This window comes from Rattus norvegicus, chromosome 11, assembly GCF_036323735.1.
Source record: "Rattus norvegicus strain BN/NHsdMcwi chromosome 11, GRCr8, whole genome shotgun sequence".
Lineage (NCBI taxonomy): Eukaryota > Metazoa > Chordata > Mammalia > Rodentia > Muridae > Rattus > Rattus norvegicus.
In genome coordinates, this window is record NC_086029.1 from 82,726,584 (window position 1) to 82,848,479 (window position 121,896).

The following is a 121,896-nucleotide window of genomic DNA, read 5'->3' on the forward strand; positions in this document are numbered from 1 at the left end:
TTTTTTTTTTGTTTTGTTTTTTGTTTTTGTTTTTTTTTTTTTTTGGTTCTTTTTTTCGGAGCTGGGGACTGAACCCAGGGCCTTGTGCTCGCTAGGCAAGCGCTCTACCGCTGAGCTAAATCCCCAACCCCCACAGACAGCGTTTTTAAAAGACAAAGCAAGAGTCATACTGGTTTACGGAACCTGTCCCGGTTTGTGGTGTTTTTGACTTAGAATTATTCAACTTTATGATGGTCCAAAAGCAAAAAAGCTTGCCCATTCAACTAGTCTCTTCCTCTCAAGGAATATTCAGTTAATTACTGGTATCGGGTATTTGGATTGTCCCCGAAGGACCATGTGTTCACGGCTTAGCCTTAATCCATTATGTTATCAGAAGGTCATAGATCCACTAAGAGTTGGGATCTAATGGGGCAAGGGGTGTCTTAAAGTCCTTAGAGGGATACCTTCAATGGGGGGCAGTGAGACCCCAGCCCCTTCCTCTTTCTCTCTTTTGTTCTTTGTCTGCAGGATGAGTGAGGTGGTCTATCCTACCACCCAAGGCACGAAAGCAATAGGCCAATTGATCCTGGGCTAGAACCTCCCAAGCTGTGATCCCCAGATAACCACTTTTCTTGCTAAATTGGTTGTCTCAGGCATTTGTCAGAGACAGGAAGCTGAATATCAGAGTATCTGATATTCCATGACAAGATGGGCGCAGAATTCGGTGGGTTTTCTCCACTGTCAGCCATTGGAAGTGTTCGGAGCCTATTTAAGACAGGCTGTTTTAAGCAAAAGTATTTGATAGGTACCCGATGAACTTTTTTTTTTTTATAACAATGGCTTCATCACCATGTGATTCCATTCCAAGTGCAGGAGCATTCCCTCCTGTCAGTAAGGGTCTCCACAGGAGAGAAATCCCCTTTAATTAGGATGATTTTGGAGTGTTCTCCCTCTTGTGTGTGTGTGTGTGTGTGTGTGTGTGTGTGTGTGTGTCTTTGTGTGTGTGGTCTGTGTGTGTGGTCTCTGTGTGTGTGTGTGTGTAGTCTGTGTGTGTGTGTCTGTGTGTGTGTCTGTGTGTGTGTTAGGGCTCAGTCCCATGGTCTTGCACATCCCTGAGATTCATCCCTGGTCACGGCTGATGTGTAAGAAAGAGGACAGATTAGAATATAGAGTATAGGATAGCCCAGAGCAGAGCTTGGGACCCCAGGGCTAGTGACAGTGGGGAGCAGGGGAGGGGTCATTTGCCAGAACCAGGAAGGAGAGAGCTATGCAGGGCCAGGATGCTCTGGGAGGAAGGAAACACTCTGACTGAGGTGACATCACAGGGATGGCGCTGGAGAAGTAAACCCCACCATCTCCCCTCCTTCTTCCTAACTTAAGAGGCTCTCCCCAGACCCCAGGGGTCCTGCTGCTGAAGTTCTTGTCAAAGCAGAAGAAGACAGGGTGGGACCAGGGAGCATCCACTGAGGCAAAGGCGCCTGCACTTTATCCACATACTGCTGCTGTCAGTCACCAACAGTCCTCCTTTCTGTCTTGGAGGGATTGTGTGGGCACAGTTTATAGGATACCAGCCCCAATTCCTCAGCCCTGTTTCTGGCCTGAGGGAGATCCAGAGGCTCTGTCTGCTGGTGTGTGCTGTATATGCGTGCATGGGTGGAGCTCTCAAGGCTTCCTTACCCATCCCTGAGCCTCCACCCCGGGGCCTCTATGCCTCTGCTCTTGCAAGGCTGGTCCACATGTGACCAGACTGCTTCCTCTGAATCTTGCAACCCCTGTGTGTTCTCTACCTCACCCTGTAGCTCTGCCTGTCCTCTCTCAGCACCTGTCTCCTGGCTAGCCAGTCCCAAGTGCCTGGTGTCCTTTTGGGGGATGTTGGATCCCTAAGGGCATTTGGGGTGATCCCTGGGTTGTGGGGTCCAGTCTGAGGAAATCCCTCTGGGATGAACTCTCTCCCCTAAATGAATTTCCAATAGTCTGGTTTCCGTCTTGCTAGAACATTCGGGAAGTATCCAAGCTACACACACCAGTCAGAGCTGAGGGCCTGAGCAACAGCAGGGAGAAGGGTGTACAGAAAGGAAGAGGTTATTCTCTCCCCTCCATACCAACATAACAAGGCCAAGGGGCGCTGGGGTCCCTCAGAGACTGGGCTTTACAGGCCAGCTGGAGGACCTGTGCTCAGACACATCCAAGCTACGTGACGAGGAAAAAGGAGTGTAAGAGAGAGAGCTGTGGAAGCATCAAGGAAAGGAAGCATCATGAGGAGGATGCAGTGAGCACAGACAGATGCACTAAAGGACGGGACACAGCCTGCTTCATATGTTTTATTTTTATTTTATTATACTGCCCAGAGAAAGGGCAGCTGAGCTTGGGAAGAAGGCGATTTGAAGATAGGTAGCCAAAGAGGTTGTCTGAGGAGCATGCATTGTGTCTTTGCTGAGGCTCAGAAAATGCAGAGGGACTGTGTCTTTCCAGAGCCAAGGGTAAGCAGGCCTTGAGAGGGCGACAGGAACCCTTCTGGTAATGTGCCTGACACCAAATGGGCAGTGGCCCTATGAGGTCATCAGGCATAATATGGCTAACTGTCTATTAGTGTCTGCCCTGTCACCTGACCGTACCATGCACCAGAAACACCTCTGTGGCTCCTTTATTCATCCGTTTGTGGAGCAAACTGGTATAGAGCCCCTGGCTCTATGTCAGCACAGTGTTGGGCACCAAGAGAGCTGGGCACGGTGATATCGAGGTTTGAACCACCTTGGATTTAGCAGTCAAGTGCATGGGCACATCAGTAAGTCTCCAACATGCAAAGGCCATGAAGGGGAGGAGCCAAGGAGAGCGAGTAAGGGTGGAGAGGAAGGGAGGGAGACTGGTGTAAGTGGAGGGCTGAAAGGCCCAAGGAGGAGAACCGGAATCCGTTAGTTGCCTTTCTCATCGCCACGCAAAAATACCCAGAAGACACACATTAGAGGGAGGAGGGCTCTGTTCACTCTTGGTTTCAGAGTTCAGTCATGATTTTCTGACTCTGTATCCTTGGGAAGAACATGGCACATGTGAGGAGATTCGTCTCTTCATAGAGAACAGGAAGCAGAGAGAGAGGAGAACACAGGGATGATATAGAACTTTCAAGGGCCCACTTCAGTGATACACACACACCCCCAACCAGGGGCCCACTTCCTAAAAATTTCTAGAACTTCCCAAAATAGTGCCAACAGCTGGGGACCATCCATTCAACATGAGCCCTCGGGGTTATTTATATCCTGGCCGTAACATTCCACAGGCCCAGTAACACAACTCAACAGATCTATTTTCTCCCCTCCCATGCCCTCCCACTTCTGCCTCCCTGGCCCCTTCTCTTTTTCCTTTTTTCACCATTGAGCCCTGTTGTTGTAAAATTATAAAAAAGGCTGTGTTTTACCTCCACTAGATCCGGCACCACAGTGCCCCAAGATATCTACTAGATATCTTGCCTGAAACACACATCCCACCTCCTTGGCAGCCCTCCCAAACTCAATTCTCCGCAAGAAAGAACAAACAACACAATAACCTCTGATCCAATTGACAAGATATAATTGCCCACCTAAACATACAAAGCCCTGTACACATCCATCCCTTAAGAATATTCATAACAAACTGTAAATGTGCAGAGAGGAATCTTAACGTCAGCCTCCATGTTCTCTTCATGGCTACTCTTCCCTTTCCTCCCGCCTCCTTCCGATCCAGTCTCCTTTTCTTTCTTCAGACTTTTCTCCTGCCCATCCTTCCTTCTCATCCAATGACAGGCCTCGTTCTATCCTGCACCCGCCCTCACCTGTATGACATCCTACAGAGCCCAGATTGGCCTTATGATTCTTCTGCTTCAGTCTCCCAAGTGCTAGAACTTTAGGTCTGTATGTATCATACCAGCTTGGCAAATATATCCTGAATAGCATCCCTTCCGTAAGAACAGAATATGTAAATTAGTATAAAGATTTACTAGTCTAAGCTGTGTTAGGGTCACACACACAAAGAGTAATAACCCAGACTCAAATAAAATGCAAAAGCAAAGAGTGTTTATTCTTGCATGCAAGGGCCCGATTCCATTGCAATGAAAGGACCCCAACAATTCAAAGATTCGGTTTTTTTTAAAAGATTTATTTTATTTACATTAGTACACTGTCTTCAGACACACCAGAAGAGGGCATCAGATCCCATTACAGATGGTTGTGAGCCACCATGTGGTTGCTGGGAATTGAACTCAGGACCTCTGGAAGAGCAGTCAGGGCTCTTAACCGTTGAGCCATCTCTCCAGCCTGAAGATTCAGTTTTAAAGCCAAAAAGAGGAACATGGGTTGGGGGTGATCTATGTCTTGGTTGGTGGGTTCGATCTCTGGGGGGTCTGGGTGATGCTATGACTCAGACTACTCTTGCTTCATGCCAAGGAACTGTAGCTCTTGGCCTCTTGGCTGTAAGCTTGGTTAACTGTCCTTTTCCGTGCTGGGGAGGGGTCCCTTTTACATAAGCCTGCTGTGGTTCCAGTAACTGACTTGCCCAACTCTGGGAAGTAGAAACTCAGACCTGGTCTCCTGAACGGCTAGTTTGCAGCCTGTCATGGAGTCAGCCTGACTCGGGCCAATTCATTCTTTTAGTTGAGTGAGGTGGCACACACTTTTGAACCCAGCACTTGAGAAGCAGAGTCAGGTAGATTTCTGTGAGTTTGAAGCCAGTCTGGTCTATGTGCTCATTCTAGGCCAAGGCTGCCTAGTGAGGTCTAGTCTCAGAAAGAGAAAGAAAGGAAGAGAGAAAGAAAGAAAGAAAGAAAGAAAGAAAGAAAGAAAGAAAGAGAGAGAGAGAGAGAGAGAGAGAGAGAGAAAGAGAGAAAGAGAGAAAGAGAGAAAGAGAGAAAGAGAGAAAGAGAGAAAGAGAGAAAGAGAGAAAGAAAGAAAGCAGGCAGGCAGGCAGGTAAGAAAGGAGAAAAACAAGCAAACACATACACACACACACACACACACACACACACACACACACACACAAGATCAACTAAAAAACCTTCCATCCTGTGAATACTGTCACAGTCAGTGTTTCTGAGGAAGATAGAGCTAACATTTGTGAGGAATTGATATCTGTGGAAAGATCTTTGGGTCAGGATCCCAAGTCTCCCTGCCAAGGTGTCAGAGAGACTGCCAAGGGCAATTCAGAGCCTCTGAAGTGCTCCTGGGTGAGAACCTGGAGAGCCGGTCCCACTGAGCCGCTGGCTTGGAGGCCTTGGCTTGTTTCTGCCTGACCTTGCCCTATAGTACAGCCTTGGCTTTGCCTCGTGCCCTTTGGAAGCTGCTTCCCTGGGATGGGACTCCATGCTCCACCCATTCCCAAACCCTCTCTTCGCCAATATCCAGCCAAATACTTTCTCTTACAGCAGAACTGACTGGTGAGATCCAACTTCAACCACTGGTATGCCCAGGGGAATCTGGATATAGCACAGTAAACTCTTAAAAGACACTCACCCCATATTTTCTAGCTCATCCCCATGAAATGGAGCCCTCTGGTCTTCCCGCTGCCAAGTACTACTGGGCCCTTATTACGGAGCCTGTTATTAAGGATGCTCTCCTGGCACAGTAACCTCTAGCAGAAAGAATGTCGAATGACAGCATGCCCACAGATGTTGCTTCAACGGCAGAACATGGAAAAGGATGCCCTGGTTACAAGTAACCTCAACTTCCTGTGGACCTAAAATGGCTGAGACACACCCGAGGACCCAGGAGGAGAAGGTTCTGCTTATGCTTGCCGAACAAGCATGAGTACCTGAGTTCGGACACCAACCCTAAGGAAGAGGACAGGGACAGGGAGATCCCTGGAGTTCCCTGGTCTAGCCAATCAGAAAAATCCAAATTTGGTGAGCAATCCTGACTCAGGAAACAAGATGGAGAGTGACAGAAAATGCCTTACACCGGCCTTTGGCCGCCCCCCAACATGTATATACATGGGATACATGAAGTCAAAGCAGGGTCTAGGAGGTCCTGGGTTCAATTCCTACCATGGAGGGGTGGGGGTGGGGATGGGAGCTGGGAGTGGGGGCTGGGGGTGGGGACAACAACAAAACAAAAACCAAACAAACAAAAAAGCAATCAACAACAAGAATGCAAAAGTCCGGTTGCCCCATTATGGGTTTGTTTGATGGCCCTGGGATATGTGTTGTCTTCTATGTCTCCTGTGCTCTCCCCGGTTCTCCCGACCTGTGCCTGACACTCTGCATCTACTGAACAACAGAACAGTAAAGCACGAGAACTTAGACTACCTTGTCAGACTGCCAGAGGTTGACTCCCCTGCCTACACGTTCTGGAATAGTGAGACCAGGGTTGTCAATATTTGTCTTGATGTTTCCCTCTCTGCTCAGCAGAAGTCCACCCACTGGTGCTGTTCCATTACCACCATTGATTGATTGATTCTTCCCCAGTCTGCTGTGAGTTGGAAGAGTCCTAAGAGTTGGTTCCTCACGGTTGTTTTCCTTCCAGTCCAGGGACCTACCTTAAATACACCAGGGCCAGGTGCAAGAACAGTAACAGAGTTGCATTTGTGGCTGCCTTACAACAAGGAAAAGCTTGTCTCTGTTGTGTCTTAGGAGAGAGGGGAGGGGGGGAGGGAGAGAGAGAGAGAGCGAGCGCTGGCCAAGGATGTGTTTGTCCTCTGGTATGGTGAGGTAGGAGGGTGCAGCATCCCTTCCCCCTGAGGTACCACCCATACCACAGGTTTAGTATAGAATAGAGTTTATCTAGGGCATGGGGAGGGGAGTTGGGAAGGGAGTAGAGACAGAAAAGGGGGCAAGAGATGGGAGATGAAGAGGAAAGGGAAGAGGAGAGGGTGCCCAGGAACCCGTGGAGGGGGGGGGGAGAGGGTGAAAGGGGTCAGGGAGAGAAGGGGCAGAGAGAGTAAGAGTGTAAGAGAGGGAAGAGGAAGCAAACAGCCTCCTTTATAGTAAGCCAGGCATACCTGGCTGTTGCCAGGTAACTGTGGGACAGAACCTAGAAGGAATGTTAACAGCCTCCACTCAGGGCATGATGATACAGTTATATAATTCTACATATAGGCCTAAGTCCACCCAGGCCACCATAAGGGGTTCGGGTGGCCTTTTTTCTTCTTGAAGTGGAATTCTAAAGGTTCCAGAAAAGGAACATTCCATCCTTCAGGGAACCTTTCTTTAAGCAGAGAGGTAAACAATTTAGAATAGTTTCAGGAAGTCCCTAAAACTGACCAGATTCACTGGGCCCCTCCCCTTTAGAGTTAGCAATCAAAACTGCAAAAACAAACAATGAACAAACAAACAAACAAACAAAACACTTTCAGACAAGCTAAGCTGCAAAGACTCTGAAGCCAGACCAGCTGCCTGGAAGAAGCAGAAACCAGCGGATCTGCCTGGAAGAGGTTTAGACCAACTGAGACACTTAAAAAGGACCCTCATCCACCTGTTGAGCTGTTTGCAGGCTGTGCACTGAGCTGCAGGGTCCCAGCTTTGTGAACTGTCAGTCATGCTGGGGTGGGCTTTGGTGATGCAGCTGCCTTTGAGCTATTTCTGCTCCTGTGAGTAATCAATCCCTCACCCATCTTCCAGTAGGTAACTCCAATAAAACCACTGGCTAACCAAGCTGGACTTCGGTGGTGTCCATATTTGTTGTGGAATCCCTGTGAAGGTTGAGCAGATGGATGTTGCATCTCCCCAGGAAAAGTTTAGTCACATGATAGATCCACCTACTCACCACGGTCACCTAACAAGGTTGCTTACTCAGAGTTGAATGTTCTATGTGTCTCCAGTGGACTTGGCATGGACATGGGTAGAGCATAGGTATGAATGCCAGGCAAGCAAACCCTCTTCACAGAGTTCTTCCCGCCTCCCAGCTGATGCCCAAGTAAGGAATGCAGCAGGTAGTGAGGTGTTCCTGATGTGTGACTGTGGAGACAGGGGGGTGGCTCACAGGTCTGCTGACTGAGATGAAAGCCCCCCCCCCCGGGGGGGTGATAAAGAGGGCCTCAAAGCAGAACAACAGACTGCAAAGTTTCCATGGTTACTAGAGCAAGAGGGGACTCAGGCCCAGACGGCACTGGGATGAATGAATCTGTGTGGAGTAAGACCTCAAAGTCACCACTCACCTCTAACAGTACACACAGGTTGAAAGGACTAGATTTCCGGGCCTCTCACGTTGTAGTAGCCTGAAATAAAACAGGGAGAGACAGTAAATGTTTTCTCCTGTAAATGTAACTTCCAGGGGAGTTAGAAAGTGGAAATAAAGTGTGTCTTACACCATCGTCAGTTAAATAAATGTTTGAGTAATTGCCAGGTCAGGGAGTCCCTGACACACAGAAGGAAGCTGCTTGGGTTTTCAGTTTGGGATGGACATAGGCCTCAACTTTGTAATTTGGACTGATGATTGTCTCTTCTTTTTAGTGAAAAGACAAACAAACCCTTTGAGCACAACCTCTCTAAATTTTTAGAGTACTCTATTCTGGTCTCATGGCCCCTGTGAGGACACACTGAGGGCATTTCCAAACCCATAATCCTAAACCTTAAAAGGGATCCCGGATGGGGGTTGGGGGATTGATCAAAGGAGATCTGCCGGTTTATGACCTTCCCTTCAAGGCCCTTTCCCCTCTCCCTGTCAGTTTTATAGAACTCTTTCTTCTCAGGTTCTTCTGGATTAAAGGCTTGGATGCAGGGGTCTCCTTAACCCCCACTTGTCAGGGAAGGAAGGAATTACCCCTGAATTAAAATCTTAAGTGAAGTGAGTTTACCCACCTCCCTGGGGGTGGGGCAGAGGGAGGAGACCAAACTCTTTTGGGCTCACAGAAGCAGACAAGACAAGGACAGGGGTTAAATTCTGGACTGACCTTTCTCTTTGCCCTTGCAGCTTGCCCCCTCCTTTCTTCCAATCCTGCCCTGTCCCTTCTTCTCCCGGATTCCTTCTCATCTCTAGCTTCCAAACAGAAATTCTCTGAACTTTTGCACACAATGCCAATTAACATTGACAAACTACGCTGTTTCCAAACTTCTCTATCTACCCCAGCCTGGCTCTATCCCAGCCATGAGAAGGCTAAGCTACAGTCTCCACTATTAGGGATACCGGAAGCTTCCTCTAGACCCCAAGAGCGAGGCCTCAGGGTCCTGAGCTGTAGGACTCAGGTCACAGCCCTCCTCACGCATTAACTCTCTTTCACTACCATCTCTGCCTTCCTTCCCTTGGCGCAGCAAAACTTAGGTCCTGTTGGGGTAGGGCACGTCAAGGAAGTTTCAGCTGGAACTGCCTTCGCCCTGGGACACTCCACAAACACCTTTAATGGGAAATAACTGGGAGCTGAACGTTCCCCGAGTCATGAAATCTCATTTGAAAAAAAACTTGGAGATCACTTAAAGACATGCCTGCCACAGTATAGAAGAATCTAGAAAAACAAGACAAACTTTGTTCCCCAGAGTCACCTCCCAAGCAAGGAGGCCTCCTGCACGTGGTTCAGGGACCGTCATGAGATCTTGGCGACTCAGAAAAAGATAAAGTAGGAGAATCTTGAGTCTGGAGCCAGTCTGGCAACACAGTGAGATTCTGTTTCAAAACAAACAAATACACACACACACACACACACACACACACACACTCACTCACATGGTTAGAGTGCTTACCTAACACACACAAAGCCCTGGGTCTGACCCACAGCACCACATAAACTAGGCACCGTGGCATATACCTGTAACTCCAGCATTCAGAAGGGAGCCAGAAAAATAAAATAAAAGGTTCAAGATCACCGTTGGTACACAGTGAGTCTGAGGCAAGTTAACCCTGGGCTACAAGTCTCAACAACAGAAGGTGCCTTCTAGTGTAAGGGGCTGAGTTAGGGAGAGGACCTTAGAGAGGGTGTCAACTTCTTCAGGTTTTGTTCCCTCGGAGACTGTTAACCTAAGTAATTTAAATGACAAGAGGTTAGGAGAGTCGGTTTGAGAGACCTTGTCCCAGACATTGCCCCAAACTATAAACTTTAGGGCCACTTCAATGCCCCATCTCCTCCTTCCTGTGCATTCTGCCCCTGTGGGTCCCTCCATCCGCAGCACCCCAGCTTCTAAAAAGAGCTTCTGCTGCTATCAAATCCAGTCCCCACCACCCCACCCCTGCTCTTCCTCTCCCTCTTCAGCATCCTAGCCTGCTCTTCCCCTATCTCAGGCTTTCAGGCTGGTTTCCGGTCCCACCTCTTTTCCTCCTCTAGGTCTTATCACCTCCTCTGTACTCTGGCATTTTGATAAGGCCTTCAGGATGGCCCCACCCTAAGGCAACTTACCCCAATTTTCGTTCTAAGATGATGTCGGTCCGATGTGTGCACAGGGCTGCATTCTTAACTGGTGTTTCTTGAAGTGTGCTCACAGGACCCACAACACCAACATTACCTAGAAACTTGTTAGGAAAGCCAACGCTCAGACTCCACCCTGAGGCCTACTGAACTCCAGAAGGGAAGCCCTCTGCATGATTCTAAGACACATTCAAGTGGAAGGACCACGCAAGACTCTCGTCCTCTCAGGACTAGCTCTGTGGGCGTGCAACCAGGGAATGGTGCTCTTTGGTGCTGTCTTGATGGGGCCTTTGAGCCGGATGGAGAGCAGCAGAGGTAATTATCAGCAGATATAATGACAACGTGTGGGACCAGCATTCTCCTTGCCTTACATCCCGAAGGAACTCACAGTTCTGGTGGATCCACAATGTGTGAGATGTCAGGCAGACTCAAAGTTGCCAAAGGCTAAGAGAGCTACAGTGAGCACCCAGCTGGAGGTTGTCAGAGACGTGTGTAAAAGTTACCTTTGCTGAAAAGCATTGACTCCTCCCTTGAGCCCTCAAGGTAACTAAGAAAGGGGACAGAAACCTGGTGGTTCTACTTTGACTTTGCAACTGTCTTCTCTACCTGGGGTGACCTGTTCACCTCTGCTTGTAGGCATGATAGACACTCAAAGAACAGTGACCCTGAACAGCTCTTATCTGCTTCAAGGCGGAAAGCCCAGTGTCCGAGCAACGGAGGCATCTGTCGGCTGCCAAAGGGTGCCTGTAGGTCCCTGGCTAAACCAGCAGTCATCTTGGGTGGATGGGATGTTCCAGGTATAGCAGCCTGGTAGGATGGACCAATATCTAGATAGAAGCCCTTACTCATGCTGGCAAGCTGCACCCTGAAGCAGCAGTGACCGTCCCCAGTGAAGCAGCAATGTTCCTTTAAACAACAAGGACTTGTCCAGACCACTTTCCCAGACCAGGCCTGAGTCAATGACAGGGAGCCTGACCAAGGACTGTTGGATTAAGTATCTGTACCTGGCTCTTGTCACCTTCTTCTATTTAAACCGAAAGCTTGTCAGTGTTACAAAACCAGTCTTGGGCCTCCTTTTCCAGTGTGCGTTGTTTAAGTGTCCTCTCTGCTTTTCACCATCCGTCCTCTCTTTTCATGGGTGCCTGTGTCAGAACTGGAGGCCAGGCCCAGCCTGTTGAAGCTGCAGAAGCCACAGTTTTTATCCTGACACTCTAGCGACAGGAAGACAGCCACACCAAGCTACATTTGCCTTGTGCACAGACGTGGAGGTGAGAGATGGCTCAGTGGTTAAAAGCAATGATTGCTCTTCTGGAGGTCCTGAGTTCAATTCCCAGCAACCACACGGTCGCTCACAACCATCTGTAATGGGATCCAATCCGATGCCTTCTACTGGTGTGTCTGAAGACAGCTACAGTGTATTCATATATATTAAATAAAATAAACAAGAGATACTTGGCCAAGGGACATTATCATATCACATTTTACTCGTGTTCTGATTCACTGTATCAGAGTCACTCCTAGGAACTGTGACACAGAAAGAAAGGGGCAGAGAAAGGGGTCCGAGAATGTTGCCAGGATGTGCATGTGTCAAAGAATAAAATAAAAAGAAGCCAATCCCATGCTGGGCCTCCCCTGTTCTCATGAGAGCAAAATAAATATGTATGTCTGAATTGCCATTTTAATGATCCAACTTACCGAGTAAATATTTGAGTATCTTCGTTTTAAAAGTGCCATTGCACACCAGAGGAAAGGGTAAATTCATGTTAGCAATTCAAGCTTTTTTCTTTACTTAGACCAACGAATGCTAGATAAACAGACAAACAAACCGCCAATAGGTGTTGTAGCACACGCCTTTAGTCTCAGAACTTTGGAGGCAGAGGCAGCTGGATCTCTGAGTTTGAGACCAGCCTGCTCTACAGAGCAAGCACCAGGACAGCCAAGGCTACCCAGAGAAACCCTGTCTTGGAAACAAACAAAACAAAACAAAACAAAACAAAACAAAACACACAAACAGTGAGAACTCACAGAGATTACAAGAAAAATGAAAACCAACCCTTTTTATCTTAATGTCTTCAATAGCACTTTCACCTTAAGCAAAGATACCGTATTTGACTTCTGCACTGGATCCATCAAATGACATGGCTCCCTCTGCCCCATCTAGTCTGGCATTCACACCAAGTTGCTTCTGTGAATGGCCAGAAGCAGGAAGCATTGTTCATCACACTTGGGCCATAGGTACAAACTGAGCCTGTCTTATGAAGCCTTGGACAGTGGTCATCCAATTCTGAAAGTTCGTAATGGAGAGGGATAGCCTGTGGTAAGGGCGAGCCCACTGGGCTTTCACTCCTAGGAAGAATTTCAGAGCTTACTTGTGAGTGTTCTCTCTGTCAGCACTTACTGTGGAAAACAGGAAGTTCACTCTAGCTGTCTTAACAGATCAGACCATGGGCTTGCAAGCAGTGTCTCCTTTCTCCCTTTTCTTTCTTTGTTTCTTTCTTTGTTTCTTTTTTTTCTTTGTTTCTTTGTTTCTTCCTTCCCTTTCTTCTTCTTTTTTTAAAAGTTAACTTTTTATCATTGCATGTTGGGGTGAGTGTGGCACCTACAGAGGACATCTTTACAGAGATGATTCTCTTCTACCTTTACATGGAGTTTGTTTGGGTTCTGGGGATCAAATACAGGTCATGAGGCATGGGCAAGCACAGCCTTTCACCCACCCAGTCATGCTCCCTGACCCCCATTTTTATTTTACTGTGTCAAGATAGTCTGTTGAGTCGTTTCTCGCTCTCTTGCAACCCTTGAAACTCCAACTTTTTCTGGGCTTTTGCAGACCCCACAATTTTCTTTCTTTCTTTTTTTTTTTTTTTCTTTTCTTTTTTTTTCGGAGCTGGGGACCGAACCCAGGGCCTTGTGCTTGCTAGGCAAGCGCTCTACCACTGAGCTAAATCCCCAACCCCCACAATTTTCTTAAAAGTTGATGACCCACCCCACCCACCCAGGGCTTGATGACATCTGTAGTCTCATGAGTTCTGAGGCAGGTTGGGGACAGGGAGAGCTCCAGTCCTAGGGTATGGAGTGAGACTTGTCTTTTTGCTTTCGGAGTTGGTGACATTCTCTGCTCACAGCATGATCATGTGCCCCTCCTTCCAGCCTCAGGTGCCCCCCCTGCTCAGCAGGACGGCTGTTTTCTCTGGATTAGTCCTTTTTCTTCCCCATCATTTGCAATTTTAGGCTCTGGCTTTTATTTTTAGGGCAATCCTGTTTTAGCCCTTCTCCCTTTCAGAGCATCTCACGATGGCTGCATCTATTCTGAACTGTTGGAAATATGTCTCCCCAGTCTCTACGTCTGAAGACACCACCCTGTTCTGATAGGATGGCTGTTCTTCCCCTCTGGCTGTCATCCCTGTTACCCAGCAGCCAGCTGCCGTTGGTCGGAATAAGGTCTGGACTCAAACTCCGTTTGTTATCCCTTCCTTCCAATGGATGAAGATTTCCACTGGGCCATTCGAGACCTGACTAAATTAAAAGTCTAAAGATATGTTAAGACTGAGAGACTTCCACACATCTACTTTTTAAGAAGTCAACATTTGCCATGCTGTTTTGACCTCTCTGCTTCCTTCCCAACTGTCTCCGTGGCGATAACACGTAATCCAGTCCTTTTGACTCACTACATCGTTTTTGGTTTCTCCCATGAAAAGGTAAGAGCCCACCTCTTGAAGGCGGATAGGTTTGTGGCTCTGGAAGACGGGATGCTACATGATTTCCAAGGCTAGATCGTGAGGGGGCCACGTCTACCTAGCTGTCTCCAAGGGTCTGACCCTCAGAACACAGCGCAGTTCCCGTGAGCAAAGGCAAACTGTGTCAAGCGGAGTGATCACGTGGAGAAGCCACATGGAGTCTCTGGATGGCAGCCCAGGGGAAGCACCAGCCAAGGGCCAGCAATAATAGATAGGTACACAGGGGAAGGTACACACACCAAGCTTAGACTTGACATGTTTCTAACTGAGGTCCCAGACATATGGAACTTAGATGAGCCATTTCTGTTTTGCCCTATCTAAATTCCTGGCCCATGAGCAAGAATACAGCGATTATTGATCTTTGTAAGTTACAGAGTGTTGGGGATGGTTTGTGATGTAGCAGCAGAAAAATTCACACAGTGATTAAAAACGCATCAACCGGGAAAGCAGAAATGAAGACTAATTACGGATGCGTCATCTCTACCCTTCTTCTGACTGATTAGCGCCTACGTTCCCTCCACTCGAGAGACTTAGCTCACAGGTGGAGTAAAGCCATGATTGCATGAATCCCTTGTCACTGGGCTGAAATTGAAGCCTCTTTCCTAAATCATATTTTTGTGTGAAATTTAATCTCAGCTATTAAGGGAATTATATGACCCCTGCTTGGTTGACTGTGTGAATTCAAGGAAGAACAAAATTAAAACATCTCTCACATACTTCTCTAGCTGATTAACATAACACAATTCTAGCAAACGACAGACCCCCTGCTGGAAAATGTCCCCTCCTATCCCGATGTATTGAGTCTGAGATCGTTTGGAGGCAGGGGGATTTGGTACATCTCAGAGGGAGGAAGCAAGGCACGTGGAACGAGTCTCATAGTGTTCTGTCTCCCCCAAACGCCCCTGCACCCTGTCTACCCCCTGCCCAAAGTCACTAGTGATCTTGAGCACATTTGAAATCCTTCTTTTCCTCAATTTCCTCTTATAAACTGGGGACAAAGATATCTACAGCATTTACCTCCTAGATGGTTGTAAGATGGGGTCCAAAGTCATAAAGGTCCCTGGACCATGCCTGATGATCGACAGGTTTGCCTGTGTCACTCTCTTCCTTGGCTGACTTAATCAAGCCCTAACCCTTGCTATTTCAGTGTGTGCTGTTATACAAAATGCCGTCTTTAAACTGGGCAGCTCGTTCATAATAGAAATCCACCCGTCACAGCTCTGGACCCTGGGAAGTCCAAGACGCAGACACGGGTAGATTTGCTGTCTGGTGGGAGTTCACTGTGTTCAAGATGGAGCCTTGCTGCTAGATCTTCATGGGGGGTTGAAGACAGAAAAAGGGATAAATGCTGTCTCCCAACAGGGCAGAAGAGATGGGGGGGGGCAAACAAATCAGGGCACTCCCTTCACCCTCTTATCCATCCAGCTCCTGAGGATGGAGTACTTACGATAGACTCACTTCTCAAAGCCGCTCCTTAAAAAAACATTTTTTAGGGTTTACTTACTTTACATGTATGAGTGTTTCAAACAGAACATACATGTATGGATACGCACCGCATGTGTCCCCAGTGCCCTAGGGTGCCAGAAGATGGTGTGGGATTAAGGTTATAGAGAGTGGTAAGCGTTGAATCCAGATCCTGGGGGAGAGCAACCAGTGCTCTAACCACTGAGCATCCTCTCTCCAGCCCCAAGACCCTCCTTTTTAATCCCATTGCATTTGGTATGAGACCCCAGTATTTGCATTTTGCAAGGACACACTCATTTAAACCATAACAGCAACCTACCACGTAGCTCTCAGAACCCACTTCTACTTTCCTAGAGGAGAGAATTATATTAGATCAATGAGGACCAAATAGATGTCTGCCTGTGGTCCAGTTGGCTGTGGCACAAGGTAAGGATGATGAGAGGATTCTGTAGGAGCAGAGATGATCAGTTTTCAGCAGAGAGCTAAGGATCAGTCCTCCCACATGGGTAACCACCTACACCCCATATGGTGGTCCTGTCACCTTAGCCTTGCCCCAGCACCATAGCCAGCAAGAAGTACACTGACTCAAAGGTCATGAAGATGGCTTCCTTGATTGACAAGTACAGCACCCATCTCTCCCACTTTAGCTGACACTTGGGGCTCTAGCTCCCAGAGAGCAAAGGCTTTAGTGCTACAGGATAGCCATTGCAAACCGTTACCTGTGTGAGCCCCCGGGAGAGCTGTCATTGTGAATTCCCATCTCACAGAGGCAACGGGAAAGAAGAGTCACTTCTCCTCCCTCCCATCTGGTATCGCAAAGTTTATCTGCTCATTTATTTAAACATGGTGACTGTTTACTTGTCGAGGCCCCCTCTTGGTAATGCAAACATGAGAAGCAGTATTAAACTTATTGATCTCACCATGGAGGCGAAGAACATGACACAGAATGCGGGACAGAAAGCCAATTGGTTTGAGTAAAAGATAACGAGGATGAAGGAAATACTGAAGTCTGAGTTAAGTGCCATTTCCTGCCTGGGTATTATTTCTCTTTCTGTTTGATTTGGTCACATAGGGTGCACTATGACGAACCGGCATGGTTTCAAACCCTATTCTTCAGAAATACTTGAATGGCATGGGCAGGATGCTACCTCTTTAAATCACAGAGAGATGCTAGTTAGCTGTCCTCCCTGGGGAGGGGTTGGCTGCAACTTCACACTTGGTACCAGGCCAGCCTCCAAAGTGGCGTGAGAGGCCTTTCCCTGACAGCATTCTGCTCATGACTCCTCCTATAAAATCTCAGAAAGTGTAGGTTGCAATGCTCATATTCTCGGGGTGTAGGGTGTCTTTATTAGACTGACTTTCTGAGTGTCTGAGAAAAGCATTGAGTAATTTTCAAAGGATCCTTTCAGGGGAAAGAAGAGGTTGCTTTTAGGGGAAATGACTGAAGGTTGAGTATTAGCCCTGTTAAGCAACACACAAGAAAGGCAACAGACAGTTCCAACCTTGTAAAAGACAAGATCGCTCAGACCCGATGATGCCTGAGCCCCCATTTCCTGTCCCCTGATTCGTCCTTTAGTGAACTGAGTGTTTCTCTCACCTTCCCTCACTGACACTGCTCTCTCTGTGTGGCTCCCTCACTTATTTGAGGATCAATTGCTCTCGCTCTACCTGATTCATCCTCAAGTCTCAGAACTACTTTAAAGTAATCGAATAGAAAGGACCTTATGATAAAACAAGGCAAGCCCGGCTGTTATTAAATTGCTGCTAAAAGCTTAGTAAACTGTAGACGGCAGAAACAATGCATCTACATGCTTTAAGGCATGTGTTAACACAATATACTCTAGTAATTACAGGCCTGCTTACACCCAGTACGAAGCCCACAAGAGGGATCGTAGTAGGTTTTACTAATTCCCCTGACCAGGTGCAGAAGTCGGCTGCCCTCCTCTTTTGCCTTGTTTTGGGTTTTGGCACAGCCCTTGTCATACTCACTGAGGTTTGTTGGTTAGTTTCTGCTTCTGAGATAGGCTCTCCTGTAACTTAGGCTGGCCTCAAGCTCACTGAGTACCTGACGGTGACCTTGAACTCCTGATTGTCTGTCCTCTACCCCATAGCGTTGGGATAACAGACATGCCTCACCACACCCAGAATACGTTTTTCTAGGCACAGAACCCAGGGCTCCACCAGTGCCCAGCAAGCACGCTCCTGTCTGAGCTGCTTCCCTAGCACCACTACTCGAGACTTGTGTAATCCGGTCTGCCATCCTCACCACTTACATTCTCTACTGCAACAGAAGACGCCCTTTTCAGCTCCCCTTTACCTCTGTAGTTCAAGGTCTAGAACTAAACCTTGCACACAGTGGACACTCCACTGAGAATGGACGGTCAAGTGGCTGGGTCTCAGTTTCCTGAACAGCTTCTTACCAGATGCTGTCTACTTCCTGAATCCTCATTAATGTGAGACCCTGCTGGCTCTCCAGAACACACACACAGACACAGACACAGACACACACACACACACACACACACACACACACATGCACACACCCATGCACACTCACACACACACACACACACACACACATGCTCTGTGCTGATATAGGTACAGGCAGAGCTATAGCTGTTAATGAGACTAGCTAGGTGATCCGTTTGCTGGGAAAGGAGGAGGCAACCTCCAGGTATGTTCCACAGGATAATTCCATTTTCCAAAGCCCTTTCCTGAATGTCCTGGCTACCTTTTTGGCAACTAATCCAAGCTCAAGTCATTTGGAAAGAGGGAACATCGATCAGAAAATGCAATGTCTCTTCCAGGCTGACTATAGGCTGGTCTAATGAATTTTCTTGATTAATGACTAATGTGGTGAGGTCCAGCCCACTGTGGGTGGTGCCAGTCCTGGGCTCACGGTCCTAGACTGTATAAGAAAGCAGGCTGAGCAAGCCATGAGGAGCAAGCCAGTAAATAGCATCCCTCCGTGGCTCAGTTTCAGTACCTGCCTCTGGTTCCTGCCTGGAGCTCTTGCCCTGCTTTCCCTTGATGATAGACTGTGATGCGGAAGTATAAGCCCAACAAACCTTTTCCTTCCCACGATGCTTTTGGTCACGGCATTCATCACAGCAGTAGAGAACAGAGTAAGATGCCCACTTTGAGTAGACCTCAAGAAAGTTCAGCTTTGCTACACACTCGCAACAGGCAGATGAGCTGTAAATCCACACAGCAGCTCAAAAACAAACAAACAAAACCCAGCAAACACCCAGAAAGAAGCCAGGCATGGTGTATGAAGAGCAGTTGAGCCACAAGTTAGCAGCGGAGAACAGAAGCCCAAGTAGAGATTCTCCAAGCCACTGTGTCTCAGACAGCCTGACTGTGAACCGTGGGCATCTTTACTATTGGTTATTTCTCCAGCTCTCCCGCTTGCACCCCATCTGAAGCAGGACGTGTCCCCTACTGCCTCCTCCCTTGCCTTCTAATGCCCCACTGTATCTCCCGAGCGATTCTGAGCCCCAGGGCAGCTCAGTTTCCTGTTTAAATTTATCCTCCCTCACAGAATGTTCATTTCCTGGGCCCAGAAACCATGTTCCACTTTTTTACTCTCCCTCCACCAGGCATTGTGTCTTCTCTCTGTGACTGAATTAACACATGTATATCTGCCCCTTATGTCTTCCTAAGCAATCGCACTCATCCAGAGAAAGACGGTCAAGCTGTCACACATAAATACTGAACGTGGAGGAGATACTTGGGGAATGGCAAGCAGTGCTTTGGGGTCCTTATTCTGAGATCACTCCACAGCTCTCCTATCAAAAGCCAAGGCTGGGGAGACAAATGGTCATTTCTACCATAGAGAAGACCTGACCGTCTCCTGGTGCTCAAGCCGTGGAGGTCACCACTTAAAGGAAGATGAGGAAGAAATGAGGAACTTTCTCCCTCTTTCCCCATGGGCATCTAGAAAGGAGATTAAAAACGGGGAGAGAATCATCAGACCTGGCGTCCGCACCGCTCCTCCCACGTGAAATCGTGGTGGGTGGGAGAGTCTAAACTGTATCAGAGAAAGCCAGGAGCAAGAATTTTATACGTAACTTCCATTATATGATAGCTCTCCCTCCGAACGGGAATCAGTTTGCGGGCTCTGTCGCAGACAGGAGGTAGCCATACTGAAAGCTAAATGGCCACCTAAAGTAGAGAGACAGGAGACCCTTTTGGTACCTTGCTTGCTCTCTGCCCCTTAGGTGCTGTGTAGGGAGCTCTGGTCTTAGTAAACGCTTAGGAAATCGAGATGGTAGTTAAGGTGTAAACTAGTGAGACATTGGAACCCCAATGGGTGGAGTTGTCCTACAATGAAGGGAAATGTAGTTAGACTCGGGGGTTGGGAGCTAGCAACCAGGTCCTTAGGCCCTGCCTGAGTTGAAAGTCCGCTGTGGAAAACAGAAAACAGAACTGGTTCTGTCAGAGTGTTTGCTTCTAGTCCGTGTCTCTAAGAGGAGTCTCTGTTACACTCTAAACCATTCTTCCCTGACATTGCTTCTGTCAGGCATTTGGTCAGAGTGATGTCAACACAATCGTGAAGGCGATGTCATTTTTGCTCCTCTTACAGAGGAGAGAGCAGGATTTACAAGATCCACCACCACCCCAAGTGCCTCTGAGAACTTGGATACACACTTGCAAGTGAATTATACATCTTTGCAAGGTACACATATTTACTTGCTTTCTTATCTGGAGTTTCCTTAAAGTATGTCAGCTACCAATGGTAGCTTTAGATTCACTTTATTTATTTATAATGCACTTTAGAGTACACTATAATTTTTTAAAATTGGTGTCTATGGAGTTGGCAAGATGGCTCAGTGCTTAGAGTGCTTGCTCCACAACCCCGATAGCAGATCATTAGAACCCACATAAAAACTGAGCGAGTGTGGCAGCCTGCCAGTAACTCCAGCCTTGGGAGGTAGAGACAGGAGGGCCCTAGAGAAACTGGACCAGCCATACTAGCCTTATCAGTGAGCTCTGCATTTGATTAGGAGAACCTGACTTAAGGAAAAGGTAAAGATTGATGGTGGATGATTCCTGCATTAACCTTGGGCCTCCACATGTGCACATGCACATCCCCTATACACATACACAAGCATGTGTGTACATACACACACATACCACACACGTGTGTGCACACAAATACACATACCACACATACATACACACACATGCACACACACCAGCGCAATGTACACACACATGACACACATACACACCCACATCTGCACATGCACATCTCCTATATGCACACACACACATATATACAAAAACACGCATACCACACACATGTGTGCACACAAATACTCACACCACACATACATGGACACACACATGCACACATGAGCACATACACATGCAGACTCATACATACACATGCACACACACCATACACATGCACACTCACAATGCACACACACATGCAGACACACAGGCACATATAAAAATGGAGGGGAGTGTTATCTAGCAAATGAATATCGTTCCAAGACAGCCCCACATCTGAGAGAGTGCTTCAGCGCATGCCGTTATCCTAGGAAGCCAGAGCATTGCCTACCTGGCCTGGGCAGTGCCCTCACCTGTACTATTGTGCTACAGACCTCCAGGGTTCTCTTCCAGCCTCCTGCCTTCGCCTGTGAACTGCAGTGTGATGAAAGAACAAAAGGAAGAGGAAGGGCGTGGGGAGGGAGAGTGCTCAGATAGAAGGGCAGCTTGATAACTATGCCCATTCATCACAGAGCAGTCCTCTGCCTGCGTCCGCTCGATTTTCCTGTTCTGCTGTATGTGCCGCTGTGTCTAAAGTATCGAGTGTACTCGTGAACAGTTTTCAGTGAATGACTTTCAGGCAAACCCTCCTGTTATGTCGCTCTGTCCTCTATCCCCCATTTTCCTAGCACTGTACGTATTGAACTAGATGGCTCTGTCTGTAGTTCTGTAGCCATGACTCAGACTGTGAGCCTTGGCTTGGTCTGTACAGGATACACGGCCTCCTTGAGCTCTTTCCTTCATGAGGAATGAGAAAGGGATTTATGGGTGAGACCGACAGAGGTTGTGGCTGTGGCTTCTACAGCCCTGTACATGTGATCACGGAAAGGGTTAAAGGTCTAGCACGCCGCTTTTGAAGAGACTCATTGCTCTCCGTCTGCTAGTCTAACAGACAGGTCTAGGGCGGCCTAGAGGACGCTGAGACAGCCTGGGGTCTTGCATAACTGCAGGCTCCAGGGCAGCCCAGAATTACTCCTGATCATGAGGAGCCAAGAATCTAGGGCAAGACAAGAGGCACGGAGGTATGTGTAGCTTTCCACTTACCTGATAAACACCTCCAGAGGTTTGTGAGCCTGAAGGAAGAATTGGGGGGAGGCAGAGACAGAGATCCTACGAGACTAGAGCTGGGACAGTCATGTCCGGAGACTAGGCATGGGCGGGGCCTCCTTGAGGGAGACATATCTGAGAATGAACTGAAGGGAAAGGCAGAAAGCATGGAGGTCCTCAGAGCCTAGGCAGGCAGGTGGAGGTGGTAGAGAGCTGGGCTCACAAGTCAAAGCTGACGTAGGAAGGGAGGAAACAGGAGGTGCCCCTTCACGGACATATCAGTGAGGACGGAAAATGCAGTATGAAAGAACTCAAATCCTCAACAGCCCTCGACCAGGGAGCTGAAGCCTGGAGAGGTCAGACCAGTAGTTCAGGGTCACAAACACCACAGCCTGGAGGGTGGAAGCCACTGGGCATCAAGGCCAGGGCCACTGGCTCCCTGTGGGACACTCCATGCACCTGTGTAGTCAGTGAATAACCATGTGACAGGAGGCTGAGGGGAAACCTCGTGACAGAGCACGGCATTTGTCAGGAAAGCCATAGCACTTTGCCCAGTAACTCAGCCGTCCTCTTCCAACAGTGTGTCCTCCCCCGGATGTTTCTGTGGGGCAGAGCCAGCTTAGGCCAGTTCCTCTAGTGACAGGGGAGTTACTGAGGGAAGAACTGAGGTCTCTCTAGGGTCTCAGAAAGTCTCCATCTTAGAATACACTTCTGAAAGGCCAGCAGTAATATCCCAAAACCACCAACACCACCGCCGCCGCCGCCGCCGCCGCCGCCGCCGCCGCCGCCGCCGCCGCCGCCGCCGCCGCCGCCGCCGCCGCCGCCGCCGCCGCCGCCGCCGCCGCCGCCGCCGCCGCCGCCGCCGCCGCCGCCGCCGCCGCCGCCACCACCACCAACAACACCACCACCAACACCACCACCACCACCACCACCACCACCACCACCACCACCACCACCACCACCACCACCACCACCACCACCCAAACATACACATGCATGCATGCACGCACACGCACACACTCATACACACCTCTCCCAAAAAACACCAGAACTCCCATGATGCAAAGGACAGGATAAGGATGTTGCCGCTGGGGCCAATGAGAAGACTGAGGAGATATTTACCAGAGGGTTCTGTTGCACAGTCTCTGGAGGGGGAAATGCACCTTCCTTTGTGAGATGCACTTATTTTAATCAGCCGATGGAAGAAAGCAGGATGGGAAAAGTTACTTAAGAGGCTTCTTGTTGTCTGGGACCACCCGTCTGCCGGCAGCTTACCCGTAACCATTTAGACAGAGCAGCTCAAACATCAGTGTTCCTTTCTCTGACGCCCGGGTGTTACCAGTGTCTTTTAGAGGAAGGCCCAGGAGAGAACCTTTGTGAGTTTTTAACAGCATCTTAGAGGTGGCACTGAGCACAGATTAGGCCTGCAGGAGCAAAACAGAACAAGCAAGGTGGGTGAGGACAGGGTGGAAGTGGTGGCTAAGGATTCCTTCCACACTGTGGAACACAGCTACCTGGGGACGGGGAGGCACAGGTCACCCAGAGTGTGCTGCAGTTGGCATGGGGTAGGGCGGAGCAGGCTGGGGCATCACGGTAGAATGGTTGCAATAGTAAAGCCACATTGCTGGGAGGAGAGGGAGAAGCAGACTGTACTAGAGGACACGATATCACGCTGCAGGAAAATACCACCATATGGTTTGCAGGAAATATAGAAAAAGAATAACCATTCCCTGAGTGATTGCCCAGGGGAGTGGGGAAGGAGAATGGTAGGGACACATGGAGGAAAAAGCAAATGGACAAAGAATACAACTTCAGAGAGTAAAGGAGTCCGAAGGCATAGGTGTGGGTGTGGCACCCGGGCCCTGATGTTCAAGAAACGGCCCAATGAGATTAATGTTCCACGTTCCGCTCTACTCTCTTGAATCCCCCCAATCCTTGAGGAAATGTATGTGTCTGGTGAGTGAAGGTGGTGGGTGAAGGGTCAGCAGGCTCAGATGTCTCATGCAACCATGGTTTCCCAGGAAATCTAGTTCAGAACTCCAGGATTTGTGGGTGGGGTGTAGTTTAGGAGTGTGGTTTGCAATGAAGTAGGAGCAATCAAAAAGAGAAAAGGGAGGGGAGGGAAGGGGAGAGGGAAGGGAAGGGGAGGGAAGGGGAGGGAAGGGGAGGGGAGGGGAGCTGAGCTCTGTCCATAGAGAGGATACCAGTCAAGGCTGTAGACTCTTCTCAAAGGACCATCATCCTCTCGGAAGGGAGGTGGCTGCCCAGCAAATTCTCACTGATCAGTGTTCAGATAGATGAACTGATATGCAGAGGTCACACGATTTGTCCAAGATTGCATAGCTACTAAGAGGCGGACGAGGATTTAGGTTTAAGTGTCGCCGGGTGTGGTGGAACACATCTGCAACTCCAGCACTCGGGAGGCTGGCACAGGTGCTACAAGTCTGGGCCAGCCTGGGCTATATAGTGAGTTCCAGGACAGCCGGGAGTACATGTAGGACAAGACAAACCTGAACTCTGCTGTGCATGTGTGTCTGTGCACCACATGGGTGCAAGGCCTGAAGAGGCCAGAAGAGGGAGTCAAATCCCTTGAAACTAGAGTTACAGACAGTTGTGAGCCATCATGTGGGTGCTGAGAACTGATCCTGGGGCCACTGGAAGAACAGCCACTGCCTTCAACTGCTGAGCTATAGTTCTAGATCGTAGCCCACATTAAAAAATACTTTAAATTTTTTTGAGTGTGTCTGTGAGTGTGTGTGTGTGAAAGTATGTATGAGTATATGTGAGTGTGTGTATGCATGGGTATGAGAGTGTCTGTGAGTGTGTATGCATGTGTGTGAGAGTGTGTGTGAGTGTGTATGCATATGAGTGTGTTTGCCTGTGAGTGAATGTATGAGAGTATGTATGAGTTTTATGTGTCTGCGTTTGTGTGTGAGTGTGTGTAAGTGTGTATGCATGTGAGTGTGTGTATATAGACATGCTCACCACAGAATGCAAGTGGAGATCAGAGGACAACTCTCAGGGTCAATTCTCTCCTCCATGGGTATCCCCAGGGTAACACTCAGGTCAGCAGGTGCCTTTACACACTGAAGCGTCCCAAGAACATCTTGACGGCCATTGTTAGTGCCAGGATCAGCCTTGCTGTCACACAAATGCATATGCACATTTGCTGTGCCCACCCTTCCACCATGATCTGTATTGTAAAACAAACCCTTCCTGTTGAGAATTCCACGAAAGGCAGGTTGGTGGGAGGGGAGGGGTGGCGGCAGCTGGCACTGCCACAGGGTTTCTGGGGTAAAAGGAAGTGTTGGACAGGAGATGGGAGAGATGTTGAAGGGTGGAGAGAACCAGAGTGTTTTTCGGTGTGTAATGTGGCTTCAGAAATGGCAGCTGGAGACAGGGTTGGGGAAATGCTCTGAAGTACACATGGCCTAGTGTGCAATTTCATTAGATGTGAGACGTGAGGCCACAGAACATCGTCCTGCTGTGCTAACTGAACTCACAGCCCCTCCTGTAGCATCCCACAATGATAGAGGAGCCAATAGCATCTCAAGGGCTAGAGGGCACCTAGGGGTCATGTCCACTGACTCCTCCAGGTCAGCAGAAAGGCCACCAGGCCACACAAGCTCATCTCTGCTGACTCCAAGGCTAGTGAGGGCCCCATGCCACATCTGCGCTTAGATGTATGCTGTCTGGTCTTCCCACCAGACCTGGCTCCTTCCCGCTTCTCCTCTGACCACATTTCTAGTCTTTCTGGGCAATAATTGCTTCTCAGAAGAAGATGCGAGGCAGGGAGGGCAAGAGATGCCTCCTGGAGCTGGAGGGTAAGTATATCCATCCTCCTACGCTTCAAAATTCTGGTCAGCTTATTCTGCTGAGAGAGACCCGCCCCGTTGCAACCACCACAGGGTGTCTGTCCCTCAGCAGGAGGACCAAGCTCATCTTCCCGCTAAGGCAAAGGCAGAACACAAAAGATGCTGCACATCCTGTCTCTCTGGGGGATTTAATCACAGACATTAAGAGGAGCTGTTCCCTTCTTTGCCTCACTGCTCTGGGAGAAGAAGGGCATAGAATTAATCCTTCCACGCACAGGGTGGAAGACGTCCCCTGCTGGCACACAGAGGGGGTGAGATAAAGGGTCGCCCACGCCCTTTACACAACCACCATTCACTGACCCGTGAAGGCTGTTGGCAGAGCTCTCTTTCTTGAGATTTTGGGGTTTATTGGAAAGCTAAATTCCAATTTAAATATTCCTGGGAGGGATGAGTAGATATTGAAACGTTATAATTATTTTTTTAGCGCAGTTTCCTCTTTAAAAGAAGAGAAAGAAAATTAGATGACTAAGGCAGAGAAGAAAGAAAGGGAGGGTCCACAGATTGAAGGAAACTCTGGGAGGAGTCTAGGGAGAGGCTGGGGATATGGACGGCAGATCTGGCCTGCCTCATCCTTCACTTGGAGCAGTGTGAAGCCCCAACTCTCCCTGGGATCCAGTTAGATTTGCATGTGCTAGGACTCCATCCCAAACTCAATTAATCAGAAGCTCCAGGGTGGGCCCCAGAAGTCTCTGTTTTTAACAAGCCCCAAAGGTGACTGATCCATGGCTTATAGCCTGTCAACTGACAGCCATTCCCTGACCAGTCTCTCTCTTCTGATTTGTCCTACAGTCCTCGGTTCTTTAAGAGGGAGCCATGGGAAACCACCGTGGGATGTGGCTAGGAGATTATCCAGCAAACTCGTAGCTCTGGTGGCAAGGAGACGGTCGCACAGAACAGGGCAGCCCTTGGACAAATGGGCAAAAACTTGGGAGTGGAGTTGGGTGATGTCTTAGTCAGGGTTTTACTGCTGTGAACAGACACCATGACCAAGGCAACTCTTATAAAAGGCAATGTTTAATTGGGGCTGGCTTACAGGTTCAGGGTTTCAGTCCATTATCATCAAGGCGGGAACATGGCAGCATCCAGGCAGGCATGGGGCTGAAGGAGCTGAGAGTTTCGCCTCTTGTTCCAAAGGCAGACAGGAGAAGACTGGCTTCCAAGCAGCTAGGATGAGGTCTTAAAGCCACGCCCACAGTGACGCACTTCCTCCAACAAGGCCACACCTCCAAATAGTGCCACTCCCTGGGAAACTCTGGGAGGAGTCTAGGGAGAGGCTGAGGATGTGGAAGGCAGATCTGGCCTGCCTCATATTTCACTTGGAACAGTAGGTGAAGCATAGTCAAACTACCACAGGTCAATTGCCGATCATGGTCCCCAGCCATGGGGGCATCTGAGATGCTCAACAAGACTGAGCTGAGTGGGAAGACAGAAGCTTGCTAAAGAACACAGACGCTTCAAAACCACTGGTTCCCTTTCTTCAGCATTAGCTCCCTCTGGGCCACCCTGCTCAAGATGGATCTCTTAGGCCAGTCCCTTTCCTGGTTGGTACCCCACCTCTCCAAGGTCCCATGCAGAGGCAGGAAGTGAGAAGACTGGGGATCTGAAACCTGAAGTGATTGTTTGCCCGGTGTCCATTTCTCTGCAGCGCCCTTCTCTGGAATGCTGTTCCGTGTTTCTTCCATTAGAAGGTCTTTCTACAGCGCTCTTCACCGTTCCGTCCCTAAGATCCCAGAACAATGCCTGTGCTAGGGCATTAGTTACTTTTCTCATTGCTGTAATAAGACACCTGACGAAGGTGATTTAAAGAATGGAGGATTTATTTTGGCTCACGGTTCAGAGAGTTTCGAGTCCATCGTGGTGAGAAAGGCGTGGCAGATGGGATGACTCCATCCATGGTGGTGAAGACCACACAGTGTGGCTTGTCACATCTTGGGGGAATCAGGAAGCATTGAAACATTGCACTTAGGACAGGAATGGGATCAGGCTGTGACCTTCAAAGTCATCTCTTAAAATTCCACAGCCTCTCAGAACAGCTCCACGAGCTGGGAGCAAATGTTCGAACTCACGGCCCGAGGGAGCATCTTACCTTCAAATCATAACATCCAGTAAGCAATCAATACTTTAAAAAAAAAAAAGAGCCTTAAATTCATTCCAATCTTAAACTTTGCTCTATGTTCTATCAACATTGATATTAATATAAAGATGATTTTCCTCAAACAATGTCAGCATTCAGGTCTTCCACAAAGCGTGGCCTTCAGATCCCCACACAGACCTCAGCTTGGGGCTCTTCCACAGAATGAGCTTCAGTCAGGATCCAGCAGGCAGCCAGGAGGAGAGAGGAAGCGGCTGAGAGCCAGGGGTGGAATGGCTTTTGTCTCTCTGTGCCTCTGCCTCACGGATGCTTCTGTGAGATGGAAATACAGAGAAGTTGCAGCCAGGTGTCAGAACAATGTGATATACAGTATGAGCCCAGCAGGGACTGTGCAATCTCTCTTAGAATCCAACTCCAGTGTGACCCCAATGAGCAAGGTATTCTGGGACAGCCCCTGCCCAGCAGAGCCGCCCTTGACCTCTGAAGCTAGCCTTAGGTGCTGTTTCATTGCTGCTTGACACAGTGTTCCTAGAAATCCCCAGCTGACACTCTGATGCATAAACGAAATTGGCTTCTGTTGATTTTTCAAGATATTAAATTATACTTCAGGCCTTATGGCTAAAAGCCATCCTAAAATTTATTGGTACCAATTCTATACTAGTAACTTGAATACCGAACTTCTTTGTATACCCTCCTACGGGTCTACAGAATCAAATGCAGTCATGGCCAGCACCATACATATCTGTGACATGGTGGGAGGCTGCAGACAAGAGGCAAAAAGAATACAATAGTGGATTGATTTTAATCACAGACGATAAAGGGCACTAAATTATTCGTTAGGGCTGGAGAGAGCTCAGCAGTTAAGAGCACTGGCTGCTGTTCCAGAGGACCCAGGTTTAACTCTCTGTACCCACGTGGTACTGACTCACAACGGTCTATAACTCAGGGGACCAGACACTCTTTTCTGGCCTCTGTGAGCAGTGCATGCACCTGATATGCATATATTCATGAAGGCAAAACACCCGTATACAGAAAATGAAAGAAATACTAATAGTTTTGTAAAGATATATTTTAGAAATATTCTCTTTCCAGTCATGGTGGCACATACCTTTAACCCCAGCACTTGGAAGTCGGAAGCAGACAGACCTCTGTGAGTTCAAAACCAGACTGGTCTACATGGGGAGTTCCAAGTCAGATAGGGCTACATAGTGAAATACTGTCTTTTTTTTTTTTTTCTCTTTTTTTCCCCAATGTTCCTGAATATCTTTTTCACAGCAGCAGAGCAGGGGTGGGGTGGGGGGTGAGGCTGAGGGATGTTTCAGATTCAAGTCACATTTCCTTAGGCACATTCACCTTTCTCTCCTGTGAGTAGAGCAATTCTGGTTAATTCATGTTTAAATTATCTGTGCGTGTGTGTGCAAGCATGTGCGTGTGTGTGAAGGTGCACATGTTGGGGGTGTGTGAGTGTGCACATCTGTGCACACATGCAGGCCACAGTAGGTGTCCTGTTCTCTTACTGTGTACCTTACTTCCTTGAGACAGGGTGTCATTGAGCCCAGAGCTAGGCTGGAGACAGTAAGTCCCAGGGATCGTGTCCCTGACTCTGGAAGCACCAGGGTTACAGGTATATGAGAGATCACATGCAGCTTCTTATGTGGGATTTGAGCTCAGGTCTGTATTTCTGTGTAGTAAGCAAGGACCCACTTACAGCTAAATTCTCATCAAGGCAACGGTGGGGGAGTGTCAATAAAGGCTCTTTATTGAGCTCCTGCTTTATACTTAGTACTCTCTTTGCTACTCTAAGGTAATAACATAAAATGCAAAGTTACCTCATGCATCACACGATGCTATTGGAATTACATTATTTCCAGTCTTGAGACCTTGTCTACCAACACTTGCAATTCTCCTAACAGCCTTATAAAATGGACAGACTGATGGAGCAGAAACCACCCAGGCAAGACTCGAACAGCAAGTACTCGGGGAGCACAGCTGGGGAATTAACAGTCTAGCGTATGGAGAGAGAGATTAGGGGTGATTTGCCCAGAGCTGATTTAAAAATCCATGGGGCATTGGTTCCTTTGATTACTGAGGGGCTGGCCGGGTCATATTGATAACTAATAGAGCTATAAATAATATTTTAAAATACCATTTACACAGAACTCTGACTCAAACAAGTTTAGGAAAGCACAGGAGAATTGGTACACATAAATAATAAAAAAGTGGCAACTGGTTGGCCTCAGGCCAGATTGGATCCAGGCCCAGACTATGTTAGAGATCTCCTGGTTCCTCCATTTCTTCTACATTAACTCTTGTGTGTTCTTTCCATGTAACGGCCCCAGGAGCTCTGACTTCCTGGGCCTTAGATTTTCAAGTTTAGAGTAAGTAGCCCTGTGCTGACTGACCCAATACCCACATTTGCCCTCTTCAAGAACCGTGACGAAGTCACTCTGGGTCATGTGGGCATGGTTGTTCCAATCACTGATTCTAAAAGGATGGAATGTTTTGATTGGACACGGTAGCGGCATGTTGCGGGACTTTACGTGGACCTCCTTGAGGTATAAATAATGTTACGGAGATTCCTAACGTAGTTTAAAGCTTAGGCCTTTTGCTGGGACAGTATCCCAGCTACTGTCTAGTTAACCCGACTATTCTAGAATGCCTACGACCCACCACATGGCTCACTATATACCCCTCTGCTCTGCTCCAGTCAACGACTGTTCGCTCCCTTCTGTGTTCTCTTTCATGTCTGCTCAAATCTCCCACTTGGCTGCTTTCTTCTCCCTGCCTGCATCCCGCTCTCGGCCCGGAAGTTCCACCTGTGTACTTCCTGCCCTAGCTATTGGCTGATAGCTATTTATAACAACCAATCAGCAGCAAGACAGGTGAAGACTGCCTGACCTTCGCGTTTTGGGGCAGGTGTGGAAGAACAAACGTTTACAAGTAGAAAACCTAGTGATGGGCCACAGAAATGACAATCCCAAAATCCTGCCAGTAATCACCTCTCCAGTACAGCAATCAACAGTTGACATACAGAGTCACACCCTCAAACAAAGCAAGGAAGGTCGCCCCAACAGAGGCAGGGTGGGTCTTTTATGAGGGCAAAGAAGGAGGGCAATTCAAAATCTCACTGGATCCAGGACGAAATGAGATTAGGTAACTGCTCATGGCAGAGGACCGGTTAAGGACAGAACTGAATGAAATTCAAACTATTTGCCTCCAAGCAAATAAGCTACATAAACTAAGTAAATAATAATAATAATAATAATAATAATAATAATAATAATAATAAAGAATATTTAAATTAAATGGGTAAAAATAAATAAAATAAAGTAAGTAAAACAAACAAATGTGGGGTTTCTGAGGGGAGGAGAGTGGGCAGGGGGTAATTCACATACCATAAATTAACCATTCGAAAGTGTTCAGTTCAGAGCTGGGGATGTAGCTCAGTGGGTAGGGTGTGCAGTGATGCTCATCGGGAACAGCCCTCAGGAGGCAAGGCAAGGAGACTCAGAAGTTTCAAGTGCATCCTTGTCTACACAGCAAGTTCAAGACCAACCCAGGGTTCATGATGCCAGGACTCAAAAATAATGTGAAAAAAACCATACAGTCCAGTGAAAGACCCCTCCCCCGCCTTAGCCCTTATCTGAGCTACTCTCAACTCAACTTTGCCATGTCAGGACTCACTTTCAAAGTATGTGGTAAAGAGGCCGGAGAGGTGGCTCAGGAGTTAAGAGCCTGTACTGTTCTCCCAGAGGATCTGAGTTCGGTTCTCAGCACACATCAGGCAGCTGTGAGTTACCTCTAAACCCAGCTCGTTCTCAGGCCTCTTCAGGCACATAATACATCAACACACATCAACATACATGTAAGAAAAATAAAAACTAAACTACAAAATTTAAAAAAAACAAAATATACGGTAAGCAACTTGTGTTCTCAAGGTTACTGAGTGGTTTTCTTTTATTTTTATTGTAAACTGACAGTGTCTTAGTTTCAGTTTTACAGCTGTGAACAAACACCGTGACCGTGGCAACTCTTTAAATGATAACATTTAATTGGCTTACAAGTTCATTGTCATCCACATGGGAGCTTGGCAGCATCCTGGGCAGGTGTGGAGCTGGAGGAGCTGAGAGTTCTACATCTTCATCCAAAGGCAAACAGGAGAAGACTGACTTCCAGGCAGCCAGGATGAGGGCCTTAAAGCCCACACACACAGTAGCACATCTATTCCAACACACCCAAACCTCCTAACAGTCCCATCCCCTGGGCCAAGCATATACACGTCCTCACAGTCTACATTTATCTGAATTTGTAGAATTCGAAGTAGTGTAATGATTTGTAAAAATCTGTGATATAACAAAGTCAAGTAAATTAACACGTGTGTATTTATCACATCTTCTTTTATTTTGATGTGATAAAATACCCTGGCAAAAAATAATTTAATGGGGAAAAAAGGCCTTATTTTAGCTCACAATTCCATGATACACGTAGTAAGGCAGGGAAGTCACGGCAGCAGGAGCTCGAATGGACTGGTCACACTACGTTCAGTCAAGGGCAGAGCACAGTGGAGTAATTCATACATGCTTAGGCCCAGTTCATTTTCCCCACTTTCATACAGTTCCTGATCCCCCTTCCTAGGGAATGTTACCACCCACAGTGGGCAGGACTTCCAACCTCAATTAACACAATCAAAATAATAGCAAGCCCCCGTGGGCCAACTTTATCTAGACAATCAATCGAAGCTCTTCCCAGGTGACTCTAAATGGTGTCAACTTAACAATTAAAACTACCCACCCCAACACCTTGTGCCTCAAATACTTACCCTTAGTTAGAACATTAGAAATCAGAGTTAACAAATGACTACCCCTTTAATCTCAGCGAGTCTTGTGTAAGAGGGTGTTGTCACCTATTCGAGTGTTTCTGAGAGAAAATGGTGGTACATGCTACAGCTTGCCATAAAGCTATGCCTGTTGTATGACAAAGTAGACACACACACCAAGAAAGTTATGGGGGTGTGGTAGTTTGAATGAAAATGGCCCCCATAGATCCACAGGGAGTGGCACTATTAGGTATTGGGGTGGGTGTGGCTTGTTGGGGGAAGCGTGTCGCTGAGGAGTAGGCTTGGAGGTCTCAGAAGCTCAAACCAGGCCTAGTGGCCCAAAGTTCCTTTCCTGTTGCCTTCTGATCAGGATGTGGAACTCTTGGCTCCTCTCTAGCATCATGTATCCTGCCAGGATTCCTGCCATGACAACAGTAGACTAAATCTCGGATCTGTAAGCCAATCCAAATTAAATTGTTTCCTTCATAAGAGTTGCTGTGGTCACGGTGTCTCTCTTCACAGCACTAGAAATCCTTACTGGAGAGGTAATTTTCTACGGAAATTAGTAGAAATGACACATCGGTTTATCAACACCACAGATCCTAAGACAAAAGGCAAATCAGTGCTGATTATCACTCTCAGTGACCAGGAAGCAGCGCTTGAAAAAGAACTCATGCCTAAGACAGCAGGCTTTGTGTAATTAGCATAAAAGGACATACAAAACTTAGAGAAAATTACGGTTGAGTCTTTAGCATTATAGGGAAAAAATGTAGAGCTTCCCTGGGCTCCATTCTTGGTATCACAACTTGAGGGGGATATGTGTGAAAAGTCACTAACTTCCAGACAAATAATACCAAGTAAATAAGTGGGGGCCTTTGTTTAGGAAACCTTGGCATAGCAAACGCACGCTTGATTTGAGATACAAACTCTCATGCCAATAGGAGGGAGGTGTGGCTCTGCTCACACCTTGAAGGAAAACCTGAGCAAACTAGATTTGGGGGAAGTAGGGTGTTGAGGTCAGCAATAGGTCTGGAAATCACCTAGCACACTAGCAGGCTGGATAGCAGGGTCAGAGCAGGAACGGCCTCAGACCCACTGAGCTCTTGTCTCCACTGGGCATGAAAAGGCTCAGGGTTAACGTTATGGGCTCCAGTGTGGGAGAACTGTGAGTCTTCCTCTGTGGGGGAATACAATTTATAGAAAAAGAAATGTGTTGTTGTTCAAGCCAGGTAGCACCTTTCTTGTAGGCAGCTGTTCCAGTCAGTGCACAGGACACAGCTCATCTGTCATCATGGCAGAGAGGACTGGGATGGTGCAGGGTGAGCTAGGGGCAGGCCGATGGCTTGCTGGCACTACAGCCCCAGGCTACATCTGGACCTCTGACTGAACTTCCAGATAAAAAGCAGAACAGGTGCAAACAGGCAGCAGCTGCTCAGCCTCTCCTCAGGAGAGAGTCACAGGGAAGCCGATAATATCTCAGGAGGGCAAACAAGATCCAGTGGAGAGAAGGAGCCAGCGAGGTTAGAAGAAGATTATGACTTCTGACAGGAAGCAGGGCTCTCTGACAGGCTCTTGACATTAAAGGTATTTCTGAGATAGATAGATAGATAGATAGATAGATAGATAGATAGATAGATAGATGATAGATAGATAGATAGATAGATAGATAGATAGATAGATAGATAGATAGGTTTTTTTTTAAATAGTGTTTTTCCCTTGGGGAGTGACTTTCAAGAGAGTACTGTCTTCTGACAAAATATTGCATGGTTATTTTTGACAAGATTTCGGCGGAAATGTGGGTTTCTGTTAAGATAGGCAAAGGCAGAAACACAACAAACTGGAAAAAAAGAAAAAACGAAAGGGAGGAGCAAACAGCCACGGAACAGTAGGTTCTTGGATGGAGGGAGGCTCACGGTTCTGGAGTATCCAGGAGAGGTTCCCACCCAGCATGGAGGGTACCCAGCCTAGCAATTGTTGGAGGAGGTCTAGAGGGGCTGGGGCATGTGTATTTACAATAGTTATGACAGTAAGAGACTGGACAACTATCCAGAGACTTGCAGGAAGGGAGAAGGAAGTCTGGTCCTTCCACAATGTGTTGGTCTTCATTCAGGAAATTCCAATAGAAGCTTTTGTTCTCTCAATTCACAAAAATGTTCTTAGAACAAAGAATAAAGTGATGTCTTTAAAGCTGTATCCCCAACATTATCTCGTAACTGGGCCGGAGGCAAGTCAGCCCTGGGGTAGAGAAAACAAACCAAAGGAGTGGTAGCATTAATAACCCTCTGATAGAAACAGTAGGCCGGCCAAACCCCAATCCATGGGAGCAGTGGTCCCCTGTGCCCGAGATTCAATCACCTACACACCGGAGAAGGGTCGGTTTCCAGACCGCTTTTATGGCAGGGTAAGGTTGACAATGAACAAGAGCCCAGCAGTCCGCCACCGAGCACGAACAGTGTCCCTCCGGGGCTCTCATCCACCCTCTTCCCAGGCACCGCCTCCACCACGTGACGTGACTGGATGGCTTCCCGCAGGCGCTGGGCGCCGGGAGAAAGTTAATTGTGCCATCTCCAGAACAGCTGCAGGTCCCGAGCCAGCCCGAGCCAAGAGCTGCACGCTTGGACTTTGAACCGGATGCGCAGCCCTGCACACAGGCCTCCTGCAGGCAGCAGTGCACGCTGCCAGGCCGCTGCCACCACCCTGCCTCACTTCTGAGGATGCTTTCAACCTCTGGTTGAATTCAGTAGGGCAACAGGAATCTCTCTCTCTCTCTCTCTCTCTCTCTCTCTCTCTCTCTCTCTCTCTCTCTCTCTCTCTCGTTTGTGTTTTGCCTGCATGCGTGCCATGTTTACGTTATGACCTCATTGGATCAGAAGCCATCAGACTGCCTGGAACTGGAGTTACAGATGGTTAAGGGTGTTAGGAACTGAACCTAGGTCCAAAGCAAGAACACGAACTGTTAACCACTGAACCACCTCTCCCGTCCCAGGAATTCGTCTCTTAATGAATGCCCCTGACTGAACCTCAAGCCAACAACTAGGAAGTCATCACAGTGATAATAAACACTACAGATAATCAGATTACTGATTTTTTTTTATCTCAAAAATCGTGTTTCTTAAGAGACTGGGGGCTTTTCTCAGGATGGCATACACGGCTAATCTGGTCTCTTCTTAAGAACTGCTGCTCCAGGCCCTCTGGGGGAGTCCCATTTCTGCGGAAGTGATTGAAGTGATTGAAGTGATTGAAGTCCCTTGGGTCCTCAGCAGGGACCCTTAATTTTTGTCTCCATCAAGGCTCCTCTACAACTTTCCCGGGAGATGTAGATCTGTGTAGACCTCAGTTTCTTCCCTTTTCTGTAAAGACTTACAAGGTCCCATCGGTTGCCAGACAACACTTAACCGTAATGCAACGGTATATAACTGTATGTAACCATATGTAACTATGTAAAATGGGGCTAACGCCCTGCGTGACCACTAGAGTGGTAAAGTGAGATACATTATGAGCACATGGTCCCTTGAGCTCTATGGAGTTTCCCCTCAGGAGCCTTGCCAGGGGACAAATCTGCAGATGTTCAACCCCTTCAGTAAGTAGTTTGTACATATGCACACATGTGCTCCATGTGTGTGATTTTTAATTTATTTTTAAATTTTATGGGTATGATGCTTTGCCTGCATGTTCACTGGTGCCTGGTGCCCTCAGAACTTGAGTTACAGATGGGTATGGGTCCAGGTCTTCTAAAAGAGCAGCCAGTGATCTTGAGAGCTGACACACTTCTGCAGCTCCCTATATACCTACGACAGCATCTTTAGAACATGTGCACGCACACGCACATACACACACACACAAACACACATTCAAATACACACACGAATAACACACACTCAAATACACACACGAATATACACACACAAATACACACATACACACAGATACACACACACAGTCTATACACGTTCATTACAGATAGGATTTTTTTTTTTTTCAAAGTTCTTTGAACCACAGTTGTTTGAATCTGAGCATTTAGAGCCCATGGACGCAGCAGGCTAATTGTATATCTCAGGGAATAAATAGGTCTGTGAACTCGGGAGAGCAGTGCCCGTGGCAGACGGCTGTGCAGTCTGCCACCACAGAGGCATCAAGTGCAGCAGCTGAGTGGAGGCTATGAAGACATGCTGCTTCCCAAGCGCTGTCTGGCACCTGGGCGGGGCTTCTCTGCAAAGCACACAAAGGCACCGGAGGGTGAGCCGTCGTAGCCGCTGAGTGTCTATGCCAGCACTCGGCCTGCTCTGCCCAAGACAGAAAGATTGACACATGTATGCACATGGGGTACACCTCCTTCCCCGCGGTGACGCCAGTCCCCTCTTCTCCTGCTTGTCATTAGAGGCCTTGCTGACGTGGAACCCGTCTTAAGTCTTTCCCATCTGGAGCTCCCTGGGCTGGACTAGCCTGTCTACAGCCTGGCTCTGATACCTACTGTTACACACAGCAGGCCTCATCAGGACATTCTGTAGAGCCTCATACACAGTCTCTCTACCTTCATGTCCTGGGACCCTCCAAAGAGGCCCCTCTAATATTACAGACAAATTCAAGCAGGGAAAAAAATGATTGGAATCCTGCTCACTACCCTACGGTGGTGACGCTGGTTGTGAGGAGGCTTCCTAGTTGGATCTGCTTGGAGCTGGGCCTTTTCCACCTCCATTTCAGTATTACAAAGCTGCAGGAGTGCATCTCTGGGAGTGAGTCAGGGTGTTGCCCTTTGACTCTGCTCTCTCACTGCACCCAAGGGGCAAGCAGTCCACACTGACTGAGAACAAGCACTCACAGAAACCAGAGCCAGACAGAAACAGGGCTAGGCATGTGCTTGCGAAACCAGATTTTCTTCTTCCAAAGACTAGAAAACACGGGGCTGGAACAGGCTGGAAGAGGAAGTTGGGTTGGAACAGAGTGGTTAAAACCTCCTGAGTTACTCAGTATGTCTTCCTGCCCTCCAACGGTGCTGGGGTCCCAGAGATCTGGAACAGAAAGTGAGCATGGCTGGAACGGAAGGGGAAACCTTACCTCTAAACAGAAGCGAGTATAAAAGTCTCTCCAACCCCAGGCCCGAGGGACTCTACACCGATGAAGGTGTTGGTCAGGGTGTGCATGCTCTCCTCAGAGGAAGGGAGTGCGTGGGAAGGGTCCTTTTGAAAAAGCTTTCCGGGAAGCCTGAGCTCAGCTGCACAGAAGCTGACTGAGTTTCCCAGGTGACTGAAATATCTTCTTACACTCATATTAGGAGGAAGAGGTAAATAATAAAGAACCAAAAAGCAAACCAAGGATTTAAAGCAACAACAACAACAATGTGGGGTTTTTTTTGGGGGGGGAGGGGGGTTGTGGAGTGATGGCTCAGCAGTCAAGAGCACTTGCTGCTCTTGTAGAAGACCTGGGTTGGATTTCCAGTATGGCGTGGTGTCTCTCCATTGTCTGTGACTCCAGTTTCAGGGAATCCAGTGCCCTCTTTTAGCCTCCTCAGTCACTTGCACGCCTGTGGTGTACACACATACACCCAAACCCACACACATACACTTAAAAGAAAACAAATAGGTAAATCGTTAAAACAACGAAGTTTCTACAGCTCCCAGTGACTCCTCTGGAGCCCACAGAGGGCAGTGCCGACCACACCTATTTTGCAGGTGACCCTTTTGCCCCTGGAGCAATTGATATTTAGAGAGTGACTGTTTACTGGGTCATTATGATGGCTGGTTGGTTCTTTTTTAAAAGACAAACAAACAAAACAATATCAGAGTTCATTGTCAAAGGAAGTCAGGACAGGAACTCTAGCAGGGCAGGAACCTGGAGGCCGGAGCTGATGCAGAGGCCATGGAGGAGTGCTGCTGACTGGCTTGTTCCTCATGGCTTGCTCAGCCTGCTTTTATAGAACTCAAGACCACCAGCCCAGTGGGGGCGCCATCCGTAACAGATAGTCTTTCCCTATCCATCACTAATTACGACATCCTACAGGCTTCCCTACAGCCTGGCCTTGTGGCAGTGTTTTCTCACCTTGGGCTCCCTCCTCTTTGATCTATGTTGTGTCACATTGACATAAAACTAGTCAGCACAAGATTGAATCCAAGGGTTTCAGGCATGCCAGGTGAGGATTTTGACAACCTAGCTTATACCCAGCTGTTCACAGTTAAATCAACTTGAGGTGATTTAGAATTGCCTGGGAGACAAACTCTGGGTCTGTCTGTTAGGGGGTTTGCAGTGGTAAGACCCACTCTGAATGTGGGTGGCGCTGTCCCAAGTACTAGGATCTCAGACTGAAAAAAAAAAAAAAAAAAAAAAGGTAGAAGGCAAACACAACACCACCATTCCTCTTTCTGCTTCCCTGGAGGATGCGGCCAGTCAGCCACACCCCTGCTGCCTCCCGTTCACTGGCTGCCCCACAGAACCAAGAAAGATAACTGAACAAAGCTTTCTGTTCTTCCAGCCCTCAGTATCCCTTTGCATCACAGTAAAACGGAACTTGCCTGTTTGTCGCAATTGACCTGGTGCTCCTTGGATGGATTTTTCAAGAGTCCTCCATCCTTTGGACAAAGGTGACACATCTCCCTTTAAGGCGTTCTTCACCAGGGATGGGTGGGTCATCTTAATGGTTCTTACCTGGGTGGGGTTGGGGCGCTCTCCCTCCAAAGAATATTTGTAATACCTGGAGACATTTTTGACTGTCGGAAATGGAATGGGGTAGGGAATTGGATGCTATTGATGTCTAGAGGGTAGAGGTTAAAGGTCAACATTCTACAATGTACAACACACACACACACACACACACACACACACACACACACACACACACGCCCAAGGCGAAGACTTATCTAACATCTAAGCAGTGTCCATGTTAGGCAATTACAACAAAAGGAGTGTAGTCAGATGTGGGTCAGAAGGATGACTCCCACGCCTCCTGGCCACGCTCAGAGGCCTGCTCTGTCTCCCACCAGTTGGGACTGGTATCAGCTCAGCAATCTCCCAGGATGGCTACAGAGCCGGAAGCCAGCATGTCCAATGGCAATAAAACATCATCGACCAGATGCCTGGCTGCTCTCTGCTGACAAGAAGCGCCGCTGAGCCTGGAGTGAGAACCAGTAGTCGGGTGAATGCTGCCCAGTACTCCCAAGTGGGTCAAGAGCAGAGCCCAGTCATGCCTCATCTCCACCTGGGCGGAGTCCCTCCTTAGGCTTCCCCTGGCAACGGAGTTTCCTCGTGGCCGAGTTTCCTATGTTTCTTTGGCTGTTAGGGTTATCTATGTGAGTCTTCCGCCTGGGGCCAGAGTTGACCTAAAATGGTTTCACTTTTTGGCTGTCATTCCTTCATAAATTTGCCCTTTATAGGGTGCAGGGCAGTCTGAGTGCAGAGGGTTATTCTGAGAAACGGGGTAACCTGTGCACATTTAGAGCTGTGGTTCTCAACGACCCCTTTAGTAAGCCTCTATCTCCAAACTATTTTATATTTCGGTTCGCAGCAGTAGCAAAATTGCAGTTATGAAGTAGCAGTGGAAATAATTTTATGGTTGGGGTGGTCACCATGACATGTGGAGCTTTATTAAAGGGAGGTCCAGACCCACTGGTCCAGAGGTTGAATGACAGACATGATCTATTCTGATCTAGTACTAGTCTCTCTCAGGCAACAATATGATGTAACAATGAGTAGAGTATACACGGAGTAAAGAATGGTCGCAATTCAAATAGCTTTCTGTCAGTCTGAACTTTCCCAGTGACTAGACACTAAAAGTGCAAACAGCATCGCACAGGGATGGAGCTGGGGACTGTTTGAGGCTTCGAAGGGGAGGAGTTCTATTGGAAGCAGTTAAGAGCCTCTGGTTTGGCTCTCAGGGTGCTGCTCGGCTCCATTTTAGCCGGAAGGCACAGCACTCTAGAGTTGCTGGCGCTCCTCCGTGGAATGTTGTGGAATGTTGTGGAATGTTCTTGTTCACTCTGCACGCAGCAGGGACAGTAATTGCCCTCACCATTTGGCTGCTCTGCGATCTCTAGAACATTTTCACATCCCTCATCTCACTGGCAAACATTTCCACCTTCCAGTGGGTACTGTAGGGAAAGGAAGTCACTTTTACTGTATGGGTAAAGACAAGGCTAGGAGAGCTGACCTAAACTCAGGGTCTAGAGGCCAGAAGAACTAGGGCCTGGGCCCCACCCTGTGACTGTGGGCCCAGGGCTGCTTCCACTCCCCTTGCTTTGGTAAGGAGAGCTCTGAGACTGACTATCTAGCTCTCGCAGAAGCACGTGAATGAAGTCATCAAGCAGTAAGTACCCGATGAACTAGTCACTTTCTATATTCCCGAGTCCCAGTTCACTCATGAGAATCTCACAGAGGTAAAATATAGAAAGTAATGAACAAGTTCATGCTCAGTTGCCATAGAAACCCATGCTTATCTTAGGGTTCATGTTCCGAACAAAAATTCCAAAAATTGCCCCCTGAGGATCTTAGATTTCTAAATCTGAAAAGTAAAACATGCTAAACTGGATTAGATGTTTCTAGGTAATTTTACCTTTGATATCAGTCTACATCTGTAAGTTTCATCTGAGGCACCAAAGGAAGAACCTTCTAGAATAAGACCACTTTTTCGTTACCTTGTTTCAAGAGATGTCCGCCTACCCTCTCATTCATTTACTCAGCATTGATTGACTGCAAGACGTCACACTGGGCTTACAAGAGAAGAGCACACAGAGCAGGTCCTACAACACCCCTTTACAAGGGAAGGAAGTCATTAGGGAAGCCTCCCAATGCCATTTTAAAGCGGCTTTTGATGACACCATCTTCTATCGGAATGTAAAACTCCCAGAGTGCGAGGATGTCCTGGTAGTGTAGTGAGTCAGGAAGTCTCTGGATTCTGAGCAGGTCCTCTGACGACTACAGGAAAGCTAGTAAGGGAACATTCACCTTCGCTTCAGGTCTTTGTGATCAAAATCCAAACGCTTATTTTAGAAACTTCCAGACAGGCTTCAGTGCAACTATCTCCAGGTCAAAAAAACAAAAACAAAACAAAACAAAAACAAACAAACAAAAAAAACCCTCAGGGTTTAGCATTAGCTACAATTCTCCAAAGAATGCTCTTCCTTCCATTAAAAAAAGGCTGTATGGGGGTTGGGGATTTAGCTCAGTGGTAGAGCGCTTGCCTAGGAAGCGCAGGGCCCTGGGTTCGATCCCCAGCTCCGAAAAAAAGAACAAAAAAAAAGGCTGTATGCAGTACAATTCTGTGATTTACACCACATCTGAGCAGGGGATCCATATCTTAAGAGCACATTCAATCAAAAAGTAACATTTGCAAGGGAGACAGGAGGTTGATCTGGGGAGTGGAAACTGAGGAAACGTTTCTAGGTGGCTATTCTGCCGTTCCGTGCAAGATGGACCAGGGCAATATTAGGCAGGAGATTCTAAAAGTCTGCGGCACGGAGGAGACGATGACTCCCTTGATGTCCCTGTGGAAGGTTCGGTGAGGAGGCAAATAGAATCCCCTGACAGGAAGTGGTGTCTTCATCCGCGGGAGCCGCGCCCTCAATCAAAGGCATGAAGATGCCAAAGACACTGACCCGGCTTTGGGCTCAGTTCTGTTTCCTCTAGCGGAGACTCGGCCGGGTATCTACACAGTTTTAGCCCTCTTGGTCAGGTCCCAGTGGGACTGGTATCTGACAGCACATGCTCACGCCCAGCCTAGGGCTTAGCGGGTGGGGCTGGTGGCAAGGCTGCCTGGACACAGGAGCCTCTGGACAGTGCCTTTGAGGACTATTGTTTTACTTGTGGTTCTGGAGATATGCCAAAAAAAAAAAAAAAAAAAAAAAAGACAGAAGCGCAGGGGTGTGTGGTAAGAAATCCTCCAGAGAGGAAACAATGTCTCTACCTTCACCCCCATCCCACCACATTTAGGATGAGGACCGGGCAGACAGGAGGCTGTGGGGCTTCAGCGCCTACCCCAGGTCCGCGAGGTTGTTAGGGGGTCTCCAGGGACATCCACTCTTTCCATTAAGCAGCAAACTGGGCCAGAGCCGGCACCGCAGCTGCACCACTACAACCTCTATTGGATTACAAAGCCGAGTAATTGCCATTTAAGATTCAAGTAACGGCGAGGGCATTCATCTGCGCTTTCGTTCATTTGTAGAGCAATTAATTTGTTCCTAAGTTAACAATAAAAATGGTTATGTGATCTAATAAAGTAGAAATGACTGCAGGGAAAAAAAAATAACCATGTCTGTTCCACCCTGCTAGCCAGACCACATCGCTCTGTGTCTGTCCTGCTGTCCTGTGTCTCTCTGAGATGGTTATTTCAGGCGGGGAGAGGGGAACTCGGCATGGATGCTGGCCCCTGTCAGGGATCCAGCCTCGGAGGCTCTGAACAGGAAAATGAGATTTGTGTAGTGCAATGAATTATTGACTTGAAATGGTAGAGACGTTTCGCTGCTGTGGGGTACCCCCCCCCCGACGGCCAGGAAATGAGGCCTCTGGAATTGTTTAAGGCGAAGCTAGACACAAACCAACCCAGAAGATTGTTAGCACAGAACTAGGAGCTGGGGATCCTAGCACCATATGGCCAGCAGATGCATTTTGCTTGGCATGAAAGGGGTTTGAAGCCCTGGGCTTTGTTTTTAATTTTGAATAATTGGAGTATTTTCATATAAATATCCAGATTTCCAAATGTCACGGAAAGCTGGAATTTCACCGGCACTGCACTGACATTCCGGTGTGACATCACTTCCCTGGGACTGAGTGGTGACAGTCCATTCCACTCAGCCAGTGATTCCTACTTTACTGCAGTCACCCCAAGTCTCTGTGCCCTATACTGCCCTCATCTGTCCATTAACCAGCCTGGCTAGGATTTCAGTTTGTGACCCAGTTCAGCATTTGCCTAAGTCACTTACAGGAGTGACCTGCTGGGTTGCTGTTTACATTGAGCTTAACTCTTCTCTTCCTGGAGCACTTCACCTTGCCAGCATTTGAAGGTCTTAGACACAGCTAACGTCTTATACACGCTATGTATGTACGGTGTTGTGTGGCTCTGGCATTGAATCTGTTGCCATAGGGCCAAAGTTACTTAGGGCCACTGCAAGGTAGCAAGGTCGAAAGAACGAGGCCACGTGACTTATTCAAAGTCACATACGCAGTGGCCGAAGAGCTGACTTAAGTTTTGGTGCCTTTTTTTTTTTTTTTCTTTTTTTTCCGGAGTTGGGGACCAAACCCAGGGCCTTGTGCTTGCTAGGCAAGTGCTCTACCACTGAGCTAAATACCCAACCCCCCCCTTTTTTTTATTGTTCTCAGCTTCTTCTGGAACGTTCCTCGTGAGATCACAACGTCGCAGAGTAAGGATTCTCCAGCAACCTTGTCACTTTGGAGAAGCCTGACAGTGTAGACTGTTGCTCTCCAAGATGGCACCCTGTGGTGAGTTGTGGCATTGGAAGCCTGCGAGCCTTGCAGTGGGAGTGAAACCAACTGGGCTCTCCCTACCCCTCTCTCAGACCAGCCCCCTGACCTTAAGCAAGTTTCCTCACTGGGTGTTCTGCACATAATTTTGCAACATCAGCCAGGAGTACCTGCCTCACGGAATTCTGTGATGCTCACAGGACATACACAGAGGTTCTTTCGGAGCATAGGGGATTCTGTGAAAAATGTAAACTGTTAGGGTCACAGGGGTGAGAGAGGACAGACATTCCAAGTTTCCTCTTTTTAAAGGGAGGGAGTATGGGCTCAGGGGATAGGTCCTCACAGCTAGCTACAGATAGGGCTCTGATAAGAACAGGTCTCGTGTCCTCCCAATGCAGTGAGAACTGGAAACACAGGTCTCAGTTGAACCCTTCCGTCCCCAAGCATGGGCAGCTAGCCTATGGGGTGACAACATTGCCCTCAGAGTTCCCAAGGGGTTTCAAGGAAGTCAAGGCCCAACCCAGAGACAGGACCATTTCTCTGACTCCATTGTAAGGAGAAAGGGGGGAAGCGGGGGGGGGGGGGGGGGGGGGAGGCGGCAGGAAGACCCAATACCTTTCTCCCTGCCAAGCCCAGGCTGGAATTCTGAATCACATGGAATCAGAAGAGGGGGCCCTGGGTGGCCCTCAGCTCACCGACAGGCTTGGGAGACAAGACAGTGCAATTGAACACTGTTTCTGCAAGCTCTTGGGACCCACCAGTGCTCGGTTTGACTAGATCTCTGCGGTGACATCCAGGCATGTTCTGCATTAAATTAGAGCTGGTAATTTCTTTCAGAGGGAAACAGCTCTGAAATGGCATGAGAGACAAAAATCTGTTCCTTGGAAAATGACACCATATGGGCCTGCGCTGCCGCAGAGGGTAAGAGGCTTCGCCTCCCCTTGTTACCCTCATCAAGCGGCTGATGTGAATGTCAGATCTGCAACAGAACCGTATACTAACGGCGGAGGCGCCTGAATTAGCTGCTAACAAGGAACTCTAAGCTAGCTCCTGGCAGGCAGATTGCTCTGACTGTGAGAGACGGAAAGCGCTTTAGCAAAACAGTGCTTATTGATATTCTCGAGCCTCAAAAAAGATCACTCTCTGCTCTCCGAGAATTGCCAGAGGAAGATGGTGCCCAGCTTTCTGTCTGCCTCAGTGCCAGGAGCCAACAACCAAACCTGCGGATTAGGAAAAGACTTCCTCCAAAGACACATGGAGAGTTCAGAGTACTGGTGGGAAGAGGTGAGGGAGGGACTCCGAGATCGGAGAGGGCGGGGGGAGCAGGGTCCCAGGAGAGGCGGGGTCAGAGGTGTCAGAGTGGGGTCCACTACCCGCTTATCTAGCAGCCTCACAGAGACTTTAGCGAAATGTCTCGCGGCACAAGTCTACGTGGACGGATAACATTTAGCAGCTGAAACTGGTCCTCCTAAACTCTCTTCCACCACCCTGAAAATTCCAGGTGGAGAATTTCTTTTCCGATCTGTTGTTAACGCTAATTGGGCTGTTAGTAACAGCGAATGTTACTGGGCAATGGTGGCGCACGCCCTTAATCCCAGCACTCTGGAGGCAGAGGCAGGCGGATCTCTGAATTCAAGGCCAGCCTGGTCTACAGAGTGAAATCCAGGACAGCCAGGCTGCACAGAGAAACTCTGTCTTGAAAAAACAAAACAATAGCAAACATCACTAACAGACAGACCCTGGTCCAGCCAAGCTTGTGTTGTCCTTGGCTCCATGGTGAGTCCCTCAGCGGGATCAAAATCAAGGAGAGGCCATCTTTTGAAGGCCACTTTGTTTTGGGATTTACTACAGGACCAGGGATGGGGAGAGTAGGGTGCAGGAGGTCGGATGGATGATTAGAATCTCAAAGCCTATCCAAGGGAATAGGCCAAAGAACAAAGTCAATAAAATAAAGGTCGCCGGGGAGTAGAGTGAAGATGGCGTCCGTGTAGGTGCCATGGTTTACAGTAAGGATCTTCCAGCAGAAAAGCCTGCAGTCCTGTAGGTGAGGGGTCTCCTTTAGGGAACTGGCGGACACCTGCTGGAATGCAGATTGGCTTCTGAACCTGACATTTGAGCCATGTGAACTCTTAAATGGAACTTCATGCCTCCAACATGCACAAAGATCTGTTGTCTGAACACTGGGACTGGCGGTCCTCCTCTCAGGTCCCTGAGAATGATGGGACAGCCACTGGGGTACCAAAGGTGAGCTGGGGGTGGGGTGCCCTGAGGAAGGGCTTGAGAATGGGCTCTACAGCTACAGCCAGAGGGAGGGCTGAGCTCTGGGTCATGACCTTGGAAGCAGCACTGAAAAGGCAGTGTTGGAAATGGGCCGGGAAGGGTGGTGTGGTAGAGCTCCTACAGCTGTGAAGAGACACCGTGACATAGGAACTCTTAGAAAGGAAAGCATTTAATTGGAATTGGCTTGTTTAAACCACTGTTGTTATAGCAGGAAACATGACAGCGTGCAGGTAGACACAGGACTGGAGAGTAGCTGAGAGCTCTACGTCTGGATTGTCAGGAAGCAGGGAGAGAGTGATCCTAGGCCTGGCTCGAGTTTCTGAAACCTCAAAGTGCTTCCCCCACCCACTTCCAGTTGCCATTTTCTCCAACAAGGCCACACCTGTGTGATAGTGCCACTCCCTGTGAGCCTATGGGGCCATTTTCAAATCAACACAGACGGGGACAAAGTGAAGCCAGGGCTTACAGATTCATGTCCACAGCATACAAACAAGACCCTTGGAATCTAGTCCTCGAGGGTTTAGATACAAAGCTGGCCTGACCTTTCTTTGCCAACAAGCTCCCTTATCTTGAAGTGGGCTGAGGGGGACAACATGGCGTTGGGACACCAGGACAAGCCTAGGAAGTCATGCTTGGATGAAGTGGGAAATGGGGGCAGAACCAGCATGACTTTAGAGAGCAAGTCCTGGGCAGGAATTAGACCGAATCTGACTGGTCTGGGATAAGAGCAGTGGGTGATGCCTGCCTACCCGTGTTTTTGCAGCCCTCCCCTCCCCCCCGGCCCCGACAACCTCCCACCCCCACCCCCGTGAGGAGAGGTAAGAACCAGATTTCTGACACTTCTGGTATCCAGTTATGTTTTCCAACAGACAATCTAAAAGGATAAGTTTGAGAGACATATCTGCACATCTGATATTTACGAAACGATAGGATTTGGTTTTTCTGAGTGACATGCATAAGTAGTTTCTAGGAATGCTGTGGGAAACGCCTCGGTTTCTAGGATGGCTTTTAGGGTACAGCTAGATTGTTGCTGGCAATAATCCTATGGCCTCACTGACAGCCACATAGGCTATGCAAAGGCTCCAGTGCGAGCATAGTCATCAGTCAGCACCTTCCAGAGGAAAGGAAAGGTAGAGTCGGGATCCAGAAGCTTCTACGCATCCAGGTGATTTGACTGCTTCTTATTCCCCTGGGGTCTTCGCCATGGCTCAGTAGCGTTCCCTCACATGGGGTCTGGCTCTTAGCCAAGTCCAGAGTTCATCTTACAGCTCTGACTGAAGAGGACTTCCTTGTCTATTCCAGAAATTTGCCTTTAAAAAAAAATACACGAGGGCTGGAGAGATGGCTCAGCGGTTAAGAGCACAGGCAGCTCTTCCAGTCCTGAGTTCAATCCCAAGCACCCCCATGGTGGCTTACAACCATGAGGACCGATGCCCTCTTCTGGTGTGTCAGAAGAGAATGACAGTGTACTCACATATATTAAACAAACAAACAAACAAATAACACATGCAAGAAACAGAACCGTGAGGATGAACATTCCTCCTACATATGGAAAGCAAACCTGGAAGTCAAAACACAAGTGCACGGTGCACGGCACGAGGCTCTTCTCTGGCATCCTCAACACTCATAAAAAAGCCAGGTACAGGGGCTGGGGATTTAGCTCAGTGGCAGAGCACTTGCCTAGCAAGCGCAAGGCCCTGGGTTCGGTCCCCGGCTCCGAAAGAAAGAAAAAAAAAAAAAGAAAAAAAGAGAAAAAGCCAGGTACGGTGAGGTGCCTGTGCCTGTAGCCCCAGTGTTGGGCAAGTGGTGTGGGAGCAGGGGCAGAGACAGGAGCCTCCCTAGGGTTTGTTGGTACAGTTTAGCCTAAACAGCCAGCTCCAGGTTCAATATGAGACCTTACCTCAAACATAAAGCAGAGAGCAACAGAGGGAGACACCTGATGTTGACCTCTGACCCCCACACACACACACTCACACTCACACACACACACACGCACACACACACGCACACACACGCGCTCACACACACACTCACACACACTCACACACACTCACACTCACACACACACTCACACACACACCCTCACACACACATACACATACTCACACACACACGCACACACACGCACTCACACACACACCCTCACACACACATACACACACTCACACACACACACGCACTCACACACACACACACTCACACACACACACACTCACACACACACACACTCACACACACACACTCACACACACACAGGGCAGGGGATCACTGGTTAAGAGTACTTGTTCTTGCAGAGAACCTGGGTTCCATTTTCAAAGTTGGCATGTTGGCTCACAATCACTCAAAACTCCAGTTACAGGGGATCCAGTGGACGCTTTCTGACCTCTGTGGGCACCAGGCACTCACATGCTACACATGCAAACATGTATTAAGCAAATATTAAAAATCAAACCTCAGCAGAACTCATACAGATCACATCTGCATTCTTCTCTCCCTGTCTGTCTGTCTGTCTGTACGTAAGTATGTATGTATGACTTTGCCTCTGTCTCTATGAATGAGACAGGGTCTCACTCTGTAGACCAGGCTAGCCTTAAGATCCACCTGCCTCTGCTGCCCACATGCTAGCATTAAAGGTGTGTGACATTTTGTCCCCAGGGTGTCATGGGAAAGCTCTGGCTTTGGTTCTGTTCCTGGCACCCACATGGTGGCTTACAACCATCTGTATCAGCTCTGTAATAAAAATTATGTGGTGGTGCACACCATTAATCCCAGCATCCAGGAGGCAGAGGCAGGCTGATCTGTGACTTTGAGGTCAACCTGGCCTACATATCGAGTTCCAGGCCAGCCAGGGTTACAAAATAAATTACCATCAAACATTCTAAAAATCTTCTAGTCCCAGGAAGAAAGGGCTTAACAACAAGTAAAGGAGAAATGAGAGGCCTGGACACATTATGTTAGGACAACTGGAATTTCAAAAGGCAGAAACATGTTTCTTATTAAATTTAAAAAAAAAAGTCTTCCCAGTGAGACAAATATCAAGTTCTCCAACGATGCTTATAAATCAATCGTAAGATGACTAGCTGCTACCACAGTCGCTCATTTTCCCGGGCGCTGCCTGGGAGGGTGACTGGCGTAAACTCTCGACCTTTTGTGTCTTTGCAGACAGACCCATCTTCTCCAATTGTCTCTACCGCAGTGATCTGTACTTCTGATGGGCATGGGCTCTCGTTCATCCCCTTCTGCGTTTGCCAAGAGCTTCCTGAGGTGGCTTCTAATAAAACAAGCTCATCAATAAAACAAGCTCTTTCTGAAGATCTTCCTTAAACCCAAGAAAAGAGACAATCAATAAAACAAAAAACAAAAACCTTTACAGTGCAAAGATTGAGAATGTGCTCATTTTTTAGGGCCGCCATAACCAACCCTTGCAGATGGAGTTGCTTAAATAAGAGAATGAGTTTTCCCACTGGGCTGGAAGTCTGAGGTCCAGTTGTCAGCAGGGCTGGTTTCTTTTCCTTGGCTGGCAGACAAGCCACCTCCTTGCTCTGTCCTCACATGCACCCCTGGAGCCTTCCCATGCACCCCTTCCCTGTTCTCACAAAGACACCAGTCACAGTGGATTAGGCCCATCCTAACTTCATCCGGTTTCCATCTCGTGGTTTCTAACCCTGTCTGCAGATACGGTGACATTCTGAGATATGGAAGCATCATGGGCTTGGGTGTAAGAACTTGCAGGGAGATACAATGCAGGCTGACAATCCGGAAAAAGCAAGTAGGACACGCTTCTGCACGAACTACACACCTCTATGATTTGTATCTTGCCCCAAACAAATAGGCACACGTGACATACATAAATCTATACCTTTCAGCTGAGGCAGCCCTGAGGGAGTGGCTGCAAGGGGAGGGGGTGGCTTCTCTGTCAAAGCCAAGGTCATCTGAACATTGCTGCAGAGCAGTGGGGAATGGTAGAGAGGAATGAGAAGGGGTGAGGGGCAGTGGGGGTGGGGACACAGAGATGGAGAGGGGTGGGGAGGGGTGAGAAGTGGCGGTACTCTTGGAAACAAGCTTTCCCAAGAGCTATGTTGGTTCTCCTCTGGCCGATGTTTCTTCTCCCCTAAAGCAATCCTTCCTGGCTAGTTAGGAAATGAGGGAGCAGATCCAGACTCCCATTCCTTTCCCCTGCCCCAGACCCAACAGGCACATGTGATAGAAATGACCAAGATAGAAAACACGTGTCCTTAATGAGAAGCTCACCCCTTCCAGATATCCAGAGACGTACGAAAGCAAACTCCTAAACCCACGGATCCTATTCTGTACACACTGATCTGGGCCCTGTAGCTGGGAAATTCCTGATCTCCCTGTGGAGAGAGTGGATGTGCTTTACAGCATGTCCCTGAATGTCTGTGACTTTCCTCCTGTGAGGTTCCCCGACAGCTACAAGCCCCACCAGGAGTGACCCTGAGAAACAAGAGGTGCCAGCACAGCTCTTAGTGAATCAGGGTCACCCAGAGGCGCCCATCATGGTAAGACCCAGAATTTTTGAGTGCCTAGAACATGCCAGGACTTCAGGCATATTGTGGGATAACGCTCTTGCCCCAGACACAGGTTATTACCATCATCTTGCTGATGAGGATGCCAAGGTCAGCAAGGTTAAACCACTTGCTTCCTTCCCCAAGATCAAGAGCCACAGGACAGAGTTGGAGTTTGAACCAAGACAAAGCCAGGCCCTCTCTCCCTAGTCTAGCGCTGCCTGTCTCTGAGCCTTAGGCCTAGAGAGTCCACTGGCACTGCAATCTGCAACTGCGTGATCCTCGGCTTCTGCCAAGTGCAGCCTCACGTGACCACTCAGAGCCCTGCTACACTGAAGCTCTTAACAAAGGAGAATGGGACTCAATTATCATTAGGTCATGACACAAGCCGTACCAGGTCACCGGGGTGAATGCCATCACCCTGATTCTGGAGATCCCTTGGGGAGCCCTCGATGAACCAGGGGGTGGCTGCTGTGTGTGCTCAGCCTCAGTCCTGCAGGGGGAGGGGGACAAAGGATGAAAAGATTTCCAGACACTAAAGGAGTAGCCATTGGTAACCAACACAGCCCTTCTGTCCCCCCTCCTTAATCCGGGGTCTTTACAATAGCTTCTGTTCTGAAATGGCAACTTAATCAAGGTGGGGGTGGGGGAAATTGAGAACGAGAGAGAGAGAGAGAGAGAGAGAGAGAGAGAGAGAGAGAGAGAGAGAGAGAGTTTCACCTCACAGTGTCCTTGTGGACGGATCGTGACCCTATCACATGCTCTGCCTCCCAAGCTGCCAATCAGATCCAGTAGCGATGACCCCCTATTTCCCTGGGGAGGGTGAGAAGGGAGGTGGGGGTAGGGCAGAAAGAAGCTCCCGGGCCCTGGGGAAGAATGTTCTATAACACGCCAGATCATTCAAACCGGATCAAAGCCGTCTGGACTTCCCCTGCCAAGTGGGAAAGCACCAGCATTTCAGTTTCGTCCCCAAAGCCTTACACACCTTTTTGGTTTGTATCCTGGGTTCTCTGGGAAAGAAGGTTTTGGACAACAATAGGTTTTTCTCTTTTGGAATCTGGGCTTTTCAGCTAGATGAAGAGAAGTTGATGAAAAAAATCAGTCTAGACATTAATTTCTACTTAACACACAGACCTTCCTTGGCATCTGCCAATCAATGGGTGACAGCAGCATGGAGCTAGGGAAACCCTGCCTCACCCTGGGGGCCTCCTAAAGAGCCAAGTATTTGTTTTTCCTTTTTCTTAATCTGAACTGGTTTCTTCCGCAAAGTCCTTTCTAAGCAGCCATTGATTTCCGCAGCTCGAACAGCCCATTAATAACGCCAAGTACTCAGGAGTCCCTTTAATGCCTCCAGCTTTGTTTGGGTTGGACTTGCTCCCTGGGGTCCTCTGGGGGGAATCTGCCTTCCTCAAAGCTCAAACCGGTTCCCAGGGAGATTGGAATCACAGCCGCACCCCAGTCTGGGTCAGCGTGGGCAAGCCAGCTTGCTGGAAACCAGCCTGTCCCCGCTGTTTGCTCCAAGCACCTCCACCCACCGCCAACCTTCTCTGCGCCCAGGCTCCTGCCCTCAGTTCGCTAGGGGCAGACACCTGTCAAAGGACAAAGTGGTGACGAAGAAGAGAGCTGTTAATGAGACACACTGCTCCCTGCACATTCTTTGGGTAGTTCCAGATACTCTGGCTTCTCTCAAGGCCTCTTGTTCCAGCTCCGGATTTCACTGTGGTGATGCCCTCTGCATGGGTTCCCTGGTGTAATGTGACAGTGTCTCACACCATCCACCATGAGTCACTGGCTTCTCTGATGACCCTGACACCTCTTCGGCCTGGCGAGTGCTTACGCACTCCTATGTGGTCTGTGAGAGTGTAGATCAGAGTGTTCACCAGAAGGTGAGAGCTGGAATAAGGCTCTTTGGCTCCCTCAGGCTGAGCAGCCATGATCAGTGTGAGGCTCTGACGATCTAACACTCCTTACCTGACCAGTGGCAGGCAGTGCAAAGTTGTGAAAGTGTGCCCTTCCAGTGACTGCCTCTCTTCCACCTAGGAAAGCAGGTAAGTTTGAGCCTCTATCTTATGCAAACCCTGGGGATGCCAGGGTAGAAGGTCTGTCATGAGAATCTTAGCCATTTGAAAAAGCAGTCTTGAAGGAGAGGCCGTCACCAGACATGGTGGCATCATGTCTGCAATCCCAGCTCTAGGAAGACTGCAGCCAGAAGATGACCAAGAGGTTCACGGTAAGCGTGGACTACAGAGTCAGTCCTTGTTAAAAGCACTATGAAAGAAAAGGAGGAGGAGGAGGAGGAAGAGGAGGTAGAGGAGGAGGAGGAAGAGAGGAGGAGCTGTTCAGACCCAAAAGCATCCCAACAATGAACTGTTGTTCATTGGGGTAGAAGGAAGGTAGAGGAGGTGCACAGGGATCCTTCTTTCTCGAACCTTCCCTTCCTCTCCCTGTCTTCTTACCCTAACCACCCTCCTCTTCCCTCTGTCCTTGCCTGCACTCGAACATCTGCTTGGCTGTGCTGTGGCGAGCTTTTTTAACACTTGTGCATTCTGCTTCCCAAGGTGCTTCATCCCAGAAAACACCTGCTCCCCCGAAGGAGGTTGCCTAAATTATAAATGAGCCTCCGACAGATAAAGGTATGCTCAACACAGGAGAAAAGGGGAAAACAGATAAACAAGAGGCCAATCTGTGGCCCTGAGCATCCTGGAGTGCTGCAAAGTTTGCTTCCCCTTGGGTGGGAGTCTGAAGCCCAAGCCTACTTCAGGGTGATCTGAAGGTGTGCGTATCTCCCCCTGTCCCCTCTGCCTCTCCCTTCTGTCAGCTCTGCCCTGCTTCTCTCTTTCCACAGGCTCTGCCTTCTTCGGCTTGGAACACAGAGATGTTTCTGGAAGCCTTCCTGTGCCTCTGCCTTCCCCAGCTGGACGGGATCTCCCAGTCATCAGTTTTTTCCCTTAACTTGGGAAGCACGGTGTGGAAGCGTCCTGTAAGTGGACTAATGGCCGATTCCCTTCTGAAGATCAGACGAAGGCTCATAGTCATTGATGAGGAGTAATGAGGAAAGGCAAGAAGGAAGGTGCTGTGGGTTTATGGGCTCCCCCATGGTTCCTGTGATTAAAACTTAGTCCCCACTGCAGCAGTATCCAGAGGTGGAGAGGTCACGAAGGTGTGGAAGGGGTGGGCTTCTGATGAACTCAGTCTCCCGTCTGTCTGTCCGGCTGCCTGTCCATGTCCTCCACCCCACCCCATTTGATAAGGCATCGTGAAGCTCCTCCCAGAGGTGGCCACTCGATCTATTGACTTCCAGCCTGCAGAACCATGAGCCAGATAAACTTCCACTGTGTCTAAGTTACCTGGCTGGTGCTATTGGATGACAGCAGCACCAAGTAGGCTAACACAGAAGAGAAAGAAAGACAGACGATGGCTGCCAAGTGTCTATAGTGTCTAAGTGAGCCTGGGCTATAGCCTGACTGGCATCCAGTTCTGCTCTCTCACTTCCCATGCTGCAAGCCTCAGAAGAGAGTCGCGGACGCTGTTGCCAGGGAAGCATTGCTGGAGTGCGTTCTCTCTGAGGCTTCCCTTCACCTCTGTCCAAGGCTCACCCCTGCCTCCAGGGTCCTCCCTCAGTAAAGAATGGCATGGGGACACACTCATGCACATGTGACTGGTTCCCTGGTCAGGAGCCTGTGCTGGGAGGTGTCCTGAACCATGTTTTCTTTCTGGACCTCCTGCCTAACTTGCAAACTCCTGACCTTTTCTTGTCCACTGTGAATACAATCTCCCTTCCTTTAGGTAAGGGCCAAAACCTGTGCTCTCAAGTCTTTGAGGCTATAGTCCATGCCAGCTAGAATTATTGTAGCACACATTTGGACAATGGCACACATGTACCCTCGGAACTGTGCACCCACTTAGGGACAGCAGACGGTTTCCTTACCCTGAGACCTCAGAAACAAGGAGACCCTTCGCTGAACCAGAGCCCTCTCCTGCAGACACAGGGGAAGAGTTTTGGGCTCTGAGTACCTTGCTGAATCCCAGTTGGTGCCTCCACACATCCTGCAGAGTTGGATAAAACAGAAGGTGTCTGCTTACATTTAAATTCAGATAAACAATGAAGTCGGTATGATTATATCCCATGCTGTACTTGGAAGATACTCACTAAAAATATTCACTGTTTATCTAAAATTCAGATTTAACTGAATGTCCTATATTTATATTTGCCAAATCTGACAATTCTCCCAGAACCCCCTGTTGCAGTTATTTTAAGGGATCCAATTACAGCCCCTCTCAGGACCACTGAGGCCCAAGAGAAGTTATTTGAGCTTCGAGAGCTCTGGGAATTCAAGAATCATCATTTCTTCCCTCAAATGCCTTTGAAACTAGAAAAAGATGTGTTTTCACTTTTATATTTGTGACAATCTTAATATATCCTCATGGCTGAACGTGAACTTGTGATCCTCCTGCCTCAGCCCCCTGAGTGCTAGACCTACGCTGCCTGGCTTAGCAGCATTTTTTTTTTTAGGTGGGCTCTAAGGTCAATGGTGGTTCATAGCCAGCTTTGTCTACACAGAGAGAGTTCCAACTACATATTGAAATCCTGTCTCAAAAAAATCACACAAACACACACACACACACACATACACACACACACGCACACACACACACGCACACACGCACACACACATAAATAATATATATATCATACATACACATTCGTATTGTATATGCTGTGTGAAAAGGCATGGTCATGTGTATAGTCTCTATTCTAAGATGATTGCCCCAAGCAGCCAGATAGAAAAGGAAGCAATCACTACCTGGTTTACTGAGGGGTCTAAGGTCAGTGAGACAATGTCTTGCTTACAGCCTGGGAAAATAGTTCTAGCAGAGCCTGAACAAGTCCCGGGTCTTAGGCTCCCTGTGCAGTGCTCCTTCTTATATGTGACATGTGACATGTTATCCTTCTCAGGCTGCTAGGCTTCAACTTAATTAGGCAGGAAAAGAAAAAAAAAACACCTCTTAGGGGACCCTGAAAGTGAGAGGATGTGCCCTGGGGCGCCTAGTGGGGGCAAACCAGAATGGTGCATTTTAATTGATCTCTGATTGTGCCATGTAGATGCTATTTCTGAGTCAGCAGTGAAAAGTGAGGCCTGCCACACTGCAGGTGTTTCTCTCTTCAAGGTCTTTGTACAGGGGAGTGAGGCCATGCAAAGCAAAAAAAGGTTTCTCCTTTAATTGGCTGAGCAGTTGGGAGCCTAGAGCCCTTGGGATACTGTCCAAGGTCACCTACAGCCTCCCCCAAGCCTTCCACCCAGCTTATCCTGGAAGCCCCAAGAGCCCCCACCCTGCTGAAGAAGCTGGATTTGCACTGAGGGTGTCCCGGGAAGCTTTTGAAGCTCCGCGCACTTTGCGAAGGGTTTGACAATGTCAGTGTTGCTTAGCAAGTCTCTAAGTGTTAGCGGTTATTCAAGTGACCAGGGCTCACACACGGCACAGCCCTGGAGAGAGAGGAGGCTTCTAATAGGAAGAAAGAAACTCTCACTGCAGGCTTCCCTATCTGGAAGGTGTCTTCCACAGACAGGGTGAAGGGTGCTAAACTTGAGAGCTGTCTTGCTGCTCCAATGACGTACGGTTTGCTGACCTTTTCATAAAGATGTTTTGACCTGACAGAACTATCGATTGTTCTCCCCCCCCCCAACCCCTTCCCTTAACACGTCTTCCCAAACCTTCCTGATTTCAATTAATATCTTTACATTTACTCCAAAACAAATGGCTTTGGCTTAAGTCATCCACCTCATCCTGATATCTGCATACCTAGCCCACCAGCAGGATCCTACTGTCTGTCACACAGCATCTGAATCCCAGTTCTCCTCTTCAAGCCACCAGCATCTACTAGAACCGCCTTGTCAGTCTGTCTACGACTCTCCCGCCTCTGTGACCTTTCTCTAATGGCCCTTCCCTCAAAATCTGGAGAGCCCCTCCCTCCTGCCACTGTGAGCTCTTCTCCCAGTAAAAACCAAAGCCGACCCCATTTAATTCTTCCAGAACACCGAACCAGAGTCTGCCATCACCCTCTATTCATTCGGGGCTGTCCTGCCTCCAAAGACTGTGAGAGTTCTGTGACGGCAGGCCACGTCTCCTCTGTGTGTCTTGAGGCTCTTGTAACGAAGTACTTGAAAACTGGGTGGCTCCAGACAACAAATATTCATTCTCTTACAGTTTTTGAGGTTTGAAGTCAGAAATCAGAGTGTCCAGAGTGGTGGTAGAGCCGTGCTGTCTTGGAAGCTTCTAGGGAAGATCTGTCTCTCAAAATAGCCTGAGACGTTGCTTCTTCACATGGCGGTCTCCTTCTGTCTACATTCATTCATTCATTCATTCATTCAGTCAGTCAGTCAGTCAGTCAGTCTCTCTCTGTCTCTGTCTCTGTCTCTCTCTGTCTCTCTGTCTCTCTCTCTCTCTCTCTCTCTCTCTCTCTCTCCCCTCCCCCACCTTTCTCTGTGTATCTATCTCTCTAAACCAGGTCTTCACGCATGCTAGACAAGTATTCATCCATGAGTTACGGTGCTGATGCTAAGGTCCTGTTCCCCGATTGGTTCTTGATCTGTCAGTAAAGAAAGTCATGGGCCAATTGCTGTGTAGAAGGGACGGGTGGGACTTCTGGGTTCCTGGAAGAGGCAAGGAGGTCAAAGGAAGGAGAATGGAGTTGCCGTGCTTGGAGAGAAGAGAACCGGGCTGCCATGTGAGATCTCAAAATGGTGTGTGACCCCCACAGGCCCCTCTTACAGGAGAGTGGTCAGGAGACTTTAGCAACTGAAGTTTAGGGCAGGTGGGAGAGACGAAGATAAGAAACTGATAAGGGCATACGTTTCCAGGCAGAGATGAGCACCCATTGAAGAGGGACAACTCTGTGTGTGTGTGTGTGTGTGTGTGTGTGTGTGTGTGTCTTTTATCCGAGGACTAAAAGGAAGCCGGGTGACGGGGTGGTAGTGCAATCCCTGATCCTGGAACAAAGGCAGCAAAGGTGGGTAGAGTATAAAACTACACGCAACAAGTTGCATCCCCTTTCCTCTTGTGTATGGTCCTAGAGACTGAACTTAGGCCCTCATACACAGTAAACAAAGTAAACAATCGGGGAACAGGACCTCCTGAGCTGCATTCCCAACCCCCCCCCTTTTTTTTTCTGGAGCTGAGGCCCAACCCCTTTCTTATAAAAAAAAAAACAATCATATAATAGTAGAGCCCATGCTAATCCAGCAGGACCTCATCTTAATTTGATTTCATTTGTCGAGACCCTACTTGCTACCAAGGAAAACAATGAAAATGGAGTAGCAGGGCTGGGGATTTAGCTCAGTGGTAGAGCGCTTACCTAGGAAGCGCAAGGCCCTGGGTTCGGTCCCCAGCTCCGAAAAAAAGAACCAAAAAAAGAAAAAGAAAATGGAGTAGCATTGGTTCAGGGCATCTAAAATTGAGGCAGGAAGCCATTGTTGGCTTGGGTTTAGGGTATAATCCCATGAGAGCTGACCTTTGACCTCTCGGTTTCTATTTCCTTAAAGACTGTTTTCTAATCTGTGCCAGGAAACCCTTCTCCACTACCCAAGGGACCAAGACTGTATCTAATCCTTAACTTTTTTTAACAGGTCATATTTAGCCACTGTCAATCATAATTCCCAAATAATACTTGCTATAACTATCAAGCCTCGTGCAGTTTTGGGATTCAAAATGGTGTTGGCTCTTCTCTGATCTCGTGCTCACACACACACACACACACACACACACCGTAGTGCATACTCACCCTCACTACCCACTCCTAACAAACACCTCCATCTGCCCGAAAGCTCTCCCTCCTAGTTTTATGGTCTTTGTTTTTCAGATGTAACTCTGAGGGACCCACTCCTCGTCACCTACTTTTGCCAGTGAAGTTCCTCCTAAAGATGCCACAGCCTTCACAAGAGCCCAACAAGCTAAAGACTAAAGCAAGAGCTGATGGGAGACGTTCCAGATTTTTGCCACATGCCTAAGCAACTTTCTGGGAAGGGATGGGCATGTTGAACAGGAACAAACAGGGGACAGTGAACTGGTCCCAGGGCAGTAAGTTCAGGACACCAGCGCTGAACTTACAGCAGGAGGAAACCACTAACTAATGCCAAAGAACATATTCAGATAAACTCCTGGCATTTGTTTAAAATCTTGGAAACCAAGCTAAATTGCCTTCCCAATGGTGTCAGTAAGCGGGACCATAGGCGGGATGGGGTATGCCAATGCCTTCCTTGTGGCTTGTCTTTGGCTGCTCTAAGAGGAGCAGCCGTGTACACAAGCTGGAAATCAGCAGCTGTGGAATGCCAGGGCCACCAACTCCTCATCTAGTGCTCAGTACCTGCCCAAGGTTTATCACACACGGTGCTTTGTGTGAGTTGCACGGTGAGCCCTCAGTTAAGATGAGAACAAATATGCCAAGTGTGATGATTCATGCTTGTAATCTCAGAATACAAGAGGCCAAGACAGGAGGATTGCCAAGAGCTGATTCTAGCCAGGGCTACACAGTAAAATCCTGTCAAAAAAAACACCAAACAAAACCAAAAAACAGAAACCAAGAAGATGAAAACAAGATGGGAGGAATTTGGTTTTGCTTTGTCAAGGGACAAAATCGCAATCTTAACTGGCTTTATTTTCAATTTCAGAATCTGGCAATATTTTTCATTGCATGAGAGTAAGTATTCCAATAAGCCAGGCTGAGGGGGTTGGTTTCGTAGACACAAAACTGCTGAAGAAAACAAAAACAACCCCCAAAGTATAGGTCATTTCCAAGTTGTGTTTTCTGTACAGCGGGGACAGACAGAGAGATAGAAAAGCAATTGGTTGACAAGAGGCTCTTCCGACCGGTGGACGGATTAAAGCAGGAGCTGCTTAATTTCACAGTACTTATAACTGGCTCGTACACAATGTTTGAGCGTGGTGTGTCCAATCTTGATTTCTCAGGTCAGATAAAAAGCTTAGTTTCAATTTCATCACTGAATGATTCCCTTTTGATATTTAGCCTGCTCTGTTTAGCCTGCAGTTTAAAGCAACGGCTTCTTATGATGTTCATTAAACGGCTTTGCAATAATCTACAGTTATAATAAATCCCAGGGCTTGAGTACTGTAGTAATGAGATGAATTCCACAGGGCAAGCCTGTTGATATTCTGTCTAAGCTCCACCCCCACAGTTGCCTGGCAACAGCCAGGTATGCCTGACTATAAAAGGGGCTGCTTGCCCCCTTCTCATTCTCTTGCTCTTTCTTGATCTTCCTCTCTCTTCTCTGCTTCATGCCCTCTTTGTCCCTGTCCCTTCTCTCCCCATTCCCGCCCCCCTCCACATGTTCATGCCCAGCCTTTCCTCTCTTCTTCTACTCCTCTCCTCTCATTAAACCTTTCCACATGGAACCCTGTTTGTTGGCTTGGTGTGTTCTGTCCAGGAAGTGCATTAACAAACAAACGAACAAAGTTCAGCAGGTGTACTGTACTGTCAGTAAGTAATCTTAACACTAAGGCTAACGCTGGAGGTCTATGGATTCAAAGCCAACCTGGGCTACATAGCATGATTTATTTCAAATACATGCACGTGTACAAGTGCATGTGTCACATGGGGCGGCAGTTCTAAACAATGTCTTTCGAAACTATTCTTTCAGAGTGGATTAAAGTTGGAAGACACTGCTTTCAGTTCTATGGCCCTTCCTTATGTAGGACAGGCCTTTAGGGGTGGGACTGAGAAACAAGTGACTGAAACAGATCATCATCCTGAAAGTCACCAGCAGTTCTAGGGGACCCAGAAGTGAGGCTAACCCCTCTCTGGCTGTGGTCTAGAAAGCTTCCTGAGGAGGGGAGACACTTCTGACCTAGGCTGCAACTTTCACAGATGGAAATGCTCTCTGAAAAGAGGGACCAGCTTGACAAAGGTCAAAGATAGGACAAAGGGGGTTTAGAAATACAGAGAAAGGAAGCAGGAGGTGCTGCTGACTTGGAAATATCAACTCATTCTTGGTAAGGGACCTCCCACGGGAATGCATGGGTTCTGGTCCTAACTTCTATTTAGGTACCCAGTCTTTCTGTGTCCTCTCCTTGGGCCTCTGGGCCTGTTTCCTCATCAGTAAATAAAGGATTTCTCTGAAGATACTGCCACGACTCGAACATCCCCAAATCATGTTAATGAAAGGAGGCCTATGCCAGGATGTTGCATGTACCCGTATGATCCCCAAACCACCTTGATACTCTGTAGCATACCCATAACAAGAAGGCCCTTAGAAGATCTGATCGCTTGGCTAGGATATCCCAGCCTCCCAGACTGTTGCAAATAAACCTGTAAATTATGCAGTAATTTTTATAACCGATCTAAGAATGAGAAGCAAGGGGCTGGAGAGATGGCTCAGTGGTTAAGAGCACTGACTGCTCTTCCAGAGGTCCTGAGTTCAAATCCCAGCAACCACATGGTGGCTCACAACCATCTGTAATGAGATCTGATGCCCTCTTCTGGTGTGTCTGAACAACTACAGTGTACTTATATATAATAAATAAATAAATCTTTAAAAAAAAAAAAGAATGAGAAGCAAGGCCTCGGTTTTCCTGTGCTGTTTGCTAAGACTGTATCTTTTCTGATTGGCTTAGGGCTGGGGATTGAGCTCAGGGCTTAGTACATGCCCAACCAGACCTCTACCACTGAGCTATGGCCTCAGCCAGAGCCGATCTTAAGAATGGTTTTAAAATGATTGAAAGTGGGCTGGAGAGATGGCTCAGCGGTTAAGAGCACCCGACTGCTCTTCCAGAGGTCATGAGTTCAATTCCCAGCAACCACATGGTGGCTCACAACCATCTGTAAAGAGATTCAATTCCCTCTTCTGGTGTATCTGAAGACAGCTACAGTGTACTTATATATAATAAATAAATAAATCTTTAAAAAAAATATCTGAAAGCCACTGGTCTCAGTAAAGGATTTCTCTCCGAGTGTGACTTCATGCTGCAAGCATGAGAAGCTCTGGTTTCCTCTTCAAAGCATGGCTCATTTAGGATCTCCCAGGTTGCTGTCAATTGTCTGCGCTGTATCCAGCATCCAGTGGGAAAGTCATTTTCATCTCTCGCCTTAGGAGACGGTGCCTAGCGTTGTCTGAAAGAGTCCTGGGAACCCGAACTTTCCAACTTTGCACGGGAGCAGCAGAGACTGCTCATAAATGCATGTGAATAAACATTTGATCGATAAATGCTCACTGGCAGCATCATGGCACCTGACTCCTCTTTGCCCATGGCTGCCCGGCCTGTTCCAGGGTGTTTTTGTGAAGATCAAGTAAGAACTCGATCCTTTTACAAACTGTAAATATGGAGCAAGCTCGGTGGTTAAGTGGTGCTCGGGGAGCAGAATGAGAGAACAGCAGTGCTGGGTGAACGTGGGGGTGTTGCAGGCGTATATCGTTCACAACGTACTTTAGTAAGGGTCAGCCTCTAGCCTGCCATCTACCAGCAGCAGTGGAAGAGAAAGGTTATCAGGATACGGGGGAAGTTTAGAAATAGTCCTTTGGGACGATTCCAATTTTCATCGTGCTTAGCCCAGGCCACTAGCAAACACCAACATGAATCAGCCCCTCCAGTCCAGTCCGTGTGGCAGACACCACACAGGGATCAGCAAGAACAGCTCAACCCAGAAGAAACCCTGAGGCTCGCTAATCAGCGAGTCCGTGGGAGCAGCAAGAATCTCGCGAGAAGTTCTTCTGTGAGTTTCTCTCTGTGACGTCACCGCAAGTAAAGCTTAGCATCACAGCGTAGGGCAAACCGATGCACGCACGTTGTCAGTGCAGACCAGGGAGACGAAGCGAAGCAAACCGATGCTTGAGCTCCCCTCTCTGTGGGGGTCATATTTACATCCTTTCTAAGTATGTGTCCTTTCATGTGTCTGTGATAGCAAAGCAGCCTTTCACCTGCGTCTGCTTCAGCAAAACTTTCTTTCATGTGTCTGCTGCAGCAAAACATCACTTGACATCCCTGACTTTCCAAAGAAACCAGAAGTTTCCACTTCAAGGGGTGTTGTAGGGACTGACAGTAGAACAAAGTACAAATACCACCAAATCCAACTTGGTGAACCAATGAGTTTTACTGTGTTTATTTATAGGAATTCGGTGAGGGGTTACTCACAGGGGCAGAAATGACTCAGACATCGAATCACCAAAGCCCATCCCAGAACAGGTGACAGACAACACGCAAAAACTAGGAGTCTGGAGTGCACCGCACAGCCTGCATGCAGCTCGCCACGCTGGAGTGTGTCCTTCCAAGTGCCTGAGCCAGTCTACACCTCTTCTAGGCAGCTCTGCTGATCTTAGTTTCTTGAGGGCAGTTTGGTTGGTCCCTGCTTCTTCTCTGTAGCTTAGCTTGTCTGAGAGTAACTCTTATTTTTTTTTTTTTAAGATTTACTTATTTTATGTATAGAGTACACTGCTGCTGTCTTCAGACACACCAGAAGAGGGCATCCGATCCCATTACAGATGGTTGTGAGCCACCCTGGAGTTGCTGGGAATTGAACTTAGGACCTCTGGAAGAGCAGTCAGTACTCTTAACTGCCGAGCCATCTCTCCAGCCCCTGAGAGTAACTCTAATCAGTCTTTATTGTTTATTTTGAGGAGGGAGGAGGGGTGAGGTGTCTAATGAATCTTGTCAGTTTTAGGAATTTCCTTCAGCTAGTTTGAGTTGTTCACTTCCTATCTTGATGGAGCTTCCCTGAAGGATGGAGTGTTTCACCTCCCGTTTTTCCACCTCCTCGTAACATTCTGTCCTAAAACATCCTGTCTTTTTACTTTCCTTTTATATCCTGTGTGTTAAGAAGCTTTTTTCCGGGGTTGGGGATTTGGCTCAGTGGTAGAGCACTTGCCTAGCAACCACAAGGCCCTGGGTTCGGTCCCCAGCTCCGAAAAAAAGAAAAAAGAAAAAAAAGCAAAGAAGAAGCTTTTTTCCGAGATGGAAGGTTTTAACCTGGAAGGAAACTATTATATAGTGAGGGATGGATTGATTCTGACACCAGCAAATGGCTTTCTCTTAGAAGCATTTCTTACCTTGGTTGAATAGGGGACCTTTTATAAATAAATAAGTAGATAGATAGATAGATAGATAGATAGATAGATAGATAGATAGAAGATAGATAGATAGATGATAGATGACAGATGATAGATAGACAGACAGACAGACAACTGTATGTGCTATTCACTTAGATGTTCCATGTCATCCCAAAACTGAACTGAATATCCCACAAAGTCATTGAAAGTAAAATATGTTATGAGAACCAGCAAAGGCCTGGTAGAAAGAGCCCCAACCAAGACAAACTCAAAGAAGACAGGCAGAAAGTCGTGTCAAGCTTCCAATGTTGGTCAAGTCTCTAAACTGTCTGTGAGCTAAGAACAGGACTTTTCTAGTTTGGGTTTCTTCAAGTTCCCAAAGTCACACACCATTAGACCAATGAATGAATGACCAGAACTCAAGAAGCAGAGATTGTCTTCACTCAGAGTCCATGAGTTAACCAAGTCTTTACCTCCTTAGTCCAGTCCATGGCCTCTTAGGTCCTATGTTGCTGGAGATAACATCTTGGTGATTCAAGGCTTCTAGTCTTCTTGCTGAAGGGATTATAACATGAAGAGGTGATAGTTCTGCTGAGGTGTCAGACTGGAGTACCAGGAAGGAAGCCTCCACCCAAACGCACCAGAGTTTCTGGGAATCTCCAAATTGGTTCTATTTTCCAAGAACTAGTGTGAGCTCAGGAGAGAAAGTACCTTTTAATTCTTGTGTGTCTGCTCCCAACAGCGAATGAGCTTGAGATAATCCTTCGAGTTCTTTGTACCTCAGGTTCCCCGACACTCTATTAAGGGAAACAAATTAGTATTGCTCCACTGCTCCGGTCATTTTGGAGGTTGGGGTGGGAATAATGCATTGGTAAGAGGAATGTGCTAGTTAGTTTTTGTCAACTTGACACAAACTAAAATCACCCAGGAAGAAGGACCCTCTGCTGAGAAGCCATCGCCGTCATACTGGCCCCTGGGCAAGTCTGTGGGGCATTTTCTTAATTAAGCATTGAGGCAGGAGAGCTCAACTCGACATGAACAGTGCCGTCCCTGGGCAGGTAGTCCTGGGCTGTATTGGGAAACAGAGCAAGCCATGAGGAGCAAGGCAGTAGGCAGCATTCCTCCATGGCCTCTGCTTCAGTTCCTGCCTCCAGGTTCCTGTCTGAGTGTCTGCTCTGACTTCACTCAGTGAGGGACTACGACATAGACACATAAGCCTTTCCCTTCTTCAATGAGATGCTTTTCCTCATGGTGTTTATCACAACATTAGAGAGCAAAGCAACCAAGGACATGGGAGGTCCGTGTCTTCTCACATGGTCTCTTCTGGTGATGCTTTCTTCTGGTTACAAAGCAAACCTGGATCATTACTGACTTTAACCCGTGTATCTGAGACTCCCCCAACAGTGCTGCTCTCACTTGTCCCTTTGTGACCTTGCCATGGTGACTTCACTTCAAACCCTCATCCCAATATGGAATGCTCAGGTCTGAATGTGTCTCTAAGAGGCCAGCTAGTGTGCATGAAGCTACGTGAGCATGCGTACGGAGGCTGTGGAGCAAGGTGTGATTCTACACTATTATAACTTGGACCTCTCCATCCCTCTCTTAACTCCTTTGGAAAACATCTGTTCAGCATCTTCTGTGGGACACCAAGGCTCTGTGCTCGGGTGGGAAACCTTGGTTGCCTCTCGTGCCCCATACCATGCTTCTCAAATACGTCTAACTCCTCAACACGATCATAGTGCTCTGGGGCTGTGGGCGAGCAGTGCATCCAACAGCAGCCACCCTGGGACAAAAGGGCTGACTCCTGCCTGGATGTTTGTTCTCCCCCCCCCTACCATTTTGCATGCATGCCTTGCTGGGTGGTCTGTTTCATCCTGCTTGGGTCCTATGGAGCTCTACACTTAACTCTCCTTGGCTCTACTCTCTAGGGGTGGAGGTGATGTCTTATTCCTGAGTCTCTTGACTCCTCTGATGCTGCTCATAAGAACCAGGCAGCCACCCAAATGCTGCCCCAAAATAGAGGATGCTTTGGGGTCTGATGGTTTTAGTGATGTCTTCTGGACAGTAGAGACAGTAAGCCTGCCCCCTTGAGCGCACTGATGAGAGACAGAAACACTGAGAGGGACAGTGGCCAGCTCTCCTGGAAAGGCCGAGGGGGTGTGGTCTAGACAGTCTTAGCAGGCTCCCTATCCCTCTGTACCTCTCTCCTCTCCATCTTCAAGCATCTATTGAGCAGCCTCCTTGGGCCATGTCCTTTGCTAAGTCTTTGTGTTGAAAAATAATCACTGGGCTCAGAGATTGTTTAGTGATTAAAACACTTGCCCTGCAAGTACAAGACCCTGAGTTTGGGTCCATGTAAATGCCAGGTAACCACAGCAGCTCACAGGTATGGAACTCCAGCCTTAGAAGGTGGAGACAGGGGATCAACAGGGCAAGCCACGTGGGCCAGCTCTGGCTTCATGGAGAGACCTTGTCTTCATGAATTAGACAGAAGAGACGATTCCCAGCGTCAGCCTTGGCCCTCCAGGTTACACGCATAAACATGTGCCCACACATGCCAACATGTATACATAAACATGCACATGAAAATGGAGGAGGGGAAGCCAGTCCTTTGCCCATGGACGTCTAACGGGGACGCAGAGTGTGAACCACAACTATGATACTTTCCTACCTGGCTTCAGCTTCCTTATCCGCAAAACAAGTGTCCTAGACGCGACACTGTGGCTGCCTAGGCTCAAATGCTGCTCCGTGATCAACCCCACATCTTAGGCCATCTGTTCCCCCTGGTTTGGCATTATGACAGACCACAGTCAGCAGGTGGCTGGCAGGACAGAGCTGGTAATAAATGATGACTGGAACTGCACTGAGGGAGCATGCACTGTGGCTGCTATGACTCAATCCCCCTGTTCCAAACTTCCATTCCTTCAGCCACCGAGGCCACCAACCACCCCGGACTTGTCAGTTTGCTGTTTCCAGAATGTCCAAGAGGGTCGGACGAAAGATTATGCTCTCTCAGCTGTGCTGAGCTGGCATGAGGCTCAAGCTCCTCCGATTGTTGGTCCAGGCTGTCTGCAGGTCCACCTAGTGTCTTGCTTTACTGGACTATGGAAGGCATGACTATGCGAACACAGCTGCCAGGCTGTTCTGTGCTCTTCTAAGGACCTTGTATTAGGAGACTCTCACAGTGCCTAGTGACAAATCTCACACATTAGCTAAGAATCTACTCCCACCCCTACTCTCTCCCTCCCCTCCCTCCCCCTCCCTCCCTCTCTCCTCTTCCTTCTTTGTTGCAGAGGATGGGATCCAGGGCCTCCAGTATGTTAGGCAAGGGCTCTACCACTGATCTACACCCCATCTCATGTTTAAACAATAATGAGTTGCAGACTTGAGATTTTGCTTTCGTTCTGACATTTCTTTCTTCTGCTCACACATCCCTTGCCCCAATCACTCCTGTTAATCTGGTTGAAACCCAGTGAAGGACAAAGAAGATACCTCACTCTGTAGGGCACAGCCAAGATTCTTCATAATGCAGTAAAGAGCTGAGCAAGAACCAGCTGCTTTCAGTACCTTCTCGGAAGCGTGGCAATCCTCTTGGCTACGTTGTAATGCGTCTGTCTTGCTCATTTTTTTTCTCTGCTTTAAAAAGGTTATTGTTTCAATATTTGGCTCTTTCCTCTACCATCACTTTATGCTTTCCTTAAAAATTTGACTTTCAGGGTCCCTGCCTTACAAGTGCAAAATCGGCAGATGGTCTTGACCAGTCCAAGCTCCCACGAGCTAGTATTTCTAGTTCCCTGGCCAACGACAGCACTTTCCAGGGGTAGAGACTTCCAGAATACTCACAGAATTGTTCAGCTGGAGCATCAAAAGCCAGAGAGGCAGGACCGTGACCAGCAAACCCCAGGGAAGGATAGGGAGCCCCTGGAGTCCTCTGATGAAAACCAGATCTGCAGGCTCCTTCGCTAAACGTCACTGCTTCCCAGAGCCTGCTGGCCTCCTCCGGGGAGCTCTGGGGAGGGGATGGCCTGTGGAAACAGGCGGGATGGAATTGTCTTCACCATGCCAATTGGCTAAATATCTTCAGCCCAGCCACCACAGAAGGCTACAGGGCTGTCTTAGATAGGCTGATGCCAGGATGAACAACAGATTTCAGGCTATTTGTCTGGTAGCCTTCAGCTTCAGAAGCAGTTCTCACCCCAAGCAACTCAAACACTGCTGTTTCTCGGGGCAACTTTGACTCAAGCTCAGAACCACATCAGCCTGTTTTCCTGCTATAGCCGCTGGACAGACACTAAGGGTCAGGGCGATGTGTTATCCCAAGACACAAAAACACTGCAATGAGCATGGCTGTTCCTGGGCTGCTCACACAGAAAGCCCAGGCCAGCCAGGGAGGCAGGAGGGAAGATTTAGGAGTGATTGGCCCTGGGCCATGACAGACAGCAGATGGCATGAGGTCCACAGAGACATTGTGTCATCCTGGAGGTGACCTGGAAAGAGCCAAACCCAGAAAACTGCCAGGAGGAATGCTGTTCTCTCACCTGGTGGGTTTGCAAATCTGTTCCCTTTACCGTTTTCTTAAAAGAAACCTCTCCTGTTTACTTAGCTGAGATCCAGCCAAGTTTCCTTTTAAAAATAGGATGCATTACACCGTTATTGAATTATCAAGCTTTCTCAACATCAACATCATCATTATCAAAATACAATCCAGGTGTTCAGCTGAGCGGATCCTTACATGAAGCAATTCAAGTGGGCAAACACATTTCCCCTTCATCTTGGGAAGTCAGTTGAGTAGCAAATCCCAGGACTCCTGCAGGTGAAGTATGAAGGGTTGTGCAGATACACATCGTGCATGTGAAGTGTGGCCATAGCATCAGGAAGTAATGAAAGGGGAGGGTACTCACTCCCGGGTGTGTTTATGGTGCTGATGCCCGGTGCCTGGGGGCCAGTCTGATGGGAAGAGTGATTTCCGGGGCCAGAGAGAAATGGCTCAGTCAGTAAGTGCTTGCTGGCTAAGCATAAGAACCCAAGTTCAGCCCCCAGCACCCACATAAAAAGCAAAGTGTAATGACACACATTTAAATCCCAGCACAGAGGAGGCAGAAAAGAGCTTCCCGGGACTTACTAACCAGCAGCCTACCAATGCAATGGATGACTCTCAGGCCAACTGAGAGGCCTTGTGTCAAAAGCAATGTGGCAGACTCCTGAGGAATGATCTGAGGTTGACCTCTGGCATGTACACACAGACACTCAGACACAGAAACACTCTCATGTATACACAGTCACACATCATTCTCAGACACACACACACACACACACACACACACACACTTAACACACTCTCATACAAACTCAGATACACACACACTCTCACACAGACACACATACTCTCTCAGACTCATACAAACACACACTCTCACACACACATATACACACTCTCAGACACACTCTCAAATACAGACACAAACACACTCTCACACAGACAGACACACTTAGACTCACAAAACCACAGCACACTCTCAGACACACTCTCTCACACACACTCTCAAATACACACACAGACACACAAACACACTCACGCACAGACACACATACTCTCTCTCACACACACACACAGATTCACAAAACCACAGCACACTCTCAGACACACACAGACAAACATACACACACACATACACACACTTAGACTCACAAAACCACACATAGACATACTCTGACACACAGAGATACACACACTCTCACACAAACACACACTCTCTTAGACACACACACACACACACACACACACACAGTGATTTCAATGCAGGTTTTTGATACAATGTGTCTCAGCTCAAGATCCTTTGCATGCAGGGGACCGTGTCTTTTAATTCTAAGTCTCACACAGAGCCTGGCTGGTAGGCAGAAGTTTGATTATAATAACTACCGATTTGTTGCTATTCTGATCTCTGCTGTGGAGATCACTGTATCACCCCCTAAGAGTGTGAGACTGTCATAATGAGGCTTAATACTCAGAGACGTCCTCAGCTTGTAGGAAGTGTACTGAATGATTGTTCTGGAACCTTTCTTCCTCAGAACTCTATAGGCTGGAATAGCAACTAAGGAACATCATATGTTTGAGATGAGATTGCTAGCACAGTGAAATAGGTATTTTAAACACTGAAGTGAAGCACTCTAATCCGTTAAATATGTGTACAAGGTAGAGTGGGGTTTAGAGCCCCATGGATCTGTTACTTTTCTTTTGCTGTGGTAAAACACCGTAACCAAAGCAACTTATAGAAGAAAAGACTTAACTGGGTTTATGTTTCTAGAGCATCAGAGTCCATGATGGCAGAGCAAAGGCACGGGGCACTCTGAGCGCTCACCTCTTGATCCACAAGCAGGAGGCAGAGACTGCCGGATAACGTGGGATTTTGAAATCTCAATGCTCACCCCCAGTGACACACTCCCTAATGAGGCCACACTTCCTAATCCTTCCCAAACAGTTCTACCAACTAGAGATGAACATCTGAATGAGCTTATAGTGAGCTGATGGGGGCCTTTTTCATGCAAGGTACTACACCCTACAGTCCCTACCTCATCCTCCTGCCTTTTTCTAACAAACCAAAACTAGGCCAACTCAAAGGGAAGGAAAGTGCATTCTCTAAGTGTGTCAATGAACAAGGGCCTGACTGGCCAAGCTAGCCTTATAGAATTCTATGCCTACCCACTCCCGAACAGCCTCTAGCCAAATGCCAAATGCCTGACCTATCTCGGAGGCCATGAACTCGAGCACGGCCTAGGAATGGGAGCAGTGTCCTGAGAATAACTGAGGGACAGGAACTGGGTATACATAAGGAGCAGAGAAAGAGAGTGTCAAATCAGAGGGAACGCCAGGCCCTGACTCACGTGATTTATAGCACCTAGGACAAACTGCAAAGGGATGGCACTGTCCATAGTGGGCAGGGCCCCCTCATTTCAATCATTAAAACAAAACAGCAACAACTGCACCACAGACATGAGCTCACAGGCCAATCTGACTGAGGCGTTTTCTCAATTGAGGGTCCCTCCTTCAAGGTCCCTCTAGTTTGTGTCAAGCAACAACAATAACAAATCAACAGGCACAGATACAAAATGTCACAGTATCACACTATCGCTTGGGAAGGAAATACTCCCTGTGCCCCACCCCCAGTACTCCAGGCTCTGAAGAGAAGCAGGAGTCTAAGAAGCCAGAATTAGCGCCTGGCCAGGCCACTGCTTCTCTGCTGAGGGTGGAGCAGGGCAGAGGACTCTTTGGTCAGGAGAATATTTCTTTTGGAATCTCAGTTTCCTCTTCCGTGAGGAAGGACGCACAGCCACTGTTCGCAAACAACACATTTTAGGATCACCAGGGAATACGCACAAACCCAGATCCTGGGGATTCACACGGGCTCAGGGATCAGTGCTGGGAGGGCCGGGGGTTGAGAAACCGTGGGAACCACGCTGTTACGTTTTTCCCTGTGGCCCACTGATGTCTGAGACCACAAGGCAGGAGACAAGATGGCCTCAGTGTCCTTCCTGCTCTGACATCCTCTGTGAGGCATCAGGAAGCGTGACGGACGCACTCTGACTCCATGATTTCCTCTCGTGCTTTATGCCTTAGCGTACGTTCCTCCCAGCGGAATGCTCTCAAACAGATCACCAGTGTGCAAACACTTTAGGAAAAGCACAACAAGTACCAGGAGACAAGGTCATGAACCGACATGGCTTCTCGGGCGTCCATGTGACGGCTATTTCCCTCAGCTGGGATGGATTTGGTGACCTATGATTCCATGACAGATCCCCTCAAAAAGGCGGTTTGTCTAGTGGGGCAACCACTGGCTACCCACACGTATTCGCAAACTCCGACTCCAAAACAGACATCTTCCCCTTCCCATTTCCGTGGAGACCTTCGCTTCCGTGATTTATGAGTGGTCTCGTCCACTAGTGGGTATCTGCTTGCTTGGCACCTCTGTGCCTGGTACCTGCGTGCTCGATGCTCACCGCCTGGGTCATGTGGAGTCTGCTGGCTCCCAGATTAAAACAGTCCTTGGCTATAAACAGCAGAAACCAATTCCGGCTGACTTAAGCAGAGAAGGAAGTCATTTATTAGAGAAAATTGGGTAGCCTTAGGACTAATGATTAGAGACCCAGGTTTGGAAGACAGATAGAGCCAGTCCTGGATGCCTTCATGGCGTGGAGATTACCTAAAACCAAAGTAGCCTTGGCTACTGAAACTGCTGTGGCTTTGGCCCAGTGTGGGAAGGCAGGGGCGCTTGCGTCATTCGGACAAAAACAAGCGCTAGCACCTGACCTAAGCCTCTTCACCTCTTCGAGCCTCTTCCCTCCTCTGTAAAGTGGGGAGAATAACTCCCACCTCTTCCTCCAGGGTGGGTTAGCCATGCTGAATGGGCAGGGGCAGGAGATGGCGGTGAGGCTTGTTACTCACCCAAGCTTCTTAACAATTTCTTGTGGATGTCAGGACATGGCATGAGAGGGCTTCGAAGAAATGGCTCCCAACTCCAGGAGGAGGGAGAGCTCCGAGGAATGAGGTAATCCCTAGCTGGTGCGTACAAGAATTCCCTCAGGTTCAGACTGGGGAGGGAGGATGCATCAGACTCAGAGCATTGCGTGGTTAAAACTAAAGATGAACTTTTAGTAGGAAACTCATAAGAATTCTGACACAGTGGTGAAATCATCCAGGCCAATGATTTTTAAACAGCTCCTCCTCCTCTTCCCCTCCTCTTCCTCCTCCTTCTCTTCTTCCTCCTTTCCCTCCTCCTCCTCTCTTCTTCTTCTTTCTCTTCCTCCTCTCCTCTTCCTCTTCCTCCTCCTCCCCTCCTCCTCTTCCTCTTCCTCCTTTCCTTCTTCCCCTTCTCCCTTTTAAAGTGTGGCTCTTGGGGGTTGGGGATTTAGCTCAGTGGTAGAGCGCTTACCTAGGAAGCGCAAGGCCCTGGGTTCGGTCCCCAGCTCCGGAAAAAAAGAACCAAAAAAAAAAAAAAAAAAGTGTGGCTCTTTCTTCAACATAGATGAATGCTTCTGAGCAATCACAGAAGAGCCACTGACCCGTTGTATGCAGAGGCAAATAAAGGTCAAACAGGGGGCGAATGAAGTATGACCAAAGTCACAGGACAATCAGTGGTTAAGACAAAGGAGAAAGCACACTTCAAAGCAGGGAGCACAGAATACCACCTCAGAGACCAGGGGGAGGTTGCTTCACTGAGGGATCATTTACACACCCTGGGGACAGGCTCTCCCCTGGGGGGTACAGGGCAGGAAAGGGGAACAGTTTATGACACTGTTGAGTCTCAAGAGGTTTCATTGGAAATGAGAGGTAAATAGGAAATGACGGGGTGTTTTCCAGACATGGAAATGCTACCTGAGAAACAAGGCGGGTGAAACCAAATCCCTGGTGGTTCCTCCTGTCAGTGTAGGCCCCAGGCTTCCTCCAGGGCTCCTCAGACCACTGGCTGCCAGAGACTGCCAGTCCTCTCAGTTCCCAACCATGGGCACAGGTGCTTGTGTGAGCCCCAAGCCAGAAAGAGACATTTGGGGGTTCTACCAGGCGTCTGAATGCACTACAGTATACACAAGAGAAAAAGAGCCAAGGGCACCGGGCTTTATCTTGATATAAGTTAAAGTTGACATAAAGTCATCCGAGAGGGGGGGACCTCGGTTAAGAAAACGCTTCCGGGGTTTGGGGATTTAGTTCAGTGGTAGAGCGCTTGCCTAGGAAATGCAAGGCCCTGGGTTCGGTCCCCAGCTCCGAAAAAAAAAGAACCCCCCCCCCCAAAAAAAGAAAAAAAAAGAAAACGCTTCCGTAGGGTCAGGCTGTAGGCAAACCTATAGGGCATATTCTTAGTCAGTAATTGATAGAAGAGGACCCAGCCCATTGAGGGTGGTGTCATTCCTGGGCTGGTTATCCTGAGTTCTATAACAAAGCCACGAGGAACAAGCCAGTAAGCAGCAGCCCTCATGGCCTCTGCCTCAGCTCCTGCCTCCAGTTCCTGCCCTGTGTGAGTTCCTGTCCTGACTTCCTTCAGTGACGGATTATGATGTGGAAGGGTGTTTTAGGCAGGGTTTTACTGCAGTGAAGAGACATTATGACCATGGAAACTCTTATAAGGTATAGCATCTAATTGGGGCTGGCTTACAGTTTCGGAGGTTCAGTCCATTATCATCATGGCGGGAAGCATGGCAGCATGCAGGCAGACAGGGTGCTGGAGAGTGGAGAGTTCTACATCTTGATCTGCAGGCAGCAGAAGTGGGACTATGTGTTTCATGCTGGGCATAGCCTGAACGTATAAAAGATCTCAAAACCTGCCCTCCCCCACAGTGACACACTTCCTCCGACAAGGCCACACCTCCTAATGGTGCCACTCCCAATTGGCCATGTGTTCAAACTCTTAAGTTTATGAAAGCCATACTGATTCAAATCACTACAAGGTACGAGCTAAATAAACCCTCTCCTGCTCCCCAATTTGCTTTTGGTCACGGTGCTCCATTGCAACAATAGAAACTGTAAGAACATCATCACCTTACAAGTGCCAGCCAGGCTAGGAGGACAAGTTTGCCTCCAGTTTGTAGGGCTCAAAAATCAAGGGTTGGCAGGGAGGCTCAATGGTCGGGAGCCATCGAGGAGCAGAAACAGCTCCTTGGAGCGGGCCTTTGTGAACATCTGTGGGCTCCCATGGCTCGTGCTCGCAGCTAGCTCCATGTGATCCAGCTGCTCGGGAGATGCTCTGTGGGTGAGCAGAGACCAGCCTGGAGGAGGTACCATCTGACCCTAAGGAGCAAAATACTCTATGCCTCAATCTCCTTGTTCGTTTGTCGTCGTTCACCTAGGAACTTTATTCACGTAAAAAAAAAAACATACAGGATGGTGGGAAGCTCAGTTATGGTTTACAAATCTTGCCAAGAGCTTCTTAGAGTAGAGCTTCATAGAGGCCTTAACTTCAAACCCAGGTGGCAGGTGGCAGGATACCACAGTCTTTCTGTTCAGAGACGTGGAGGTTTGGATGGAAACTGTTCCCGCCGGTTGATGTATTTGAATGCTTGGTCCCTGGTTGCTGGAACTGTTTGGGAAGGCTTAGAAGGTGTGGCCTTGCTGGAGAAAAGAGTGTCAGCAGGTGTGAGCTCTGACATTTCAAGAGCCCACACCAGACCTGTTGTCTTCCTCTCTGCCTACAAATCAGGACGCCATGCTCCCAGCTGCTAAGTCTAGAGCCATGCCTGTCGGCTGAAGGCAGCCATGAAGAAACCCTCTAAAACTTCAAGAAAGCACTTAAATGCTTTCTTTTATAAGTGTAGCCTTGGTCATGGTATCTCTTCTCAGCAACAGAAGAGTAACAGAGACAAGAGGTCACATTCTGTCCCTACGATTGTCAAACCCCAGGGACTCTGGAGTCTCAGAATGTTCCTTAGTATAGGCACTGAGAGTTTCATGGCTGTTCTAGCGATCTGGGGGGTGGGGTGGCAGAGCAAGGGTTGGGTTTGAATGTCACCCCCATCCCACCCAAATGCTGCTTGGATCTGTAGTGACATATCACAGAGACCTCTTGCTTCTCCAGCCTTTTGGTTTCTAGCTGTGCTTTGATATAACTTTGAAGAATTAATGTCCCGGGCCCGCTCTGCCTTCTGGCTCTAGGTGCTTATTTATTTCTGTCGCTAGCCTTCATGGCTTTTGAGATCCTACATAAACCAAACAGCCCTCGGAAGTGCCACCCAGCCTTACCTATTCCTGGTGTTACAATTCAAGACTCCCCCAACCCCTGTACTTTTAAAGATGGCCTCTCTTCAAGTTCCAGCTCTTGACCCATCAGGTTGGGGCCTCTGGAAACCCAGACTCCCTAGAGAGCACCTGCAGTCTGCCCAGCCTGATTTGCCTTCTCCCCATGTATTTCCGCATACTTGGTTACATTGTAGCACTGGGCTGTCCTAAGAATCAAATAGTTCCTAAAGTGGTGTAGTCTTTCCACCCCATCCCCCACCACTCTGTTCACCTGGCTAGGGACTCCTGGGACTGAGAACAAAATCTCACCCAGAATCTTCTGTAGTCTGAAGACAGATAGCTCTCAGTTGGACCCTCCTCACCCTGAGTGTTGAAGAAGAGGCAGAGCAGGCCTTGTTCTTTACTCTCTCTCCTTGAAGATGCCCTTGCATCCCCACAGCTCTCCAGTTTTCTCATTTAGAGTCATGCTTGCTCTTTTTTGCCCCTTGGGGTCTTGTTTTGTATCCGAGGCTGGCTTTGAACTCCTGGCACCTTCCTGTATGAATGCAGATGTGCAGCACAGAGCCTGGCTTCCATCTTCGTTATCCTCCCCCCACCTCCCTACACACTAACAAGGTCCAACTCTGCTTAGCTTCTGAGATCAGGCAAGGTCGTCTCTTTTTCTTATGGTGGGTCCCGCACCCCTCTGGCACAACTTTGGCCAGACATTCTGAGACAAAACTTTCCTTCAGAGCATAACTGAGGAGAAGAGAGGCCAACCACCTCTTAAGTGATGCCTGTAGCTGAAGCCGAGAAAGGCGGCCAGTCCGCTCTGCTTCTGAGGAGCTCCGTGTGCTTACCCCAGGAGTTGTAATTAAATTCACCTCTAATTTGGTAAGTGAGACTAGCTTGACATGTGAGAGAGTAATTAAGTCTCACCGAGAGCAGCAGGAAGCATCTCTGGGCCCCAGCATCTCCAGAATTCTCATCCACAGTCTCTCTCTCTCTCTCTCTCCCTCTCTCCCCCCTCCATCTCTCTATCCTTCCCTCCTTCCCCCCTCCCTTCTGATGCTATCCACTAGTGTGGAAGCAGAACGGCCCTGGGTCCTGCCTTGGGATCTCTCCTACTCCTGCTCTCCCCCCTCACAACAGGGCCCTGGCCATTCTGCAATACTTCGGACATGCCAGGAGAAGGTTGGGCTTCCACTCGGCCTTCTTCAAACTCTGGGCTGGAAAGAGGCTGGCCTTAATGCTACACCATGTCCAGTCCAAATCTACCATCCTAGTGAGAAATCTAAGGGACGAGGAAGGAGTCCTAGAGACAGAAACTATGATGTTAGGTTTATTTTGACACTGTCTTTCTGGCTATGATCTCCCATAAATCACGCCGCCTCCCTGAGGCTCTGGTTTCTTATCTGCAAAGTGGACTTAACATTCCCCTACCATACCATACATAAGCTGCTTCCCATGGAAAATGATTGGGGGACAGATCAGTTGTGAGGACACAGGCAAGTGAGCAGTCGGTGGCACCAGAGGTGAAAAGTTCTTGGCTGCCTGAAGTGAATTCAGATGGCCACCCAGCCCAAAATGTGTCATCTGGGTACAGGAAGGACAGAATATCCATGGCCGAAATCTCCTGCTCAAAGACTAAGGTGTATGGAAATCTTGTCTCCCATCCAAGTACTAACCAGGCCTGACCCTGCTTAGCTTCCGAGATCAGATGAGATCTGGTATGTTCAGGGAGGTATGGCAGTAGACTGGAAATCTTGTCAAGAGGAACCTGTTCTTTTAAACCTGACTTAGCCACCTCTGAATATCAAGAATACTAAAAATATTTAAGTTGTTCTGTGAAGGTCTGGGTCAGAGCCAGGTGCCGAAGGAAAGATGTTAGGCAGAGGAAGCAGCTTTAGCTCACCCAGACTCTGGATAAATCTTTTTGAGCCCACGAGAGACTTACCCAGGTAATGAGCCCCCTGCCACTAGCAAGGTTCAAGGCCGGAAGAAGCCTCTTTTAGCGCTAGTCCAAGCTCTGGTCCCTGGTCCCCATCCTCGGATGCTCACATTACGCCTTCTGAAGCTACACTGTCCTTCAGTGCCTATGCATACCAGGAAAGCTTTTTGTGCCCTGGGGCTGACTGGGTAATTGGTACCAGAGTCCCAGGACTTCCCAGCTCTCTTCGTTCTAGCTCTTCAAGTAAAACCGAGACTATCTGTCCCAAGCTCTGTACTCCTGTGCATCTCAAGCTCCCAGAGGTGTGGGCCCAAGTGTTTCTAAAATCCTCAGAGATGCCCACCAGCCACAGTATGGGCCCTGCAAAAGCTGGTCACGAGGTGGCTGTGGATTCCCCCAGGAACACAGTCTTCCTGAGAGCCATGCTCAGAATACCAAGGGGGTGGGGATGGGGTTGGGGGTAGGGATGGGGGTGGGAGAGCTGGCTTGTGTGGCCATACTCTGTGATTGTTATTATGCATGAGCTTAAAGATTCCTCTCAGTTACATAATTGAGGTATTTTTTCCCCTCCTTATTTTAGATCCCCGTACCATCTGCCCTGCTTTTCACGCATCATTGGCTCTAGGGTGGAGGTGAGCTCAGGCTTGGCCAGTCAGCTGTCCCTCAGGTGATGAGAGACTTGGGAAAGTCTGTTTTCTTATCTGTAAAATAGATCTTGACCCCACCCTGCCTGCCTGCCTGCCTGCCTGCCTGCCTGCTTGCCAGGGCCGCAGGAAGATCAGGTGAGAGGAGGCGTAACAGGCTGGGTAACTCTGTCTGACGCTGTGCACAGGAGTCTGGTCTTTACCTGGTTCCCAAGCTGGGAGAGCCTGCTTGTTCACCTGTCCTAAGGAGAGCGCGCACAGGTTTGCAAAGCAGGGTTGAAATACAGGAAGTGAGCAGCCTCACAATGGGAGTCTCAAGACTGCAAGCAGGGGTGGGGTGTGGGGAGGTGGGGCAGACATAGCAGCTTGTGATAGGCAGTCCCCCCACTACCACCACCACCACCACGCTGTCCTGTCACTTGATCACGCAGCCTTGTGGCCTTGGTGTGAAATGTGAGCTTGGCACATGTTGAGCAGAAGAATCTTGCAAGAAAACTTATTTCCAACCATCAAAGAATGGGGTTCCTGCTTGCAGCAGCAGGTCAGGGGGCCCAGAGCCCAGCCTGAGGCGTACCTCACCCCTACCCGACACCGCCCAGCCACCCTGCACTCCATCCCGTTCAAAGGTTTGTCCTTAATGATTTCCCTCATCTTGTCTGTGGTACTGTGGTACCAACTGAGGCTCAGGGGTACAAACAAAGGTTTTGGCAGATGGAAGCCGGCACATCCTCCTAGACCCTCTCTCTCCCTATGTGAAAGGCCTCAGGAAAGCAGTCAGTAAGACAAAGAATGCTAGGCTCCTGGCTATATTGGTCAGTTTGGCAGTTATATCAACATGCCATCGGTGGAGGATTAACAAAAACAAAAACAAAATACATGCTCACATAATTCTGGAGGCTGGACATTCTGCTCCCACCCACTTTCCTCTACTGGGCCTCAGTTATATGACCTATAAAATGGGCACAACCTGTGATCTGCCCATCTCACCTGTCTCATAAAGATCAAAGGGAGTTCTGTGGACAAGCAGGCTGGTACTTGCAGAAAGTGAAGATTAAGTGGGAGTTTTGAACTGCCATTGACAACATTTGGAGAGAAGGTACCCTGGGCTTCTTTTCTGAGACCAGGTCTTCCTGTATAGCCCCGGCAGACTTGGAACTCACTACTCAGACCAGGCTGAACGTGAACTCACAGAGATCTGACTGTGCTGTGCCACATGCCTGGCAACCTTGGGCTCTTCGGTTACTAGAATAGACTGAAAGTCAGGGCCAGCAAGATAGTCAACATAACAGCTCGACAGGCCATTGTCCATCACAGTTTAAGATCTCAAGGGAGATTCTCAAGTATGGGTCACCTCCAACCCCCTCCCGGTTCTCAGTGATGTAACTGAGTGTAACTCCAAGCCATCAGTGTCATGACCAATCTCTTTATTAAACATGAATACAATTCCCCCAAGGAAGAAGCCACTGAAAGACCCCAGCAGGAGGCGGGCTCTGTGGTACAAACCGCATCCTGCTGTCAGGTAAACTGGTCATCTGGAGTCCCTCTGCGGGCCCTGGGGCCCTGGCTCCCTCTCTCCTTCCCTCCTCCCAGGACTTAGCTGCTTTGCTCTAAAGACAGGAGCCAGAACAGTCCACTCCTGTTTAAATCCAGAGGGGTCAAGAGCCCCAAAGGCAGGCTGAATTCGCTCTCTGTGGGACCCTCTGTACCTCAGCACTGCCTGCACCCTGCTGTGGCTATCCAGGTTCCTTTGCTTTCTCCTGGCTCTGGGCTCCAGCAGGCTAGACAGTTGCTAGGAGTGTAGGATCAGTTTCCAAGGGGGCTCTGCTTCGCTCTTTGTTCCCAGGCAGTGTCCAAGTAGGTGGTCAAACACTCTTGGAAAGACCTCAAGCTTGTGTGAACGGAAACTCCCGGGCCTGAGCAAGCTCTAGCTGAGGAGGGAGGGCTCCCTCTAGCGGCAGTCCTAGACTTTGCATCAAGACACACAAATGTGTACTGAGATGTGCAAAGCTGGCACTTAAATACCCTGCCCAAGACTTGCAGCCACCTGCAGCACGGTGGAATTTGGTTTGGATAAATACTCAGACCCTGGAAATTCCAGAGACAAGCATCCTTCAAATTCAAAGGTTCCTTGATTGGCAACACAGGCCGCCTAGCAGCATCTCAGCTTAATTAAAAAGTTCCCAATACCGTGCCCTGAAGTCCTATGAAGCAGGTGTGTGTGTGTGTGTGTGTGTGTGTGTGTGTGTGTGTGTGTGTGTGTGTGTGTGTGTGTACCTGTAGGAGCACCACATGAGCACACAAGACAATCAGGCGTCTAGACGCACTGCTGGGAAGGGTCTCGGTGCCCAGCCTTGGCACCACTGGTCTCTGCAGCACCAAGCATAGCACCAATGCTGTCCTAAGAAGCAAAACCAAGCTGCACTCATAGCCAAGCAGCATATCCACCCAGATCTAACTCGAGTCTCTAAAGACAGGATTAGAATCTCAGCTGAGAATCTCGAGATCCCCTACCCCAGCCAGCCGACAGTCACTGGCTGCTGGCTACCAGTCACACCGTGCCGTGGACGTGCAGAGATAACACACGGCAGCCTCTGGTGTGACTGGCTCAGGAGAGGATAGAGCTGTTCAGAGGGTTCCTGGACTGACGGGTCCAAGTATCTGAGGAACACAAATGTGTTTAGCTTTTGCAGCAATGGCAGAACACTAGTAGGACCCCTTGGAGGCAATGAAAGAGGTATCTTGTATGTCCTCCATGATCTGAAAATTCTTTCATGCACACAAGAAAAAAAATTCTGTTCTTTTTACTCATCAGACTTACTTAAGGATCAAATGGGATACATATTTTGGATGGATGTTCTGGCTTGAAAATGATTTTGGATTCTATTCTAATAACGTCTTTAATATAAAGGTATTTCCCACAAATCTTTATATAAAATCAACTCTAGATAGACAGATAGAAGCACCATATTGGCCTTGAGGGTTAGGGCCACCCACCAGTGCCCTGTATTTGTGAAGGCCCAAACCATTCACCACATTGAACACGTAAGGTTAAAATAGGTCTTCCTAAGACAGTGGACAACCCACAATGGTTAATCAAAAGATAACTGTATGAACTCCCTCCCATCAGGCTCCCTGGCAGAGGCTGCAGGGACCTCTTCAGCTCTTCAGTGTATGTAGATCTTGTCAGAGATGGCTCCAGGAAAATGGGTCATGACCTGCATCCGCAGCCACCAGTAGTAGTCCATGGGATGGTAGCGGGTATAAGGGGTGGCAGCAGTCAGGGCATGGGTGACAGCGTTGATGACGGAGGACGTATCGGTGGAACCGCTGTTGCAGTAGGTCTCCATCTTGGCAATCTTTTCATCGAAGTACTTCTTGCCATAGTCTTTGCGGACGACCTCTGGCAGCTCATCCCACATCTTCTTGGCAATGGCCTGGATACGCTCAGGGCTATAGAGGCTGGTGGCAGCTATGAAGTTGCCAGGCTCCACCACACTGACCTTCACACCCAGAGGGTGCATCTCATAGCGTAGGCAGTCCGAGAAAGCCTCTACCCCAAACTTGGTGATGCAGTATGGTGAGCGGGCTGGGTTGGCCATGCGACCCAGCATGCTGCTGATGTTAACAACACGGCCTGTAGAAGAGAGCAAACATCTCTCAGGCGGTATTGCTTAGTGACATGGAGGCCTGGCAGGGACGGCTTTAGAACCATCCAGAGTCTGGGACTGTGGACCACCCAGCTAGACAGGATTTCCAAGCTTCCTCAAGGGCTCTGCTGTGCCCAGCAGGACTAGGGAAGGGGGCACAAGGGAGAAACAAGCCAGTGTGCCAGTAGGGTACAGTATGATGGTTAACACACGACTAACGGATAACCAGGCAGAGCCTGTTTGGTGATAATACCACAGGGTCAAAACACACTGGGAGTGCGTGTAGGAGATGTAGGATATGCATGGCCACATCTGTGTGGACCTGTATGTTCTTTCTAAGGGTCTGATGCTGGTCAGGGAGAAACACGAACCAAAACCTCCCCCTCCCCTCAGGGAGCTCAAGCCTCAGCTTTCCCTGCTGGATACAGGCAGAGATAATACACAGAGCCCCAGTGAACACTGACTGCTGACACAGCCAGAGGGCCGAGGACAAGGCTGGCAAAAGGGAGCCCAGGAACACCCCAGAATAGAGGAAGACCTGGGTTGGTGGGCTCTTCCCAAAACCTGATCCACAAAGATGTGGGACGGGGCAGGAGCAGGGGCAGGGTCTCCAAAGCTGATACCGAGGCTGAACATAATTGTGGCATTGCCTGACTCAGACATGCAGAAAATGGTGACTTCAAATGTGTTGTCACAGGGCCAGCCTGGGAATACAGGGACCCATCCAACTTCTACTCTGGGGGCAGTGGGGTTGGGGCAGATCCTGCTCAGCCCAGGCTGACCTGAGACCCGCCTGCGTATGTATGGCGTGCCCCTAGGAAGGAACGTGATGTCATGGAAAGGCCGAGCTTCCCTTGAAGGGCTACCAGCTGCACCCTGTTCATTCCTGTGCTGCCAAGGCCTTGGGACAGCTCTGGTCCCTCTTTTCCCAATGCTTGCTGCTCCATCCAGGAAGAAAAATCAGATCCCATGGCTTTAGAGGTGGTTTGATCACACTTGGCTGTTCTATATGATTTGGGCATTATGTCTGTTCTCCAAGTTTCTAGTCTCATGTTTGAACTGAATAGCACAATGTCTCATCTTTTAGCTATGAAATACATATGCTAACATTTGCTTAACATTACTTTGGATATAAAAGTGTGTAGACTCAAGCTGCTATGATCCAGCCCATAAGCCCTGAGTGCACAGACCACTGCCCAATCCTTTTTGTATGTATGTTTTTTTTTAAAGATTTATTTATTACATTTAAGTACACTGTAGCTATTTTCAGACACACCAGAAGAGGGCATCAGATCTCATTACAGATGGTTGTGAGCTACCATGTGGCTGCTGGGATTTGAACTCAGGATCTCTGGAAAAGAAGTCACTGCTCTTAACCACTGAGCCATCTCTCCAGCCACTATGTGTGTTTTTGAGACAGGATCTCACTATGTAGCTCAGATTGACCTTCACCTCAAGATCTTCCTGCCTTAGTCTCCCAAGTGCTGGGTTTACAGATGTACAAACACCGTGCCTAGCTCATGTGCTCCAATTCTGAAAGCTGAGACCCATTTCTTCCCTGACTATTCACTTCTGCCCAAGCCCACCATGGCTCTGAGACTCACTACTATGGATGTTGGCAGGCACAGGGAGGGGTGGGCAGGAAGACTCTGTCTTCCCAACTTACCTTTGGCTCTTCGGAGAAGGGGAAGGAAGGATTTTGTTGTGCGCACAGTTCCCCAGAGGTTCACTTCGGCCACCTCCTTATACGTCTCCATGCTAGTGAACTCCACCTCCCCAAACGTTGAGATGCCTGCGTTGTTAACCAGGCCCCACATTCCTGGACAAGGGAGGACACAGCCAGTCACTGTGTGGGCACAGATCCCAACCACCAGCCTGCCTCCCTCTACTGTGTTCTCTTTCTCCCATGACTCCCGGCCTCTTGCCCTGGGCTCTCAGGAAACATTTGTAGAGTCACCCGAGAATGCAAAAAGAGAGACCTCACATCCTAGCTGGCTCGATGTCCCTTAGGTGAAGTATCCAGGCTTCCTGTCACTGCTGCCTGACTTCATGACTGAGCCTTGTAGATCTCTGCCTGTGTCTTGCTTCTCTCCAAAACAAAGTTGGTTGAGGTCAACTTGATGCAAACCCAAAAGTATCTGGTGATATTAATTGAAAAAGGCCTTCACAAGGCACATAGGCAAATCTATAGGGTGATTTCTGGAAGGACGGAAACCACCACGGATGATACAATGTCTTGCCAGGTGGTTCTGCTATGTAAGAAAACAAAGTGAGCAAGCCAGTAAGCAGCACTCCTCCACAGTTCTGCTTCTCTTCTCCCCTCCAGGACCCTGCTTTGAGGTCCTACCCTGGCTTCTTTCAATGATGAACTGGGATGTGGAAGTGTATACGCCAGATAAACCCTTTCTTTCCAAGGTGCTATTAGTCATGGTGTTCATCACAGCAACAGAAAAGTAATGAAGACAGGCTTTCCCCTCTTCTCCGTGTGACCTCGAGCCTACAGCCTGCTCCTATCCATTCAACTCAGCTACTGTTCCTATCGGCCCTCCAGCCAGCAGCCAGGAAACCTCAGGAATTTTCCAACCAAGCTCACAGAAGGCCACAGAACTCCAAGGTCACCCATTAAGTTCTGGGCTCTGCTGCCAAACCTTGTTCATGATCAGGCCCCACCCCGCCCCACCTTGGGACTCTCCATGTCCCTCTTTGAGCATATTGCCGTTTGCTCATGGTCACATATTTGACTCAGTAGACTATTGGCCAGCGTTTCTCCTCTTCCCGTTCCGGAGGACTGCGTAAAGATACAGGCTCCCAGGAGTTGAGGAGATGTCTATTCTCATGGCATGGTCCAGCTGACTGCTTTATAACAAGAGCAGCTAAGGGGCGGCTGGCTTTTGTGGGCTCAGACAACACTGGCTCTGGAAAGTTCTTGGAGTTTATTTTGCCTGTTAACTGTTTTTGCAGCAAGGGAAATCAAAACTGTCAAGGGAAAATACAGATTTAAGTCTCACCATTAAGTTAGAGGCAGACTGAACCTGAGCTGAGGGAACACGGTCTCTCTTCAGGATTTGTTTGAGTTCAGTTTTTGGGGTGTAAGAAGCGGATGGGCCAGAGCCCCAGGGCACAGCAGGACTCTGCCCCTTTGTTGTGGAGCCCCTCAGACTCTGATCTCAGTTGGGCTTTGTCTCCTGCCACTAAAAGCCCTATGTTCCTTGCAAAGGCTTCAGACTTGATGCCTGCTTGTCCCCTGTGAGAACTAGGCCCAGGCCTCGCTCTCCCATTGCATCATGGGAATGAGTTTGTATAAATGACAGAGTAATTGGTCTCCAGTTGCTTTCCTTCAGTCTTGCCCAAATTAAAGCTCTGTTAGCTGACCTCTGGTGCCTTCTCCAATTACAGGGAATTAAGGGCATTTATGAAGGAAAGGAAATTGTTAGTTGACTAAGTGTCCAAAGGGTACCCTCCTCCTACCAGCTGCCTGTTGGAGCTTCCTGACCTCAGCTCAGGCTGAAAGCTGTGACCCTGAGGCACGGCCCCGCACACTCAGAAGCACCCGAGAAACTCCACAGCTCCCAGGCCTGTCTCCTGACTTCCTTGAGTCTTCCCTCCGGGAGCCTAAAGCCTCTCTAGTGGCCATGGCTAACCTTCAACCCTTGCTGCTCTCTAACCACAGCCGTCAGCCCTCCTTTCTCTTTTACACAAATGCAGCTTCTCCCGTGACCCAATAGCTGCCCTTCGACTCCTGTATGTGTGTTGGTTGGAGACTGACTACAAATATTACATCTCGAGTCCTAAAGAGCCTTCTTGGAGCTGGGTGGTGGTGGCACACACCTTTAATCCCAGCTCTTGGGAAGCAGAGGCAGGTAGATCTCTGAGTTTGAGGCCAGCCTGGTCTACAGAGTGAGTTCCAGGTCAGCCAGGGCTACACAGAGAAATACTATCTTGAAAAAACAAAAAACGAGTCTTCTTTTTTTTTTCTTTTTTCTTTTTTTCGGAGCTGGGGACTGAACCCAGGGCCTTGCGCTTACTAGGCAAGCGCTCTACCACTGAGCTAAATCCCCAACCCCAAGAGCCTTCTTTTAACCATGCCTTGTGCTCCTGCCTTCTTGTAGCTAGGGTCCTGAGACCACCCCCAGGCCTCTGAGACCACCCCTGCCCCAATCCTGTCACACCACCGTGGCCTCCATCCTCCATCCATTGCTCACCCTGCTCTCCTATGGCTTCCAAGGACCACCAACTAAGCCTCACTCCATCTCCATTCTCATAGACACCACCCACTAATGCCCCATGGACACCAGCTTTCCCCCAGTGTTAGTGGCACCCAGCATCCCCAGCGCCAACTTAACACTTTCTTCTACCCGCCTCCGCCGCTAACAGGCACACCCAGCGCCATATCCACGGCCTGGCTCCCCTGGAAGTTGAGACCGTCTCCTCTTCTACTTCATGTTTGTGGAATTTTCCCTTGGTTCTGTTTGACTCAGGTGGGCCAGTGTCATGTGATCTAAGATGCCCATGTGCATGCTCTACTTAAAAATAAAACAGTTTTATACGGCGCTATTACCCAACGAAGGTTAATTGAATATGACCTGTACACCGCATGGCAGGCCTGCTGACCTGACGAGGTGCGGGGATTAACCCAGTAGCTCTCCAGAATCCTCAGCCCATTGGTGTTCCAGTTCCAACCACACTCCTGCCAGCCTGAAGGCCGCTGCTTTCACAGAATGGCCTCACCTTACCTCCACGTCCAGACAACTCCCATGTATCCCTGGGGGGCACGGACTCCTCCTACCGTCCTTTCCATCTGAGCTCCATGGTCCTAGCTAACCCTAACCACAGCTAATACGTTGAGCCCCCGCGTCTGCTCTGTTCTGCTAAAGGTATCACACCCACTCCTCCATCTCCTTCACTTCTCCCGATCCAGTGTGTCACCCAGGGCTGGAAGGATGACTGATGATCAGAATGACAGCTACCAGGTCCTGGAGTGGCACTTGTTGATGTCACCTGACCATGCTAATGCAGACCATAGCTGAATTGGCCGGCTGAGGCTCACGTCACCAGCGACCAGGTGGAGAAGGTGCGACTGGACCCAGCTCTGAGGACGAGCCCTCATGCTCAGCCCCACAGAGTTGTTGGTCTCCTTTGCTGTGGCAAAGAACCAGTTCTGTCTCCTGCATTAATTGGGTCCTGGTTTACCTCTCCTGTGCTACCAGAGAAGACCCCTCCACCCCCAAGTCTCCTCACCTCAGTCTCTACTCTGCACCTGTAGCCAGGCAAATCTTTCTTTTTCCAATCCCTCCCATTCCTGTGGCCCCTTGCCTTCACAGTGGTAAGGTCCAGACTAGGAAAGGGATGGCTACAAGTACTTTTCCACTTTACAGATGGACAAACTGAGGCCCACCAGGAGCTGGTTCACAGCGAAGCCACACTTCTCTGGAGAGGCAAAGCCCTGGGTTAAATCTAGTCTTCCCGCTCCCAGATCAATGCATGTGCCTGATGTACCCTGCCTATAGTATAATGCCCCGGGTTGTCTAACTGCCTTAAGTTGTTTAACTGTCACTAGGTCAGTGTCCGGTTCCAAGCTCCTCCTGCAAGATCAGAGCCCAACAGGCCCCAAGCATAATTCTAAGCCTACTTGAGCAGGGTCTCAGTAAACGCTTACTGATGGGTAAATAATGGTACAAGGTCAGGCCATGCCCACAGCCCGTCTGCACGTGTGTGCATCTGGTGTGTGTGCATCTGGTGTGTGTGCTGGTTTTCCTGGAGTGGGGAGGGCTGGCTGGGCACGGCTCCAGATGTCCCGTCCCTTAGAGTCCTTCAAAGCGGGATAGGTGAGACTAGTAGAATATGGCTTCACCCCAGCACCTCAGGGTGGCTTCCCACACTTTAGTAGTGACTGTTCTATGAAGCCAGAGTGAAAATCAGCACCAAAATGTGCCCAAGAGGGCCCAAGATGGGAGCACACTTGTCCTAACCCTGTCTTGGTGGGACGTTAAACACTGCTGCTGGGAGCTCCAGAAGGGCGCCACCTGGAGGTCGGCGCCAGCACTGCTCAGCCGTTTTGCCTGGAGAACTGACAACTATGGCCAGAAGGGAGGGAGAGGGAGAGGATGGGAAAGACTGCGGAGAGGCAGTTCTAATTGTTTCATTTTCTGGTTTTGAACCTGAAAGTTCCAAACCTTCCCTCCAACCCCAAACTGCAGAATGGTGAGGAGGGTTACGGTGGTGGGGGACCGGGGACCACGGATCCCAGCTGCACTCCATCCTGTCAGTCATAAGTTCCACAGCTGTGATTCCGGGCTTTTTTGTGCTGCTGCTCTTCCTGCTACTAGTCTGTGAAGACAACACCCCAGAGGCTGCTGGGAGAAAGGGTTACAGGCCATGTGGTTGGTAATCATCCCAGTGGGACCCAGCCTGCCTTTTCTTAGTGGGTCAGGAACACCAACTACCCCTGTTAATTATTTAACAGAGGCTCAGTGGGTTCACAATACACAGACTGCTCCTGGACCCCAGCATGGCCTCTAGGAGGATACGGGGTAACACTGAACTGCTGACGAGACACCAGTGACAGGCTTCCTAAGGAACAATCAGCCTCTTTGTACCTAGCCCTGTGGCAAAAATTCTTTCGGGAGATGGCAGCATTTTTCAGCCTGGCAATCTTGGTCAGCCACACAGCACAGGTGCTGGTCACCCGGCCCTTTTCCTGGACCCCACCCAGCTGTGCAGCAGGGAGCCGAAGCAAGCTCCCTTTTGTCTGGCCTACCAAGAGCTCTTCCACAGGGCCTGCTGTGTGGCCCAGCTCCATGCTTCTGGGTTCCACTTAAGTGGTACCCCTCAAACTAAGGTCCTCACCCCTCAAACTGAGGTCCTCCACACAGGCTGAACTGGGAGGACACAGATGCTCAGACCTCTGGGAGCCTCTACGACATTTCACCTTTGACCGCTGCTCTCCAAACGTTCTGTGCCTTTAGCTTTGAGGCCATCTGTCTCCATCCTCCCTGGGTCCCAACTGCTTGTATCCTCTCTGGACATTTCCCCCCACCACGTCTTCCCACCCTCACCTTGCTCTTAACATTGAAGACACCAGCTGTGTAAGACACCTCTGGCCTCTGCTTCATCTCCACATAAGTTCCACAGCTGTGATTCAACCTCAAGTCAGCTTTGTTCCTTGGCACCACTAGCAAGCTCTGCCTACCGCCATGTTCAGGGCTGCGCACCCACATTTTCCTTTAACCTGCCTTGCCCCACTGCAGTGCAGGCTTCAGAGGGGGCTTCATAAATCCAGCCAAGCCCGAGGACAGTCCCTTTATTCCCAGACCTTCCACAAAGCAGAGCCCTACCTCACTGGCTCCTCCCCGCCCCCCACCAAATCAACCATTTGCCACACTCCAGCACGCCACGGCTGCTTCCTAACATTGCTCACACACTGCCCTCTTTCCAGCATGACCTTCCCAGCTCTCTGCCATACCATCCCTGCCAGAACCAGGCACTGGACTCAGGACCCCCGCCCCCTCCCCCCTCCGCTCACCCCATCCATGCCCTGCTCCCGGGACGGATGGTGAAGTCAATCCCCTTACTAAACCGTAAGGTCCTTAGGGACAGAGATGCTTCAGCCACATTTGTGTCCCCACCAGTGCCTGTGCCTGGCCCAGAGTGGGCATTCAATAAGCACTGGATGAACAGATTTCAGACTTGCCTCTGGCCATATTTTACTGCCCTATTGCACAGGCTCATTTAACTTAATCCACTTCCTCTCACTGAGCAGGAGGAAGAGTTTAAACAACAAACAGAGGAGGAGTCTTTTGCCAAGTTGCCAGCAAATGGAGGCAGCGTGGAGCAAAGGCTGTTGAATATGCCCACAGACCGAACCGGCAGTCTCAGTGCCCTTACCCTTCTCAGGATCCTTCAGGCCGGAGCGGACGGTCTCCACCGCTTTCTCCACCTCCTCACTGTTGCAGACATTGAGCTGGATGGTTCTCAGCCGGTCACTCTTCAGGCTGTCCAGCTCCCTGACCCCAGCATCGCCTTTGTCCTGGGGGAGACCGGGTCGCAGTCACCTCTGTCTGTCCTTCCCCGGGATTTAGGCTCTGGGTTTAGCACCCAGCCCAGATAAGGAGTGACTCCAATCTCTTGCAAAGCCTGAGGTTTGCACTGAAGCTTGCATATGGTTGCCCACAGGAACATATTCAAAGTAGTCACAGGTCGACAGGTATTTAAAATAAATATCCTGAATGAAGCTTACTTTTATGGAAGTTTTTAAAATGCAGTTTGGGGCTGGGGAAAGAGCTCGGCGGTAGAAAGCTTGAGCGACTTGTGTTTGGTACCTGTCACCCGCACAGCCATCTCTGTAACTCCAGCTGCAGAGGACCTGACACCCTCTCTGGCCTCTGCGGGCATCGGGCACACATGTGATATATATATATATATATATATATATATATATATATATATATATATATATATGTGCAGGCAAAACATTCACACACACACACACCCCCCAAAAAAACCCTAAAGATTTTACCTAGTTTATCTAGGATGCGAATGAGCGGATTACTGTGGTTTATCTGTATGATCACGTAATAATCTGCAGAAAAAATGAGCTATGACACACACTGCAACACAGAAGACCCTCAAAAACATGCCAAGGCCAGGTGTGGCGGGGCACACCTCAATCCCAGCCCTTGGAAGGCAGAGACAAATGGATCTCTGTGAGTTCCAGGCCAGCTCTGGAACAGTGAGACTCTGTCTAAAAACAAACAAACACTGTGCTGTGTGAAGGACACAGTAAAAAGACCCAGCACCCTTGAGTCTGAGGTGAGCAACGTCCAGAGAAGGCAGGTTTAGTGGGGTGGAAGTAAGCGGCTGCCCAGACATGAGGGGTGTGGGGTGTGGGGCGGGGGTGGGAGGGGGATGTGGGGCAGGGGGCGCACGCAGAGGGTGAGGGGGAGGGTAACTAAAAAGAATCAAAAGAAAATTCTGAGCCAAAGAAATGCTTTAAAAGTGAACAGTAGAGGTTGTATAACTCTCTGAACTGGGGCGGTCCCCTAGTTACATTTGCAGTTTCATGGCCTAGTACCCCCTCCCTTTATGTACCCTAAATGCCACTTGATGTCCCCAGGTGGCTAGCTCTACACTCCCAGGGCTGCTTGGGCCGTCCCTTCTATCTGTCAGGTCTCCATCTGTGACAGCATAAGTTATTCCAAAGCTCTGAACAAATGTCGCCTCCTCTGTCAAGTCAGAAACCAACATCTTCTCTGCACTCCCCTGAAAATCCTCGACTGTGCTTGAGAATTTCACTCCGTTCCTCAGCTGCATCCGTGTGGTGTCGTCTTACCACTGGACAGAAAGATCCTGGGTGTGCTGGCTATTTTTCTGTCAACTTGACCTGAGCTAGAGTCAGCTGAGAGGAGGGAATCCCACCTGAGAAAATGTCTTTAAAAGATCAAGCTATAGGCAAGCTTACAGGGCATTCTCTTAATTAGTGATTGATACGGGAAGGCATTGGGGGTGATGACCCTGGGTTCTATAAAAATGCAGGCTGAGCAAGCCAAGGGGAGCAAGCCAGTAAGCAGCACCCTTCCATGGCCTCTGCATCAGCTCCTACCTCTAAGTTCCTGCCCTGTGTGAGTTCCTGCCTTTCCTACCTTCTACAGAGAATGAACTCCATAGCTTGCTTTTGGTCGTGGTGTTTATCACAGCAACGGTAACCCTAAGGCACTGGATCTCGGACCAGTCTTATGCTGTAGCGTAGTCATTTGACAAGTGACTAAACGGCAGAGGAATGGATGCATGGGTGTGAGGCCTGGCGGATGGATGAATGCATGCATTGAAAATCTATGTACAGCAAGCGAGACTGAAGTGGGAAAAGTGAAGGCCATTTTAACAACACCGGTCTTACCTTCAACAAACATCCAGCAAATACAAGGAAACCTTTTGAGTGTAGATGCTTGGCCAAAGAGAACCCAAATCCAGAGTCACAGCCTGTAACCAGGACAGCTTTGCCACTAGCCTGTTTTAGAAGGTTAGACCCATGTTAGGAACCCAGGATCCTTCAGAAGAGAAGCCAGCCCTCCCCAGCCCTCTGGGCAGTAATATTAGCGCATGCTGGGTGGCCAAGCCATGACCATCCTCCTTGTTAGCTTTCGTGGTCTAGAGAACTATAAGCACCAAGGTATAGTGAGACTCAGAATCAGGAGACCAGGCTCCAACCTAGAGCCTGCTACCAACAAGACTGGCTGGGGAGTGACTCCTGCTTTCAGATCTCGGTGCTCTCATCTATAGTCGCCATGATGTCCTTGTCATCTTCATCAAAGCCAGTCTCAGCCAGCACACTTCCTGAGTGCAAGGCGCTCTGTTCATCCCAGCCCCATCTCTAGGCATAACCCACAGATCCATGGTTCTCAAACTTCCCAATGCTGTGGCCCTTTAATACAGTTCCTTGTGTTGAGGTTATCTGTACCCATAAAACTATTTCACAACTGTAATTTTGTGACTGTTATGAATTGTAATGTAAATATCTGTTTTCCGATGGTCTTAGACCACCACGTGAAAGGGTTGTTAACAATTTCATGTCACCAGTGAGGAAACTGAGGTGCTTTTGAAATGCCCAGTGCAGTTAATGATAGGGCTGGAACCCAGATGGTCCTGACAGAGCCCAGAGCCTCACTCTCAACCTCCAGCTCCTGCCTTCCCTCTCACAAGCTCCCTGGCTAGGAGGGATAGAGTACATCCTTATTGCTCCCCTATGCATGGGGAGAGGCTCTCCCTACTGATGGAAGGCCTCAAAGAAGAGTGAAGGAGAATGTGATTCAGAATGTCCTGACCGTCTAAAGTCCCAAGGGCTCCCAGGGAGCTGGCTGCCACTCACCGCATCTGCCTGACTGGTGTAGGTCCGACGGGTGTCAGGGCTGAAAGAAGCTGGGTAAAACAACAGTGTGTGTCTGTAAGAAAACAGGAAGCCATGAATGTAAGGCCCTAGTCCTTCTCCAGACCCCACTCCTGGGCAGAAATACCTTGGGACACCTTTGACTGCCAACTAGGCTAAGTTAGCTCTAAGTTTCTTCCTACCCCAGGCTCTGGGGACTGCTCCTGCTGCATACACCCCCACCCACCGCACACACACATACAAACACTTTCCACCAGGAGCCACTACAGAAGCCATCTTGGCCACTCTACAGGAGATGCCTTCCTGAGAAGAAAGCCAACCTAGCAGCTACTTTTCTTAGAGGCTGGGCCAAAACTTGACTGGCCCATGGCCTGCTCCAGAAATGTTCACTTTCTGCTCTCCAGGGTACACAGATGGCCAGCGCTCCAGGGTAATCAAAGTGTGCATACACTTTCAGAAAGCAGCTTCTGCAGGCTGCTGAGGTGGCTTAGTGAGTAAAGGTTATTGCTGCCAAGACTGACAGCCCGAGATTCATCACCCGAACCCAGGGGATGCTAGGAAAGAGAACTGATTCCCACAAGTTGTCCTCTGACCTCTACATGTGTACACACACACACACACACACACACACACACACACACACACACACGGCAAACACTTCTGTAATTTCAGTGTTTTAAAATGTATTTATTGTATTTATATGAGCACACTGTATCTGTCTTCAGACACACCAGAAGAGAGCATTGGATCTCATTACAGATGGTTGTAAGCCACCATCATGTGGTTACTGGGGAATTGAACTCAGGACCTCTGGAAGAGCAGTCAGTGCTCTGAACTGCTGAGCCACCTCTCCAGCTCTAATTTCAGTGTTTTAACTCTCCCTAAGCTCATTTCTGCTTAGGGAGCAATGTTTTTAAGCTTTGTATTTGGGAATAATTAGAGATGTACACACTATTAAGAAACAATACATAGGGGCTGGAGAGATGGCTCAGTGGTTAAGAGCATTGACTGTTCTTCCAGAGGTCCTGAGTTCAATTCCTAGCAACCCCATGGCAGCTCACAACCATCTGTAATGGGATCTGATGCCCTCTTCAGAGGTGTGTCTGAAGACAGCTACAGTGTACTCACATAAATAAAATAAATAAACGAAGGAGGAGGAGTAGGAGGAAGAGGAGAAAAAAGAAGAGGAAGAGGAAGAAGAGGAGGAGGAGGGGAAAAAACAATGCCTAGAGCTCAGCTTCATGGCGTCAGGCTTATAATCACAGCCACTTGGGAAAATGGATCAGGAGGATCGCAAGTTCAAGGCCATCCTGGGGAACTTGGTGAGTTTACCTTATCATAAAAAGTAAAAGTAGGGCTGAGAACACAGTTCAGTGGTCACATGCTTTCCTATCACAGGCAAAATCCTAGGTTCAATCCCCAGTACTAGAGAAAGAGGAATGGGAAGAAGGCGGAGAGGGAAGGAAGAAAGGAGAGGGAGGGGTGGGGAGAGGGAAGAGAAGAGAAGAGGAAAGAAAACCGGGTAAGCAAAGAGACCTCGGTTACCCCTTTGCCCATTGTCTATTAATGGTAGTGTTGCACAGTGAGCATCGTCATAGCCAGGAATAACCAACAGTGCAAAACATTTCCATCACTTGCACCTTTCTCTTTACTCTCTTCAGAGCAACACACACAGACACACACACACACACACACACACACACACACATACACACACACCCTTTAAACTGTTCTCTACCACTACAACTATCATTTCAATAATGTGAGGCCAGGCATGGCAGCTTACTCTGTGATCCCAGCACTCAGGGGGCTGATGCAGGAAGACCACTGGAAGTTCTAAGCCAGCCTGGGCCACAAAGTAAATTCTGTCTCAAAAAACACAAACAGTAACAACAAAGAGAATGTTATAAAATGGATCATACCACGCATAGCCGGCTGGATCTGGCTTTCTACACAGCTCTGCTCTCTGGAAACGCAGCCACACTGTTGGATAAAGCTTCCCTTTTTTGTGTCTAAGTCGCACTCTCTAATTTCGGCTATTGTGTAACTGTTTACTTGCTGAAGGTCACCCCGGTTGTTTCCAGTCTGGATTTATTATGAATAAAGCTGCTATGAAGATTCCTGGGCAGGAGTTTGTATAAACATATTTCTCTTGGATAAACTCCCAGGAACACAATCACTGGGTCATATGGTAGGTGCATACTTCGTTTCTAAAGAAACTAGGGAACTGTTTACAGCTCTGGAGTAGAAGGAAGCATGCTACATCGGCAGCAGAGATGTATGAGGATCCAGCATCTCCATATACTCCCCAGAATTGGAAGGTATCACCACTTTTAGTAGTGTGAAGGAGTCAGGTCCCCTGGAACTGGAGTTCTGGTTGTGAGCTGCCATGGGAATGCTGGGAATTGAACCCTGGTCCCTTGGGAAAACAGCCAATGTTCTTAACCACTGATCCATTTCTCCAGCCCCCACTTTAAAAGTTTTATTTGTTACTATGGATTTTTCAGACAGAGTCTCCTGCAAGCCAGGGTAGCATGGAACTTTTTATATAGGCCAAACTGACTCAAACTGCCCAGCATCCTCCTGTCTCAGCATCCCAAGTGGTGTGATTACAGGCATGATTTCAGCCCTGGCCACTGCTTTCTTTTTATTTTAGCCATGTTGAAAACCATGCATGACTATCTCGCTATGGCTCCGCTTTTCAGTTCTCTAATAGCTAAAGATGTTTATCTACCTCCTGTCTCAGGTCAGACGGCTGATAACTACCACAGTGAGGGTGACTGATAATCAACACAGCGGTTTAGAGGGCAGAAAACCTAACAGGTCTGTACCCTGGGAAGCTCAACTTCAAGATGGCGGCAGGTGTAGGGGCCTACTTCCTAGGCTGGCAATTTTTGCTGTGACTTAACTTAGCAGGAGGGGATGGTGGGGGTGTCTTAGACCTCTGTCACTAACCCACTGATGGAGGTGGCCTTCACAATCTAACACCTAAGACCTAACCTTCTTACACCAGCTGGCATGGTTACTTTGAACTGTCAACTTGACAGGATTTGGAGGTACTCCGTCTGTGAGGGTACTTCTAGAAGGATTCACTCAGGGTGGGAGAGCTACCGTCACTGGCTGCAACATCTAATGGAGGGCTCATATGCTAAGAAACCTGAGAGAAAAGCTGCTCACCTACTCTCGCTTCTTCCTGAGCTGGGCACACTACTGCTATCCGACTCCAGCTCTCTCTACCTTCCAGTGATGATCCCAGGGTCCTCCAGGGCCCCGGCACTGGTTTGAGACTGCAGAGGAGTGGCTGAGGTCTCTGGCACTGGTTTGAAACCGGGAAGTAGTTGCTGGCTTTCCAGTGTGCACACAGGCCTTGTGAGACTGGCCAGCCTCTACTGTTTGAGCCAATCTAATGCACCCCTTTAAAAGTCCTCCTCCTCCTCTAGTCCTCTGGGAACCACAATCCACCAGTGCTATGGGGAGCAGGATTTCAGTCCATGCATTTGGGGGTCACACACAGGCATTAAGACCTCAGCCCAGGGGGTTGGGGATTTAGCTCAGTGGTAGAGCACTTGCCTAGGAAGCGCAAGCCCCCGGGTTCGGTCCCCAGCTCCGGGAAAAAAAAAAAAAGACCTCAGCTCAGAACATGTACATCCTGTGTTTGTCCATCTTCTATTTGGACTCTGTCTTCCTGCACTGCTGAATTTTGAACATCCTTTAGATGCTTTAGAAACGTCTGCAAACCATGTCGCCTACAAGTCTTCCTGCTTGTCTATAACATCCTCCTTTTTATGTTTTTTTCAACATGTTTTTATCAATTCTTTGGGAATGTCACATTGTACACCCTGATCACATCCATTTCCCACCCTTGTGACCTTTCCCAAGGAAGAAAATAAAAAATGAAAATTAAAAAGCAAAACAACAAAACAAGTCCAATTCATGCTATCTATATACTCACTGGAGCTCAGTCAAACTCCCTTCGGTGTCCTGTGCAGAATGTGGTGGCACCGGGCTCCACCATATCACCTAACTGTCAGCGATGTCATTCTACATTCCCAGAGCTCACAACCCAAGCCCTCTGCACCCAGCCCAGAGAGGCAGAGCCCTACAGAGAGCTGATTCGGGCCCTGTGCAGCACGGGCCAGCTCCAGCTGGCACGGCTCTGCCTGGCCGTCTGCCGTCTCTTCTCACCACTGCCAACCGTGCTCCACCTGCTCTGATCCGTGTTCGCAGTCTCGACAGCTGCCCACACCTGTGTGAGGTCCCAGGCCTGGGGCTGCTTCTCAGTGTGGAGGGGGCTCTTGCTCATGACCAATTAAAGCAGACTCCCCAGGGGGAGACAGACGGTAGCACAGCCACTCTGTGCCAAGGGCCTGTGGCAGACGCTACTGCTGATTTGAACACTTGCATCCAGAAACTCTAGTCTGCACCGGAGAGGTATTCTGGGAAGACAGGGGTATCCATGCAGGCTTTTGCCCTTTCTTACCAGTCGGGTTTCTGTCTGTGTTATTGGTCCCACCACGGACCAGCATCGGTAACCAGTAACTGAACTGATTTCCACCAAAGGAGCCACAAGTGAAGTGGGCTCAGTCTAATTAAGACTGGGTTAGGGGTTGGGGATTTAGCTCAGCGGTAGAGCGCTTGCCTAGCGAGCACAAGGCCCTGGGTTCGGTCCCCAGCTCCGGAAAAAAAAAAAAAAAAAAAAAAAAAAAAAAAAAAAGACTGGGTTAGAAGACTGGCCCAAGTCAGCTTGGGAAAAGCATAGCCTGGCAATGGCCTCTAGGGGAAAAAGTCAGTAAGAATCCCCAGTGTCATGTAGCTGCCAAGAGGGGGTATTCAAACCCAGGGTGGGCACCCAGTTCTACACTGCTGGACCAGAGCATGGGCTGTTATGCTTCCTACCTGCCTGGGCAGATCACTAGCGCCGGGTGTAGGAGGAATGTCCTGGGTGGGAACACATCAGTACGCCATTTTCCAGAGGCACCAGTGCCTTCTGGCACAGCTAGACACTTCTAAACTCAAAGGCTACTGGGGTCTTAAGTGGAGCAGATTGCCAGGTCGAGGATGCTAGACCAGGAAGATTCACCCTCAGGGATGGCTGGAGCATGAAGGCCTGGGCAACTGAGACTCCAGCAAACTAATCAGGCCAAAGATTTTCCCTACAGATCTTAGCACAGGTTACCCTTTGTGCTAGCTTCTCTTCACACCTGTGTCTCTCTCAGCCACTACTGACCATATGTCCCCACTATCCTAGGGACATTTAATTCATTCTGGCTCAGCTGACAACCCCCTCCCCCAACACACACTGTGACCCTTGGAATAACCAGGTAGCTCTTCTAGTCACATAGGAATGTCCCTGTAACAGGTGTTCTTTCCCTCAGATGAGCCAGAAATGAAACCAATGCCCCACTTCCTTTTAAGGACAAACCTTTGGTAGAAATATTTTAATTTCCATTGAGTTTCTTTCTTTTCTTTTCTTTCCTTTCCCTTTCTTTCTTTCTTTCCTTCTCTCTCTCTCTTTCTCTTTCTTTCTTTCTTTCTTTCTTTCTTTCTTTCTTTCTTTCTTTGTAGCCCTGGCTATTCTGGAACTAGCTCTGTAGTCCTAGCTGCCTCAGTTTCCCAAGAGCTGGGATTAAAAGCATGCACCTCTACTGCCCAGTTGTGGTTATTTTCCAAATAAGAAAATCTCAGAAATCTCTAAAAGCCACTTTGGAGATGGTTTTTCTATTTTTCATCTTATATGTATGAATGCCTGCACATATGTATGTGCACCCCATGTGTGCAGTACCTGCAGCGGCCAGAAGAGGGCATCAGATCCTCCTCCAACTGGAGTTAGACCAGCTATGAGCTGCCATGTGGATGCTCGCTCCCCTGGGAACATCTGGGTTCTCTGGAAGAGCAGCCCGTCCTCTTCATCACCAAGCCATCTCCCCAGGCTCAGGTTTTTCTGTTTTTATGAATCGCTTGCTTTAAAAAGTAGAGGTGGGTAGTTTCACTCTATCCCCCAGCAAGGCTTGGACGCTTGGTGGGCCAGTGATTTCCCCTGGCATTAAGCATGGCCTGCAGAGGGAGCACAGCTCTTCCTAAACACACAGTGCTTATACTGAAGATGAAGGTGAATTCTCCCTGAGCAAGGGCTGTACTTAGGTGCAACAAAGCAGAAACCATGCAGAGTCCTGCAGAAAGCTGGACAAAGGCAGCGTGGTGATCTAAGAGGGTTCATTTGTGCCCAGCCAGACTGTGGCACAGTTCCTGCCAAATTCCCAGGTAACCTTCCTGGTCAAGCTACCAGACATAGAATTCCTGATGTTGTAACGTTCAAGGATTTGAGCAAATAAAAAGTAAATATGGATGGATTAAAAGAAAAGGTGCAAAGTCGCTACTTTCTAAATCCCTTCTACACCCAGGATCCTTGTCTCCTGCACGCAGTGGACACTGCTGTGCATGAGGTGCATTTTAAATCCCTCACATGGCATCAGTGGAGAGCTGAAGAGCTATTTCTGGCAGAGCCTCTTGCTGTGGGTCCCATACAAATGGGTTTTAGCAAATGCTGAGAGAATTTACAATGTATGCTCTAAGGAAATATGTTAGCATAGAAAACACCAGCTTTCAGGTTGGGGATTTAGCTCAGTGGTAGAGCGCTTGCCTAGGAAGCGCAAGGCCCTGGGTTCAGTCCCCAGCTCCAAAAAAAAGAACCGGAAAAAAAAAAAAAAAAGGCAAGATCTACCGACTGTGGCTACATGCACCTAGACCCAGCACGTACAGGCTAACGTAGGAGGACTCTGAACCAAGGACTTGGAAACCATCCTGTCAGCATGGTAAGATGGTGTCTCCAAAATACCAAAGATCTGCTTGTTTAGTGTGAACTTATTCAATAATCCTTCCAAATCCCAGCAGCTCAGGGATGTCTAGGGTATTTACTTATGAGTGTAAACGGAAAAGACCAAAGAAACTAGTCACACAGACATTGGAGAAGGGCGCACCTCCCTCCTGCAAACCCCTTGCCTACGTGCTAATCTGTATGCAACCACAATGGCACACAGGCAAACCCATGCCGGGAGAGACACTTCAGAGTAGCTGACGAGTGACCCCCCAGTGTCGAGACTGTGACTGAAGGTGATACAAGAGTCGTCACTGATGGGAAGAGGCTAAGGAGACACATTGATCAATGGTGGTGGCTGGGGCTACCTTGTGTGCTGGGTAACAGGCCCATGAGGCCCTTTGGTAGAGGCTGGGTGAGATCTGTAGCTTGGTTATTGGCATCATATATGTGGCAATGTCTTTATGTTCGTCCCTGCAATGTGACTTGATGTCATGCGAATGGCTATGGTCGCCTGGTGAGGAGCATCTGGGTGTTCTTTGTTTTTGCAATTTTTATGATTCTAAGAGGATTTCAGAGCCAGGCAGTGGTGGCACACTCCTTTAATCCCAGTACTCAGGAGGCAGAAGACAGGCAGATCTATGAGTTCAAGGCCAGCATGGTCTACAGAGCAAGTTCCAGGACAGCCAGGGCTACACAGAGAAAACCCTGCCTCGGAAAAACAAAAACAAAACAAAATTTCTTTCAGACAAAAGGGGAAAAAAGGTTTATTTTTGCAGTCACTAGCAACCGTGTGTACACTAGGCAAGTGCTCTATCCCTGAGCTACAGCCCCAGAATGGACAGAAGGGTTTAGAAAATCACTAGGAAACTATTCCTATTTGCCCTGTGAGCCCCCGGAAGGCCTGTCTCCTGAGCCCTGGAGGCCTGCGTTCACTGGGGTCTGGCAGGTAGGGAAGGTGTTTAGGGCCTGCCTGTGAAAAGGGTGGTTTTCAAGGCCAGCCCTTCCTTTGGTTACTTACCTTGTCCCATTTTCTCTATCACAGACACTTAGAGCTTTTCCTGGGAGCTGTGACAGGGGTCTGGAAAGACGGGCGGCCAGCATCATGGCACCGAGTTGTAAGATGATCTGCTTCCTTCTGGTGGCTCTGAAACACAGAATGTTTGCTCAGTGTCTTCCACAGTAGAGCTGTCTTGGGGACATAACCAGGAGAAGGTATATCTAGCCTGGTGACATCATCTATAAAGCTCACGCTCAAGAACTTAAGGACGTTTATAATTTAGTGATGACCCACATTTGTAGCAACTGTATGTGACATATCTGGCGGGGAGTCCCCAGGGAGAGCAGCACACAATTTTACAACCTCTTAACCACTGAGCTACCTGGGGATGGTTTCTAGCTCAATGAACGCTGTTCCCTCATCCAGGTTTCTAATATCTGTTGAAACATCCATCTGTGGTGATCAGGACACCGGCCTTCACTCACAGTGTATCTCTCTATCCTCTTCCGGTTGCTTTTGTAGCACCATACCACCTCTCTCTCACCCCAGCAAACTCGAGGCAATGAGATTTAATTAGTCAGTAATCCCTAGACTCTAGGACCTAGAGTAGAGAGTCTGGAGTTACAAGATGAGAGTGGAGACTCTTCACATTGCAACATTGAAAACACACACACACACACACACACACACACACACACACACACACACACACACGTCTCTAGGCTTGTAATCCTAGCATATGGGTGGCTGAGGTTGGAAGCCAGCTTAGACTGTATACAACAAGTTCCACAGCAGCCTGGACTATAAGACTCTGCAAACAACAACAACAACAACAATAACAATAACCCCCCAAAAGCCAAAGCAAGACAATAGCAAAACCTGCACACAATGAGAAGCAAATACGTACACCCCTCATCCTCACCCATTTAAGGTTAAATTGTAACCTTCATCTCAACTTGGTGCCACCTGAGGTCCTACTCAGCACCATGGTGATTAAATGTCACACCCACAAATCGAACCCAGACAAAGCCAGTAATAAGATGGCTGACTAAATAGCCAAACTAAAGCTCATCACAGGAGGGAGCTCCAGGTATTTACCTCCTGTAATCTTCCAAAAACTGAAGAGAAGCGGAGGTCTCCTCAGCTTGGGTTATGTTTCCATTAGTAGCGGCTGGTCAGTTTCTCTGTTGGCATCTCCCTGCTCTGGTTAACAATGACGCCTTCTGCTGAAGGGCTAGGAGGGCCTGCTGAGGTGACCCACAGGGCTGGAGCCCAGGGAATTGGTCTCTTGCTGGCCCCTCCTTTGCATAACTGGCTCTAATTTGTTAATGATAAGATCCCAGCCGGATCTTACCCTACATCTACGAGTGCTGGAATCAAGAACGTGTCACCACACCTGGTCACAGACTTCTTATAATGCCTCCAACCAGATGACATTATCTAATCTGAATCAGCTCCCAAAGTTCCCTCCTCTGCGGGTGAAAACTCGTTCACTTAGGATCTGGAGAGGTGGCTCAGTGGTTAAAACTACCAGCTGCTCTTCCCGAGGACCCAGGTTTGATTCCCAGCACTCACACAGAAGCTCACAACACTCTCGACCTCCAGATCCAGAGAATCCAACACCCTCTCCTGACCTCTTCAGGGACCATGCCTGGGTGTGGTACAAAGACATACACGAAGGCAGAACACTCATACACATAAAGTAAACAGTTAAAAAAAAAGGTTCTAATTTCCTCAGTGAATGTGGACAGTCAGTTAAATCCACCCCTTTCAAACTTCAAGTTAAGGTTCAACCCGTATCTAGATCATGGCAGCCTTAGGCAACTCACCAAGCCAGCCTAGACAGTGCTCACCAAAGGAGGCAGGCAGCCGTGTTTAGCTGTTGAATTCCCAGGACAGGCAGCCAGGGCCTCTTTGCCTTGTGTAATTTCTGTTCTTGAACTTGGTTTCTTCTGTATTCTTGTTCTTATGAGCCACTCCCATTCTATACCTCATCTTCTGTTTGTTTTGTTTTTCAAGACAAGGTTTCTCTTCCTGTAAACCCTGGCTATCCTGGAACTTTGCTCTGCAGACCAGGCTGGCCTTGAACTCACAAAGATCTGCCTGCCTCTGCCACCTGAGCACTGGGATTAAAGGCCTGAGCCACCCCCACCCCCTGCCCAGCTCTCTACACAACTTTCTACACCACCCAATTTGCTCACTTTCTAGCAGTGTCTTATGCTTGTCTGCTGAGGCAGCTCTCTCAGCCTCAGAGCCTTCCACCTCTGCTCCCTCCCTCTCCTTCTCTCCTTTCCTCTCTCTCTCTCTCTCTCTCTCTCTCTCTCTCTCTCTCTCTCTCTCTGAGGCTGGGAGGGGTCTTCTACTATCCATTACCTGTTGTTTGAATATGGTTGTTGAAATGTAGGGGGAGGGGGTGGAATGACCTACTGAGCTACATCCCCCAAGTCAATTAGACTAAGATCTGACTGTCATCGTGGCAGTCTTAGGACATGGGGTAATAATTGGGCAGGAGGATCTCAAGTTTAGAATCATCTTGAGCTACAGAGGCTAGCCTGGGCTCCATGAGATTATATAAGCAACTAAGACCTGAAAGACCCCAGCTTAGCAGCAGTAACGCCATTTTGCAAGGCTGTACTTAAGATGACTGGTTCAGGGAAAGGTTAGAATACTGAGTACACAGCGGCTGCCAAGCAAGATATGTTTGGTTGAAGGCCTGGCAACAGGACGACTTCGGTTGAGCACCTGACAATGAAAAAAAAGCCCCGAGAGAGGTCCCACACCCTGGTGGGGGGCCGAGTCAGCCGTTATGTTTCAGGAAGGTAGCTAGGAAACTTGCCCCCGGGCTAAACCCTTGCCATATTAGAATCCACCAATTATATCCCTGTAACCATGCATCTGCTTCTGTATGCTTGCTTCTGCTCCCCAAAATCCTATAAAAGCCCATCCTTGGTTCCGTGGGGTGCGCCAGTCCCCCGAGTGACTGAAGCGCCCGCAGGTGCCTGTGCCTGTGTATCCTGACAATAAACCAAATCCTCTTGCTGATTGCATCCTGTGGTGTCTCGGTCTGGTCTTTGGAGTTGGAGGGTCTCCATCCCGAGGGAAAGTTCTCCCTGAGAGCTTTTCATTTGGTGCATTGGCCGGGAAAGGAGATCCTCCACCCAGGGACCACCGACCACCCACTGGGAGGTAAGCCGGCCGGCGTCTGTCTGTCTGTCTGATTTTGTCTCGTTCTGCCTTATTCTGTCTGTTCTGTGAGCGCTCAGCCAGGTCTGTTCTGTGAGCGCTCAGCCAGGTTCTGTGAGCGCTCAGCCAGGTCTGTTCTGTGAGCGCTCAGCCAGGTCTGTTCTGTGAGCGCTCAGCCAGGTCTGTTCTGTGAGCGCTCAGCCAGGTTGTTTGGAATTTGGGCGGGACGAAGAAGGAGCTGACGAGCTCGGACTTCTCGCCCCGCAGCCCTGGAAGACGTTCCAAGGGTGTTAGGGGCCCGACTTTTCGGGGCCCAATCTGGGAGAGGAGAAAGATCCGGACTAACGGCACCTCTGTCTGTATTTTTGGCTTTCAGAGGGCCCCGGACCTTTGCCACCTCCATCTGACTTTTTGCTTTCAGTTTGGTACCAAAGCCGTGCAGCACGCCTGTCTGTTGTTTGTTTGACTGTTGGTGTTGTTTGTTTTCTCTGTGTTCTAATCTTCCTTAGAACTAACATGGGACAGTCCCTAACAACGCCCCTAAGTCTCACTCTTGATCATTAGAAAGACGTCCACGACCGGGCACACAACCAGTCCGTCGAGGTTAAAAAAAAAAAAAGGAAAAGGGCAGACTCTCTACACATCCGAGTGGCCCACTTTCGGAGCGGGATGGCCAGTGAATGGCACATTTAATAAGATCATTATTTTACAGGTTAAAGATCGGGTCGTCCACGGACATCCTGACCAGGTTTCTTATATTATCACTTGAGAGAGTCTCGCCTTAACCCCCCCCCCGGGCGGAACCCTTCGTGGACCCAAATTGGCCTCCCCTCAACCCCCAGTCTGTCCCCTCTGCCCCGCCCGGTCCGCCGGCCACGTCTTCCTCTCTCTACCTTTGTGAAATCAGAGCCTTCTAAGAAACCTGTCCTCCCGGCAGACTCAAACTCCCCTCTCATAGATCTTCTCTCTGAAGATCCTCCTCCCCCATATCGTTTACCTACAGGCCCGGCTGAAACGGAGGAGGCAGAGCTGCCGGCCAGATCAGTTGCCGGGCCACAGTCTGATAAGGGTTTCTCCCCTGTCGCAGGGAGATTGCGCAATAAGCGCGAGGTGATGCCAGATTCAACCTCCCAGGCTTTCCCACTTAGACAGGGAACCGGTGGCCAGACCCAATACTGGCCATTTTCAACAGCTGACATTTACAATTAGAAACAACACAACCCTTCTTTCTCCAAAGATCCGGTGGCACTCACCGACCTAATAGAATCTGTTTTACTTACCCACCAGCCTACTTGGGATGACTGCCAACAGCTCTTACAGGCCCTCTTAACCTCAGAAAAAAAAAAAAAAAACAAGGAGTGTTCCTAGAGGCCAGAAAGCATGTTCTGGGAGATGATGGGCGTCCCACCCAGCTGCCTGAGGACCAAACTGGGATTTTAATACAGCTGAAGGTAAGGGACACCTACGCCTTTATCGCCAGTTGCTTCTAGCGGGTCTCCGAGGGGCTATACGACGCCCTACTAATTTGGCTCAGGTAAAACAGGTATTACAAGAAGCAGGGGAAACTCCCTCCGCCTTTCTAGACAGACTTAAGGAGGCCTACCGTATGTACACTCCCTATGACCCAGATGACCCAGGACAAATGACGAGTGTCTCTATGTCCTTCATCTGGCAGGCTGCTCCAGATATCAGGACTAAGTTACAGAGGTTAGAAAATTTGCAGGGCTATACATTACAAGATTTACTTAAAGAAGCTGAAAAGATTTTTAATAAGAGAGAGAATTGAGTCAAATCTTGGCCGCCATAGTTCAGGGCCAAGAAAGGAAGGGAGATAGGGGGGGAGCTCGAAAGGGGCTGAAGCTGGATAAAGATCAATGTGGCTATTGCAAAGAGAAAGGGCACTGGGCCAGAGAGTGCCCCAAGAAGCCTGGCGGACCCCGAAAGCCTCGACCACGAACCTCCCTCTTGGCTCTAGATAAAGATTAGGGAGGTCAGGGCCAGGAGCCCCCCCTGAGCCCAGGGTAACGCTTAAAGTTGGGGGGCAGCCGGTTACTTTCCTGGTAGACACAGGAGCCCAACATTCAGTCCTCACCCGAGCTTCAGGACAACTCAGCGACCGGACGGCCTGGGTACAAAGAGCTACTGGTGAGAAACAATACCGATGGACTACGGACCGCCGGGTTCAGCTGGCTACTGGTAAGGTGACCCATTCCTTCTTACATGTTCCGGACTGCCCGTACCCTCTGCTGGGCCGTGACCTGCTCACCAAACTAAAAGCACAAATTCATTTTGAGGAAGGAGGGGCCCAAATAACTGGCCCCCACGGAACTCCCCTTCAAGTTCTAACCCTACAACTAGAGGATGAATATAGACTATATGAACCGGGACAGGACAAGCCACAATCCCTAGAAATAGACACTTGGGTCACGAATTTTCCACTGGCTTGGGCAGAGACTGGTGGGATGGGGTTGGCGCTCCAACAGCCCCCCTTAATTATACAGTTAAAGGCCACTACAACTCCAGTCTCCATAAAACAATACCCCCTGTCACATGAAGCTTATCAAGGTATAAGGCCTCACATTACGAGGCTTCTAGATCAAGGCATCCTAATCCCCTGCCGGTCGCCTTAGAATACGCCTCTTCTGCCTGTAAGAAACCTGGCACTGGAGATTATAGGCCAGTACAAGACTTGAGAAAGGTCAACAAGAGGATAGAAGATATTCATCTGACTGTTCCAAACCCTTACAATTTGCTCCTGACTTTAGGGTTCAACATCCCACCCTCATACTCCTGCAAACCTTTTGAACTGTTCATCGATGAGAAACAGGGGTATGCTAAAGGGGTCCTAACACAAAGGTTGGGACCCTGGAAACGCCCTGTGGCCTACCTGTCTAAGAAATTGGACCCTGTGGCCTCCGGCTGGCCACCGTGCCTAAGGATGGTGGCTGCTATTGCTGTCCTGATCAAGGACACTGGAAAATTGACTTTGGGACAGCCACTCACCATCCTAACACCCCACGCAGTGGAGGCCTTGGTAAAGCAGCCCCCAGACCGCTGGCTCTCTAATTCTCGCACCAAGCCTTGTTACTGGATGCAGAACGGGTTCAGTTTGGGCCCGTAGTCGCCCTCAATCCTGCCACCTTGCTTCCTCTACCAGAGGAGGCAAAACAGCATGACTGCCTACAAATCCTCGCAGAAGTACATGGAACCAGGCCGGACCTATCGGACCAGCCTCTTCAGAATGCTGACCACACATGGTACACGGATGACAACAGCTTCTTGGCAGAGGGAGAGTGAAAGGCTGGAGCTGCGGTCACTACGGAGGACAAAGTGATTTGGGCGAAAGCCCTGCCTGCTGGTACCTCCGCACAACGGGCTGAACTCATCGCCTTGACTCAGGCGTTCAAGATGGCAAAAGGTAAGAGGCTAAATGTATATACAGACAGCCGTTATGCCTTTGCCACGGCACACATCCACGGGGAGATCTACCGGAGGCGGGAGCTGCTCACATCTAAGGGTAAAGATATTAAAAATAAGGCTAAAATTCTGGCCCTCTTAGAAGCCCTATTCTTGCCCAAAAGACTGAATATTATGTATTGTCCAGGACACCAGAAAGGGCACAACCCAGAGGCACAAAGAAACCGGCTGGCCGATGCCACGGCATGAAAAGCGGCCATGAGCAAACAAATCTTGCCCTTAAATAGCCCAGACCAACCCACGCCCCCACCAGTGGGACAAACCAGTTGGGTTTATGCCCATGAGGACATAGAGCTCCTAGAAAAAATGGGGGCCATCTACCACCCTCAACTAAAACAGTGGGTCTACAAAGGACTTTTGAATTGATCTCCTTTTTACATAAATTAACCCATTTGGGGTTTAAGAAGATGAAAACCTTACTAGATCGGGAAGAGATAAATCTGTGTTTTTTTTTTTAATTGGGACAAAGTGATACAAAAGGTGACTGAGAGTTACAAAGCGTGCGCTCAGGTTAACCTGGGAAGGACCATGATTAGACAAGGAGTTCGTCCTAGGGGACACCGTCCCGACATCCATTGGGAAATTGATTTTACTGAAATTAAACCAGGTATATATGGATACAAGTATCTCCTAGTGTTTGTAGACACCTTCTCAGGATGGGTCGAAGCCTTCCCCACAAAGCACGAGACTACAAAAATGGTCACCAAGAAGCTCCTCGAAGAAATCTTTCCCAGGTATGACATGCCTCAAGCGTTGGGGTCGGACAACGGGCCCGCTTTCGTCTCCCAAGTAAGTCAGTTGGTGGCCAAATTGCTGGGGATTGATTGGAAATTACATTGTGCCTATAGACCCCAGAGTTCAGGTCAGGTAGAACACATGAATAGAACAATTAAGGAGACTTTATCCAAACTTACGCTTGCAACTGGCTCAAAGGATTGGGTGGCCCTCCTTCCCCTAGTTCTATATCGGGCCCGGAATACCCCGGGCCCCCATGGTCTAACTCCTTTTGAAATAATATATGGAACACCACCCCCATTTGTCCATTTCTTTGATTCAAACATTGCTGATTTTGCTGACAGCCCTTCTCTGAGGGCCCATTTACAGGCCCTACAGATTGTGCAGAGAGACGTCTGGAGACCTTTGGCCACTGCTTACCAGGACAAGCTTGAGCATCCGGTGGTGCCACACCCGTTCCAGATTGGAGACACCGTGTGGGTGCACAGACACCAGACCAAGAATCTCGAGCCACGGTGAAAAGGACCCTACACCGTCCTCCTGACTACCCCGACCGCCCTAAAGGTAGACGGAGTCTCGGCTTAGATTCACACACCACACGTCAAGGCAGTCCGGTCTGAGGAATTGACTAATCACAACACTACACCCCAGACATGGAGAGTTCAGCGCATTCCAAACCCCTTAAAGTTAAAACTCCTACGTGGCTCCTCCTAGCCCTTTTGTGGCCTAGAGTCAGTGGGGGAATAAGCCCCCACCAGACAGAAATTTCTTGACCAAGTCGAGTGAAAGATTTCACTCAAAGTTAGCAAAAAAATGGGGGAATGAAAGACCCCAGCTTAGCAGCAGTAACGCCATTTTGCAAGGCTGTACTTAAGATGACTGGTTCAGGGAAAGGTTAGAACACTGAGTACACAGCGGCTGCCAAGCAAGATATGTTTGGTTGAAGGCCTGGCAACAGGACGACTTCGGTTGAGCACCTGACAATGAAAAAAAAGCCCCGAGAGAGGTCCCACACCCTGGTGGGGGGCCGAGTCAGTCGTTATGTTCCAAGAAGGTAGCTAAGAAACTTGCCCCCGGGCTGAACCCTTGGGGGGCCGAGTCAGCCGTTATGTTTCAGGAAGGTAGCTAGGAAACTTGCCCCCGGGCTAAACCCTTGCCATATTAGAATCCACCAATTATATCCCTGTAACCATGCATCTGCTTCTGTATGCTTGCTTCTGCTCCCCAAAATCCTATAAAAGCCCATCCTTGGTTCCGTGGGGTGCGCCAGTCCCCCGAGTGACTGAAGCGCCCGCAGGTGCCTGTGCCTGTGTATCCCGACAATAAACCAAATCCTCTTGCTGATTGCATCCTGTGGTGTCTCGGTCTGGTCTTTGGAGTTGGAGGGTCTCCATCCCGAGGGAAAGTTCTCCCTGAGAGCTTTTCAGACCAAAACCGAACAAGCAAGCAAACAGAGGCGGCCAGGAGTCAGGCTGTTAGCACCCATAATCTCAACGCATGGGATGCTGGGCCAGAAGGAGCACACCTGGAGACCAACCAGCCTGAGCTATATGAAGCTCTGTCTTTAAACAAGCAAACAAACACACACACAGGTGGTTTAGTAATTAGGAGGAATTAGTGCCTGTCCCCAGGGAGATGCCACTCTCCTGGGGCTGCATGAGTTACTGTCAGAAAAGGTCTTTAAGAAGCAATCCACCTGCTGGATCCCACCACACTCAAACAAGCGCCCACTTCCTGTTGTGCTATGAACAGCATGGGCCCCTCAGCAGAAGCTGTGCTTTGGACTTCCAGGGCTCCAGAACCAGGGGTCAAACTAAACCTCTTTTCTTTCAAAATCATCAGTCTCGGGCATTCTGTTATAGCAACAGAACCATGCACAGTCAATCCCCCCTTTTCAGGGGCTCCCAAGCAACACACGACATGGCTCTGAAGGTCCATGGCCCTTAGTCCTCACACTACCCTTCGTTTACTTCACCTTCTTCAATTGAGACAAAAACCTTGTGAGACCAGAGGCCTGGCCCATCTTGTTGGCCACTTTCAGTAACCTTCGATGTCCAGAGCAACCAGAGACGGCACAAGCAAGCCTCCGCTGAGCACCCTGAGGGTAGGAAGGCACCATGTGACCCATACTGAATGAAGTGCTCATGGCCAGTTCCTACAGGGAGAGCAGAGCCTGATGTGGCTCCTGCGGAAGACCCAGGGAGAGGCAGTCTCATTCTTTCCAGGATTCCATGTGCTGAACACACACAGCTGTGCCTCCTCCCGTCGAAACCGAAGCCTGGTCACTCTGCTGCTGGCTGAATTCAAATGCAGTCTGTAATTACAGACCTGCCCCATCCCTTGGCTCACTGCCTGTGAAAGAAAATGTCTCCGCATAATCTCCAAATAGAGGGTTGCTTTCAACTTCCCTTTCCTTAGGGTCAGCAAAAAGAGCTACAGTCAAAACAGCTTAAAGCGCGTAAAACGCAGGCCTTTGAATCACGCCTGTCTACAATGTGGTCTCTTATACATAGGGCGGTAGACATTTACATCTGAAGGCAGGGCCTCATCCTGAGCTGCTGCTTTGCCACTGAGCTACACCCCAAGGCTGGACTAGTTTACCGAACACAGTTACTGTGGAAAACTTACAGACTTTGCCCAGATGGCGTGGCTATCCTAATGCCCCAGGCTGGAGTTCCCTCTCGGTAGAGCTGGCCGTTCTTGGATCTGCCTTCAGGTTTGGGAACAGAAATGGTTACAGGAAGTAGGTGGGTACCAGAAAAAGGAAGAGACCTCGAGGGCTGATGGTTCCTTTAACCTTGGAACTCAAGTCCCAAAGTAAAAGGTCACAAGGGTCTGGTTCAGAGCCACCAAATGCATAGGATGTTGTCACAAAATAAAGATGCTAAGAAAACTTGGGCCTCCTCTCAAGAGCACCTGCTCCAAGATCAATACAAAGACTGTGGAAAACCCAAGATGAACCCCATTTCTCCTCTCATTTCAAAGGAGTACAAGTCAGTCCCAGTTGGCGGTGACTCGTGCCACAGCCACTAGGAGTGGACAGCTAATCAAGACCAGGCTCTAACTCTGGTCTAGCCATCCTGTAAAGGGAGTACCTCGAAGAGGCCATAGCGCCTGCTTTCCAGTGTGTCAATAGCTAGGTCTCCCTTAATCCCTTTAGGGTAAGCCAATCTCAGAAGAGGAAGAGCATTTGCAGAGATGGGAGTATTGGAGGTGGGAATTTGGGTGGCATGTCTGAAGGGGCCTTTGGCCCTGCAACATGGGAGAGAGCCCTGCTCCACTGAGGAGGGTAAGCTGCATGCTCTTCAGGTATCCCACAGAGAAGTACCCAAGACAGAAACCAAAGTCCCAGTGACAGCCCACAGCTAAATGTGGCCACCTTACATTTCCTATAATTATTTGTTTCAGTTCAGTGGTCTGTTGTGTTTTGCTTCATTTTGTGTGGATATTAAAGACTGAAGCCAGGGCTCTACGCATGCTCCAACACTGAACCCCACCCCCTAGCCCAGCTTAGCATTCTAAAAGTTAATATAATGAGGCAGGGAAGCTAAGCTCGAATCAAAAACACTTCACAACTTCTGTCTTAAATAGGATGTCACGTTTGAATCGCTTGGACACTACAGGAGTCTGAGTTATAAGATGCTGATGCAGAATGACATTTTCCTTCTAACCGTTTAGTGGTTTTGCTTGGTCTGGCCAGAGGAAGTGAGAGTTTCCCTGAAGTGCTTCAGAAGAATCAGGCAACCCGTTTTAAAAATCCTTGTTCAAAGAGATGCCCGCCAGCCCTCTGAGAGAGAATCCTCTGGACAGGAAGCCTAAGGGGATCACACAGACCCTCATCCTCACCATACTTGGGTCACAAGTGCAGATATAAGTCACAGCTAACCTCAGTAGAACCCACAAAGCCAAGGATTTAGCTGTACACCCCCATTCAGCAGACACACACCTACTGTTGACACCTTGATCTGCTCGGGGACTCTGGGCACAGATGAATGACTGTACAGTTGTCACTGTGCAGAGTCTATTCTGTTAACTCCCTCTTCTCAGGCTCCCCCACGCCCTCAGGATTTATTCTCCATAGCTGTAGGTGCACAGGGAGGTGGCCTGTCCCTGGACCCTCGATGACTGAGATGACCCGAGATGACCTCTAGGAAAGAAATGAGGTGGGGGAGCTATGCTTGGCTCTGTGAGCTGGAGACCAGCTGAGGGTCTGGCATTGAGTCCTCCTCTGCCTTTCATCAGGAGAATGGCTCATTGTTGACCTTATAATGACAAGAGGGTACTTGCCTCCCTCCCTCACTCATCGGTGCTTCCCCAAGAGAAAGTGTTCCCAGGGCTGTCAGATCACTGTAATTACAATGGCCAGACTAAGGGAACATTCCATGCTTAGGAGAGCAGGGCCGGACCCAAGGGCAAGGCCAACTACAGATGTTGTCTCAGGGTTCCATTCCTGGTCTGTTCTTACCATACGGTGAGCTTTCATAGCTGTGCTATTTACATGCTATCTCATTAATCCACGTGTCATTACCATTATTGTAATAGGAATATATTGTTATTAAATCTATCATTTATGTTTACATCAACACGCCAAGGTTTATTTCCAGCTCAGCCTTTGCCCCAAATGCCAGCCTCAGGCATACAACTGTCCCTTTGGAGGTTTCACGGGTTATGTCAAGTTTAACTTGTCCAACGTGTTCTCCTGTTCTGATTTCCTGCACGTTCCGCAGCCCGGCTGTTTGGCATATCTCACTGACTTCCCCTTCATAAGCTAGCGAAGATTCTCTGCCGTCATCTAAGCCTTCATCCCTCCCTTCTGCATTACCACAGTAGCTTCCCAAGTAGGCTCTCTGAGTCCATCAAGGTCTCCATGTGGGTTGTTCAATCCAGAAAACTATGCATCATACCGTGTCAGTCTTGCATCTAATTCCAATTTGTAGACTGCCTAAAACCCTCCCCGATCTTGGCCCTCTCATCTCCTTAACCTCATCTCTGTTCACTGTGCCTCGGTATGGTGATCTTCTTGCTGTCTGTCATTGACACACTTCCTGGCTTCAGGGCCGTTGCCTCTCTTGTCCCTCTGTCTGGAAACTCTCGTCAGATAGGCACATGTATAGAGCCCTCACCTGGTTCTTCACACCTGAGCCCCACCGCAGCCTGGCCACTACTCTGTCCCCTCCTTGCTTCCGTTTTTTGCTTTGCTATTAGCACTTACCCCACTACATCTTTCACACATTATTTTTTTCTTATCTTATCTGCATCTTTGAATCTTTTCCAATTGCAAGCTCTTGCAGTAAGGGGATTCCCAAAGCAATGACTTACACACCGAAGACACGGGGCAGAGTGAGTTAAGCGTTTTTAAGCCACGCCTTTAAACCCAGCACTTGGAGGCACACTCGTCCTTTTTCCAGATTCATGACTTTAGGCTTTGTTCTTTTTTTTTTTTTCTTTTTTCTTTTTTTCAGAGCTGGGGACCGAACCCAGGGCCTCTACCACTGAGCTAAATCCCCAACCCTAGGCTTTGTTCTTTGACCAGCTCAGGGTAACTGGGGCCATCTGAGTGACCACGATGTTGGAGCTGTCCATTCAGTGACCCCTCCTCCCCTTGAATCAATAGCGAATAGAACTAAGCTGTGAGGGTTGGGCCTCTGAGACCCCCCTCCATCCATCCACTAACACTTACTAAATCAACTGCTATACCATCTGGGCTGGAGAGATGGCTCAGCGATTAAAAGCACTGGTTGCTCTTCCAGAGGTCCTGAGTTCAATTCCCAGCAACCACATGGTGGCTCACAACCATCTGTAATGGGATCCGATGCCCTCTTCTGGTGTGTCTGAAGACAGCTACAGTGTACTCATATACATAAAATAATCTTTTAAAAAATTGCCACACCATCACTCTTTAATTTCTAAGCCTCCCTTATCCTATACCTAATCTGATCTTTTTCACACCTAATTGGTACAAATAACATGTCCTCCAAGCTACCTTTTCTTTGTCTTTCTTTTTTTGGTTCTTTTTTTTTTTTTTTTTTTTTTTTTCGGAGCTGGGGACCGAACCCAGGGCCTTGCGCTTCCTAGGTAAGCGCTCTACCACTGAGCTAAATCCCCAGCCCTTGTCTTTCTTTTTTTAAGATGATTTATTTATTTTATGTATGAGTACACTGTAGCGGTCTTCAGGCACACCAGAAGAGGGCATCTGATCCCATTACAGATGGTTGTAAGCCACCGTGTGATCAGTGCCCTTAACCACTGAGCCATCTCGGTAGTCCCAGGCTACCTTTTCTAATTGCCTACATCAAAAACTCAGTCTCTCAACAGAGACTGTAATCCCAGCTACACAGGAAGTTGAGGCAGGCAGTTAAAGCCTTCCTTGGCTCTAAATCCAAGGTCAGCCTAGGTAACTTAGTGGAACATCGACCCAAAATAATAAAAATCAGGTTGAGGATATAACTCAGTGGCAAGAACTTATCATTTATGACGCCTTAGTTTCAACCCTTCTCATAGTAAAAACAAACAAAAAACCCCAGGCTCCTCCTCTTTCCCCAGGCTCCTCCTCTTTCCCCAGCCTCCCTTTGGATCTCTGTAATTACAGTCACCCAGGCGGTGTATATTGGAATTCAAAACTATTCACGAGCCCTAACCATCAGCCCCACATACACTCTGAGCACCCCACCAATAGGACTCACTGACATCTAGGTTTCCTCTATGGATGTATTGTTGAACGTTACATAAATGTCTCCGTTCAGCTTCCTGGCCTGTTAGGGTGTCTATACCCAGTGTTTCAGGAACAATCTGATGTCGAAAGACAGGCATCTGCTGCGTCACAAAATACCCTGGCAAGAGGAAGCCTCTGCAACTCCAAGTGAGAACCTCTGGGCTAGACAGTGACTCTGCACCTGCTGACTATGGGCCGACTTTGGCTCACTGGCTGGAAAAACATGCGATGGATGATATGCCGCCGCCTCCTGGAAGGAGCAGCCACAGGGTTAGGGGAAAGGACGTCGGAGCCCCACCCAGATGCGCGAACACACGCAAACCTGGCGCCCTCCAGCAGGCAAGGGGTAGGATGGAATCGCACTGGCGCCTCCTACTCCACGCCGCGCCAGACGTCGCTGTAGACCGCGCAGCCAATCCCAGCGCTGCGGTCCCATCCAACCGGCAAGAGGGCGGGGACCAAGGGGGCTCGGCCCAGACAGAGCTCCCATTGGCTGAGGCGACACCACCTAGACAAAGCCGCACTGTCCTCCAGCCGTTGCACTGGGGTGACTGCCGGCCTGGCGCTGCCAAGGCCCCCGCCACTCGGGCATCCCCAGACGACCCCCGCGGCGCCGCCACCAAGCCCGGACCTTCTCTTCTTCCCCCAGCACCGAGGCCCACCCAGTCTCCACCAACCCTGGCTCTGCTCATGCTCACGCGACTGGACTCGTGGCCTCACCGCTGTCCAGCATCCTTTCCGAGCACAGCAGACGCGGAGGAGGCGCTGCCAAAACCCCTACAACAGAGCCTAGTGGAGGCCACGGGAGGAGGGGGACCGACGTAGAGCAAGGTCGGGAGATGGGTCGGGACCGCGCAGTGCCTTCCAAGGGGCTGCTTGAGTGGCTTCGACCCAGGCTCGGCCTTGGACTACGAAGTGACCTTGGGCCAGTTCCCTCCACTCCTGGGTCCTCGGTTCCCTTCTGTAAAATCGCGCCAGCAGTGAACGAGGAGTGCCGAAGGTTTCGCCTGGAGCCACGCCGCCGCGTGATCAACCCTGGGCCTCCCGTGGTGATTATAAAGGACCTTGTTCCTGGAGGCGTGCACGGAGGAAGCGGGAGGCCATCAGAGGGTGACGGGTGCAGACCACCTGGGATATCAATCGGTCCATCTCTGCTTCCTCTTCGGCCGCAGGGCTGCCTAGAGGACACGATGTCCCTTCCCCACCCGCCTTCCAAGGAGCCGGCTCAGTAGCCGCGCCGGTCTAACCCAAACCCAGCAGATAGCGCTGGTGTGCAGCACCCGAGCTACCGCGCTGAAGACCCTCTTACCCCACAACGAGCCGGCAGGGGGCTCCGCGGCAAGGGCTGGACCGGTGCGCTCGTCTGACCCCGGAGCTGTGCAGGTGCTCGCGCTTCTGGCTTGGAGTTGGCGCGTTGCCTCTGTTTCTCAAGACCCTCTCCGGACCCCTAAAACTGCGGCCTCCTGCTTCTGACACCCGGATGTGCCTAACACACTCCGGTACGTGCGTTAAGGCTGCGCCGGGCGGGGCCCGACGGCAGACAGCGCGGAGGCGGGGAGTGCTTAGGCGCAGCCTCCTTAGCCCTCCTTATTCCGGCCTGGCTCTGCTCCAGTCAAGGGTGCCCCTAATCTCTAGACGCCCCGGAGGTAAACCTGCTCATGCAGGTCCATCCTGATCCAAGCCTGGTACAGATCCTCGCTGCCGTATGATCTTCGCTTCCTGGGTCCTGGTGGGGAGGCAAAAGGTGCGAGAAGGTTTCAGCCCCCAGCCCACCCCCAAAACCAGGGCGCCCGTGCCGCTCCAGGAAGTGAAGAAACCGTGTGGAGGACAAGACTCCTTCCAGGTCTTTTGAGTGTTTGCTGTCTTTAAAGCTTATCGGAACTAAATGGTTAGTTGATTGACTTTTGAATGTCATTTAACGAAACGACACTTAATTTTTCTCTCCTGAGGGTCTTTTAACATATCGCAGTTTCCCAAGGTTTCACCAATAGAACTATGCGCGTGGTCTGCAGGGGCAGTCAGCCATAAATGAACTCTCCTCAGATCCCACTACCTCGAGACACCTGTTTCCAGGATGAGAAACAGGCTGAAGAACGACACCAGCATCTATTAGCGATGAGCTATGTTTAGACAAATGACGTAAGGACTGCGTAGAAAGGGACTAGACAAATCAACGTCCCGGGGAAGTATGGGGACAATGGGGGATCGAGGCTTTAAGAAAGCTGCCAGCCCTGTCCGTGGATCTTGAGGGCTGAGGCTGCGTGTTCCCTTTTTATGCCCCTCTTCTGGCACTCATAGCGCCGAAGACCGGGAGAATCCTGAAAAGAGAACACGTTGGTTCTCTGAGCCCATTTCACAGACTCAGTTGACTCAGAATGTCGCCCAGTAGATGGCGCTGTGATCCATAGCAATAAATCTCTTTACTGTAAACAGGCAACTATTTTAATCCCTGCACTTACTCGGGAGACAGAGGGAGGCAGACCTCTGAGTTCAAGACTAGTCTGATGTGCAGAGTGAGTTCCGGGGCAGCCAGTGATACACAGAGAAACCCAGTCTCAAAAACCAAAAACAACAATAAATAAATAAACAAGTCATCCAACCCCCCAAACACCCTACAATTATAAAAACCTATAACCATTCGAGTATACGGTGTCACTAGGATACACTTTGAGCATTATGTCGTGCTAGAAGAGTTAATCTTCTCACCTAGGAAAACCATAGATTCTAATTTGGGACTAAGAATTATGTGTAACGACTTATAAAAGACTTTGATAGTTGAACTCTTTGACTTTACCTTAGACAACTCTTGCTTCGCGATCTTTCCAGCCCCAGCTTTGCTGGTGTGACCTGAGAAGCCCCTGCTTCACTTATTCCTCCAGGCTTCAGGGTGTTTCTGTCACAGCTCTCTAGGATGCCTGCAGCAACCCACTGCCCTCTGACACTGGGCGAGCCCACGAGTGTAAAAGAGCCAATGGCACCTGGACTCTCTCTGACCAATACCCCACACACACACTCCTCGAGACACAAATCTGCCACTCGTTACACCCCTCGGCAGTGCTGAGGTGAGTCCAGTGTACTTCCTCAATGACAGTACCCATGGGGTCTGTGGTAGTGAGCAACTCAGCTGCACATGCTTTTGCAGGCCACCCTCCCCAGATGACCACAGCCAGACACCCCTTTGAAATGGTTCCCAATGGTTGACCAGGGGAGTAGCCTGTTTTCTGTAACAGTGAGGACATGCAGAGCAATCCTCATTCCAGAATGTTCAACCACATGCTATCAGACCATATGAGTTTTGAGCCTCGAATACTGGATTCCAGACCACAGGGCAACCCCAAGAGTTGTACCCCCAGACAGATCACAAGGCCACCCTGAGAAGCCTCACCAGGACACTGCCTTCTAGTAAGCAGCCCCCCAAATGCCTTTTATAATATCTGGGGGCCAAGCTACCTCTCCTAAGAACTTATAGAAAGACATGCCTTGGGAAGCAGAGGGACCCAGAAAAGCCAGTGGTTAGCTTCAAAGAGGCATTCTGGTCCTTACTTCAGGCTCTTTCAACCCGGCTAATGAAGAACTGGTTTGTTGGGTTTGAGACTTCATGCCTTCATTTCCCAAATGCCCTGCCCTCGAGGGCATCACTAACAACGCGGAGGCGAGAAGGAAATGGTCACTCCCAGGAGAAAGCCATTGACTGGGTGAGACTCAGGTGTGACTGCATGAGAGTCACAACTGGGACCCAGCCTCAGCTCAGCTCAGCTCAGCTCAGCTCAGCTCAGTTCAGCTCAGCTCATTCTCTCCCTAGTACAGTTCTGCCTGCCAATTTTGGAACTTGAGAAAAGACTTGGCCGTGAATCTGAATACATGAAGTAGAAACCTGTGGGAACCAGGTAATTCTAAGCAAGACGTGTGCCAAGATTCCATCTCCTTCCTGCACCTCTCTGCCCAGACCTGGGGCCAAGCTAGTTAGTACCTGTGCATTTCACTGGAACCGCCAGAGGGCGCTGCTGCAAATAGGCAACGTAGGTTTCGGAGGGAAAAGATCTTTGCCATGCACGGATATGAGATGCATGCATGAGCCAAGTGAGTTGCCAGGACTCCTACTGTAAGTCTTCTGAAAGAGGGACAGAGACGTGCAGTGAGAGTGGGGAGCGGGCCACTCTGGAAGTTTCACAGAAGAATCGGCTTTCTGAAAGAGTCTCAGAAACTGCAACACCCAAGTCTCCCTGTTGAATCCGATCCTCATCACTTCCTAGCTCACCCTCTGTCCAACGCCAGCCCTTAGATAATACATCTTTCTCCTTTCTGCACTCTGGCCCTGAGCGCCTCTGCTCCCTCCTGGTAGTGGAGGGTGCAGCATGTGCTCGGTGCAGACTAAACCATGCCCTCAGCCACCTCCAAGTCCTCTCCAAACCCCAGACCCCAAAGATTTTCTGTTTTGATGCAATTGGGTTCTTCTTTTAAATTGAAGGCGTGGGGAGATGGCACGGGGAGCGGGGAGCAAGGGGGGGTGAGCCACGGCTAAGTCTAGACCCCCAACACACATAAAAAGACAAACGTGATTGCAATCTGTAATCCCAGCACTTTTCTATCAAGATGGGAGGCAGAGATAGGAGAATTTTCCAGAAGTTCATGGACCAGAAACAAATCAGACCCTGCCTCATGGTGAAGAGAGAACAAACTCCCTAAAGTTGATCTCTGGCCTCCACACAAGTGTAGAAGGTATGTGAATGCCTGCACACACACACACACACACACACACACACACACACACACACACACACACAGAGAGAGAGAGAGAGAGAGAGAGAGAGAGAGAGAGAGAGAGACTTTTAACAGAAAACATACTTAATCTTACGAAGTTCACAGTATCAAGTAATTTATTTTACAATTGGTAGTGAGGACCAAAAGCCCAGTAAGAGTTTCTGAATCAGTTGTGGGTCTCCAGCAATGTGTTGGGGAAGACCTTGACAGTTGACCCTAATGTGACCTTTAAACTGAAATCTGCAGATCAAAGAGAACTGGAGGGGGCTTTGCATCCCCTGCAGTGAACAGGCAAGAGCTCAAACTCTGTTCGTGAAGCACAGCAGAAGTGGGCGGGGCATGAATCCAGGAAGGCCCACACCCGCCCACCTCCTTTCTGTCTCAGGTTTGGGTATCTGGGCTTTTAAAAGAACGTCAGTTCTGGGAATAGAGCCCAAGGCCTTGAGCACCAAGGCCAGTGCTCTGCCACTGAGGTACATCCCAGCCTTTCTGGTCTCCTGACTAGCATTTTGTGGAGTGGGAGTGAACAGCCTTTAAATCCAAGCAAAGTTCCTTTGAGGTCATTTTTTTTTTTTTTTGAGTTCTCACTCACTATTGAGCCATCATGCCAGGGTTTATTGGAATCCTTGAGAAACGGAAGATAAAAAGTCATGCATCTGAGCTGCTCTGTCACACTCTAAGCAAAAACGATCTGTAAAATTCCTTCAGCTCCAGACACTAAGCTCTCGAGCCATCAGAGTTGTGCTGTCTCAGAAATTCAATAAACCACCGAGGAGAGCCTGCTTTCAATAACATTGAGGGCATTCAATGAACAATAGCACTCAGTGGGTTATCACTGTACCAACCACTGTGCCACACAAGGTACCTCTCTATCTATCTACCTATCTATCTATCTATCTATCTATCTATCTATCTATCTATCTACCTACCTATCTATCTATCTATCTATCTATCTATCTATCTATCTATCTCCCAGTGCAGTTTTTCAGGAAGTGAGGAAGGAGGCCTCTGGGTATTGAACTCAGGGCCTTGTGCGTGCTGAGCAGCACACACTACTACTGACCCCTCCCCCAGCCCTATCATATCAATTTCTGAGGCATTTGGGGTAGAGACTCTATAAGCAAGTTCAGCACTGTGTGTACTTAACAGGTTACCTGGACGTGCTTTACAGTGACTCTGCTATAGTAGCCAGCTTGATACCCACAAGAAGTCATTTTGGAAGTAACTGACCTAATGTTTTTTATGAGACAGGCTGTGTGATACAAGCTGCCCTTGAACTCACAACCCTCTTCCTCCAGCCTTCTGATCTGGGGAACTACAGTGTATGCCACCATACCTGACCCAGAGAAACCTTAAACGTACACGGGGCACGATCGTCAATGCTTAAATCTGATTTAATTTTCAGTACTTCTAAGTCTATTTTTTTAATGTTTTAAAAACAAGATACACACATTTATTTTACATATTTTTTTCTAAATGAGGGACTTTCATTTCTGCCTGTTGCTACCAGAGTTAGAACCTGGCTTTTTCATTTGCAAAGCTTAGTCTTTCTGTTTGGGTTTTGGGGTTTTTGTTTGTTTTGCTTTTGGGTTGTTTGTTTGTTTTCTTTTGGTTTTAGAGACAGGGTTTCTCTGTTTAACCCTAGCTGACTTGGAACTCACTCTGTAGACCAGGCTGGCCTTGCCTCTGCCTCCCAAGTGCTGGGATTAAAGATGTGCACCAAAACAGCCCAACTCTGAGTCTTTCTTTTCTTTCTTTCTTTTTTTTTTTTTCTATTCTTTTTTTCGGAGCTGGGAACCAAACCCAGGGCCTTGCAAGCGCTCTACCACTGAGCCAAATCCCCAACCCCCTGAGTCTTTCTTTAGAGGTTGCCAGGACCACTTTCTAAAAGCCTGTTTGCTCTTCCCCAACCTCATTTCCCTCTCCTAAGTATCCCTGGAGGTTTGGGAGCATTTATTTCCTTCTGCAGGCAGCTCGAAGGGTCAGCCTTCTCTTACCTTAGCCAGCACACCGAGCCTCCTCCAGACAGTGACCAGCCAGGTGCCCCAGCAGCTCTCACTCCCCAGCAAGGTATAATAACTACCCCGGGAAATCGCTTGATGCGTTTGCTTCAAGCAAACCTGCTTTACCTGGGAATGAAAATTCCCACACAAGTGTGACAGGAAAGTCACCCAACGATAAGATACAGTAGGAAGCTGGATGTTGGTGTGTTTGTCATTGAACGGGCAAAGTGCAGCTTTGCTACTGTTTTGTTTGTTTTAAGTTTAAACTGTCTGGGAATTTGAGCCTCTGGCAAGCAGAAGATCAAGGGTAGATGCTGCAGCTAAGGGTCACACACACACACACACACACACATTCACACTCACACACACTCACACACACAATCACACACACTCACACACACTCACTCACACACAATCACACACACTCACACACTCACACACACTCTCACACACTCACACTCACACACTCACACACACTCACTCACACACACACACTCACTCACACACACTCACACACACACTCACATACTCATACACACACATTCACACTT

At 49.0% G+C, this 121,896-nt stretch overlaps 1 protein-coding gene and 4 long non-coding RNA genes across 10 annotated transcripts; 3 read left to right on the top strand and 2 right to left on the bottom strand.

The window, feature by feature from the left end:
• Nucleotides 1–40,143: 40,143 nt before the first annotated feature.
• On the top strand, nucleotides 40,144–49,555 carry LOC102550974 (uncharacterized). Its single transcript, XR_358319.5, has 3 exons — nucleotides 40,144–40,870; nucleotides 43,879–43,998; nucleotides 49,423–49,555. It is a non-coding gene; the product is annotated as an uncharacterized LOC102550974 (long non-coding RNA).
• LOC120095674 (uncharacterized) lies at nucleotides 49,233–58,677 on the bottom strand. Its single transcript, XR_005491390.2, has 2 exons — nucleotides 51,181–58,677; nucleotides 49,233–49,579 (listed from the first exon to the last, which is right to left on the bottom strand). It is a non-coding gene; the product is annotated as an uncharacterized LOC120095674 (long non-coding RNA).
• On the top strand, nucleotides 57,418–62,422 carry LOC134481095 (uncharacterized). The gene is made up of 2 exons (XR_010056316.1): nucleotides 57,418–57,529; nucleotides 58,645–62,422. It is a non-coding gene; the product is annotated as an uncharacterized LOC134481095 (long non-coding RNA).
• Nucleotides 62,423–79,541: 17,119 nt separating this feature from the next.
• Bdh1 (3-hydroxybutyrate dehydrogenase 1) lies at nucleotides 79,542–121,550 on the bottom strand. 6 transcript variants are annotated; one of them, XM_063270245.1, is made up of 8 exons: nucleotides 121,340–121,547; nucleotides 115,891–116,307; nucleotides 100,496–100,621; nucleotides 92,643–92,715; nucleotides 91,674–91,784; nucleotides 89,666–89,807; nucleotides 83,448–83,600; nucleotides 79,542–81,768 (listed from the first exon to the last, which is right to left on the bottom strand). In XM_063270245.1, exons 3-8 carry the CDS (start codon nucleotides 100,579–100,581, stop codon nucleotides 81,299–81,301), a joined length of 1,035 nt encoding a protein of 344 aa, XP_063126315.1. In that variant the 5' UTR covers nucleotides 100,582–100,621; nucleotides 115,891–116,307; nucleotides 121,340–121,547; the 3' UTR covers nucleotides 79,542–81,298. The 6 variants fall into 6 exon arrangements, with proteins under 6 accessions (XP_063126315.1, XP_006248540.1, XP_063126316.1 ...); XM_006248478.5 differs by lacking the exon at nucleotides 115,891–116,307 and having other exon boundaries at nucleotides 121,340–121,550; XM_063270246.1 differs by lacking the exons at nucleotides 115,891–116,307; nucleotides 121,340–121,547 and adding an exon at nucleotides 114,553–114,699.
• Nucleotides 104,982–109,220, top strand: LOC134481093 (uncharacterized). Its single transcript, XR_010056313.1, has 2 exons — nucleotides 104,982–105,108; nucleotides 108,214–109,220. It is a non-coding gene; the product is annotated as an uncharacterized LOC134481093 (long non-coding RNA).
• Nucleotides 121,551–121,896: the final 346 nt, after the last annotated feature.

Excerpts from the sequence above, each read along its gene's own strand:
- Bdh1 (XM_006248478.5), bottom strand. The coding sequence starts at position 100,581 with ATGATGCTGGCCGCCCGTCTTTCCAGACCCCTGTCACAGCTCCCAGGA. Across the intron at positions 89,808-91,673 it reads TTGCTGGATGTTTGTTGAAG|GACAAAGGCGATGCTGGGGT; the intron begins GTAAGACCGGTG and ends GGTCTCCCCCAG. Across the intron at positions 83,601-89,665 it reads CCTGAAGGATCCTGAGAAGG|GAATGTGGGGCCTGGTTAAC; the intron begins GTAAGGGCACTG and ends TCCCTTGTCCAG.